General features: G+C 37.4%; 3 protein-coding genes and 3 long non-coding RNA genes across 18 annotated transcripts in view; 3 read left to right on the forward strand and 3 right to left on the reverse strand.

The window, feature by feature from the left end:
- Nucleotides 1-11,081: 11,081 nt before the first annotated feature.
- Nucleotides 11,082-78,313, reverse strand: tet3 (tet methylcytosine dioxygenase 3). 4 transcript variants are annotated; one of them, NM_001327945.1, is made up of 12 exons: nt 77,417-78,313; nt 72,429-73,122; nt 48,372-48,428; nt 25,729-28,627; nt 24,223-24,313; nt 22,290-22,383; nt 21,294-21,502; nt 20,075-20,225; nt 19,075-19,164; nt 17,135-17,272; nt 16,448-16,796; nt 11,082-16,237 (listed from the first exon to the last, which is right to left on the reverse strand). In NM_001327945.1, the coding sequence occupies exons 2-12, from the start codon at nt 72,792-72,794 to the stop codon at nt 14,523-14,525; spliced, it is 6,159 nt and encodes a 2,052-aa protein (NP_001314874.1). In that variant the 5' UTR covers nt 72,795-73,122; nt 77,417-78,313; the 3' UTR covers nt 11,082-14,522. The 4 variants fall into 4 exon arrangements, with proteins under 4 accessions (NP_001314874.1, NP_001314875.1, XP_087107262.1 ...); NM_001327946.1 differs by lacking the exons at nt 72,429-73,122; nt 77,417-78,313 and adding an exon at nt 48,827-49,301; XM_087251136.1 differs by lacking the exons at nt 72,429-73,122; nt 77,417-78,313 and adding an exon at nt 48,831-49,310 and having other exon boundaries at nt 11,088-16,237.
- LOC147843891 (uncharacterized) lies at nt 31,957-35,323 on the forward strand. Its single transcript, XR_015491017.1, has 3 exons — nt 31,957-32,930; nt 33,030-34,660; nt 35,155-35,323. It is a non-coding gene; the product is annotated as an uncharacterized LOC147843891 (long non-coding RNA).
- On the forward strand, nt 43,238-48,717 carry LOC141385774 (uncharacterized). 3 transcript variants are annotated; one of them, XR_015491014.1, is made up of 3 exons: nt 43,238-43,533; nt 43,696-44,025; nt 45,134-48,717. It is a non-coding gene; the product is annotated as an uncharacterized LOC141385774 (long non-coding RNA). The 3 variants fall into 3 exon arrangements; XR_015491015.1 differs by having other exon boundaries at nt 43,240-43,528; nt 43,682-44,025; nt 45,140-48,430; XR_015491013.1 differs by having other exon boundaries at nt 43,240-43,533; nt 45,140-48,372.
- A 1,445-nt stretch (nt 78,314-79,758) lies between the features above and the next one.
- ap3m2 (adaptor related protein complex 3 subunit mu 2) lies at nt 79,759-95,194 on the reverse strand. 2 transcript variants are annotated; one of them, NM_001002154.2, is made up of 9 exons: nt 95,095-95,194; nt 94,396-94,676; nt 91,989-92,160; nt 90,915-91,052; nt 90,732-90,817; nt 87,830-87,963; nt 86,996-87,203; nt 85,180-85,324; nt 79,759-80,834 (listed from the first exon to the last, which is right to left on the reverse strand). In NM_001002154.2, the coding sequence occupies exons 2-9, from the start codon at nt 94,666-94,668 to the stop codon at nt 80,734-80,736; spliced, it is 1,257 nt and encodes a 418-aa protein (NP_001002154.2). In that variant the 5' UTR covers nt 94,669-94,676; nt 95,095-95,194; the 3' UTR covers nt 79,759-80,733. The 2 variants fall into 2 exon arrangements, with proteins under 2 accessions (NP_001002154.2, XP_087107771.1); XM_087251645.1 differs by lacking the exon at nt 95,095-95,194 and adding an exon at nt 94,847-94,916 and having other exon boundaries at nt 79,816-80,834.
- Nucleotides 95,195-97,826: 2,632 nt separating this feature from the next.
- kat6a (K(lysine) acetyltransferase 6A) overlaps nt 97,827-144,179 on the reverse strand; it is a 52,586-nt gene continuing 6,233 nt past the window's right edge. For 4 of the 7 annotated variants that reach the window (XM_087251186.1, XM_087251187.1, XM_087251188.1 and 1 more), the window contains exons 3-17: nt 122,017-122,125; nt 119,389-119,504; nt 119,185-119,266; nt 118,909-119,023; nt 118,438-118,793; nt 116,318-116,433; nt 112,270-112,385; nt 111,153-111,294; nt 108,414-108,575; nt 107,585-107,678; nt 106,709-106,940; nt 104,640-104,826; nt 103,829-104,542; nt 103,395-103,653; nt 97,827-103,286 (exon numbers count right to left, since the gene is read on the reverse strand). In XM_087251186.1, coding sequence (XP_087107312.1) covers nt 100,009-103,286; nt 103,395-103,653; nt 103,829-104,542; nt 104,640-104,826; nt 106,709-106,940; nt 107,585-107,678; nt 108,414-108,575; nt 111,153-111,294; nt 112,270-112,385; nt 116,318-116,433; nt 118,438-118,793; nt 118,909-119,023; nt 119,185-119,266; nt 119,389-119,504; nt 122,017-122,125 — 6,078 coding nt within the window. In that variant the 3' untranslated portion in view covers nt 97,827-100,008. The remainder of the gene's footprint in view (nt 103,287-103,394; nt 103,654-103,828; nt 104,543-104,639; nt 104,827-106,708; nt 106,941-107,584; nt 107,679-108,413; nt 108,576-111,152; nt 111,295-112,269; nt 112,386-116,317; nt 116,434-118,437; nt 118,794-118,908; nt 119,024-119,184; nt 119,267-119,388; nt 119,505-122,016; nt 122,126-144,179) is intronic. The other 3 variants (XM_087251190.1, XM_087251191.1, NM_001123312.4) reach the window with 2 other exon arrangements.
- Nucleotides 140,240-144,179, forward strand: part of LOC147843893 (uncharacterized) — a 5,615-nt gene continuing 1,675 nt past the window's right edge. The window contains exons 1-2 of the long non-coding RNA XR_015491023.2: nt 140,240-142,719; nt 142,991-144,179. The exon at nt 142,991-144,179 is cut by the window's right edge and continues 1,675 nt beyond it. This is a non-coding gene — a long non-coding RNA (uncharacterized LOC147843893). The remainder of the gene's footprint in view (nt 142,720-142,990) is intronic.

Genomic DNA, 144,179 nt, shown 5'->3' on the forward strand with positions numbered 1-144,179 from the left:
AAGAGGGAGTCGGACCCCCTCAGAGGTCACTTGGTGATTTCCAAAAGTCAAATAAATTTGATTAAATTATTAGTATTACCATATTTTATCCAAAACCCACTGAAGATGAAAATAACAGTTAATAAATACATAAACACAACATGCAAATGAAAAGCCATCAGCCTTTTAATTTATTATTATATATATATATATATTTTTTTTTTTTTTTTTGTAGGATTTTGTGTTTATGTTAGATTAACAACAAAGCAAGCAGATTGATTTTCTAGCACCACACTCTCAGAAATGAAGGTATGCGAGCTGTCACTGGGGTGGTACCTTTTCAAAAGGTAAGCATTTGTACTTGAAGGGTACATATTGGTACCTCAGAAGTATATATAAGTACCTACAAATTTTAAGAGGAACACTTTTGTGCTTTTTAGGTACTAATATGTACCCTTGACGTATTAATCTGAACTTTTCTGGTAAAAAAATATGTACCTTTTGAAAAGGTATCACCCCAGTGACAGCTCGTGTACCTTTATTTCTGAGAGTGCAGGTTAAACTGACACCTTTATGGCAATCAAATAAAAATCATAATCTCTCAAAGAATAATCTCTGATTGGTGCTTTCCTAAATTAAACCAAGAAAGGCTTGTGCTGAAAACATGGTGCCCACCAGTCTCTTTGGGTGAGGTTAAAATTAAATTTATTAACAAACGACTATACATTATAAATGATGTGGTTGTTAGACTGTTTTTTGTGTTGTCAATATGCTCATGTTTATATAGGCCTATTATTGTGTGCGCAATGTTTCTATTTGTATAACCACCTCCAAGGTATTTGGTGGGTCACGAGCCACTGGCATTGTTAATTTGGGGGTCACGAGCTGTAAGGTTTGGGAACCCCTGATGTAGCTAATAGAAAGAAGGCTGAGTCCTGTCTAACTGCTAACAAACCCCTATGTCACCTAGTGAGCCCACTCTGGCGACCAGTGGTTGAGTGACCTTCAAGAAACCACACAGTTTGTCACAGTTGTAAATTATAGTTGTTGGGAGTTTTTTTGGGAACTTTTTGTTCTGCATGCAGATACAGGTCCTTCTACCTCAACTCATGAGCAGTTTAAGAACTCATTTGCAGTTTTCCATATTTGGATTTCGCTATATTCTATATTCTTATTCCATATTCTGGACTTGCCTATAGTATTACAGACTGATCTTTTATTTATTCATTTTAATTCTGTCCTTTTACTTGCCGACAAAGAAGCTGTATGAGGTTCTTCATAGACAAATAGTCACATGGAGATGGACCTTATACTGCTTTAAATGTAGGAGAAAACACCAGCCTTAAAAAAAAACACTATTGAGTGTCATATTTTGTGATAGAAATACTGGAGCATCACCTTAAGGTGAGAAATGTATAGGAAGAAAATGTTACATGCCAAAAGGTGTGTGTACCCAGCAGGCACACAATGTCATAAGACATTAATATTAGGTTAGATTTAGATTGTGAAGTCAGGTGATCAAAATTCAATGTCTAGAAAGTGTCTGAGGACAACATTATATTGATGCTTAATAACGACATCAAATGACACTGGGTGATTTTAGGTTGTGTTAGAAAGTCACCAAAATCCAGCATTGAGCCAACATCTTAAACCAACGTCATATGGACGTCAAATACTGACATTATTCGTCAGGTATTGCAACTAAATTCCAACGCCTGATAGACGTCATATTGGTAACATCATTAGATATTGATATTTGGTTGGTTTTAGATCAGACATTGGAAATTAACGTAGACCTGAGATTGGGTTCTGATGTCAACCAGATTTTAATTTCCAAACAAAATGCAAAGTCCCCTGACATTGCATACATCAATCTGACATCATGTTGACATCCTGTCCCTGCTGGGTATAAATCAATGTAAAATAGGCTTCACAGGCACACAGTACTTCAGTGCAAACAATTTAATTTAAGATACTTTTGACAAATCAAGCCTCTTATAATTATTTATTTATTTATTTATTTTATTTATTTTATTTATTTGGTCTGCTGGATTCATTAAGGATTCCTCTGGGCCAGGCTGAATTGTGTCAGTGGTTCAGGTTAAGGTGTCTGAAAGCTGAGGTTATTTACTAATTTACTCTTGAACTTAGCTGGGTATGTCACATAACCTGCTTTCTGGAATATCCCCTGGAAGAACTTCTTAAATGAACTAGCTGTTGTTTGGCGAGTCATAATTATTCAATAAATAAATTGAGGCAATAAAAAGGTTGATAACATTTGACAAGAAGAAAGATTTGAATACACTTAAAATATAAATTTTTCTGCTTGTTTCAAACTATTTGTTTAAAATGAGCTGGAACAGCACCATTCTAAAGATTTGTTGGGGGAGCACTTAATTGTTGAGTGTTCAATACACTTTTATTTTTAAGTTAACTTAATTAATTTGTATTGGAACAACATGAAGAAAATGTGCAGAAGCCAGCATTTTTACAGTGTGCAATGAATTGTTTTTAGACATTTCTCTTCGCATTCAGTTTGTTCTTTACTGATTTTTAATTTATGGATGAAAGTTTAAGAAAAATGTTAATGTGACAGGTTTGTAGAAAAATCTACTTTTCAAGTAGAAAAGAAGTTTGTTTGGACAGACGTGTGTAGGTATAGTATAGACCGTCATATTGTGCTGATATACACACACACTCAGTCCTTTTTTTTTTTCAATTTAACAACATAAAAACGGTGGACCAATTTGAACGGATTTGTGATCGACCGCAACTTGACATAGGAGGGTTTCCCCGCCTACCAATATTAATTGACAGGCGCGCATAACCACATCCTCAGTTTGTTGTTTCACGTCCGCCATTTTCAGCGCGAGACAAAGCGATGACACCAAAGAAACACCTTTGCTCTATTTTTAGATGTAAGGCTCATTGGGCTCAACACAAGCTCAACATTCACCACATGATCGCTCTCATCATCGCCATTGTTTGTAATGTCTGGTGGATTTGCAAACATGTTAACTTTTCATTGTGTTTTTCTTAAATTTCAGCCGCTTGCATTTCTCGCGGTCACAGAAGCTCCGTCATCTTAGGTGCAGCTGGAAAGTGCGAGCGCGTTGCCTCACGTGCACATCTCTCCATTGGAAATAACTAACTTTCCTTAAGCAGGTTGCACATCAGAAGCGCTGCTTGTCGACGCGCAGCATCATGCATTTTACAATTCTAAACATAGGATTATATCAGGGTGCACAAACTGGCACCGCAAGTCGGTGGCTGTCCGAGGCACCCAGCCACGACTCAGGACACTGTTCATATTTCTGCCGCACCACAGAGCTCCATCTGAATAGTTTCATATTAAATAACATGCGAATTTGCATGTCTGGTGTGCCATGTCGCAGCTCTGAGTGGCACATCGGGTGTGTGATGCCTTTTAGTTACAGCCTCAGTCAAAGTTAATTCAGTGTGCGTGGTTATTAGTCTCGGTGTAAAAGCTCAGAACTTTAAAGTAGCACACAGTTGACTTATACAAAGACGAGCAGCGCAGTGGCACCATCAATAGTGCTGTCACCTCACAGCAAAAGGTCGCTGGTTCGAGCCTCGGCTGGCTCAGTTGGCATTTCTGTGTGGAGTTTGCATGTTAAACCTGCGTTTGCGTGGGTTTTCTCTGGGTGCTTTGGTTTTCCCCACATTCCAAAGACATGCGGTACGGGTGAATAGGGTAAGCTAAATTGTCCATAGTGTATGAGTGTGAATGAGTGTGTGTGGATGTTTCCCAGTAAAGGGTTGCAGCTGGAAGGGCATCCGCTGTGTAAAAACATATGCTCGTGAGTTAGCGGTTTATTCCGCTGTGGCGACCCTGGGTTAATAAAGGGACTAAGGCGAAAATAAAATGAATGAGCTATGCAAAAATTATGTGTCCTAGTCAAAGTCATACATGTACAGCTGAATTCTTCTCCTCACTCATGTTGCTTCTCTCTGTCTGTTGCCAAACACAAAACAGGGGAGCTCTTGCACAGTTGCAAACTATTTTCAATGAAAGGCGCTAAGCTCTGCGCTAAAAGTCGCTAATTACGTCATATGTTTATTTGCACATTATGATGTATTTACGTATTTGCATCACGTTTTACCATTTCTGTTGTTTAACAGCCCATGATTAATAAAATGGTGTTTATATTTGCACTAAATTTATTGCTGTTTGAATAACATATATCAGTATAGATGTGAAGTGAATCAGACGTAATACACCCAGACAAGTTCTGAAATTGTCACTAAAATATCTGTGATTGTGAACAAGAAAAGAATAAACAGTTTAAATAAACAGTGTTAAAATAAAGGAGAAGCGGATCGGTTTGACTGTAAAAGGGAAGTACCTTCACACTGCTGGTACTAAATTATTTGCCGTAGGTATGCAGAGGGGTGATCTGCTCTCAGGCTGCAGGTGGGAGAGGCTGCTGTACGAGGACTGACTGGGCTGCCTGTCAGTGCTCCTAGGAGGGGGAGGGGCCAGCGGCATCACCCGCAGCTTGTTGAGAATAGTAGGGACGTCACAGTATGGACAAATGACAGTCTATAAAAATCTCCAGTAACACACAAAAAAAGTTGCTAGATTTGTCGCTAGTTTTTTTTCTAAAAATTTGTCGCAAGGGGGGTCTGAAAAGTCACTTAATCTAGTGACAAAGTCGCTAAGTTGGCAACACTGAGCTCTTGGCTCCACCCCCTTGTTAAGTTGGTGGGAAGTCGAAACTAATTTTCATGTGAAGCAACACACCCCTAAAACAGTGAGCTGTGTACACACCCCCAAAATAACCCTTTTGAAGACATTATAATAAAACAATCTGAGTTGTGTTTTGAACTGAACCTAAACTGGCACACTCAGAAGACCATAATATAATATTAAATCTTTAAAAAAAAAGTTAAACTAGGCACCCTTTAAACTTCGAACGCCACCACACAATCATTGCTTGTCTACTAATGTCATTTATTAAATGAAGAAAAGATTGACGCAGCTTCTCCTACCGCAGTAAATTCTGTTTTTATTGTTAATATGTGGCGCCAGCTTATCAGGAAGTGACCATTTTGTTCTTTTTGACTCATTAGATGGAAACACTGCTTCATTTGCAAGTCATTTATGCGATAATCCTGTTTTGTGCATAAATTTAATCACATCTTCGGATGGAAACTTAGCTATTGTTTTGTATAGAATTATTTTCTTGCCATTTACTCTCTAATGGTTAATTAATTGTTTTAATTGTAGTACAGACTTTTACCCCTGCATTATGGGTTTTTACAATGAAATCTGTACCTATAGGGATAAGCATGAGACGTGGAGAGGCTCTTGAGGTAATTAATAATGTAAAACACTAATACTGAAACGGTTAAGGCATTTTAGAATGACCAAAACAAGATTTCAGATGTTCTACAGTGCTCAGACTGCTGCTTTGTCCATTCACACACATTTTCATCATCACATGATCTCTTATAACAAAATCACACGACTATTTTAATGCGCATATATGGAATTTGTTGGGTAAAAATGTTTCTATCGTAGTGTATGAATCAAAAATAGTTGGATGGAACTTATTGAGGAATGTATAAACACAGAGAACTGCTTTGAGTATGACCATAGAGCAGTAATAATTGTTATTACAGAGGATTGAATATAATTGTTTACCAACTGTTGCTGATTAGTGTGTCATTTGTTATGACCACTGCTTCTTGTAGTGGTAATGATTACCGATCAACAATTTAATGAGCGGGTGTTTAAGTATGAACACTCAAACACATGTCTCTGCATGCTGATTGCGCAGAACTTTGTTGCCATCGTGTGGACTTGCAGCAAAGTACAGATCATTATGTGAAGGCTAGAATATCCAATTCAGACAGATATAGGCTACTGTTTTTATCAAACATGATCAAAGTTCAGCAGTGAATAGTGTGAATAAACAGTTCCCTGTCAGAAAGCCTGTGCTCCTCCACCGGATCACCTCTGGGGTGTGTGCTATCCCCGCTTTAACACAAACATGTGTCCGAGCACCTTTGGAAATCATTTCATTCTGAAATATGCAGACGACGTTGTTATTGTAAGCCTCGTCCACAGATATGAAAATAGTCATGGTCCCATAGTGGATCCTTTTGTTCAGTGATGTGAGGAGTCAAATCTAAAACTTATGCCTTGACAAAAACAAAGGACGCATAGATTTTTACAAGGAATCATACAGCAGCTGAGGTGACATATCAGGGATCAAAAAGTAGAATAAGTGTGGATCTACAAATATTTGGGTACCATTATTGACAGTTTTATTAAACTTAGAGGCAAACTGTGTGCAAAAAAGGGTATTAGCGGCTTTATTGCCTCAGGAAACGTGTTCAGATTGGCCCCAATATGTTTTCTATCAAGCTTTTATTGAGTCTATGCTATTCTTCGCTATGGTGGCATGGTTTGGAAGTCTGTCCCTTAAAAACAGGAATAAACTGAGCCAGGTTATCTAGCAGGTTGATTGGGGAATCACAGCTGAGAATTTAATTCCTGTATAGTAGGCCGCTTTTATGGATTGCCCAGAGCATTAGTAGTTGTAGCTCTTGTCTTCGGGTCGAAGCTTTGAGATGCTTTTTAGGACAAAACGATACAGGAATAGCTTTGTCGTATCATCGCGCTTAATAAATTGTATTATTTTATAAAGTAGTTTGTTTTTGTGTGTACTTTATGTGTACATTATACATGCACACATATATATATATAAGCAATTCCATGCAAATGTCAACCTTGCCATGACAAAAATTAAGTTTTCGCCAAAACAGCAGAACCCTTTTTGTGTAGACTTGTATTTTACAGTGCTTTAAAAATATCAAGTTTAAAACTATATAAAGTTTGCTTTAAAAAATTTAAGTTTTTTCCTCACATGTAAAATCTTATAAAATCAATCATGTTTGTTCTATAGTGAGGCAACTCTTATCCTTTAGATTTGTTTCTTTTGGGTTGTGGAGTTTAATTCAGATAATTTCTACAAAGTATGTTGCATACTGTAAACTTGCTAACTTTTCTTGCTATGTTTATTTTCCTCCCTTAAAATATAAAACGTTTACCGATTGATATTTTTCTGCTCCCACAAGTCTGTGACTAGATGTTTTAAAAATAAAAAATAAACACACACACACACACACACACACACACACACACACACACACACACACACACACACACACACACTCTCATATATATATATATATATATATATATATATATATATATATATATATATATATATATATTGAGGGTGTATATTTATATATACACATACAGGGGAGCGCGGGGCACAAAGTAACGCAGGGTTAAATGTAACAGAGTTTTAAGGTATTTGTTCAGGGTTTACCATGGCATGCTTCCGAGGTTTCCACCACAATGTCAGCTGACGTCCTCCTGCCACTTATTGAAAAAATTTGCCGATATTTGGATGGGAAACACAGGAGAATCCATTTTTGCAGCATAAAAGTATTTTTATTATAGTCAACATTTTTTTATTTTTAAAAAAATCTGTGAAAGTATGTTAGGAAATTCTTATATTGCTGTGATTACCGTCTTCTAGACTAAAAGATGAAATCATTTTAAGATAAACACACAGTGACTGCTAGCCAGTTTTGAGGAAAACATGACACAGCGGGGTTAGTTGTAACAGGGTGTTACAATTAAGCCACAAACTGTTGGACACCAACTAAACTAACAAAATATTTTTTTGGAATTTTGAGTGTAATGCTGAAAACTTTTAAATAAATAGAAAAAACATATTGCTAATAATACAAATTAATGCATTGTATAATAATGGATAAATGGATAATAATGCAAATAGATTCAAATGTGTTTATCCAATAAACAAATAAATACAAAAACATCCTGTGCTATGTAGAGTAAAAAAAAAAAGAGCCAACTACTGAGGAATTTGTAGCATTTGTAGAAGTGGCTTGTGTGTTATTGGTAAAAAAAAAAAAAAAAAAAGGTTTGTCTACCCCCCCTAACTTTGTTCATTATTTGGCCAAAACCAAAAAGTGTTACTTTGTGTCCTGCTCTCCCCTATATACTTTTTCCGGTGAAGCACCGTGGCCTCGGACTTGGAGGTGCTGATTCTCATCCCAGCCACGTCACACTCAACTTCAAACCGCCTCAGTGCATGCTGAAGGTCCATTTTTGATGAAGCCAACAGAACAACATTGCCTGCGAATAACTAAGATGAAATCTTGTGGTCCCCGAACCAGACCCCCTCCAGCCCAAGGCTGCGCCCTGAAATTCTGTACATAAAAATTATGAATAGAATCGGTGACAAGGGGGGTCCAGCATGCACTGCAAACAAATCTGACTTATTGCCAACAATGCGAACCAGACTCCTACTCTTTTTATACAAGGATTAGACCCCTTCACAGTACAGTGGCGCCCCCAGAAAATTTTCTTAGGGATGGCCAGAAGAGGCCGCACCAAATCTTGGGGTGGCACACAAAAAAATTATGAATTCAGTGTAATGTTATATTTTTGTTTTTGGTAAATGTAATAATGTAGTTTTTATTCATTTAATTAATTCTTCTTGAAATATTGCTATTTATTCCTTGAAGTAATTCAGGAAGTACATGTGCAAACCAAATAAAAATCTGTTTAGTTTAAAAACACTTTTCATATATATATATATATATATATATATATATATATATATATACTGTATAAATAACTTTTTACGTGCTTTTATTGTACATCATACGGTATATGCCATGTCTAAAATTAATGAAGATTAATGAGTTTATTATTCCCAGAGATGGGTTGCAGCTGGAAGGGCATCCACTGTGTAAAAATGTGCTGGATAAGTTGGCGGTTCATTCCACTGTGGCGACCCTGGATTAATAAAGGGACTAAGCCGAAAAGAAAATTAATGAAAGAATGATAAGTTTATTAATAACCCAAACAAATGAACAAACTGAACAAAAGGGATTACTATACACACTCACTATACCTAATAATATCATTTATCCATATTACTTTTTGAGCCATTTTATTAATGCAGCTTCTTCTATTGATATACTGTACCTTAAGGTAAATATTAAATTGCCATTGCTGTCTATTGAAGATGTGTGCGTGCTGTCAACGACGATCGGGAAGGGTAGTGGCGGTTCTAGTTTAAATGACACCCTGGGCGAACCACCCTATACACCCCACCTCCCTTGAATTGTTAGATTTGTTATTCAATAAATATAACAATCTATTTATATTTATACTAAATAAATACAATTATTATTATACAATTATTATTCTGAATAAATAACAGAAATCAATCCTAAATATTACTGGAAAACAACAACTGGAGTGATATGCCAAGATCACTTAAGAAACCTTTTGCATGAAAATTAATTATGACAATTCTAAAGAATACAAAAAATGTATTATAGAATTATCAGTGGTCTTAGACCAGATCATGGCTGAGAAATCATGTTATGAAGTCTCACCTCCCTGACTCATTATCCCTCCTTTCTGCTTTAAAGGCATGCTAAGTGAAAGTAACATCATCATCATCATATTATATAAACTTTAGACGACTTTCACCTCTGCACAAAAGGCTGTTACTCCGTTTCACGGCGCATGAGCGGCGCGTATTTTGTCGGCGTGCATGCAAACAACCAACGCGGGAATGGTTTTCTGCGCGCATGCGTCAGTTTGCTTTCACCAGCATTCAGCATTGAACCAGCACTAAGGGGGAGAGACAATGAATCAGCTACGTCAGTAACACCAACAATAATTTAGTGGTTGCATTTTATTTATTTAAACTTTGGGGATTTATAAGTACATTTAAATCAATAATGTCAACAGCAAAATTATATTGGGGTGGCCCCAGGGGTGGCCGTGGCCACCCCTGGCCACCCCTTGGGGGCGCCCCTGCCACAGTATGCCACAAGGGAAACGATCAAATGCCTTCTCAAAGTCCACAAAACACATGTGGACTGGTTAGGCATACTCCCATGAACACTTGATCACCCTGGTGAGGGTATAGAGCTGGTCCACTGTACCACGGCCTGGACGCAAACTGCATTGTTCCTTCTGGATCTTAGGTTCAACCATTGGCCGGATCCTCCTCTCCAGTACCCTGGCATAGACTTTCCCCAGGAGGCTGAGTGTGATCCCCTTATAGTTGAAGCACACCTTCCGGTCCCCCTTTTTAAAAATGGGAACCTCCACCCCAGTTGTGCAGTCCAGAGGTACTGTCCCTGACCTCCATGCGATGTTGTAAAGACGTGTCAGCCACGACAGCCCCACAACATTCAGAGACCTATCTCATCCACAACCGCTGCTTTGCCACTGCGGAGCTTATGTATATAAATATATATTTTACAGTTCTGTCTGGTTCTTGAATCTGATTGGCTGATATCTGCAAAATCACCCGTTTTGTCATAACTTTAGACATTATGCTAGAGGATCATTCAAACACTAGCTCTAAAGTGACGTTGTTGAATTGATGTGAATAAATGGTGGAAGAAAGTAGTCCCGCTTACAAAAGAACTATTCGATTGGCTGGTGTTTGATTTTCTTTTTTACATACACGATTATGCCGTTGAACTGTTGTATAAACACAATATCACACTTTACAATTAAATTCATTCATTTTCTTTTCTGCTTAATTCCTTTATTAATCTGGGGTCTAAATGAACCGCTAAATTAATGCAGCAAGTTATACGCAGCGAATGCACTTCCAGCTGCAACCTATCACTGGGAAACACCCATACACACACATACACTACATCCAACTTAGTTTATTAAGCTCACCTTTAGTTTGGATTGTACCTGGAGGAAACCCACGCCAACACTGGGAGAACATGCAAACTCCACACAGAAATGCCAACTGGTCCCGCCAGGACTTGAACCAGCAACCTTCTTGATGTGAGGCGATCGTGCTAACCACTGAGCCACCATGTCGTCCTGAAAATAATAATTTAATTACTCAAAAATTTAGTTTATGTTGACTGATTCTGCAATTGAATCTGAAAGTCTGAAAATATAATGTAAAAAGCAGATTTGACAAAGTAAAGTCTTCTGTGATCATCAAATCAGTGAGCTGAGTCAATAAATAAGCGTTTCATCACAATTTCTGATTTTTATTTTTTATTTTTCCATAGTTCAGAACATAAAACAGTATTGTGGATCTTTCCACATACACTATGTATTCACATAATACACCATACACTACAAGGAGAGAGACCAAACAAAAGATAACACTTTTTACATACTGCATACTCAACATGTAAAATAGAACCAAGAACAATCTTCAACTCAAAGGAATGTAGCTGCCAGTTTTTTTTTTCTTTCTTTATCCTCTTTAGACATTTTGATGTAGAAAACTGGGCATGATTGATACTCTTAAAAGGTGAGTGCTGATAAATGGGGCAGATTAGTGTGTGTATGTGAGAAAGTGTTGTGTTTGTGTGTGTTTGTATGTGACAGTGTTGCCGAAAGGCAGATGTGGGTAAATAAAAAGAACGAGTATATTCAAACATAAATGAGCGAAAACGCATCTCTGGGCAGTTCAGCGAGCACCAGAATATTAAAATAACAGTCTATTCACATCAAAAGCATGAGAGTACCTATTCCTCTACCTGCCATCATGATCTTCAAGTACCATCATATAAGGTGAGAGCTAAAAAGAGAAACTGGATCAGTTGGAGTGCTTTTAGTTATTGTGATCATCTGAAATTACTAAGTAAATCATTTTGAAATGATCAGCACCATATGTACGTTTCCTCTCAAAACAAGTTCACATGTCAATTTAAGAGCTCAAAGAACTGCAACAGTGTTTGCCAAGAGTCATTTCCACAGTGAACTCTAGGGGGTAGCACCATGGTTCAAAAGCCATTTGAATAAAACTCTGCTGGGCTTCAAGAGTACTCTTGAAACGCCGCTATTTAAACTTCAGGGGAAAGTCTTGTATCTCCAAGAACAAGTGACAGTCGAGGATAACAACGTCAGTGCAGACTCAGAGTTCTTTCAGACTCACCCCATGCAATATTTCATGAAATAAAAAGAAGCATTACATGAGTAAAGCCACCTAGACTTCTGAACTGAAAGCGGTCACGATTCAAACTGCAAGGTATTCTTTCCCGTCTATGGCCAAATTCATGTTAAAAAAAAGATCTTCCAATCCCTTTGAGAAATTATGTAAGTCCTGAATCCTTATGAACTGTATTGGTCAACATGGTCACATTCTTTGTTCTCCATTTGTTAATGGTTTATAAATGTGGATCAGATGCAGGAAAAGGAAGCCGGTGACAATGGTAGCACAGAGGTATTGGTGTAAGTACAGTACTCACAATAGGAAGGACAGCAGTATCTTGAGTTGCCACAAAGCATCCTGCTTTGCGGTCTGTTGTTGACGGCTTGACATACAGACAACTAAAAATTCAGGAATCATTCATGATTAGGCCATCATCCCTCACCAGTTAAATTATCTTACCTAAATATTTAACTATTTACATTTCTATCTCTCCCAATAAAATTCCATTAAAACAAAAACTAGGCTTCAAGTTGTCAATAATCCGTTCTCATTTTTTTTTCCATCGTCCTCATTAAAATCAAGATAAAAAGTGCTTTTTATAAAATCCTCTCTTCAATATTTACAATTTTTCTAAAATGAACAAACCAAAAAAAAAAAAGAAAGAAAGACAGCAATCACAATAACAATAATCATCATCATTATCATATAATAAATAATAATTACGAGTGTGGATGTAGGCAGCGAGCCTGCAGTATGTAGCGACCGTGTGTTTGTAGCATGTTGTGGGACCAGTGTCTGTACAACATGAGGTAAAGAGCTTTAGGACCACTTAATGAGCACCAGAATCTGTCCTCTGTGAGTGTCAAGCATCTTACAGCCCTGTGTAAACCAGTGGCAGCCCTGCATTGCTCCCTGTACATAGCTCACAGACAGGCATCACATACATTCTGACCGGTGTGGGTGCTTGTTTTGGAATCCAAACACGCACACACTCACACGCGTACACACATAAAACAGGGCTGAAACTATACAATGCCATTCAGCACCATGAATTCCAGGTGTGGGTGATCTCTGAGGGCAAGAGGAGAGAAAGAGGAATGCTTACAACAATGAGCAGGGGGGCAACTTTACAGGAGTATAGACTCATAGTAGCACCAACTCCAAAAAAATGTGCTCTGTCCATTAGGCTGGCGAGTTTAACCAGCAGTGGGTGGGAATAGATCCCCAAAATAATAACTTTATCAGTCATACGGGTATATCAGGACATGGAAGACATGTTCAGTTTACACAGGGCCAGCGATTTAGAGAATCCCATTCAAGCACCTTATGCACCTACAAGTCACTACGTTTATTATCTCAAAGTCCTACAGTGATCTGAACATATCTAGGGTGATTTAAGCAGAGACTGCAGAATTCCAATACAAACTAAGTGATGGTTTTAGAACTCCCTGTTTGAGCTGAGTCTGGACTGTCTACATGGAAATCACAAGCTTAAAACCTGTGGTGGGTTGCCTTGCAGCTTTTTAGGGCAGCTCTATTAAGGTGAATATTTGCTATCACTATCAGCACCTTAAAGAAGTTTGTTTACATGGTGTCCCATGGGTAAAGAAGAATGGCTGCAAATGAGTCAGCACCAATCAGATGACATGATGGAAGGCTAAGCCAATTACAAGGACTTTGAGGTCCCCATCACTGAACATGACTGACATCTGCTGCTAAAGAGCACCCAGGTCCAGCACCTGCCTCGATATTGTGAGGGCAAAATCAGAGACACTTGAGACTGAAAAAAGCACCATTTGAAGGGATGAGAGACTTTCCTTAGAGTGGCACCAAACAGAAAGGCCTAAGCTGGCGTCAGGTCCTCTCTTTCTTGGTCACATGTTCAGTGACTAGCACAATGAGCAAATACTCTATATAGAGTTGCTTTCATGCAGTCACATAAATGTGACTCGCGATGATGTGAAGGTGCATCATTAATCGAGAGGCTGGAGAGGCGAAAAGCGCAACGAAAATGCTGATTAGCTTGTTCTCGTTTTCATAGAGATCAAGCGAGAATGAAGAAAGGAAGTCCCTCTTAGTAAGAGGACGAAAAATCATAACGTTAAAAACAATGATAAAAAAACAATAACATTAAAATAAAAATAGTCATCTTCATAATATAATAACAATACCTGTAATATCAACATTAACAGTAACAATAGCAAATGTAATAATATTGATAATAGAGCAATAATTAGGATCATCAAATTCACTTAAGGAGGGGTAGCTATGGAAGTCCCTCCCACGTTGGAGAGAGAAAGAGCACCATAGACAGCGTGTCCGTTTGGGGAACTCCCAAACTGCTGCCAAAATTTGAGGTAAAAGAAATAAAAGTGAAAAAAGTGCCCCTTCCTCTATTCTCCCTCTCTTTCAGTGGCCTGACAGAGGTGTTGGAGCTAGAAGAAGGGAAGCAAATGGTAAAGGAGTAAGATTTATGACCCTTATCATTTCTGTTCCCATCTCTGGCTCCAGGGGGCAACAGTCTACAAGAGTTCACACAAATCGACTGTAAGGACCAGTGAGGTGTGTGGACGGGTAAGGTGAAACTGTGACTATGGTGGTGCTATGCTGTGTTGGGGCCATCCGTGTCACTACACCCTCCCGTTTGTCCTTAGTTTGTCCAGGGGACGGGCTTGCTGACCCAGCCGCCCATTTGCGCTTTTTCCCGTAGGCCTTGATTTCTTCCTGTGAGAGACCCAAAAGAGCAGCTTCTTGTTGCCGTTGTCGCGCTCGCTCTGCCAGGATTTTCATCTTGGATTCCCACAAAGCCAGACCATGGCAGGGCTGGTTCAGGTTCTTGTGCTGGTAGAAGACCAGGGATATGCGGCTTGGGTGAGTGCGGTCAGGCTTTTTAAGCGGTGTGGTGGCATGGAGTTCTCGACGGGCACACTCAATCAAGACACAACCATGAGCAGGTGCAACTGCTACTCCTCCGATGTTGGGATCCAAGAAGTTGTGTTCACTGTCCGACCAAACCTCGTCCTCTTCAGGATCTCGTTCACTTTGTGTCTCTGCTCCACTGTCCCAACATGCCTGGCCGTCCGACCTTTGCAGTGCATCGGGAAACAATCGGCCCTCAGGAGCTGGGGATGGCGTGCTACCTGCTGCTGACCCACCACCAGACTTCCAGGCTTTCTCCTGGAGTCCAAGGGGTGCTGAGCCACAATTTACACCTGCCTGGGAAAGCATGTTATCAGGGTAAGCACCAGCAGGGTTGCCTTGCCTGATAACACCAGCACCATAACCCATGGGACCATAGGGACCCCATGCTTTAGGTTGTGGACTAGGGGCAGGACTTCCCCACTGCCTTGGGGTGGACGGGTGTGGAGAGGGTGCAGGTGATAGACCTGCTTTTAGGGATGGGGACGGAGATGGGGCAGGAGATGCCATTGGAGTGTTTGGGCAGGAATAGGAATTCCACTGTTGCTGCTGTGGATATTGAGGGTGTTCGTGTTGGTGTTGCTGGTGGAGCCTCTGCTTATCTGGTGTGAAGGGTGAATTATTTGAGGCCGCTCTGATGTTTCCATCCCAGCCTTTAGGTACTAGACTGCCGTTTGGTTTGTGCCCATGCCATCCTTCAGGTGTTGGTGTTGTACTAGGAGTGGTCGGGCAGCTCTGCGCTTGACCATCTGATCTTGCTTCATACAATGGTACATCCATGGGCTCCTGCTTGACTATGGGTTTTGAGCGGTGTGTCTGCTCAAGAGACATAGATGGAGTACGACACTGCGAAATATCAGAGGGTTGTGGGTAGCCTTGAATGGATGCATCAGCCATTTGTGCCTGAGACTGTCCATGATGGGTGGGATAGGCCTGTGCCAGATTGGCTTGGAGACACTGAACATCCGGCTTCTGTTCAAATGCTTGGGCAGAGGGTTCTCCGTTTTTGGGCCAGGCTCCTTTATCATATCTCAAGAGCTCAGGAGAGAAAAGTGCACTGGAAGGGTAGTTGTAATAACCATATCGTATATCTTGGAGGTTAGGGTGAAAGCCATTGATGGGGTTCTGTGCAGGAGGATGACTGTTGCCAGGGATGCGACCTCTTGCATAGTTCCCAGGGTAGGAGAACGAACTGTTCATGTTATGGGGATCAGGGTTTGTCTTGCCATTCCCTAGTGCTTGGTAACCATGTATGGCTCCATTGAAGGGCTGGAAGTGGTCGACAGGCTCTTTTTTAATTGTTGGTTTCACCTCCTGTTTTGGAATAGCTACAAAACAAAAAACAAAACAGTATATTAAAACATTTAGTTCATAGTTAGTTCAAAACTTTATTGCAAAAACAAATTCCATTTTTAATGTCAGCCCAATGTCCAAAGACCACATCTCTACAACGCCCCCACTTTAGGTAGATTACTCCCTTTGTTCAGAATTGTATATCTGCTGCTTATCATATGAGTGAAAATGATTTAACCAGTAACCTTTATTGCCTTGCTGAATGTGAGGTGACTCTGCATGGCGAATCTCCATCTTGACGGTCTTCTCTGGAGTTTCTGCTAGCTGCAATTTCCTGTTCTTTTTCTCTGATGCAGCCTTTTTGGCCTCCAACCGACGCTGGCGGCATGATTTTGCAGGTTCTGGAAGTTTTCTAACCTCTCGACGGAAGTTAGCGAGCACCTGGATGGCTCCTGTCTGCATTTTGAGACGCTGGTTCTCCTCACTACCAAACTCGTCGGTTGTAGCGAGCTTGTAGAGCGGAAGCACGTGCAGCTGCTCATCTTCTGGGATTGTGCCCACTGTACGATTGTCCTCTTTCGTGAGAGTGCACACCTATGAGAAGGAAAAAAATGAGGAAGTGGGAGGCTAAAGTAACTACTTCAACCATTCTGATATCTAACATCTAATGCACACAACAATGTTCCCAAAAACATCCAAACTCGACAAGTTAATCATTTAGTGAATTACATTCATTTGAACAGGAATAATTTATGTATTACAGCTGACATTGTCATGCAGTGATCACAGCACATCCTTGCATAATTTTGTGTGTGTAAAGAAAAACACCTGCTCTTTATTAAATCAAAATATTTTCAAATGGCACCACAGAGAAAATATGTAACTCTACATAGCCACATTGTTTATGCAAATGCATGTCCACAGTAACTTACCACAGTGCAGCCATTGTGGAGGTTATGCTGGTCTTTGTGAGCGTGGGCACAGAAATCCATGCATGCAGTGATTCCTGAAAATGGACGTCCTTCCTTCAATCCCAACCGACAGTCTGAAGCAACATCCTCATGTAAACACTAAATAAAACAGAAAAAAATCCATTTTCAGTATTTGTTCAGAATCCATTATCCACTATATATTTATATTGTATTCAAACATTATAATTATAAGCATCTTAATTACTTGAAACCACACCAAACCTTTAAGTCAACATTCCAATTCCTTTATTTGAAGAGCCCCTATAATGAGTTTTTAAAGATGACATTCCATGCAGTGTGTAACACAGCTCTAAGTAAATGAAATATCCAGCTGAGGTTTAAATCTGAAATGTGTGGACAGTGTTTAAAACTATTGATTCTTTAACAAAAAAGTTGACTCAGAGTTGAATAAATAAATCATGTTGGGTTTAAATCTTTTGCTTGAATGCTTCAACGTTAATACGGTATATCATCAAATATGAAGTGGTGGTTCCGGTGAAATGTGAACGCGCCTTTCACTTCAGACACTATGACGAACACTGACAGATGGAGATTCGGCCGCGGGGAATAAAGGGTTAAAGTTCATTTTCACAACAACACCACAGTATAGCCAACCGTGTGCTGTTTGTTCCTGTCTTTTTTCTGATGAGTGGCGGGATCATCCCAGCTGTTTGCAATTAGAGGAAGTAGCAGCAGAGACTATTATGTGTGGGGCTTTGTCTGGTATTGTCAGGGACTTTGTCGGTAACTGTTACAATTCATATGGACCAATTTCTTCTTCCTCCGGATCATAACATGTAACTGTAATTAAAATTGTTGCCTTGTTTTGTGTAGTTTGCAAAATGTGTATTTATTTGTGTGTTGTAACTTGTAATCACCCCGCACGGCTTGTAATCATTTAATCAATCATTCATTCATTCATTCATTCATTCATTCTCTTTTCGGCTTGGTCCCTTCATTAATCCAGGGTCGCCACAGCAGAATAAACCGTCAACTTATCCAGCACGTTTTACGCAGCGCATGCCCTTCCAGCTGCAACCCATCCCTGGGGAAGGCTAGTAATCACTTATCTATTATAGATCAGTGCTCAGGTTAAACCTTTATGGGCTATGTCTTCTTGAAAACGCAACATGTACTTTTTCCTTTACCGCTTTAAAATTTGTTCGCAATCTTTGCTATATCCACCTTTAGCTGTTCCTCACATTCGCGGCACGGCCAATTTTCAAAATAGTTCCACTTTTTTCACTGTGTGGATTAATACTGAATGTGTTAGGGTTAAGAGTAGAGTAATATTCTGGTGTTTCTGCATTTCTTTATTGCAGGGGTGGCCAAGCCTGTTCTTGGAGAGCCACCTTCCAGCAGATTTCAGTTACTACCCATATCAAACACACCGGAACCAAATAATTAGGACCTGAATACCATGTGATAATTACAGGCAGGTGTGTTTGATATGGGTTGCAACTGAAATCTGCAGGAAGGTGGCTCTCCAGGAACAGGCTTGACCACCCCTGCATTCCTGCATTGGCCTCTCACATACACTGTGTGCTACTTCATAGCCGTGTTGGGCATTTCTCTGTCTTGTGCTGAACCCAGTCGACCAATCACAACAGAATAGGTCATCAGACCAATCACAAATTAGTTTCGTGCTAAGGATGGGTTTGGGAACAAAATAATTCCTGAACAAATCATGTGGCAGTCGTTAGGATAATGAGGTAAAAATTCATGCATATTATAAGACAATCAAAGTGTTTTTTGACCTTGCATGCAAATCAGCCTGTTGTTGGAGACCCCCAAACCAAAAGATGATCTCTTATAATGCGAAATAGGGGCTCCTTGATGTGCCTGAATGGTATAAAATCAGTTTAATGACTACACTGACTACTTCTAATAATAAAACAAACCTGGTTGCTGTAGGCCTGGGGAGCTAGCTTCTTATACAGAGGGGCCACATGTGTGGCCAAAGCTTGGAAGTTATCCCTGAGATTGTCCTCCTATACAAAAAAAATAAAAAAATGTAAATAGCATGTACAGTAAATGGTTGTGTTCGCATAGTAAAGGGTTGTGACTGGCAAATTTATCGACTAACATTCTGTTCAAGCAACAGCTTAGTTCACACTGCACAACTTTAGTCCCAATTATTCACTTACAGACAGGTTTTGTGAAATTGCTGGCAAATGCCTGAAATCTGAGCCAAATTGGTGCTCGTTAAAATAAGTGAGAGTCACAAAGAGTGAATTATTAAAGATATGATCAGAAAGAATTGCTTACGTGTCACTGACACCTGTGAAATATTTGGCATGCTAAACAGCTGAACCTGTCTGTGTGAAAAAAGTTCTGATGGAAAAACACAATGCACACTACAGCCAATAAGAGAGCAAGATACAGCGCAGCAGGGAGTTCAGAGAGGAGTTAAAAACCACACTTTCAGGAATCATGGCTTGATTTTCTTCATGGTCTTTTTGTACCAAATTAATAAAGGAAATTTTGGCAAAGGGTGACGGTTAAGCTTATTAGCTGCATTTTTTTAAATCATGCAGTGTGAACTCGGCATAACATAAATTAAACCGATAACCAAAGTCAGAAACTCAAACAGGTTTGAAACATGTGAAGGGTGCATAAGTTGAACTATCCCATTAAACAGCACAATGTTATTTATCTGTCAATTCACAACAACAGAAACTCATATCTCATTCAGTAACCAAAAACATGCTATATTTAACTATATATCATTAATTACTTAATATAGTTTGGAATGGTTCCCTTCACATTTCAATATATATTTTTAGGTAGTTAGGGTGATGTGAAATTATATTTGGGTATTTTTTTAGTTTATATAAAAAATAAATAGAAAAAAAAAATGTTAGTAAAATCAAAGTATGCCTTTATTTATATTTAACTAACCTCTTTGGGGTGCTCTCCCTGCAGTCTGAACTTACGAGGGACCTTGCTTCGAGCATACTTGCATCCATTGAAATACATGCTCCAGGAACAGCCAAAAGAGAATGAAGCTCCACAGGTCTCTGGGTCCTTCCCTTGACATGCACAGGTTCGACTGGAAAATGCATCCAACATGGATTTAATTAGTGGTCACAATTAATGGATTCAATGAGTTGATCTGACAAACTGAGAATTGAAGGGGTAAAGAAACGTGATTTAGGTGTTTTTGAACATGGCATGGTTGTTGGTGACAACAGCTAGACTGTATTTTAAAATGCTTCAAAATCAACCGGAATATTGACATGCACAGATCAATAGGGTTTACAGAAAATCTGAAAATGGAAAACTATCTAATGAAGATCAGTTCTGTGGGCAAAAAAATGTCTTGTTGATGCCAGACGGAAAAGGAGAGTGGACAAACTTGTTTGAGGTGATAGACAAGGCAGAAGTAACTCAAATATCTGCAGATCAGCATTATTCAATGCACACAATTCTGTTCATCTTTATTTCTATGGCGCTTTTACGATATAGAGCGTGTCAAAGCAGCCTAACAGAAGTTCTAGTAAATTGAACCTGCATCACTCCAGTTTTCAGAGTTGTAGTTTAGTTTAGTTTAGTTCAGTGTGGTTTAAATGTCACTGCTGAAAGTCCAAACACTGAAGAGCAAATCCATTGATGCGCAGCTCCACAAGTTCCAAACCAAGCAAGCCAGTGGTGGCGAGGAAAAAACTTCACCAGTTGACGAAAGTAAAGGAAACACAACATATCCTACTTTGAAGTAGATGATCTTTAGCAGCAGAAGACCACACAGTGTGCCATTCCTATCAGTAACATCCCGTGATGGCTATTTCCAGCAGAATTGATTGAATTACATCTTTTGAATGTGGATTCTTGAATATGACACTGAGTTCATCAAACTCACATGGCCTCGCTGGTACCAGATCTCAATCCAACAGAGCACTTTTGCAGTGTGTTGAAACATGATATTTGTATCAGGAATGTGCAAACATCTCATTTGCATGCGTTATGGTCAGCACTGACGTAAATTTCTGAAGAATATTTTCAGTACCTTGTTGAATCTAAGCCATGAAGATTAAGTTCCTCAAAGTTGTTGGCGTGTGTCATTTCATGCTTTTTATTATTTAACCTTCAAGGACACATATCTATTGTGTTCAAAACTTACTCTTCATTGAGTCCACAGCGACGGCTGGTGGGATTGCCATATTTGGTGATGGTTTCTGTGACTTCTCTGTACAGTTTATCTCCCAGAGCACGGGGCACACCTTCCCAGGCCAGGATGACAACAACGATGACAGTGTTGGCACAGTGGTGCCCAGGCCGTTGCTTCACAACGCACAACACTTTCTCCTTTTCACTGCTGCGACGTAACACCTATGAAGAGAACATTACAGTCTATAATGACAAAGGTATATGAGTGATCTTAAGGGTGCAGTATGCAAGTTTGACACTAAGTGGTTGATCTAGGCATTGCACCCCTGGATCAAAACAAATGCAAGTGCAGGTTGCCAGATTGAGGACGAGCAAGTAATTTAAACAGTGTTCTAAATAAAAGCAACAGCACTTGATAGAATAAATATTTTTCATATTAAAAGTTTTTGTAACTAACACCTCGAATTTATAGAAACGGCTTCTATCTCTCACAGGTGAACAACAGAAAACTTACAATGATCACCTCAGGTACACCTCATGTGCTTTATGTAGTGTTAAATGCTAATAATGAGAGTTAAATGCTAATAATGCGAGCTTGTATTTTGTTTAACATGACATTTATTGTCATATACTAAAAACCAGGGGAGCCAGCAGGATTTTTTTTATTTCTAGGTACGCACAAATCCAGCATCCTCTCCCACTCATGTCAAGAAACACTGATGCTTACTGTAAAAGGCTACATTATTTAAGGGCATACGTTACGACATAATTCGCTTCCTTTTTCATTTTAATGAAATAAAAGCACATCAGCTTCAAGGAAAAATCAAACGATCAATACATAGCTAATCTTTAAAATTATGACACATTAAAACATTTGCAAATATATGACAGATATAAACTGAACCCTACATCTGCCTAATTATGAAGAACTTGAGCTTGATTATTCATCTGATCAGTCAGGTAAGCACTCGGCTAGCTGATTTTAAATATATGTCAATTGCAAACTTACCCACTTAGCAATAGGACATCCCTGAGAGCTCTTTCCTTCTCGCCCTGTGTAAACCACCTTTTCAATGCGAACGGCTTCCCCCTTCTCCCCATACCTATAAACATGAGGGACAGAACTTGAGCAACACACTCAAATTGCAAAGTTTACATGACATGTACTTGGTCAACAATTGCTTGTCTTCTCAAATAAAACTAGCATGACTAGCATGTGGTAAGTATAAGTGCCTGTTCAGTTATAACTATACAGTCCGGCGGAGAAGCCTGAAAGATCCACAGGGGTGGGCTAAGAGGTCAAAGGCCACAAAAGGGTCAGTCTTAGGCTTAAGAAGGCTATAGTCACTGTCTGACAGACAAACAAAGGGGAGGTTCTTCCTTTACCCACCAGCTCCCCCTTTATCTCTCAGGAGATGACACAGGCTATAGAAACACAAGAACTTTACCCCCAAATCGCTCTCTAATAAAGCAATGAGAGTGGACAAGTGTAACAGAGGTCCGCAAAGGTGGAGATACCCTGTCCAAACGGGTCAAGGCTTCTGTGTGCTTATAGGGGAAAGGTGGGGGCAAAACCCTGTGGAGCTGTTTATATCCTTTCTCACATCCAACTAATCACAGGATCAAGAAATACCCAGTAAATATTGTTTTTAACCTTGATTTACTTCAAATTCGATTGGAGATTTTGAACATACAGACCCTAAATGCCATCACTGCTGTAAAACAATGATGTTACCTTCAAAAAGCTATAGCATAGTCGTTGCTTAAATCTTTAATATGCTTCTTTAATTTATGCCCCAACCTTCTCACTTTAGCTCATGCTTCAATTCTACTTTAATTTCCTTTGAATTCTTTCTCTCATCCCTTAAGTTTCATTGTCTCTGTCTCCTTGTCTTTCCCTTATGTGGATCTGCTGATGCCAATATTTCCTGTTACTCCTGTTGGATTCTGGGTCAGGAATACCCTGGGGACAAGATCATAGAGAAGGAAGGTGGGAGGAAGGGGTGAAGGGAGAGCAAACTGCAGAAAAAAAGAGATGCTTATCCTCAGCTGGTTAAGAAACTGTTGCCAGGATCCAACCGTTAGAGATTTCAAACAACTCTTGCAGAACAATGACAGGGTCACTATGGAACTCTTAAAGCAAATGACGTGGGGTCAGCAGTACTCTTCTCTTAAGCAACCTTCAATTTTAAACAAGAAAAATGTAATTCAATCTATAAATGGAAATTAATTTAGTTTAACTGATATTTCTCTTTATAGGTGTATGAGAAAACTCTCCATCTACTATTTTGGTAATGTTACATAAAAAGGGCGGTAGAGAAAAGGCAGATGTTAAATTAAATGCAGGCATGATGACCTTTTAGTTCAACCTTAAAAATGTTCTCCAGGTAATGATATTGTTTTTAAAGAAAGCAAGAAGCATTGAGTTATTTTCTGACTTCCCAAAAATAAACCCTTTCAGAGTAGGATTGTAATGTACTGTATGTTCCCACATTAACCTTTCATGTGTTGTAGGTTGAAATGTTCACAACAAAAATTGTCGAAGGAGGTCATTATGGATTGCATTCATTTGTTTTCCTCCAGCTTAGTCCCTTAATTCATCAGGGGTCACCACAGCGGAATAAACCGCCAACTTATCCACCTGGAACCCTGTACTGGGAAACACCCATATACACTCACACACTATGGTCAATTTTGTTTATTCAATTCACCTCTAGTGCACGTTTTTGGACTGTGGAGGAAACCGTAGCACCCAGTTAAAACCCACACAAACACGGGGTAAACATGCTAACTCACCCAGAAATGCCAACTGACCCAGCCGGGATTACGAACCAGCAACCTTTTTGCTATGAGGTAACAGTGCTAATCACTGAGCCATCATGTCGCCATTATGAATTGCAATTTGAGTCAATTATTATTTTGAAATCTGCTTGGCATCTCACCTATCTTCCATCAGTTGTCTGACTGAAGGTATATCTCGTCCAGATCCCAAATGATTGTAATATGGACCTTCATCCTTTTCAAGGACTTGGTCTAAGGGAGTCAGAGAGAAAAAAAGAATGCAGGTTAAAGCATTGACACACTCTTATACAATAATGGGCTAATTTAGACTGCTGATGTGTAATGATTGATAGTATGAATCAGTCGTGTGTGGGCTACCAAAAAAAAAAAGAAATGTACGAAGAGCTGTTCTGTAAAAGAGGCAATCTAAGGTCACATTCTGCTCAGGGTGTATTTAGGGATATAAGCATGACTGAAGTAAGGAAATTCTTCGTGGGAACTTCCTACACAAGTCTAAAAAATAATCATCTACTAGCTGCTATCCACCTATACTAACATTATGACCACATAGAGACTATCAAACGACACCGGGTGTTCCCTGTGGCATTGACAGAATTATATAAGGCAGGGATGTCCAGACTCTGTCGTGGAGGCCTGGTGTCCTGCAAAGTTTAGTTCCAACCCCAATCAGACACACCTGGGCTAGCTAATCAAGCTCTTACTAGGCATTCTAGAAACCTCCTTGCAGGTGTGTTGAAGCAAGTTGGAGCTAAAATCTGCAGGACACTGGCCCTCCAGGACAGAGTTTGGACACCCCTGATATAAGGATTGACTATGGAACCCTTCCTTCTTTTGTCCATTTTTCTTAGTACCAGTCAAGCTCCAACAAGTGTTTGGCAGTTTACTACACTTCAATGAACACTTATTTCTATACTTTTTTTATTTTATTTCATATTTGCCAAAAAAAACCCTGACTTTTCCAGATTACTAGCTGGAGGACAAATAGAGGACACCTTATTAGAACACCTTCTAACAAGGTTACAATGCAATCATACAATGTAACTGTTTCTCACACTTCACAACCTCTAAAATAACAAAATAAGAGCTATGAGGGCTGAGCCGAAAGGTTGCAGTCCATCCCTTCTCACCCTGTCCTCCCTATTCCCTCCCTTCTTTGATGTCTGGCCACAGTATAGCATATGATATATGAGCAGCCTCTCTTTATTGTGACTGCCTCTGTACTCACTGTGCCAAGAGCCTGAATATAGACAGAAGTTGTTGCACTGCACTAGCCCAAAGAACTACAATGGGCCCCTTTCTTCCAAACAATTGTTCCTCCGCAAGACACAGAGAACGGGCTACAGAGCAATGCACAGGCCCCCTGTAGAACATGCATTCTCAGACATGGCCCAACACTACCCTGTGAAATCTGCTGATGCAGAAATTATGAGATCAAAGAGAAACATTGGAGCCTTGTATGGAGTCTATACTAAAATTGTTGGCTAATAAATAAAGGCGTTCTAATTGTCTAATTAGTAGAATGTTAAGGGATGTCAGGTGGTGTGCTGTGTGATATTGCTACAAAATCTCAATGTCAGGTTGCCTTATTTCTGTATTTGCTAGTGTTAATGATATTGTATTTTGCTGTTTTGTATTATCTCACTTACCTACGCAATCACAGATTGGAAAATCAGGTTGAACATCTTTCCCAGGTGTATCAAGCAGGTTCTTGGTGGGAGTGTCCAGGTAGCGCAATGGTGACTCAAGAAAACCTTTAAGTGAAGGTGAGGAGGGAAAGATATCCTTGGTGGGAGTATTGAAATCATCACCCTCTCTGTCTGCAGAGAAACATGCAGTTGTGGAGAGCACGGTCACACCATTGGATGATTCAATCTTCATACGTTTATTTGGAGGAGAAAAAGGTGCAACGAAGGGGTTCTGTTGCTTCAGAAATTCAGACAGGAGCTCCCCTGAAGGTTTCACATCCAATGCACATTCCTCACTTTCCTGTTTGACAGTACAGAGCTCCTCAGGTGGCAATGGTGTTTTTTCCTTCTGTCTTTCAGGTATGTCCTTTTGACCTTCGTTCATGGGCTCAGACTCATTTGTGGGAACAGGAGGGCAGTTGTTTGGCTGCTTTAGGGATGGTGACTCGGGTCTCAATTGTCCTGAGTTTGGGTGCGACTCGGTCACCACTGGTTGAACAGGGCCATTCTCTGGGGTCTCGGCTGCAGAAGCTGCAGTGTCCCCAAACTCCTCCTCAAACTGCCGAATCAGCTCTTCAAATTTTGGATCTAGGTTACTGAGGCCAGCCAGAGAAGGAGATGGCTGTGTTGTAGATGTTTGAGGTGTGATACTGGTTGTTGGGATGCTGTCATTTGATCCAGCTGAGCCTGGGCATGCTATTACCTTCTGGGTTGATGGTGCTAGGACTGACACAGGGTTAGTAGAAGAATGACTATTTTCAGAGATGGGTGCACTACTGCAATTTATAATGGATTCCTGAGATTGAGCTGGAGCTGGGTGGCTCTCAGCCACCTGAGTGGGGGGAAGCCCAGCTTCCATGCCTGGCAAAGATGGAACAAGCTGAGCTCGGGATGGTGCATAACCTGGAGAAATGAGAGGTGGTTTTGATATTGTAATCTGGATCTGTGGTAGAAAAGTTGGCTGGGAAGCTTTTTGTTTATGCTTCTTGATAACAATCGGTTTGGGTTTTGGAAGAGGTGTGCCCAGTGGACCAAAAGGCCCACCAGCTGGCTGCTTTAGATGAGAACTTTGAGCACCCTTTTTCTTTTTAGGTTCCTTGTGTTCCTGTTTGATGTTAATGAGATTCTCTGGAATAGTCTGAGGCCACCATTTACGAAGGTCCTGACAAGCCATGTGGGCTAATGGACCATATGTTGGGGAATTAGAGAAGAGATTACGTTTATGATGAAGGTGCTGCTGTAGTGCTGCCTGAGTTGAGTGCCTAATGGTGGAGGATAACTGCTGACCCTGAAACTGCTGCTGGCCATTTAGCATCCCTTCCTGGCCCATGACTGAGCATTCTGATCCCAGGTATTCTTTTGTTTCCACCTCCTGCTTTATGTGAGGCATCCCAGTAAAGCTGCCCTTATGAACATCCTGTAAGCTGGGGTGAGGGAATGGGAACTTGAACGGGTGCTTTCCACCGGTGTCTCCAAGAAGTTGCTTCAGCTCAGACACTGGGTCACTGCTCTCATGGGATGGCTTTGCAAAATGTTGTTTAGAGTCTGTGTTTGCCATCATCCATGCATTGCGAGGGGAGTTTTTCTCACAGCTACTAGCTGTGCCCTGGTTCCACTGCTGAGGTCGAGGATTGGGGCTTGATGCGTGCATATTTGTAAATGGGGGCTTGGAAGATGGGTATGAGGAAGAATAATGAGAGGAGCTAGGAAAAATGTTTGCTGTAGGGGCCTCACCCTTAGACTGAGGTCTCTGTTGCTCCCATGTTGTAAGCTCTTGTTGAGGGTAATGATTTGACTGTGGAATAGCAGAGGTGGCAGAGGAGGACAACAGAGGACCAGGTGATGAAGAAACAACTTGTGGCATGTTCTGGTGGTAGGAGGTTGGCAGATGCTGATGGTGATTTGCAAGTGAAGACTCACCAGGAGGTACAACAGTTTGTGGGACAGTGGCAGACAACTGGGTCAGAGCCTCAATTGCAATGGCTGTTTGCAAACTAACATTTCTTTCCTTGGCTATGGACAGAACACTAGGGGAGCAGGGAATAGGTGCTGGTGGGCCAAAGGGTCTAGGAGTAGAAGGCTTGTTAACAAGGGGCTGTGGATTTGTGTCTTGCACACACAATGGTTTACCTCCACATTGTTGAGGTTGGGATTGGGAATAATGATGCTGTTCAAGTGGCTGTTGAGCCGTACCCGAAAGATTACAGGAAGTTTTATTCTGACAGTTAGTCACCAATTTAATTTGCTTCTCTAGCCACTCCAGGTAATCAGGGCAGTCTGGGCCATCACAATCACAATTAGGTGGCTTGTGGCCATGACGGGCCTTGCTCAGTGCTGCCTGCAGAGTGTTTAGATCTTCAGGGGGGCAAAACGCACCATCAACACCTTTCTTTTTGGCCTCCTCACCTCCATTGGACATTTCCTGATTGAATCTTTCATACAGCTGAGCTGTAGGGGTCGGTGAAGGTTGGTGGTTGGTGTAAGGTGGCAGTGAGCCAACAGAAAAGGCCACCAGAGTTTGTGCATCCTCCATATCCACATCATTTACTGTTGTGCTGGCATTTTGACCACTCCAAACACCTTGTTGAGATTCAGGATTTGACAACTTCCCAGTATGCTCAAGGACCCAGCCTGGTGTCTGGGAAATACTTCCAGCCCCCTCATGAAAGTTATGCTGGTGTTGCTCCTTGGTTGCATCTCTGTCTTCATTATCACAAACATTTTCTTCATTAGATGCATGTTTGCTAAGCCCATTAGAGAGTTCCTGGTTTAATAAGCCTTCTTCCAGGCGTTCATGGGACCCAATTTCCATCTGGCCTTTTCCTCTGGGGCCATCCACTGAACCCACCACAGAAACAGTCTGTAGAAGAGCAGAAGAAAACATACAAATTACTTCACAGTAGTTTGGCAAAGTTACAGTGTAAATGCAAGATTTCAGTCATTATATTTCTAGCTGTGATGTGATGCATTTATTACACCATACAAAAATAATGGACAAATACTATAATAATGCATTAATTACAGGCTAATTCAAACAAATATTGTTATAAAATTTTCTACAGAAACAAAGACATGCTGTTGACCTCTACTAACTAAGGTCAATGCGAATTTTGGAAAACTTTATACTTTGGCTGATGGAGAAATCTTAAGTCATCATATATTCTGCTTAATTTCACTCTGTCCACTCAAGCAAAAACATCCCATGATGACAACATACCTGTATATTTTTCAAGAGCACAATGGAGAACAAATTGGAACCAGTTCAACTGTCTCATGCAAATACAAACCCATATTTACAATTATAATACAGCTCACAATTCAAAAGCAAACATACTAAGAATCACTTCCTGGTTCCCAGTTTTCAAAAATCATTTTGGCTGTTCTTTGAAATCCAGTTCTTTTTTATGTGAAAGAGTTGAAGAGATGATTGTTCAAGAAACTGTGAACAGGTACCAGATTAGTGTGAAAGTTTAATATCTACATGAATCTTTTTGACATATACAATGATGTATCTGTAACATAAATATATATATATATATATAACCATTAGCTTATGTAATTGAAAGTTGCTTGTTTTTATTGATCTTCTCTGCCAAGAGTGGATAAAAACCTCTATGCTCTTCACAAGACAAATACAAGGCTGTGTCCATGATAAGGCCATATCTTACAAAAGAGGACCTTGTGGTTTCATCATGTTTGCCATATATGAGGAAATCACTCATTTAAAAGTAGTATGCATAGCTCAAATCTACTCAGATATTTAAGCAGTAGCAAAGCGTCGACAATATTAGAACATACAATACCTTACATAAGTCTTGTTGTCTATCCAAGTTTTAGGAACAACAAATAATAACTTCTAGTTGATCATTTGGTATCAGAAGTGGCCTATATGAAGCCTCTAGATTACGCTTATTTTACCAAAATAAAAGATGATCAGGGGTTGAATTTTAATTATTTAATTAGGACATTAAGGTCTGACTTTGCTTAGACAAAAGTCTTGTCACTTGACAGAAACAATGTACAGTATAGAATAAAGAGTCATGGTGCAGTGGAAAAAGAATTAATATTGTGAATGACTCCTATGAGCTTGGAGGACTGCATCCATACATCTCAGCAATGACTCAAATAACTTATTAATAAAGTCATCTGGAATGGCAAAGAAAGCTTTCTTGCAGGACTTTCAGAGTACCTCAAAATTCTTTGGATTCATCTTCAATGCTTCTTCCTTCATCTTACCCCAGACATACTCAATTATGTTCATGGTGACCGGGCTAGCCGATTCTGGCGCACCTTGACCTTTTTTGCCTTCAGGAACTTTGATGTGGAGACTTTTGTCAGGTAGTGTAGTATAAGAACTGTTCTGCATAAACCCAAAGTTGTTAAGACACCCAAGACAAGATGTGCATGTTGAAGAGCACCCAACTAACTCAAATGCATTGGAACTAAATGACTGTTATTGTCCCTTCATTGGGATAGGCTCTCTGATGGGTTATTGACCTTATTCTTCACGTGCGAGCGGGCACAGCCATTGGAATCTTTTTGGAACGAGACTTCTGCTGTCACTCACTTCCATTGATTTCTAGATGTTGAAAACAGCTCGAATGCTGCTTGATGTTGATATTTTCTTATTGTATTCTACTGCATAGCCATTAGCACACTGTAGAGTAAGTAGTTTGCCCGTTTTCCACCATTTATTGTTCATTTCTCTTATAAGCAACTGAATCGAAAGTTCTGAAACAATCGTAAAAACGAGCGAACTTCTGCATCGCAGAATAAGTTCAATACTAATAGGCAAATTGTTCAAACACTTTGAATTCATCCTCTGTGTTGGTGTCTGGTTAGACCCCCAATGGGGGTGTGTGCCAGCCACAGAGCAGACTAATTGTGTGTGTATGTTTCAAAACATGTGTCAGACAGTGAATGCGAGCTTGCACTCTACTTGCCAACACCGGTCACACTTCAACTCTTCAAAAAAGCCGAACCACACAATTGTTACAACAGGAGCCTTTTTCCTCTTTTCGGTGATGCAATAAAAACTCACGTGCACCCCGTCACGCAGAAAACTTTCACAATACAGTCTCAGTGTCACCACTGGGTTCAGAAAAATGCCCAACACATGCAAAAAACACTAGACAGGTTTGCATTCCAAACCTTTGAAAGCTCACATGTGCCATGCAAGACAGCTATCAGATCAGTGTTACACACATATATATACCCTCTACACCTGCAAATAAACACCTGTCTGACAGCAGAAACACGTGCAATTATCTGAGGCGTGCCAGGGTTTTCATTGCTGCCAAAACTCTCCCCCTCTCCTTACATACACACAGCTACTACTACTACTACTACAACACATTAACACGCCCAACCAGAATAGACTGTAAAACCGGTTTTACTCAGTATAAGGAGGTGCCCTTTAAACTCAGGCTGTATGCGTGATCTACTATGCCTCAGAAATGATACACAATTAACCGACTTCTCAGAGGTTGACAGCCCAAAGCAATTAAAACAGAAACTGCAGATGGGGTTAAAAGCTTAGTAGTAGACAGCTGAACATGGTAAGACACGCAACTCCCCCCCTCCGGGTACTCCTGTATATATCACCATCAAAATACAATGCATACAGAGAGGAATGAACAGAACCGTGTCTACTCACAGTGGTCTAGCTGTCCCAATAACGTTGCTGAAGAGACAAAGGTGGGAAATGTGGACAGGAAAGTGCATGGAATACAGCGTTTACAAAAAAGTGCCTAATAATAAAAAAAGAAGACAGCCTGTGAAAAAAATCCACTATGGGTTCCTTTCTCGTCTCTTTCTTTCTCTCTCTCTCTCTTTCTCCCTCTCTTCTAAAGCAGCCAGGCAGTGCGGCACACGGACGGACGCACACACACTCACGCACGCACGCACACACTCTGTCATACACACCTCCCCCACGCGCTCACTCTGTTTCTCTTCCTATCGCCACTGTCGTTTCTCTCTTTCTCCCTCTTTCATTATGTCTCTCTGCTCCTCCCTTCCCTTTTTCTATATTCTTCTTTTTCTTTCTGCTTTTCGCATTCGCCGTCTGCTTACAGGCCCCCCCCCCTCTTTCTCTCGCTCGCTTACTCCCTCCCCCTCCCTATTTTTCTCCCTCCCTTCATTTTTCTCCTCCCCCTCCTTTTTTTCTGTGTGTGCAGAGTGAGAGAGGCCATTATCTGAGCCACACTGGGCACGTACGATGGAATGGTGGAGCGCACAGGAAATACAGCCGCTGCAAAGCATCGAGAGAGAGAGTGCAACTGGCAGACTGGCTGGCTACTGCGCTAAATAAAGGACTGTATAAACAAAGATCTATGGCTCATAACACAGCATAGATCCATTCAAAACAAAAACGCTCAGCTGTTTGTTATTTTAGAAGGGCTTGGTGTCACGTTTTGATGTTCAGTTTGGGCTCTGAATTCTGAGACACTCCATAAGATGGAGGCTGCAGCAGTAAATGCAGTCATCTATTGACACACTAAATGGCAGCTGCTGTGTGATAACAAGAATAACACAAAAAAGACAAGGAAATGGAAATGACTGGCTCCGATGTATGCTCATGTCATTGATGCGTTTTTTTTTGTTTTGTTTTTTGGATGGTGTTGGGCTCTTTGCTGTGCATTTAACCTTGTAAACATCATAACATTCTGATTTTGAACAGATGATAGCTAGGAGAAGATTCTTACAGGCACGGCATGCACATGTGCTAACACCTAACCGAATCTAGACACTTTGAAAGGAATGGCAGTCGTCAATGTTAAATATGAAGAATATACATGGGTGTGCTTGTAGAGACGGTGTGCTTATGTCAAGCAGAGGCAAAAGAGTCTCGAATCCGAGGAACACAGGATGTGAGGGGGAAAGCACAGCAACTCTAAGAAGCAACCACAAGGTACAGCGAGGTTAACAGGAACCGCAGAGAGAAAGGAAGCACTAAGTTTGAAGTGAAAATACTGCAAATAAAACAACACGTGCATTTATGCACATGCTTTTTTTGGCTGTTTAACTAGTCTGAATTGTCGATGACATTTGTTCTGTTCGCAAGCGAAACAGAGCACCAAGGTGGTTGTGCATTGATACAGAAGATCCGATGTTTGCGTGAGGGATTCCGGGGTAGGAGATAGCAGAAGACAGAGACAACGATGGTAAGCAACTGTTCAGTTTGAAGGACAAATTGGTGAGCGTTCTCGTAGTCCTAATCATTTTCTGCTTTGGCATTTCTCTGCTTTCTTTCCTGCTTAAAGACTTTATTTAATGCCAACCCATCTCTTCGAAGCTTCTCAGCTGGGTCTCGCATACTCGCTCTTTTGTTGCCATCTTTTCTATCTCTACCTCTCCCTTTTCTCAATGAGCTTATTTTTGTACTTGCCCTGTTCAGTAAGTGCGATGGCAATCTTCTTTGATAGTTGCTGGAAAGCCCCTCTGTAGAATCATTTTAGCATTATGAGGATGTGATCGCAGACTGCATAATGCGCAATTTGTATAAACCCGCATAACCTCTTGCCATCTTCGCGACTCTTGTCGTCTTTCCGTCTGATCAGTGTTTTTCTCTCCCGCTCGCTCTCTCTGTTGAGTCCTGCCAGTTGGATCGCCACCGTCAACACAGTGAAGGCAAGGCAACCCCATGGACTAAACACACAGAACCAAAGCCTGAGCAGCGAGGTAAAGTGCACTGTCACTGGCGGAGAAACGAGTGAATGAGAGCGAGGAAGAATGGAGAGTGGAAACCGTTATGACGTTGCAGTTACGTCACCACAGTCATTTAATGCTCTCGGTTGGCGATAGAGGGCCGGGCAGATGTGTCATAACACATATTGTGGATGTGCCTCCCCTTACACACATTCGCAATGGCACTGAAGTGTGGTCCCTCACTCATTTGAGCGTGATGCAGCAGTTCTTGTGCCCTGCAGTTACCTCACCCGTCTGTTGCAAGTTACGGCACATAAAAGCTCAGACGAGGGAAACCAGGGTGCTAACAAAATATGCAGCAATGCGGAGCTGACACAACGCCAGTTACAATAAAGCAATACCACCAGCCCTCTTTTGTTCACATGGTGACATTAAACTTCTTTAATTACCACAGCTCAGAAGCAATAGACCACAATCATTCCCAATGAATTAATAATTTTAAAAAAAACGACAGAATTGAATATTTTAGGAATGTTGTACCTTTAAAAAAACGACACTAGGTAGTTGCTAATACTGTAAGACAAAATGTATACATACCTGGCATATATAATCAGCCCTACCAAGCCATATAGGAAAACCTTGATTCACCTATATGAACAGGGGTATCTTTGCTTCCAGATTACAGATAATTCCTGAGATGTCTTGTGTCTTTTCTCTTAATTCTCAGACATTTTAACCAATGGAGTCACAGGCATCATCAATGTCACAAAACACTAAAAAAACAGGGGATGTGAAACTAAACATGTCTCAGAAAGACTTCTGTGATGGAAAGATTTAGCATTTGAACAACACCCCAAAGGTGAACACTAAATGCTCTTCTAATCATGTTATAACTCATTAGATTTGTTGCACTATAAAACCACGCTTATAAGACATGCAAGGTCATGCTTGAGAAATCCGAGTTGTTGACCTACTACTGCTAGACAGGAACAGAAATTGAAATTTGATGCGAGGCAGATGTAACTAGCTGAGACACTTCCCCTGTAAAAACCATGGGCAGCCACTGTGTGATTGTCACACAACTGGGACTAGTGAAATGCAAAGTATATAGTAATTTACTGATCAGGTTTTGGACAATATTGACCGGTAATAGTTACAAGTTTGCATTCCATATAATATTCCAGTCTTAAAGATTGTCATCAGAAACTTGTTATGCTGATTGTAAGTGTCTTTACTTCTTGATAGTGTAACGGTTATTACTCGATTTCCTCTGCACGCGGCTTCCAAAGTCACGATCACGGGACCATTGTAACCCCGCCGGTCCTATGCCACCCAACTCGCTCCGAGCTGGTATCGAACCGACGACCTTCCGCATGGGAGTCAGTTGCTCTAACAAGGAGGCTAAAGACCATGGCCTCTAGCGTCTGTCACTAGAGCACCTTTAGAGGTCAGAGGAGTGAGGTTTACCTGCACAGCACTTACTAACTGGCCTCCGTTACACTCACCCCCCTAAACCTCACTCCCATCCGGGTCACGGCACCAATGTAACCCCGCCGGCTCTACACCACCCAACCCGCTCCGAGCTGGTTTCGAACAAGCGACCTTCCGCATGGGAGTCGGGTTCTCTAACAAGGAGGCTAAAGACCATGGCCTCTAGCGTCTGTCACTAGAGCACCTTTAGAGGTCAGAGGAGTGAGGTTTACCTGCACAGCACTTACTAACTGGCCTCCGTTACAATAGCAATGATTATATTAAGTGGTATTTATGTATTTATATGTATTTTAGGCCCAATCCCAATTCTATTTTTGTACCCCTACCCCTTCCCATTGGCCCTTACAACCAAGTGTTAGGGGAAGGGCCACTTGTTAACTTGTTAATTCCACTTGTAATTAAAAAATGATAAATCTTTTTAGGATGCCATGCAAATGATTTAATCTAACTGAAATGATACTGCGTGACACAGTAGCTCAGTGATTAGCACTGTCACCTCACAACAAGAAGGTTGCTAGTTCAAGACCCAGTTGGCATTTATGGAGTCTGCATGTGTTCTCATGGTGGTCCGGTTTCTCCCACCATCCAAAGACATGCGCTATAGGTGAATTGACAAAACTAAATTGGCCGTAGTGTATGTGTGTGAACGAGTGTGTGTTTCCCAGTACTGGGATGCAGCTGGACGGGCACCTGCTTTGTAAAAGATATGCTGGATAAGTTGGTGGTTTATTCCGTTGTGGTGAGCCCTGATGAATAATGGGACTAAGCTCAAGGAAAATGAATGAATGAATGAATGAATGAAAAGGTACTTGGTTATTTGACAGATGACACACCACCTCAATATTTTATGTGACTTTTTTCATGATCGTTCTGTCTCAGGAACTGAAAAACTAAATGCAATCTTCAGGTTCAGGCATATATAATAAACGATGTTTTCTGCTTCCTTACCAACAATATTTAAACAACACTAATGTTTAATTAGTAACTCCCATTAATAGAATATTACTTCTCAGGTTAGCAAATTCTGAGAAAAACTGTCACCGATTAGATTTTTGTATCTTCTTCTAGTTAATCAGTGTTGAATGATTCATCGGTTGCTCATCTCAATTCTCAAACATCCACAAAAAAAAAAAAAAAAAAAAAAACACCCACACAAAAACAGAAAGCTAAACAGAAACAGCTAAAGTGAATGCACAAAGACTAAAGAAATAACTAATCCAAGGTAAAACTATGACTAGATGAAAAATTCCAGAGTTTTAAATAACTCATAAAATCTGCATATTAAACAGCTTTAATGTTTTTCATACATGAAGCCTCAATCTGCACCCCATAATGATGGAGCAAAAAAAAATGATTTATTAGAAAGGAAAAACTTAATTTCATGACACAATTAGACCTACTGTATAGCCTGATATTTTTTAGGTTTGCCATGACAAGCCTTGCAAATCTTCTCAAGTTTTTCACAATCAGACACTTTTGTTTTGTTCAAACAGTTTTTTAAAAATCCAAGTTGGCTTTATGTGCCTTCACTCATTTCAAATATGATCATGGACCTCAACCAGAGTGACTAATAATTTCAACAGTGACCAGTAATTTCACTTACTAAGGCTTTTTCTCAGTTTGGATTGGAGGCCAGCTCTAAGAAGAGTTCTGCTTGTTTGAAAAGTCTTCAGTTCAGGATTTGGATTTAACATGCTCTTGTGTTCGTTTAATGCAGCAGCAATGTTTGTGGTTCTCCCCAAAAAAACTATTAAACTATTAAGACTTTATATATATATATATATATATATATATATATATATATATATATATATATATATATATATATATATATATATATATATCATATCATATATATATCATATATATCACTTATTTATCACTTGACTTCTAGGTGATCATTTTGAAAAGTGTCAGAAGGTAGATTTTTCTGATGAATCATCTGTTGAACTGCATCCAAATCATCACAAATACAGCAGAAGACCTATTGGAACCCACATGGACCCAACATTCTCACAGAAATCAGTCAAGTTTGGTGAAGGAACAATCAAGGTTTGGGGGTACATTCAGTATGGGGACGTGCAAGAGATCTGCAGAGTGGATGGAAACATCAACAGCCTGAGGTATCAAGACATTTGTGCTGCCCATTACATTACAAACCACAGGAGAGGGCAAATTCTTCAGCAGGATAGCGCTCCTTCTCATACTTCAGCCTCCACATCAAAGTTCCTGAAAGCAAAGAAGGTCAAAGTGCTCCAGGATTGGCCAGCCCAGTGACCAGACATGAACATTATTGAGCATGTCTGGGGTAAGATGGAGGAGGCATTGAAGATGAATCCAAAGAATCTTGATGAACTCTGGGGTCCTGCAAGAACGCTTTCTTTGCCATTACAGATGACTATCCGCTTGTTAAGTGTGACGTCACGCGGAGCGGCTTCCAGGTCCAAGCGTTCTATTAAACTGAATGTGGAGATTCATGAAATGGTAATAATAAACGTTTACAAAGCGATTTAATACTTTCGAAAGTCACGATCGCAATATATATGTCCATGCCTAATATCCGATGGCCAGAAAGTGATTCATTGTTTTATAAATTTTTAAAATTTTGGTATTTGTTATGCAGCAAGCCCAGAGATTGTTATGTACACAATGACTTTATGTAAAATTATCTTTAATGTGTGATAGGAATAAAACGCGATCATAAACGAATGATTTCTCCACTCAAATGAATGGCGGCTTGGACCCGGAAACAGTATACATACGTCACAAACACGTCACCACTTAACAAGCGGGTTAATAAGTCATATGAGTCATTGCAGAGATGTATGGATGCAGTCCTCCAAGCTCAATATTATTTTTCAACTGCTGCATGACTTTATATTCTATACTGTACATTATTTCTATTAAGAGACAAGACTTTTGTCTAAGCAAAGTCAGAACTCACTGTCCTAATTAAATAATTAAAATTCAAAACCTGATTTATTTTGGTAAAATTAGCGTAGTCTAGAGGCCTTTGCCTTTCATATAAGCCACTTCTGATACCAAATGATCAACTAGAAGTCAAGTTATTATTTGTTGACCCTAAAACTTGGATAGGCAACAATACTTTAGTTAGGTCGTGTAATATTTACTCCTTAGAACAGCTTCCTACTTGTGTTAAACATTTTTAATTAAAGGAAGTTTAATAACAAACATTAAAGACACAATATCTTTTCAGCAATATGAGATATTTCACAAGTCATTTGTTTTACATTCTTGACCACGTTCTATGACCACAGCACTTGGAATAGCACTAGCCAGAACTTACACACAGCTGTCTTTCTTCCTATTACAAGTCAGTCCACACTCCATTTTTATCTCTCTCTCCCTCCCTCCCTTTCATTCTCTATATCTGTTTACAAAACCTCTCCCTTCAGTCCAGAGCCGAAACACTTTCACATGTACAGATAAAACAAGCGTCCTCTGAACTAGGGGCCCAACTACAGGCTAAACCTCAAACTTGCTTTCTAAGAAGTGTATACGGCTGCGTGTAAGGGCACACGCGCGCACTCGAACACACACAGCGATGCAAATAAGCCAGGGTCACTGAGTGCATTAGGTCTGGGGCACATCATGAATGGCGCAGACAGTCATTGAGACTATCAAGACATCCAGTCTCACCCATTTTCTCTGTAATCCTCATATCTCTAGTTTAACAATCTCCCTTTCTTATGCCACATTTTACTTACAACCTTTCCCCCTCCAAACCTGGTCCCCTTACTTTAGCTTGCAGCTTATTTTTAGAGTCACCTCAACTAATGCTTCTTACTTTATGGCAATGTGTGTAGGTCTGTGTGTCTGGTGTAGGATTTCGAGTGCAAATGTCTGTGTGTGCGTGTCATAATTTGTCCTTGCCTGACACATGGCACATGCAAGTCACCACGCACAACTCAGCTGAGAGCCCCCTCCTCATTTTAACCCAGCAACACTCACAAAGGGAAAGGGAGAGACAGACCAAGGGAAAGAGGGAAAGAGACAGAGAGAGAGAGAGAAAGTGAGGGGAAGCAAAGCAGAAAAGACATAAGGAAAGAGGGGGAAGGGAAGGGAGGAGCGACCCTCATCACTCAATAAGATGGTGGGAAAGGAGGAGGTATGAGACGGAGGAATAACACAACCTAAAGAGTGGTCTTTGTGCAAGAAGTTTTGGAGAAGGAGAAAAAAAGAGCTGATGAAATTTGACAAGGGGGATACGAGAGAGGTTAGCAAAAAATAGCCGACTGGTAAAGAGATGAAGCCTTGAAAGAGAAAAAGGACAGAGAATTGAAAGACAATCGTGTTAAAAGAGTAAATGAATGACACCATACAGATCCTTTTCAAAACTGGAAGAAACCTGATACATTAGCCTGTTTTGTTTGGTTATATGGCAAATAATCCTTAAAATATTGATGTACAAATCTCAAAACTGGTGAGAAAACTGCCACTGATAACCCAAAAACCTTATTCTGTATAACTTCTATGACAAAAGAAGCCATCAGAGAGAGAGAGAGAGAGAGAGAGAGAGAGAAAGAGAGGATACATTCTCTCCAGTTCTGCACAGTGGCTGGTTGCCAGCCTTGTTTCTCTCAGGAGTAAGGCTAAGATTAGCTCCCCATATGTTCAAGTCAGGCGTAGCTGCTCTTAAAGGGCCAGGGTCTCTTTTAAAATGGTACAAAGTACACTGCAGCACTGTATGCATGTCTTTCTTTTACAAACAGTTGCAATCCAATGAGTAAACACACCAACAGCCAATCTTCTTTCATGCATTTGCACTAAAATTTAGATGAAACTGTATATTAAATGTCAAGTGCAGGGGTGGCCAAATAACAAATGTGTGTTTACACTAACCGGCCACTTTATTAGGTACACCTGTCCAACAGCTCGTTAACGCAAATATCTAATCAGCCAATCACATGGCAGCAGCTAAATGCATGTAGACACGGTCAAGATGAGCTGCTGCAGTTCAAACCGATCATCAGAATGGGGAAGAAAGGTGATTTAAGTGACTAATAATGTGGTTGTTGGTGCCTGACGGGCTGTTCTGAGTATTTCAGAAACCGCTGATCTACTAGCATTTCCATGCACAACCATCTCTAGGGTTTACAGAGAATGATCCGAAAAAGATAAAATATCCAGCGAGCGGCAGTTCTGTGGGAGCGGGTCAAAGGAGAATGGCCAGACTGGCTCTAGCTAATAGAAAGGCAGCAGTGACTCAAATAACCACTTGTTACAACTAAGGTATGCAGAAGAGCATCTCTGAGTGCACAACACGCCAAACCGTGAGGTGCAAAGGCTCACCAAAATTGGACAATAAAAGATTGGAAAAACGTTGCCTGGTCTGATGAGTCTACATTTCTGCTGCGACATTTGTATGGTAGCGTCAGAATTTGGTGTCAACAACATGAAAGCATGGATCCATCCTGCCTTGTATCAACGGTTTAGGCTTGTGATGGTGGTGTTATGGTGTGGGGGATATTTTCTTGGCACACTTTGGGCCCATTAATACCAATTGAGCATCGTTTCCACGCCACAGCCTACCTGAGTATTGTTGCTAACCATGTCCATCCCTTTATGACCACAGTGTACCCATCTTCTGATGGTTACTTACAGCAGAATAACGCGCCATGTCATAAAGTTTGAATCATCTCAGACTGGTTTCTTGAACATGACAATGATTTTACTGTGCTTAAATGGTCTCCACAGTCACCATATCTCAATCCAATAGAGCACCTTTGGGATATGGTGGAACGGGAGATTGGCATCATGGGTGTACAGCCGATAAATCTGCAGCAACTGCGTGATGCCCTCATGTCAATATGGATCAAAATCTCTGGGGAATATTCCCAGTACCTTGTTGAATCCATGCCATGAAGGATTAGGCAGTTCTGAAGGCAAAGGGGATCGAACCCGGTACTAGTAAGATGTACCTAATAAAGTGGCCGGTGTATTTGTATCTGCATATATATAGTTAGAAATTAGACTCTCTAGAAACAAGTTCATAGGAAATACTGTGAACATTTCCTTGCTCTTTTAAACATCGCTAAAAATATTTGAAAAAGAAAACAAATTGTACAGGAGGGCTAATAATTTTTGCAGACATGCAACAATATAGCAATTTAAAGAAAAAAAAAAAAAAACATGCTTCCTTGCTTTACTATACACAATCACGTCTGAAAATGTAATTAGAGGACCCAAAACACTGATATGCTTTTGGTCTCTATATTCATTTCCATGTAAGTGAAAACACAAATTATTGAGGCTAAGAGGCAAGATGAACAGAGAGAGATAATACACCATTATTGAGCTAGTTCTCAGCTGACGTGCCACAGTACATCCTGTCCATTCATTTTTCATTAACTGCAGTAGTGCAGTCATCTATTTCACAGGGGAGGTAGTGCCACAAGCCAAAGTCAAGCGCAAAGCATGTGAATGCATCTCAAATTGGCTTTACCAGGCAACAGACTGAAACACACTGGGTGCAAGGACTCCGAAAGAGAGCTTATTTATTTCAGCTAAAGAAAGTATTAGATCACCAAGCAATTATCTCACATCATGCACTACTTCCTAACCCTGTATAACAACTAGCATTTTAGTAGAAAAGTTATTTCTTTGCCACAAGTGTGACCGAAAGAAATGACTGTTTTCTTGAACACTCCACCAATCTTTCATTATCTTTCAGAAATGGATTTTCTCTCTGCAGGTTTGCTGCTGGATAAATCGAGGTTTCCAGATGATGTACAAACAAAACAAGTGATGAAATCACCATAGAGTCATGTTTATATTTTTTTCTGACAAACCCACCTATGAATTGTTTCCAAAAGATTTATCTGCATATTAACCGGAGAGATTATTTTATCATAAATTAAAATGAGCCAGTTCAGTCTTTAACTATACAGGTTATATTGGTTATGGTAACACTTTAGTTTAGGTCACAATTGATGCTATTAACTACTGGCTTATAACCTTTTCTATTATTAAGATATTAACTGTTCATTAGTAGTTATAAAGTATGAACTAATTCTACATCCCTGATCCTATCCAATACCTAAACCCAACTTCTAACTAACTAACTAACTAACTAACTAACTAACTAACTAACTAACTAACTAACTAACTAACTAACTAACTAACTAACTAACTAACTAACTAACTAATAACTAGTAGTGTTGGTTAATGATTTGTTAATACTCTGAATTGTGACCTAAAGTGTTCCCCAAGGTTTTAGTGACTTCATAATAATTCAACACAGAGAAAAACAGACAAAGATCTGTAAACGTTTATATTTGCTGTATCAGCTTTCAGCCTACTGGCATTGAACGAGATAGTTGAAGGTGTCTTAAGGATCATCTAAACTAGGGCTGCACAATACATCATTTCAGCATTGATATTGCAATGTGTGCATCCGCAATAGTCACATCGCAAAGATATGCAATGTCCAGGCTAAATTATAGTTGACCAGGAGCTACAGAATTGTATTTAATCACTGTGCTTATATGAAATTGATATGATTTATGTAAAAAAAATATTTCTTAATTTGATTTTTTGTCTTGTTTCTAGTCCAAATATCTACATTTCATAGCGAAAATAAGATTATTTCACTTACCCTGCTGGCAGATCATTCCCGTAAAACCCGCAAAATAATTGTTATTTTCACTTATTTCTTCAGACAGTGAACACTAAACAATATTTTTACTATATATATTTTTTTATATTTAGACTAGAAACAAGACAAAACAAAGTAAGACGAGCATTATTTTTTGCATTGTGACTATTTAATTTCTGTACCAGAATACTGTCAGACTCCTCTGAGAACTTTCAAGCCATCCTCTACCTGTACTTATATCGCAGAAAAATAAAATATCAGATTTTTCCAATATCGTGCGGCCCTCCTTTATGAAGAATCATGCATACATTCATTGTAAATATACTTTTCAACTGATCTTCCTGAGTCTAGTACTAATACAAACACAAACCACACAAACACATCCACAAACCAGCTATACTTGACATTTAAAAATGCAAAACAGGATGCATGGTCTGTTGAAGTGTGCCTTTTTTAAGTTAAAACACTTTGCTATGCCAGGTTAATATGGTAAGACAACTATATAAGGCATTTGTAGGCTGATTTCCTCAAAAGGTACAGTATACTTGCATCAAAACAGTACTTTGTTTTATTGTGCTTGGTTGTATTGCTTTGTTACAAGGGCGCAACAATGTATCGTTTCAGCATCGATATCACAATGTGCACATCTGCAATAGTCACATTGCAGGATGTGAGATGAGTTTATGGTTGGCCAGGAGCCTTAGTTTTTTTTTTAAGTCTGCCTTTATCTGCCTGTGTTTTTAAGGTCTGCGACTGTATGAACATTTCAAGTTTAAAGCATTCAGGTATAAGAAACTGTACCATTTGTAACTTTAATAAAGCCACATTTGATTTGTTATTTATAAAATAAAGACAATGTAGTGTTATTTTTCATTCGACTTTTCCCATTTCTGTAGCTGAATACTATTTGATGAAACCGTAAAGCAACATTGCTTGTAGTTTGTTTATTATATTCATGCATGATTCAATCCCCTATAGCAGGGATCATCAAACTTGTTCCTGGAGGTCCGGTGTCCAGCAGAATTTAGCTCCAACCCTAATCAAACACACCTGAACAAGCTAATGAAGGTCTTACTAGGTATACTTCAAACACCCAGGCAGGTTTGTTAAGGCAAGTAGGAGCTAAACCCTGCAGGGCACCGGACCTCCAGGAACGAGATTGGTGACCCCAGCATAGCAATCAATCTGAGTCAATAACACCTTCCATATAGACTTATTGAAGGCATCTGATGAATCTGTATTCATATCGCAATATTCATTGCAGAAAAAAAAAATCGCAATGTCAGATTTTTCCAGTATCGTTCAGCCCTATTTAGCACATCCCATACAGGTACAGAGCTTAACTTTGTGATGATTAGCTGGGTGGACTAATCAGCGCTCTCCATTATTGTCTTGTTTACTGTTGGTTACTAGGTTACAACACTACAGTCAACCACTCTATAAACTTGACGGAAATGCAACTTATTTTCATTTATTTTTTACATTTATTATATACAGTTGAAGTCAGAATTATTAGCCCCCTTTGATGTTTGTTTTCTTTTTTAAATATTTCCATAATGATGTTTAACAGCAAGGAAATTTTATATTTTTTCTTCTGGAGAAAGTCTTGTGTGTTTTATCTTGGCTAGAATAAAAGCAGATTTTAATTTTTTAAGCACCATTTTAAGGACAAAACTATTAGCCCCTTTAAGCATTTTTTTTTCTCGATAATCTACACAACAAACCATCGTTATACAATAACTTGCCTAATTACTCTAACCTGCCTAGTTAACCCTTATTAACCTAGTTAAGCCCTTAAATGTCGCTTTAAGCTGTAGTGTCTTGAAAGATATGTAGTAAAATGTTATTTACACACATCATGGTAAAGATAAAATAAATCAGTTATTAGAAATGAGTTATTAAAACTAATATGTTTAGAAATGTGCTAAAAAAAATCTGCCCACCGTTAAACAGAAATTGGGGGAAAAAAACAGGGGGGCTTATAATTCAGGGAGGGCTAATAATTCTGACTTCAACTGTGTATATACAGTTGAAGTCAGAATTATTAGCCCCTCTAAATTATTAAACCGCTTGTTTATTTTTTCCCCAATTTCTCTTTAACCGAGAGAAGATTTTTTTTTAGCACATTTCTAAACATATTAGTTTTAATAACTCATTTCTAATAACTGATTTATTTTATCTTTACCATGATGTCTGTAAAATTTAATATTTTACTACATATTTTTCAAGACACTACAGCTTAAAGTGACATTTAAGGGCTTAACTAGGTTAATAAGGGTTAACTAGGCAGGTTAGAGTAATTAGGCAAGTTATTGTATAACGATGGTTTGTTCTGTAGACTATCGAGAAAAAAATATAGCTTAAAGGGGCTAATAATTTTGTCTCTAAAATGGTTCATAAAAAATTCAAAACTGCTTTTATTCTAGCCGAAATAAAACAAATAAGACTTTCTTCAGAAGAAAAAATATTATCAGACATACTGTGAAAATGTCCTAGCTCTATTAAACATAATTTGGAAAATATTTGAAAAAGAAGAAAGAAAATCGAAGGGGGCTAATAATTCTGACTTCAACTGTATATTTAAACTTTAAATTTTAAATGTTTGATGAGGTTAAGGTATCTTGTGCTGCAGGGCTATATTTTTGTAATATTTATACAATATTCTAATGATTTTTGGCATAATAAATATAATTAAGCAAAGATCATGTGGTTTTTGTGATCCATTATGGCTGCGCGATATTGGAAATGGAAATTGGAATCTGACATTGCGATATTTTATTTGTCTGCCATATATTTTGTGATATGCGTATGATTTCAGCAGATGGCTTGAATAGCTCTATCATTAATGTAGATTGATTGGGAAATTTTAAAGCGAAGTGAATCAAACAAATTGCAAGTGAAAATATTCAAGATAGAGCAAACGCAAAAGTGAAGTAAGTAGTGCTTTATGGCTCTAAGAGTCGAAAAGTACTAATCAGACATTCATGTACAGTAATTGAATAATCAAATGTGATGTAAAATAACACAGAACAGTCTTCATTGCTGATCAACTACAATCTCACCGATAAACCGTATTTTATTTATTTTTGGACTTTTTATTACTCTATATTCATCTAAGAGCAACTCACACTGCCGAAATGTGCAAAAATGGGAATCAAGAAGTGTGTTAATATTAGTGATGTACCAAATTTTTGGCCACCTAAAAATTATCATCCAAAAAAAATGTTAAGCCATTTAATGGACGCTCTAATTTTTGTGGCTTTGGTCATTGTTGGGGTACTCTTGTAAATCTGGAAGCAACAACTTATATCTGAATATATATCTTTATCGATCAATATGAAAAAAAATTGTCATGATTGCATTTTGCCATATCGCCCAGCCCTAATCCCACTTCAACATTGCGGATACTGTGATGTGACTATTGCGAATGCAAACACTTCGATATCGATGCTGAAATTATATATTGCGCAGAATTAATCCAGTCACAGGTTTTTTAGACCTTGAATGGATGTAAAGCCATGCAGAAGACCTCTGAAAACAGTTAGAAAAAAAGCATATAAAGAGCAAGCATGAACATGCTTAAATGTTACAAACTTCAAAAGGTACAGCAGATCTCAAATGACCCAGTTACTGCTCAAAAACACCAAAACAATGAAAAAGTTGAGAACTGAAAATAGTTGAACTCAACAAACTGGTTTTGTAAATACCAGTTTAGTTAAATGAATCATGTTTTTCTAGTCCTAGCATGTACTACTGAAGAGAATCTTTTCAAGTTCACCCACTGGACTTTGGAATATTTGTTTAGGACGGTGGGCAGACAAGGAAAAAACCAGACCTAACAATGTTACACAAACTGTGCTTTGAATACAGTTCAATCATTTATTTTTTTCAAGAAACTGGTCATGTGGTGAGAGACTACAGCCTCTAAGCTAATAAAAAAAAACACGTTTACAGCAATTTTACCATCCTGTTTTCTCAAAAGTCAACTTCAGTGTAAGTCATAACATAAATCACAACTCGTCTGTTTTGGAAGTACTAATTTTGTAACAGTAATTCAGTAGCACGTTGAAATTAAAACAAGGCTTCCTGTCTTTTGCTTCACCTTTAAAGCTCAAGCTCACAAACCATTTCCCCTCAGAGGCACACGTTCACATATACATACACACAAACACCACATCACGTGAGCAGCCGCATGGGCGGGTCTGGACTATAATTACAGCTGTGATGTCATCTGCCACTAACTGTTGCCACAAAAATCTAGGTCACAATTAACCCTTTCCTGTCAAGTCAGGGGATTCCGCACACTTCGAAACAAACCATTACTACAGACTTTCCATGAGCACTTTAATGTGGTACCGACTCCCATGCAAATTTTGGAGCCTGTTAAATGACTAGACTAGGTTGATGACATAGATTTATCCAACCAATCAAACAATACAGCTTTTACAAGCAGAGGTTCTCATGTTATGATTGTTCCCACCACAACTACAGTACATTACGTCAAATGGAAGCCAAGCCAAAGGAAAGACACACTACAGAGAAATGACTGCTCTTCAAGTCTGCTTTGAAGTACTACTCAACAATTTCTGGGTAGAGCTGAGTAATTATACAACAACAGAACTTAAAGTCATCGCATGGTGAGTGTCACATCACAGCAGAAAGCTTGGCAATGCCAATCCGGTCATCCTAATACAAAGTATTTTGAGAGCAAATCAGCATGTGAAGCAAGCCATCTTCTCACGGAAAATTGGCAATTTGTGGTCGGACAACAGCAAAGCATGGCAGATGGGGGTTTGTTGGGCGACTAGTAAGCCGCACAAGCTAAATTTACAGACAATACTTTCAGGCGAGCAAAATTTAGCCATTCTTTAACAGAATACATCCGTGTGAGGTTATGTAAGACTTGATGAGTGTGTGTGTGGATTTAGTGTCAAAAGATCATACGAACCCACACAGCCTGTTCCAAATTAACTAGCACAGATTATTCAATCTAGATTAATTTAGCTAACAACGAAGCTGAAGTTAAACCTGCCATGGTGTGGTCTGAGTGCACAAAGAAGCGCTGACACCACCGGTGCTCTACTCCAACATCTAATTTCGCATATTCGCTGAGTATCATTCACTGCAAACTCTCACGCTCAAGGCTCGTCAAGTCTCTCTGATGATACTCTAGTCCATAAACACTTGGCCACGTGCTCGCTCACATGGACACACACAAATACCAGCAACGTCACTGCGCATGCGTTCGTGACCCACTAACTTTTACTCCCTTTACCTCAGATGACTGGAAACTTTTGGCAGTCCCGCCTGCCACTCTTTTCTCTGCTCCCTGGCTTGAGCGCAGAGAAAAAGGAAGACAGACAGACTGACAGACTAAGCGAGAAAGAGAAAGTGTGAGAGAGAAGGAGGCCACCTCCTCCGCCTCTCCTCTCTATGCCAGGCGAAGCTCACGCCTACGTCTCATCCAATGAGCGCAAAGCCCGGGTCTCTTTAAACCCGGGCCTAGTCCTCGCAACCATCCTCTCGCTGCGCTCTGCCTTTAGAAGACACACTAAAAACACACTGCTGCCAAACGGACCACGGCGCAGCACTAGGATCAGAAACCGAGGCCACAAACACCAAAGTCACACCTGCAGCACACAGGTGGATGCCTGAACGCAGCTGTCGCTTCAAGCCGAACTACATCTGGGCACGCATTGGGCCTGTTGAGTCACGCAAAATACACAAATCATCAAATGCAGCTCAAAATGTTACTGTTTCTGATTCATACCCATGATCAACACATCAGGAAGCAAGATCATATACAGTTGACATAACAAGACACATAGCAAGACTTTATTTAGCTCACCTCTTTAGCCAGGTTTGGGATTACAGGCTGGGTATTTTTGTCTTCAAAATATTCCACCTTCCAGGACAATCATGGAGGGAAAAAAAAGAAAGAAGGATAATCGGTTAAGAAGAATCAATAATGAATATAACTATTCAAATGATCCAAAATAAATCAACAAAACAGAAATCAACCTTGAGTCATACATGTTTTAATTATGACAGGGCTGGTTTTAATGCATAAAACAGAACAAGTTAAATATTTGCTCGAACACTGGCATTTGTATTAATAGATTACAGCCATTGTTGATGGAAAGCACACCTGCATGGAATAAAAAGACATTTAACTGTGAGCTAGTTGTTTCTGAGCCATATATTTCCTATAAACCCGTGCCGTTCAGAGTCCCCCCCACCACCTCCCCCCTCCCATCTGCCATTACTGTCCGTCATTTTTTCCCTGTGCTAATAAATATTTACCTACTCAGCCTCGCTGCCTTCGTCTGTTACTCGTCGATGGCAAGAGGTATCCCCATCAGAAGACTCAGAAGAAGCATCTTCTCTGCGTCCCCCCCACCTCTTTCCTGCTCTCTTTCTGTCCGTCTTTCTTTATCTTTCTTTTCTTCTCCCTCTCTCTTCTGGTCTCTGTCCATTCAGGAAGCCATCTTGTGTTCTTAATCCTGTTTTACATTAGCTCTCGTACGCTCTTTCGTTCTCGCCCTCCCTGCCTCTCTCTCTTTCTCTCTCTCACTTCCTCCAATTCATAGCTCGACCACATGCACACGGGAGCTTTTTTTTTTTTTTTTAAAGGCAGTGTGATCGCTATTACTGCTGCACTACAGCCTCCTCCTTCTCTTTCTTTTTCCTCTACCCCCCTTCCCCCCTCTCCAAACGCAAAAAGCTAACAGAATACGTGATGTGAATACTCCCCCCCACGCCTCCTTTCCGACCTACACAGACTCATAAATGCACGCACGGCAACGTCACGCCACTGATAGCTCACAAAGAGCGGCCATCGGCCAATCAGAGCTGAGCACGGCCACTGCTGCTAGGGTGAAACAGACAAGAGGAGAGAGAAAGAGAGAATGAGCGAGAGACACACAGAGAGAGCGGACGAGGGCGGGATGTGCTTGATAAAGAAAGAGAAGGGGGCGCGTGCTGTGAACAATGCGTGTGCATGTGCGTCTGTGCATTTCAGACTGGGGGGGAAGGGTTTCTCTCTTGCGCGCTGTGGCTGTCAATTATCTAACCCGGCTTGCCTTCCCTAAACAATGGCTCTGGAATGTGCTATCACTGAAGACCATCTGTGTCTCGGCTGCCTGCAACAACTGGACTGGACTGCACACGTGCATTTGCACGCTGTATGTTTAGTACCATAACATAGGCGAACAATGTCCCTGCCAGGAACACAAATGTCTGAGCCTCTTTATGAAGCCGGTGACACCAGATCAGCTGTTGCTGGAAAACACAAAGGATACAAGCTTATTTGTGCAGTTGTGTCAAGCAGAAACATATCCCATTATGAATATTATATCAGACTATAAGCGACATTTGTCTGATATTACAAGCAACTGGCATTGCAAATGGCATTGCAGCTGTCATTCAGGATTGACTGGCTGTGCGGAGCATGTGTGCGTGCCTCAAATACCACTATGAATACTTTAATCATTCGAAGTCTAAAACGCATCCAAGGTAGACTACAACCTCTGCTGGCCAGACATACAAACGCCTGCTAGATGGAAATGTGAGCGAGTAGTTAGGTCATTTCGAGTGCAACAAAACTGCCGTTGAAGTGTAAGCTGCACGCGCGCTTCCATTCATGAAATAGACGACAACTCCAATTGACATGAAAATGTCAACAAAATCTGAAAACGTCAACAAACATATAAACATTCAACTTCACAATCCTCAGGATTTGTCTGTATTTTCTGTACTGTAACCGGGAGCACAGCTAACGGAAGAGACATGTGGAGGACAAGACTGGAGGAAAGCGCACGCTCAGGCTTTCGAAGAATGAGCGGACGTTTGGTGACGCAGCAGTTGTGATGAGAGTGGATTACGCAGCGTGGGAGTTCCAGTAACACCATGTTCATACGCACGTGTGTGGGTGTGTGCGTGATGGCTTGCAGTATCCACAAGGCTTAGGAAGATTGCGCTGCGGCACCAAATTTCTGTTAAACTTTTCTTGCATCACAAGAAACGACGTCGACTTAATTGTTGTGGTTTCTGCACAATGGAATCAGCAAAGCATGGAAAGGGTTGCGGCGGACATGAATTCGGAACGACTGCTGCCTTCCTGATGTTATCTCATCTGTTTGCTTTGATACTGGTTGAATCACCTGGATCGTCACTAAAGTCAAAGCACCTAAGTGGTCATTAATCTCCCTTCGAGCACTCGTGTGACAGGCCAGGTTATTCAGGCTGAATCAAAGCAAATCCCCTTTAGGCTGTCTGAAAATTGTCGTAATCCTACCTGTGACCCTCAGACCTACTTTCACACGCACTCACGTGGTCTTCTCGTGGTAGGAGGAGTGAGGCTGCAGAAACATCGTTAGGGCTTCATTGTCAACAAATGGGAAAGGTCTATGAGTGTGCAATGATGGGTTAAGACATCATTGCAATAACAGAAGGATTAACAATCCTAATTAACTCTCTCCTCCCCCTATTCTCAAACAATGGCCACCCTAAATTCAACTAATCCACATTGAGTTTCTAAGACCTTACTTCAATACACAACACACACACACTTACAGTTCCGTTCAAGCTCTGGGCTGGTACTGCATACTACTTGCGAGTTTTAAACTGTGTGTTCCATTGTCATTTCAAATGCAAATCTCACGAAACTTGCAATAATTTGTCTAGACCATATTTCAACTCAAAATACAGAAAATCAAAAAATGTGATGCATAACAAAATGTGTTATGCATGTATTAGGCTTCACTTTCAGGAACATTTCCCCACAGTGAATTACTGCAGTGCACAATGAGAATAATGAAGATGATTATAGAATACAATTACACTGAAACAAAGAAAACAATGCACTATTTATTAAGTAATTTTCCTTTGGCTTAGCCCCTTATTTATCAGGGGTCGCTACAGCGGAATGAATCACCTATAACAAATACATATTGCATAAGAATTATAGTTACATAATTTTTCTTTTTTCTTTGTGCATGTGTATGTCTGTGTACTGATCTAACATAGTCTACACAATGTTATTAAAACCTGATGTTTTTGACATTGCAAGGGCTGCCTTGGGGTCCTCATATGGGAGGAAAATAAAAATACTACATGAAATGAAAGTTGTTTAATTGAAAAAAGTTGATATTTAGCCACACCATGTTGGTGTTTGTAACATCAAATTTTTTACGAAGTGGGTCGTTAGCCCAGCGCTCAAACCCTCAACCTGGAGGACCAGGATGTACGCACATACACTACAAACAATTTGGCTAACCTAAATTCACCTATACTGCATGTCTTTGGACTTGTGGGGGAAAGCGGAGCACCCGGAGGAAACACACGTGAACACAGATAGAACATGCAAACTCCACACAGAAAAGCCAACTGACACAGCTGGGGCTCGAACCAGCGACCTTCTTGCTGTGAGGCAAAAACGCTGCCCACTGCGTTACCGTGCCGCCCACAAAAGGTATATTACAGTACAAAAAATACAAAATCAAAAAAAAATTTTCGGGGGTAGCTTAATTAACGTGTTGGTGCTATTTGGGTAAGGGAATTAACTGAATAAACAGCAAAAGTATTTGCAAGGCACTTGAAAAATGTGAAAAAAATATATATTCAAAGGCCTTCATTGACATGGCTATTCCGTAAGGGGGTGGTCCACTACGATATAATATTTTAAATTTAGTTGATGTGAAATGTAGCTGTGTGAACATAAACAACATCTGCAAATGCAATATGCTCAAAGTTCAATGCAAAGGGAGACATTGGCTTTTACAGAGTTAGCTTAGAAAAGCCTACAGTGAACGAAGTTTGGGGACTACAAAAAAATTTGTCCGAGCTAGTGAGATCATAAACGCTTCAGATTATGCGCATTACTCACTCGCATACACCCTGCACAGTGAAGGGGCGTGGCCAAAGGCGCTGTAATGTTGTACTGTACCTAAGAAAGCTAAAATGGCGCCCAAATGCTGCTATTTTCACAGAGCATCTTCAGTATTTGGGCTTTCAAAGACACGACAAAAAGAGAGATGTGCTTACAATTTAACTTTAATTATGTTCTAGAGAATTATATAAAATTATATAACTTGCATTTGACAAAGGTCAGCCTCCAGAATCTATCCCAGTTCAGTGCTGGATTCAGCTAAAAACTCAAACAAGGAGCATCTCCAACCACAAAAGATGAAGTTATGGATTGTGAGCCACAACCTGTAAGTATTTTTATTTGTTAAAATTGATCAGTTACATGCATAGTTTCTAGTGTTAATTGTATGTTGTAGCGAGGACAGAAACAAGCATGTAAACAATGGGAAATGCTGTTTGGCACCGCTAACAATTTACCTACAAATTCAAATTTATCCATCAAACCCCTGTAAACATCCACAATCTTCACCAGCCCTGCACTGTACCTTTATGTGGACGCTTTCTGTGCCTTCTACCTCTTAAATAATCAACTCGCAAAAGATATGTAAACGTTTCATATTACTTACACAAGCTTATTCTGATTATATATGAAAGACACTATTTTATAGACAGATTTTATTTTAGAGAGCAGGCATGAGGTTCAGCCGTGTACCCTGTCCTGTCATTAGCTATGTTTCCATCCACCTATTTTAATGCGCATTTTGTATATGCACACAAAAATACGGTTGATGGAAACGCCATGATGCGCACAAATTTTGAAAATGCACATAACTGAGTAGGATAAACTTTTTATTAGAACTATGATGGAAACACTTACCGCACAAATTTCAGTATGCACATGAAAAAAGGTCATGTGATTTTGAGATAAGAGATCATGTGATGATCAAAATGTTTGTAAATGGACAAACCAGCAGGCTGAGCACACCATCTAAACTGTTGTTTTGGTCATTCTAAAACACCTTAGGTCTTTAAGTATTAGTGCTGTTTTATTATTAATGACCTCCAGAATCAAGAGCATCTGTGCTCCACGTCTGACACTTTCAGACGCCTCCGCGCGTTCACTGCATGTCAGGATTGCCTTCTGAGGCACAAGTCATTTATTAGGTGAAGAAAAGATATACTCAGCTTCTCCTACTGCAGCAAATTCCGTTTTTACTGCTGATATTTGGCGCCAGTTAATCAGGAAGTGATGATTTTGTTTGCTTTGAATCTTTGGATGGAAACGCAGCTTTATTCGCGCATCTTTTATGCAATTAGCCAGTTTTGTATATAAAGTTCATTCGCATTTTTAGATGGAAACATAGCTACTTTCTGTTTGATTCAGGCTTAAACTGATACGGCTAACAGTTACACTGACTGACAGTCTTTACACCGTGCAAAAGTGCAAGCTTGTAGGGGCATGATGCTTTTTCTGGTGACTTTGAGCCAATCCGCTAATTACAGCACATTATGTTAGCTGACCAATCAGAGCTCCTAGAGGGCGGGCCTTTCGGAGGAACTAGAATATATGATAGTCGTTTTCATGTTAACTGAGAAGCAATATATAATCAAAGTAAGATATATGAAAAAAATAATGTGATTTACTACAAGTGAAGAATAAGCACACATTAGTTTGCATCTTATAAACACAACCAAGCCTTAAAAATATACCCCTTTAAAACTGTGCTTACCTGTTTCAGCAAAAACTTGCCTTCATCAGGGTAACAGTTGCAGTATTACAATATTTTTGTCTTTTTTATTTTATTCCAATACAGCAAAAAATAATGAATTATTAATATTTAGCATTGAGGATAACATACAAACATATAACTAACTCCTGCAAAGAGATGAATGTATGACAGTGAGAAAAGTCTATTTTATATTTTTAATAACACACTCCAAAGTGTACTCAGATCCAAGCAGTAATGCATGACAGATGCAGCAGCTCTGTGTCGATCTATATGCTGTAGCACTGACATACTGCAGTGAACTAATCAATAAATGGGCTGTGATGGTCATTCGTGAAAAGCATATTCAGTTTGCATTATTTAACACAGCCATTCATTTTAAAAGCTATTTTACATCTACATCAAACATAATGTGGATTTAATTCTAAAATGCTTAATCTCCCTAACACACCGATAACCAAACAGCTTCAGTAATAATTCTCTTTCAGTTACTGCTTGGGGTTTATTAGCATTATTGAGTGCTGCTACCTGTCATGCACGCTGGGTCTGCATTCATTCTGACTCGGAGGCCAACTCTGATTGGTGGAGAGGGCTATAATATGATTTGGTTGCCAGGCAATAGTGAAGTCAGCTGGTGGTATAGTGCAGAGGTCAGCTCAATGAAATATGGCCAGTTTGGACACTGTAGCACTGCAAGGTTTGCTGTTCAAGCGCTCCGCAGACAACCATCATTGCAATTTTATTCTCAAATGTGTATTCAAAACAAACACAAAATCAACAAGGCAGCTGTTGTGCACGCAAGTGACAATGTCAACATTCTGAATCTATGCTATTGTGTTTTTCATTGATTGATTTATTAATTATTTTGCAGCACATGAGACTTTGAAGGGCAGATTTTGAAGCCGTGCTCAGTGAAGTGATTAGGAGGGGAAATGGGTGGGGGAGATGACGGGGGATGGGTGACCCTGACAAACACACAGACAACATTTAAATCTAATCCACCTGATCCTTTGTCTAATCTTTGCTAGTAAACAAAAAGGCAAGCTGTTCTAAAAATATATTTCTCTAGTGAAAAAAAAACGTCATCAGAAACATGTTTAACTGTAGAACCGCCAGGGGTCATTGTAAACCTAAAACAGCTAGTGTGTCATTTTTTTTCCATGCGCAAATTCTGTTTTAAAATGGCAATAAAAAAAACACTCTTGTACGTCACTGTTTTAACAAAGAACCGTCTAGACTTATGAAACGGTTATGACTAGTCATCAACTATATTTTTGACCTGATGTTTTTTATCACTTTCAAAACAGTAAGCTATAAGATAAACAAGTCTGCACTGACAATGAGAATTAGAAATACATACATACACTCACCAGCCACTTTATTAGATACACCATATTAGTACTAGGTTTGACCTGCTTTTGCCTTCATAACTGCCTTAGACCTTTGTGGCATAGAATCAACAAGGTACTGGAGATATTCCCCAGACATTTCGGTCCATATTGACATGACAGCATCAAGCAGTTGCTGCAGATTTGTCGGCTGCACATCCATGATGCCAATCTCCTGTTCCACCACATCCCAATGGTGCTCTAATGGATTGAGATCCGGTGACTATGGAGGCCATTTGAGTACAGTGAACTCATTGTCATGTTCAAGAAACCAGTCTGAGATGATTTACACTTTATGACATGACAGGTTATCCTGCTGGAAGTAGCCATTAGAAGATGGGTACACTGTGGTCCTAAAGCAAAGATCACCAAACTGGTTCCTGGAGGCCCGGAGTCCTGCAGATTTTACCTCCAACCCTAATCAAACACCCCTGAACAGCTAATCAAGGTCTTATATGCAAACTGAAACACTCAGGTGTGTTGAAGCAAGTTGGAGCTAAACCCTGCAGGGACCCCGCCCTCCAGGACCGAGATTGGTGACCCCTGCCCTGGACATGGTCAGCAACAATGCTCAGGTAGGCTGTGGTGTTGACATGATGCTCAATTGGTACTTTTGAGTCCAAAGTGTGCCAAGAAAATATCCCCCACACCATTTCACCACCACCAGCCTGAACGGCTGATACAAGGCAGGATGGACCCATGCTTTTATGTTGTTGACGCCAAATTCTGATCCTACCTTTTGCTAATTTATTCAACTAATTTGACCACTATTAGCTAGGTTCTACAAACTTATCGCAGCACTTAAAGGATTCAACTTTAAAGAATAAACTCAGTCGGAAGAATGAAAGAACAGAAACTTATTGTGAGAATAATTTTACGGAACGATGCACGTCGCGTCTGCGCAAACGGTGTGTGAATGAAGTGTCAGCGTGCAGCCCTCCGGTATCTACGGACACTTCCAAAACAGCAGCACAAAGAGAAAAAATTAGTGTGTTGAGGATCTGTCCAATGTATTATTGAGCCTTTTCAAATTTAAAGTTTCAGGTAGGCCTACTTTGTGCATGAAGAGCAGGTAATAACTCTCACTAATCCACTTTAGTGTTGCGAATGCCATCTGCTGATAACAGACAAAGCAGAACATAATTTAGAAACAGCAATGAACTCCACGTTGCAGGTCAAAATGAACCCATATAATGCAAATATTTATGCATTTCACCACTGATTATTTAAACTAACAGAAATGAATAGTCTTGGAGAGTTTTTCGTGTTGTCATGAACGCGACACGCAGTTTGAATTGTGAATAAATGGAAAGCCATTTTCATGTTAGCTGAATAGCAGTTTAAAATTAAGGTAAGATATCAGAAAAAACTGTCATTTGTTTTTACAAATGAATCACTAGCACACATAGTTTTGCACCTCATAAACACAATCAAGCCTTCTGATGCTTCAAGTCAGAATTTTCCAGGGGCATGAATAATTTTTAGGCTTAACTAGGTATAAATTCCCTGATTATTATTTTTTTTTTGGTTTTATCAAAAATGTTTAACATCTGAGACAAGTTAAACATCTTTGACTGGGAGGCTTGAATGTTTTATTAAAGTCTGTTATATAATTGTCTCGTTTTAACAGAAAGAATATTTTTCAACACATTTTTAAACATAATAGCTTTAATAACGAGATTCACAAACTGGGGTCAGTGAGAGTGTGTGGGCTATAAAAAGCTCCAGGGTTTTCAGGGGTGACTGATCAACACCTCTGATCGGCCACTGTGCTAATGAGCTCAAGAGAAACCTGATTGTTGGTTAGTTTTCCCTTAATTTACTACTGAAATGACGATTTTGCTTGATCAAATAGTTCTTTCAATATATCATAATTGATGGTTCAGTCTTCATTTGATATAGCAAAATCACCATCATAATTACTGCCTAATGTGTGTAGTTACTAAAGTGTTAGTTCACCCTAAGATGAAAATGTTGTTATTTCTTACCCTCATGTCGTTTCAATCCTCTGAGACCTTCGTTCATCTTCAGAACACAGGTTAAACTATTTTAGATGAAATCTGAGAGCTCTCATATCCTCTATCAATAGTCCAGAGATTTTCAAAGTCCATCAGAGGAATCAAAACATATCTTGTGATTCAGTGGCTTAACTGTAATCATAGGAAGTTCCAAGAACACTTTGTGCAGCAAAAAAATAAAATAAAATAAAAGACTTAGGTTGGCAACGTCTTTTCCTCCTCATCAGTGTGCCTTTTATTGAGTGTGCCCTCACAGTGTGCATTTATTAAAGGCAGCACAAAATGTTGCCATTAGAGTCAGCAGAGCAATAGACAAGTGTTATAGTGCCCCTAAAAAACACTGATGAACTGAAAAAAAGACTTTGTATGATTACTAAAGAATATTTTGACAATGTTTTTGGAGGCTTCCCTGGACTATGAATGTCCATTGCTCTATAATGAAGATGAGACTGCTCTCACATTTCCTCTAAAATATTTTCATTTATCTTCAACCGAGGTCTCAGGGCTTTGAAACATAAAATAACAAATAATTAATAAATTACAGAATACAATTGCATGGGTGAACTAACGCAAGTAAAACCTTCAGAGCTGAACATGGTAATTGGGTTTTATTTCTGGCAATTTGCTGTAAACGGTTGACCAGTCGCATTAAACTGAGCCATCGGACCAATGAGAGAAGACGATGTTCTTAGAAAGGAGAATTAGTAGGAACAAATCTTTCAAACAAATTGTTTGATGCTCTTTCAGAAAATAGGTGATGTGAAATTTGTGTTGTACATAAAAATATTGAGTACTATCAATAAAAAACATAAAATAAATGGACATTTCCTGAACATCAAATCAGCATATGAGAATGATTTCTGAAGGATAGTATAACACAACAGTCAGCAAGCGCTTTACACACAAGGCATCTGTAATACACATAAGCTACCTGAAAAAAGTCTTGTCGTCGATCTCAGTTGTAAGAGCAAACTATAACTTGACTTCTAGTTGATCATTTGGAAAAGTAGCAGAAGGTAAATTTTTCTGATGAATCATCTGCATCCCAATAATCGCAAATACTGCAGAAGACCTATTGGAAGCCACACGGACCCAAGATACTAAGTCAAGCTTGGTGAAGAAAAAATCATGGTTTGGGGTTACATTTAGTATGGGGGCATGCAAGAGATCTGCAGAGTGGATGGCAACATCAACAGCCTGGGGTATCAAGACTTTTGTGCTGCCCATTACATTACAAACAACAGGAGAGGGCAAATTCTTCAGTAGGATAGTGCTTCTCCTCATACTTCAGCCTCCACATCAAAGTGCCTGAAAGCAAAGAAGGTCAAAGTGCTCCAGGATTGGCCAGACCAGTCACCTGACATGAACATTGAGTATTTTTGGGTTAAGATGGAGGAGGCATTGAAGCTTTTCCAAAGCTTTCTTTTCTGTTCCAGATGACTTTATTAATAAGTTATTTGAGTCATTGCAAAGATGTATGGATGCAGTCCTCTAAGCTCATGGGAGTCATACACAATATTAATTCTTTTTCCACTGCAGCATGACTCTTTATTCTATACTGTACATTACTTTTGTTAAGTGACAAGATTTTTGTCTAAGTAAAGTCAGACCTTACTCTCCTAATTAAATAATTAAAAAAAATAAAGGCCTTTGCCTTTCACATAAACCACTTCTGATACCAACTGATCAACTAGAAGTAAAGTTATTTTTTGTTGTTCCTAAAACTTGAATAGGTGACAATACTTTTGTCAGGTAGTGTACAAAGTGTGTGTGTGTGTGTGCGTGTGTGTTTTAAGCTATTCCCACAAATATCCCCATACAGCATAAAAAATTTGGTAAAGCACTTGCAATAAACTGCTTGCAGCAAAACATCATTGTTTTGTGTGAAGTGACTGAAATGATTTTGCAGTCTGTGGAGTAAAAGAGCCAGTGTATATAACTAACGCCACTTTTTCCTGAATTCAAGTCTTGCATTCCCTTCCTTCAAAAGTATTTTTTTCATAGGTGGAAAAAAAACTGAGGAATAGTGAGGGGAGAGTGTGAGAAAGAGGGAGTGTTGTTGTTTCCTGTCCTCGAATCAAAGATCTAATTCTGTCCATTTCCCACAGCAGCACAAAGACACAGATAGCTTTCCTTCAATTGTCCTCCCTGACCCCCCCTTGCGCTCTCAGCTCTTCCTGTTGATCTGCATCTCTCTCTTATACCTTGTCCACCGTTTCTCTTTCTTCATGTGCTTTCAGTATTTCTCATCTCCTCTTTCTGGTTTTCTTTTTCTCTCTCTCCCCTCCCCCGTTCTCCTTTCTTTTATTTGGCCACAGGTCAGCCCCCGTACCTCCAGTGGTCAAAGGTCAGAGAGCAGAGTATATAAAGTAAGCAAAAGGAATTCTCAGCGCACAGACTCTAAACCTGCTCAAACACACACACACACACACACACACACACACACACACACACACACACACACACACACACCTGGAGCCCATGTGAGTGCGCTGACCCTGACAGAAAGACTGAAAAAGATCCTGCACACTTTAAGCTGCACCAGATAAAGAACAAACCAAATGTTTAAACTGCAAAAACTAAAAATGTGCATTTAGAAATCTATAAAAAGAGTAAACAATTGAGATGATTGATAGACAATATACAATTGAAACCAGAAGTTTACATACACTGTATAAACAGGCACTTAACCATTTTTTTAAAAAGTCAGAAGTTAAAGCGACTAAACCTTTTCTCTTTTAGGTAAGTTAGGATTATCAAATTTGGTTCTGTTGCACTTAATAGCAGAATAATGAGAGAGATCTTTATTGAGAAATTATATTTCTCAAATATAATTTTTTTTGAAAGTCAAAAGTTTACATACAATAAGATTATTATGCCTCTGAAAAAGCTCAGATGATGGTGTCAAGGTTTTGGAAGTTTCCGATTGTTAATTGACAACATTTGAGTTCATTGGAGGCACAACTGTAAAATAGTATTTAAGGAAAACCTCAAACACACAGCTTCCTTTTGTGACAACATGGGAAAATCAACAAGCTAGAATCAACAAAAAAAAAGACAGATTACAACTTGCTAAATGACACTGGGAAAAGAATCATTTTTGGAGACATGTCCTGTGGTCTGTTGGAACGAAGATTGAACTGTTTGGCCATAATGACCAGTGTTACATTTGGAGGACAAAGGGGAAAGCTTACAGACCTAGGAACACCATCCCAACTGTGAAGTATGGGGGCGGCAGCATCATGTTGTAGGGCTGTTTTGCTGCAGGAGGGACTGGTCCACTTCACAGTATATAGATGGCATCAAGGAGAAAGAACATTATGTAGAAATACTGAAGCAACATCTCAACAGCCAGGAAATTAAAACTTGCCCACAAATGGGACTTCCAAACAGACCATGAGCCTAAGCATACTGCCAAAATAGTTAAAATGTACTTTAAGGACAACAGAGTGAATGTTTTAGAGTGGCCATCACAAAGCCCTGACCTCAATCCTATAAAAAAAATTGTGGGCAGAGTTGAAAAAGCTTGTGCGAGCAAGACAGCCAACAAATCTGACTCTGTTACACCAATTCTGTCAGGAGGAATGGGCCAAAATTCCTTCAAACTATTTTGGGAAGCTTGTGGAAGGATACCGAAAACATTTGACCAAAGTTACACAGTTTAAAAGCAAAGCCAAAAATAAATAAATAAAAAAAACAAGGAAATGTGTGTAAACTTTTGACTGTCTAGAAATTAATTAAAAAAATTCTCAAAATTTTTTTATCTCATTATTCTGGCATTTAGCAAATGTAAATCATTTAGGTAATCCTAACAGACCAAAAAAAGTAAACGTTTAGTATGATTTACCATCAGACATTTTTTTTAAAAATGGATTTTTTAGAGTGTGTGTAAACTTCTGGTTTCAACTGTATATATTACTTACTGCTCATATTCAGTTTGCAATTTAAACATTAAACTTGAGCATAATTTGCACTGTTTGTGCATCAGAAATAAATGATACCTTAAATCATAAGGCTCGTTGAGATGAGCTGTGCTGTTAGTAAGCTAAATACTACTTTTTTTCCCTTGCAAACAATAAAATTGGTATTAAAACATTTAAAGTGGTAATGAATTAAGAAATTGAATTTTCCTTAATCATTTGACATATATAAATAAAAGTTTATTATACTATTAAGAACGTCCTGTAAGTTTCAGAACTCAAATCCCTTGCTGGTCCAACAAGCTTTTATTGAAAGTAAGCTGCCAAAGGGGCTCCTTTTAGATTTTGCCTCAATATAAAGTAATCTCTGCAAAAATATATATCAACACCAGCTTCTAGAATATTTAATACAACAAGTGTTAAGTTCTGGGAAAACAAACAGCTTTTTCATGCTTTCCTAGTGATCTTAACACAATTTCTAAATTGCATGAGCAACAAATAATAACTTGACTTCCAGTTGGTCATTTAAAAAAGTGGCAGAAGGTAGATTTTTTTTTCAAAGAATCATCTGTTGAACTGCATCCCAATCATCACAAATACTAAAGAAGACCTAATGGAACCTGCAAGGGCCCAAGATACTCAAAGAAACTCCAAATCAAAGTTTCTAAAAGCAAAAAAGAACAAGGATTGGCCAGTCCAGTCACCAGACATGAACATTATTGAGCATGTCTGAGGTAAGATGAATTCAAAGAATCGTGATAAACTCTGGGAGACCTGCAAGAACACTTTGTTTGTCATTCCAGATGACTTTACTAATAAGTTATTTGAGTCATTGCAGAGATGTATGGATGCAGTCATCCAAGCTCATGGGAGTCATGCACAATATTGACTTTATATTCTATACTGTACTTTATTTCTAAGTGACCAAAACTTTTGTCTAAGCAAAGTCAGACCTTACTCTCCTAATTAAATAGTTAAAAATCAAGGCAAGATCATATTTTATTTTGGTAAAATAAACATATTCTAGAGGCCTTTGCCTTTCATATAGGCCACTTCTGATACCACATGATCAACTAGAAGTCAAGTTATTATTTGTTGTTCCTAAAACTTGGATAGGCGACAAGACTTTTGTCAGGTAGTGCAGATATAAAATAGGGAATCAGTTTACTTTTAGGGATTGGTCGTGTTTTGCTGCATCCAGTGAAGTCAGAATCATTGATTATAATGGGTCCTATTGTCTTAAGTTGCTCTCATCTGATGTAGACTCTGTGTAACAACAGCGAAGAATGATCTGAACTGTGTCAGGAAAACACTGATCACTTGTTTGCCTTTATATCACTACCAAATAGGTTTTAAACAAAACACGGACATGCAGAGACTGAAAATGGAAAGATGATACAGTGCAGATTTGACAGTAATATTGTAACAGTATATTTGTATTTTGTTTATATTTACCCCTGGCATGTACATTTTTTTTTACTGTACAATGTTATATTCTGTTCTTTAAATTAAAAAAGTAATATTGTAACATGGAGTATTCTTGTTTTGGTTTTTTTTTTTTTACTAAGTGTCACTATTGATTTCTCTGAATATATCATTTGACTAGTACAGAGTATTTGTACAATTTTAAGCCAAATGACTAATAGTTTTCAGGGTAGCGCTTTTTAATATGAGAAACAGTTACTTCATCAAATTACTGGCCATTTACTCTTAGAACTTGAACGAGACATGTCTATCAAAATAAATTTCACTTCTAAATTATGTTTTTAATGTAAATATTTTGCTAACGCTATATGGAATCCTCTTAGCATCTTTATAATAGCTGCATTTTAAGCCTGTCTCACACTGTGTGATTATGGCCTTGATTTGTTCATCCGAGTCAATTCTTGAAAATCATTAATGCTTTTTCCTTTGGCTTAGTCTCTATTTCAGAGGTCGCCGCTGTCACTATTCTAGCATATGTTTTACCACAACCCAGTATTGGAAAACCCCCATACACTCTCGCATTCACACACTCATACACTACTGCCAATTTAGTTTATTCAGTTCACTGTTCCGCATGTCTGCACATACTGCCCAATTTTGAAAATCCTAAAAAATTCATATAATCTTAATGTGCAAAATCTGTAGTCATTGGATTGACTTGTTCATCAGCAGCTGATTAAAAACTGATGGAATGGTCATTGCCAGATTTGAGACACTTTCCTGCAATGTGAATTCAACTACAACCATCAAACTAAGAACCAACAGGAACGTCAATCCTGATTACACAATTAGCAACTTTAAACTACAGCAGCATATCTAATATTTTTTATTATTAATCTAGGCCTGTTATGAGCAAAATGAATGTTAATTGATCAAGTTTGTTGTTTGGTAGCAATTTATAATACGGGTTACTCAACATGTTATTGGTGAACAGTGTTGGGGAAAGTTACTTTAGAAAGTAATGCATTACAATATTGAGTTACTTCCAAAAAAGTAACTAGTTGCGTACTTTACCTGGCTGGGACTTGATCTCTTTCAGAAGGTTTTTTTTTTCCTTTCTTTTTAAATAGATGAGTTCTGTAATTAACAACACCTACATCTTTATTTAACTTTAAAAAATCACATTAAAAAATTACATTTTAGAAAACTTCCTGACCCCACAGCTCTACATACCACATATACAGATTATTGAAAGTTTAAAGCAATGTGTTTGCTACTTTTGTACTTTTTGTCTTAAGTAAAATCACTGTCGGTTGAAACAATCCTCTTTTCCTTTTCTTTCATGTGTTCAAAATAATCAAGACATTCTGTCATTGGCTGTGTGATTCATTGTGACTACTTTAATTTGAATTTAGCAATTTATTCTTTAAAAGCTAATTAACTCAACTAAATTTAACTTGCATTACTTTTTCAAAATAGAAACTCAAATATTATTATGGGTTTTTTTAAGTAATTACTTTAGTCGTTAATTAGAAAAGTAATAATATTACGTTACTTGTGTTACTTGTAATGCATTACCCCCAGCTTTGTTGTTGAATGATGTCACACTTGTCTTGTGTGTCTGTTTTTGAAGTGAAACGATTGTCATGCATGTCAAATGCAGAGTTGGGTATAAGGCATTCCACAGTAACGCATTACTGTATTTTCATTTTTTGAGGAACACAGTAATCTAATGAATTACATTTTAAATTTGTGTAGTTTGATTACAGTTACTAAAGTCAGTGTAATTGCATTACTTAGGTTCCACAAATATAGTTTTTAGAAGAAAATAAATGCTTCTTTTAAATAATGTTTTCTGCTGCAACATCAGTAATTAAGCATTCGCTTTTAAATGCGCATGCGCTGCTGTCGAGAGCGGCTGCTTCCTTAAGTGGAAATACAGACATTACTTTGATTTATTGAGCATAAAAACAAAAACATTGCTGTGAAATGCAGTCTATGTCCAGTCTAAAGAACTTTCAACTGCTTTTAACTCGACCAGCAACTTGTTCAAGCACATGAATAGAAAGCATTCTATGACAATACTCGTCACGAAGGAGGACACCAGCACCAAAAAAACACAGCCGCCTAACTCACCCTAAACAGGCTAAATGGGATTTTGTGCAGTATCAGGATTGAAGGTATCTTCTGAATGTGAAGAAAAGCGTAGCTGCTTATGGGGCTGTTCACATATTGCATTTTTTGAACGCGCAAGTTTGCTGTTTCCAATAGAGGCGCACTGCTTGCACACATATTTGAGGCACATATTGCGTGCGCTTGTATTTTCCAGGTGCACCAGTTGAAAACTGTGAGTCACGCGACAAGACCAAACAGCTTTATGATCAGTATTGAATATACACATTTCGGTAGACTAATTACCTCAGACCAACACAGAAAACCCAAACACTGCTGTGCTTTTGCAAACTATGGATGTCAGTTGTCACAGATATTCAATTTTCTTCATGTCTTCTTTTGTGTTTAAAAAAAAACAGGACTGGATCAAGTGAATGATGAGAGAATTTTAAGTTTTGGGTGAACTCTTTTAATCTTTTGAATCTTTTATGAATCTTTTAATCTTTTATGTTAATCTGCTGTGATCAACCCATTGTAATGTTTTTCATTGAATATTAAATTACTGAAAGAGCTGCAGTATATTTTGTGTTTTTATACACTGTAAAACCCCAAAAATTAAGGTAACTCGAACTGTTTGAGGAAACAGATTGCTACAAACCATTTGAGTTAAAACTAATCTATATGAGTACTGTGAAATTACTACATTTAAGTAATAAACTATTTAATGAACTCATTACCTTCAACACGGTGTTCAAAACTCTTTTCAAATCAGTAGAATTAACTTTCAGTAAATTTTGAGTTAACTACAATCATTTCATTTGATAAAGTTGACTGTTGTGTTTTGCAGTGTAGGTACATTTAATGTTTTAAAAGTAACTCCAAAGTAAAGTAAATAGTAATCTGATTACTTTTTACGTCAAGTAATTAGTAAATGTAATCAGATTACAATTCTCCAGTAGTAATCAGTAATTTGTAATCTATTGCTTTTTTAAAGTAACTTACCCAACACTGGTCAAATGTGACATTGACATTTTGTATACATTCTGGGAAGCTTCAAACATAAAAGGATCATTTAAAAAAAAAAATCAAAGTGTAAGCACTGCTGTAAGTGAAACATCTTGCATCATTCTAAAGCATGGACATGATCTGGAAAATGCTAGACACTTCAGGGAAGACTCTTGTAATAATCAACCTAGCAACCACCCAACTGTAAAACTACCAGGCAACCACCAACAACAACCCAAACGAGATAAAGCCACATTTGCATGGGCAAACACACGCTTGTTTCACACATTTTGTTTTTGTCAGAATATGAGAGTTTTAGACAGCTGCTCCTTGAAAAAAAAGTATGATTAGCCACTCTTATTTGTAATCACTGAGGAGAAAGGACACACTATGGCAGCTGCGTCTAAAAAAGCACTTTGTAAACAATTAAACAAAGAGAGGCTCATTTTGTTAAGCTGTTGAGAGGGAGTTTTACTGTGGGCAGCTGAGCGATTCTTCAACGCTTTTCAGTCTCTTTGGGCTGATTTCCATAACTTACTAACTTACCTCCTAATGTGATATGCAAACACAAACATACAGCTTAAAGGGATAGTTCACTCAAAATTGAAACTTTACTCACTATATACTGTATCTTAAGTGGTTTCTGACCAGTTTCTTTCTTTTGTTGAACACAAGGAAAAACAAATACACTGGAAGTCAATGCTTACAGTCTTCCAATTTTATTTAAAATAATAATTATAAACATAAAGTTAATCTACTTATTAGTTAAAATATACAATGGGTTTACACACTTTAAGTAAAGTAAAATAATCACTTTTTAAAGTGTAGGTGACCATTCAATACCCAACTTTTCTCAAAATATATTCTTTTGTTTAACAGATGAAAGAAACTCAAATAGGTTTGGAACAAGTAATTAAATATTAATTACATATTATAATAAATGTAACTAGAAAATTAAAGTTCGTAGACAAACTTTATGGTGGTTTGAGAAAGTTTAAAAGTCTGAAGTCTGTTTGAAGTAGGCATAGAGAGATAACTACATATGTTAGCATGTTTCTCGAATGCATTGGCATGTTGTTAGTATATTTATAATATTATTGGTATGTTTCTAGTATGTTAGTATGTTTGTTAATATGTTTCTAGTATCTTAGTACGTTTTAGTACGGATTAGTACATCGTTAGTATGGATTGGTATGTTGTTAGTATCTCTAATGTTAATTCAATGGTAGTTTTTTGTAATAAAAGTCCATGGGACAGTTGCTAGGGTGCCATAAGTGCTTGCTAGGGTGTGGCTAGTACGTTGAAAGGTCATCAGTGATTGGCAGATTGGTAGTCTGAGTTAAATGAACCCAAACTGTATGACAGTCTGGCACAAAGTTATGAAGGTTACAAAGTTTGATGCAATGTTTAGTCAATGGGGCTTTTTCAAATTTTCTGGGTCAGTTTTCGGAAAACCGGAAGTCGTATCAGTTGGAAAAGTTATAGCAACCCAAGTCAGACAAGTTTGGAGAAAGTTTGGTGGGAGTAGTATGATAGGTCTAGGAGGAGATGCATATAGAAATTAGTCTCAGAAGAAAAAAAAAAAAAAAGAATGCTAAGTTTATGTAATATAACCGTATGTTGGCTTTCTCAAGCCACCAAAATTATTCTTTGTTCAAAATCTACATCATTGTTATTAATCTACAAAGAGTTGCATTTTAATCCCTTAAAGAAATCAGTCATATTGCCAAGTCATTTTCCATCTAGGCAAGAATAGAGGGATGAATGGCGTGTCAAGACAGGACAAGTGAGGAATGCCTCTAGGTGGACCAACAACAGGTAATAAACAGGATGGTGATGGCTGTAGACCCACCTTTGAGGGTTAAATATTCCAAATGCCACATGCAAACAACATAAGGGTTTCTGCAGGTTTTATGAAGGTACATTTAAGACCCTTGTTTAGGACTAAGTAAACAAATGTCAGTGTCAGTCTTCTGTAAATGCACATTTTCATGTCAGAAAAAAGCTTGAAGCTACAATTTCTACAAAAAAAAACCCTAAATATAACAACTAACGGAAAATTTAAATAATGTTTACTACATCTTCAGATCCCACTGCACAAATAAACATTGTTTCTCCTTATATTTGTCTAGTTTTCAAATCCAAATGTATAAAAACTGGCTCAGATGTACTGTAAAGTTCTACTTTGAACGTTTTTATGTTGTTAAATTGAAAAAAAGGACTCAGTGTGTTTATATCACCCTAATATGACCACCTATACACTATATCTACACATATTTCTGTCCGAACAGCTTGAAAAGGAGATTTTTCACCATAGATGCCCTTTAAGAGGTTTGAAATATTTAATTGTTTGAATATAATAGTTTTAATGTGATATTGAAATAGGTGCTGCATACTTTCCATTCAATAACTTATAATAATTAACAAAAAGATCACTGGGGGTGAGAAAACAGCAGTTCAATCTACAATTCATAGTACTGTGATGTCATAACACTTAAACTTTTTTTTTTTCAGGTCATTTCCAATACAGATCACATTTTCAGTTTCTACTTTAGGCTGTGTGTGCACTCCTGCATTTACTTTTTAAAATGCTCCTCATCCCGACTGTAGTTTTTAATTAATAAAAAAAAATGTTTGGTAATCAATTAACACGAAAATCATTTAATTTTGTCCTGGTGCAGTAGGTGATTCTCCTTAGAAACATTTTTTGTTGTGCTGGTTGAAAGTCTCTTCACATTCCAATAGTACTGATTAAAGTAACTGATCTAAATGTATTTATATGTACTTTTATATTCTGGTAAGGCATGAGACTAAAAATGGTCACCCAATTAAATATTGTCAGGCTGATAATTCCCATGATTCTGATAAGTAGCCCAATCTGTCTGTCAACAAATGCAGATTTGAACAACTGCGCAACTCTGTTCACGCAGATCGGCCGATGCGTGTTTACGTGGGGCGCATTTATGTGGACACGAGTGACAGTGCTAAAATTAAATGCTAAATCAAAACTTGTTAAAATCCTGAATTAATATTGGAGTTTCTTTTGCATGCTGGAGGAAGGACGACATCATGGCTGAAGCATTTTTTTTTAGACAGGTAATGTTCTGTTTTAAAACTATTTTAGTCACACAAAGCTTATATAGATTATGTTGTTACGAATGGGTTATATGCACAGAAGTATTGTTCAGCCACTTCAGCCCTTTCATAAGGGACCATTCACAGCATCAATAATGTAGATTTTTATTAAATTTAACAACAAAACACCAATAAACAGCACTATTCAGCTATTAACGTTGGTTTTGGATTCACATTGGTTAATTTTTTAATAATGACAACCTGTGACAAGCTCACTATATTTTTTACCATGCTACTTTGAATATTGGGTCTGACTTAGCATGTAAGTACGGCTTAGTAATAAGAGAAGAGTTCAGATGCAAAAGCCGCTAAATGCCACTTCTGCCAAAAATGAGCTAATATCATTGAGGGAATGTTTTAAGCACGTAGTACATGTTCAACAAATATTATATGCTTCAAATCATCTAAACAGCAGCGTCAGTGCATTCAGAAATAACAGTTTGTTAAACGGCACTTGCCTTTGACAGCAAAAGCCGCTGTGTCCACAGAACCAATCAGAAGGCGCAAATTGAATCATATGTTTTTAATGTAGCAGCACGCTGATACGCCGGCTTTTTAGGAAAGCGTTTTTTTTTACACTTTCGATTAGGATTTTAAAAGACGGAGTTTGATGAACTGGATGAGCCCGTCCGACTCTCAGTGAATGGCAAATGAAAACATCCCTTACCTCAAAACTCTTTCTCAAAAAAAAAAAAACACTCTGTACATTCGGAAGTGTAGCATGCATTCATAAAATTGTAATTTTTTTTTATTGCGCAGCGACGATACGTTGAATAAGTCCGATTTACTATACATTAAACGGCAACTCACGAAAGACGACGTTAAGATACCATTCTTTTATCCCACATGGATGCTATGACGATGAACAAGAGACGAAAACGAGACCAACACCTTGAGTATAGCAAGAAATAATGAATGGCAGCTTGTGAAAGTGTCTGAGAGACATCCCCTTTTTGGCCAGTAGGCCTACCTCGTGTTTTATTTGCTAATGTAATTTATTTTTTAAAGATAAATATAATGTATAAAACTATACATTATTTACATTACTTATAATACCTATACGTCTGATAAGCTTTTTCATATTAATAGACAATGCACAGATTTTAATGTTTCACAATGTTTTTACACTGCATTATTTGAATCTAACAAGCTTAGTTTATGATGTTTACATTGTTCTACTTACATTAAATCTAAATCCCAAATATCAGAAATTGCAACAGATTAATTTTGTATTAATGTAAATTTTAATGGTATTGATTATTGCACTTATTGCACACAGATTCCATTCATTCATTTCCTTCTGCTAAGTCCCTGGTTTATCAGACGTTTTCACAGTGGAATAAACCGCCACTTACTTGACAGAATCAAGTATTTGTAATTTTAAGTGGTTTGTGTAGTGTTTTAGGTTTAGTAAAATAATTTCTAATTGCAATTTCTTTAGTGATTATTCAACTAATTACACTTGTCTTTTCCCAATATGTGGATTTAGAGGTTTTTGCATAAAAAGCACACATGGATTTAGCTGGTTTTGACCCCCCCCCAAAAAATCTACCTTGTTAAAAACCAAAGAGTGATATTTAAGAAAACAGTTATTTTACTCACTAGCTAATAACATTTTCATTATCTATAAAATGAAACTTCTGAGCCTAATTGTAGGAGCCCGATAGAAAATGCTCATTTACAAAAAAAAAAAAAAAAAAAAAAAAGAGGTCTGATGGATTTAGAGGGTTTTGTAACTGAACTTTTTAAGTGTAATTCCTGCACACTGCCGGCCAAACACTAAGCATACAGTAGTCGCTTTTGAACCATGCATGTGAGAGAGTGAGACTGATAAGTGAGACTGATGAGAGAGTAATGACAAGGTTTGCTTGCTACACAACTGAAAACATGCTAGATATAATACAGTTTTTCAGTCAGAATTGTAGTAATATAAAATACAATAAAGTTTTCTACCTAGCGATTAACAATCTAGTGGGTCTCTGTCATTTTTAATATGCACTTTCACGATTTCAGGAGGCGTTGCTTTGGACGACAGGGGAGAGATTGTATTTGAAAAATATAATGCTAACCGGTTAGCATTAATGCAGATCACCAACTACACCTTTAACTAAATGCATTAAAAAAAAGTAATGCATGTGACATTTAGGGCTCTATCATACACCCGTCGCAATGTGACGCAAGGCACCACGCAATTGTTGTTTGCTAGTTTTTAGCTTGGCATAAGAGTCGTTTTGACGTTTTGCGCCATGCTGTTTAAATAGCAAATGAATTTGCGCTCATATGTGCGCCCATAGGAGTTCTGGTCTAAAAAAAGATGTGTGTTGCTATTTTGAAAAACTATAATAGATTTTTCAATAGACCAGAATAAAAACGGTCTATTGTCCAGCGCAGAGCGCGTTAGTTGTGCGCCTCGCTTAGACACTGCTTAATACACACAAGATGTAGAGCAATACGCAAATATATATGAAAAAGAATTAAAATATTAAGGATATATATATATATATATATATATATATATATATATATAGGATATAATAAGGATATATATAGGATTTAAATATAAAGGATTAAAATATTACTAAACGTTATTTTCTAGCCTACATAAATATGAAAAACCACTGCCTTCATGCCTTCATCACGGTAGGCTTTTTCAATTTATTCATATCAATTTTCTTTTGTATAATGTTCTTATAATTAGCTGTATTATTTATTATATGCATCTTTATATTTGTTTTATTAAAAATAAGTTCAACTCTTTTAGACCATGGGCCACGGTGCAAAGTGAATTTTTCCGTCCTTATATTAGCAAAAGTGTATTCTGACACACCCTGAGTGCGTTTGCGCCCTGCGCTTTGCACTTTGCGCATGGACCATCAAAACAGAGCTCTTAATGTCATGACTATAAATTTTAGACTATCTGCTCTCATTAAGACCCTTCTAAACGGATAGTTTGTCATCTACTCACCATTTTATTTGTTTTATACCTTAAACACAAAGGATATTTTTAAGAATTCTTAAAAACCTGTAACCTTTGATTTCCATAGCATTTCTTTTTTCTGCTATTGAAGTCAATGGTTACAGGCATTCAGCTTTCTTCTGAATATCTTATTTTGTGTTCAGTAAAAAAAGAAAACCTTATAAAAGTCTGCAACTACACAAGTGAGAGTACATATGGAGAAAATTTTCATTTTTAGGTGAACTATCCCTTTAAAGGCTTAATTTGTGAAAGGGAGAATTAAATCAATAATAAAAGTCCTGCAGTAGCTCTGATAGCATGCTGTTATGTACAAACAAAAATAGTGTTTTACCTCCCACGGGCTCTTCTTCCTCTTCAACTCATCACACTTTCTCAGTTTGCAGATCTGGTGTCCGATCTTTCGGTTTAGGCAATTGCTACAGGTCCCGCAGTTCTCCTTCCTCATGCATGGCCCACAAACGCCGCATCTCTTCCTTTTCTTTTTTTGGGCCACCACAGGCTCTATTGGTTCCTGGTCCTCCATCTGCGACAAGGAGAACATGCCAGCTTGCTCATGCTCAGACCTGATGTAGTCGTCCGCAGGCGACACCACCCTTGCGCTCCTGGCCCCTAGGAAAACTTTAGGGTCCTCCTCGTCCAGAGAGAATTCATAAATGTCCTGGACTGGAGGGCCAGGGCCTCCCCTCAGCTTGTGCATACTGAGGGTCCCACTCTCTTCCAAGACAAGAGAGCGGTAACAGTGGCCGGATTCAAAATGTAAAGAATTAAAAAGTATGGTTCCTTACAGCACAACGCAGACCTGTCCATAAAGTGTGTGTGCTGTGTAGTGGCCACAAGGGAGAACTATTGCACAGACGTTTAAAGGGTGGACACAGGACGGGCTCCTTACTGCGAGGAGATGCCAGGCATGATGTCATTCACCTGCAGGTGTGTTGGGAATACGGCTGCAGGTGATGGGGATCATCTCTCTCGATGTCATTTGGATGTAAACAGAAGGGTCAGTGCCACTTAAGGCAGTTTGGCGACTGTATGGAGAGAAAGAGAGATTGTGGTTTCGATATATTTCAGTTTTGGTGAAAATTATTATCTTGTAAATAAATCAGAATATATTGATTGTATGCATGTCCATATAGAGTGAATTATCTGTAATCAACAACAATTTTGATTACAATATAATAAAGAAAATGATGAAAATGTCTAAGAAGTCCATGTTAACATCTATATCATAACAAGAATGTTTGTTTCACTTATTTTCAGTAATGTAATGACACAAATGCTTCTATTAAACTGCTATTAATCATTCTATTTAAACTTAATGTGATTATAACACAAGAACAATTATGAAGATGCACCTATCTGTCTATTCATCTATCTATCTGCCATTCTATCTATCTTAATATCTATCTATCTTACTATCTATCTATCTATCTATCTATCTATCTATCTATCTATCTATCTATCTATACACATATTGGCATTTTACCTATGTAGTAATATAAATATGTATGTAATATAAAGGTTCTTCTAATATAGTCTATCCATCCATTTGTCCATCTATCTGTCTATCTATCTATCCATCTATCTATCTAGTTACACATTTATCGATATTTACCTATGTAGTAATATGAATATAGTTTCTTCTAATATAAAGCTGTCTATTAATCCAACTGTCAATTAATCCATCCATCCATCCATCCATCCTTCCATCCATCCATCCATCCATCCATCCATCCATATTTACCTACGCAGTGATATAAAAATGGGTGTAATATAAAATGTATTCAAATAATGTCAATCTATCCATCCATCTATCTATCCAGTAACATCCATATTTATCTATGCAGTAATACAAATACTGATGTAGTATAAAGTTTCTTCTAATATAAAGTATGTCTATCTATCGCTACACATATATCAACATTTATCTATGCAGCAAAATAGATATGCGTGTATTATAGTTTCTTTTAATATAAAGTCTGTCTGTCTGTCTGTCTGTCTGTCTATCTATCTATCTATCTATCTATATCTATCTATCTATCTATCTCTCTCTCTCTCTCTCTATCTATCTATCTAGTTACACATATCGATATTTACCTATGTAGTAATATAAATATGTATGTAATATAAAGGTTCTTCTTATATAGTCTATTCATCCATTTGTCCATCTATCTGTCTATCTATCTATCCATCTATCTATCTAGTTACACATATCGATATTTACCTATGTAGTAATATGAATATAGTTTCTTCTAATATAAAGCTGTCTATTAATCCAACTGTCCATCAATCCATCCATCCATCCATCAATATTTACCTATGCAGTAATATAAAAATGGGTGTAATATAAAATGTATTCTCAAATAATGTCAATCTATCCATCCATCTATCCAGTAACATCCATATGTATCTATGCAGTGATATAAATACTGATGTAGTATAAAGTTTCTTCTAATATAAAGTATGTCTATCTATCGCTACACATATATCGATATTTATCTATGCAGCAAAATAGATATGCATGTATTATAGTTTATTTTAATATAAAGTCTGTCTATCTATATCTATCTATCTATCTATCTATCTATCTATCTATCTATCTATCTATCTATCTATCTATCTATATAGTTACACATATATCCATATTTACACGAAGCAATATAAATATGCATGTAATAGGCTATAAAGTTTCTTCACAAGCTCCATAAGAATGTTCACAAGACAAAACACATTTACAGTAACAGCCTGAACTCTGAAATCAGTTTTTTTTTTCAATCTCCTACATTGATGTACGGGGGGGGGGAACACCAGACAAAAGATATTGAAACACGGAAGGTACTACGTGCGAAATGTGAGAAAATGCTCGGTTAGAATGGCGAATCCCCATTAGACAGCTCTCCATTGCTCTTTGTTTGTCCTTTGAGTCTCAATGCAGGACTTTCGCTTGACGCTCTTTGTTCAGCGCCAGGGGACCGTCAATAAACTCAAATATTTAACGGTAACTACGGGTCACGCAGTCCACGTATTGTGTATTGTTAAGGTATTGTATAGTTTAGATACTCGTCAGTGGTGCGTCGTTAACGGAACGTTTTGATTCGCAATGTATTGTTTGATACAGTAGGCTAGCCTACTAGGCTAGTGAAAGGTAACAGGGTTTAAATCAGGAGTCCCCACTATAGCTGCTTCGAAAAGTTAATAATTACAACGTGCTAAGACGAGCACTGCATTTAACAAAAACAAACAAACAAAAAGATGGAGGTCAACCACTCTTCTTTTTATAAGGCGAGTATTACTTTTTTAATATTAGGTTAGCTTACGTTATAGCCTAAGATTTAGCGTCTAGAATGAGCAATCAACCTTGTCCTCGTCGTATTTGATATAAACATGGGCTGAATATTACTTTATTACAACAGTGATACGAGCTTTACTAGGGGGTATGTAAAAGCTGTAGTGAGCACATTTTTTTTATTTGTTTGTTTTTCTCCAGCACGTCATTAAACTTTTGATATAACATTATTACTTTTATTGGTTACCAATTAAAACAATATCGAAATATAGTCTAGACTGTAAAGTTAAACTGTGTACACATAGAAACACGACGAATACAATATGCCTACTGGTATTTTTATTATCTTATTTGGAATATTTCAGCTCAAGTACGTTGGAAAATCGCCACAAGCTTCTCTGATCTCTTCTGTTTTTAAAGCCTGTATATAATTGTAATCGGGGATTATATCAAATGAGGGAAAAGAATCTGCTGATTCAGATGAAACCAGATCTTTCTGACATTAGCTGCACCACAAATTAGGCTTCACCCTACCCAAAAAAAGATAATCTACTATTTACTCACCCTCAAGGCTCCAAACCTTTAAACTTATATCGTGTTCAACATAATAATAATAATAATCATAATAATAATAAACTAAAACAGGTTTGTGAGAAGAAAAATTGAGTAATTAATAACAGACTTGGCTATTTTTTGGGGGTGAGACATTCTTTTAAAGTCGCGGTCCTCGCGGATGAACAAAGTTTTCGTCCAAATCCTTCGTAATGTTAACCGTAGGACATATAATTAAGTGTAATAATTAATTTATACGTCTTATCTATCTATCTATCTATCTATCTATCTATCTATCTATCTATCTATCTATCTATCTATCTATCTATCTATCTATCTATCTATCTAATCTTTACACATCCATATTTACATATGCAGTTATTGCAGTAATATAATAATGGACGCAAATAAAGTTTTTTTAATATAGTATATCCATCCATCCATATAGATAGATAGATAGATAGAAAGATATATAGATAGATAGATAGATAGATAGATAAGACGTATAAATGAATTATTACACACTATTTTAATTGCTTTATTATCACAAACTATGCCATTTTTAGGTCGTACGGTTAACAATGCAAACGATTTTGAAGACAAAACATTGTTTGGCGACGAGTTTAAACGAATTAGCTCACCCAAAACGTGTCATTAATTTATACGTGCTTAACTAACAGTTTTGCAACTATATACTATTTACGGTTATTTGCTAACATGTGAACGACTTTGGATGACAAAGAGTACTTGACAGATCACATAATCACAGTGTAAGAGCAAACAAACCCGCGTTAAAATGATGAAGTGAAAGTTTATCCCGCCATAAGGAATCCTGCATTATAGTTAAATGGCCCAGATATTAAAACCAGCCCAGTCAAGTGTCTCGCACGCGCACTTGAGCACGTGGCTCTTCACTTTGCCGGGCGCTTTAACTGGCGGCAAAAAAGAAGAGGTGTAAAAACCTGCAATGGTCGTTTAAACTGCAGCACATACACTTCTGTATTAGCTTTTCCGATTTATCTTGACAAACAAGTGACAGTTTTCCTTGAAAGGGTGAGAAAAACGACACATCATCAAGGCCCCCCTCTGAATAAAGAAAACAACACCCTGGGGCGCGTGTTACAGCTCTGTCGGGCGCGATCTGTTACAAAGAAACACATTTTAAGTTCTGAATAAACAAGGTATTTCGTTTGGAACGCGTTAGATACAGTGTAACAAAAGCAGTCCGAACGCTTTCCGCTGTTGTTACATTGATCGTTCCTATTAATACCTCACATAGCCTACTACAGTGGAAAAAGTTATCAGTAATCGATGTGTATTGGGCTAATCGCCTCATTAGCAACTCAAAAACTTAAACAAGAGAATACACATACTTCATTTAAGCTGAATAAGGCAGTTTCGAACACTTTTTTTGGTTTTTTCAGTTATAAAAAGTTTCCAGATGTGTTGTAGTAACGTTAGTAGTAGTAACATGCAGGACTTACCAAGCGGTGGAAACGTTCCAAGTGTCTTGTCAAAGCCCATTTAGATTGAAATGACGGTTTACTTATAAACAGTACATGCATGTGCAATTACACATCATTATAAATGACTAAAACGTCATTAATTTACCTTATAAGCAGTGCAAATAAGAAAAGCGTGTAGAGTTAATTTGCTACAACGGGTTAAAAGAAATGCTACAAGTCAAGACTTGACATGGCGAATTGTACGAGGAGAAAAAAAGTGGTCATTTCATTAGGGCAAAGACCCTTTAACTTTTCTTCGCCTCGTCTATGTACTTCAGGGAAGTTTTAAGAGTTAAACGACGATGAGGAGGAGGAAGGAGAGCCTGTGAGAGACTGAAGTAAGTTGTGGAGTGGAGTTCAGAGAGTGCCGCGGACTGAGGGGTTAAAATTACGTCATCAAGAGGACTACATGTCATGAACAAAATTTAAGTGAACCTAGAGTCTTTGATTCATCTTTTTATGAATGTGAACATTCAAACATTTTTGGGAGGATCAATCATTATATGTCCAAAAAAAATAAATAAATAAATAAACAATCAGGTTTTAGTTGTAATTTGACCCCCAAATATTATTATTTTTGTTCCAAACAATTTATCTGTGGAATTTATAAAGATTCTTTCAATTTTATTTGGTAAATTTCATGTTCATAAATGCAGATTAAATAACTCTAAAACTTGTTTAAAGGTTATTATATTATAGATTTTCATTTGTATAGAATCGCTGCAATATACTAACAGCAAAAAATGTAAATATACAATTATAGTGGCAAAAGAGCTGAAGTTAATTGATGTCAATTGGATAGGTTAAATAATATTGTAAAGATCTCTATGTTAAATTGACTTTTTATTTATTTAGTTTATGCAATTTATTTTTTGTTTATTTTATGTTATTAAATACATTTGTATTTTTGGATGTCATGTTTAAATTGTATATTTCTGTTGTTTAATAAAAAAAATGCAAGGGAAGGGATTAGAAGCTATTGATATAAACAATTTTATAAATGCTTTCATAGACAATTGGATTAAAAGATGTATAACTAGTTCAAATTCAATGTGTTTTTTTTTATTCCCAATTATTGGTTTAATAGAATTGGCGGTCTCCAATTTATTTTGAAATGTAAATTTGCCCAGAATAAACTTTTACCAGCAAGCATTACTGGCTTGGAAACTATGTTACTCTCATAACTTTTCTCCACATAAAACATTTTATGGAACAACACTGATATTAAAGTTAAGAATAAATCCTTATTTTTTTTCTAATTGGTACGACAGAGATGTATTACATATATTTTCCTCATTGACAATTTATGAACAATTTATGAAAATTCATCAATTTCCTATCCCATTTAAGAAATTTAACATTATTGTAAATGCTATCCCAAAAGAATTATTACACTTGACAACAATTCATATTTCATATATAAATAAAAGAACCATAAACCCTCATTATTATTAGAAGGTATTAGTATAAATGATAAGAAAAGCATCAACAAACTTATTCTTAGAATTCTTCAACAACAAAAAAATCTAATTGCGCAAGAGGGAAGTCATATTGGTCAGCGTTAATAAAAGATATGGATTGGAAAAGAACATGGCTTCTCCCATATGTAATCCCAAACAAAGCAAAGGAAATCTATTTTAAAATTCTACACAAAATATCAATGCATTTATTTCAACATTTACTGATATTGCAATTACTTGTTTTTTTTTTTTTTTGTCAGGGAAATGAGGGAACTTTGACTCACATGTTTTTACATGTAAAATCTTACAAAAGTTTTGGTCAGATCTACATAACTACTTGAATAAATCACAATCAACAAAACAAATCGTTAAATTGAATGATATTATATGTTATTATTCTAGTCCCAATAATAAAAATGAAGAATATATATAACTTTTTTATATTATATGCAAATTTCTTTATCAACAAATAAAAAAAAATTCTTAAATCCTCTCCCTTATTTGCCTATTTTTAATTTAAAATTGATTCCTTGCTTAAAGCTATACATTTATCAAACAACAAACAATTCTGCAAGTTAATAGAAACTTATGATAAACTTATGAAAATATCATGCTTCCAGTAAGTTGGTCTTTATTGCTGCGTTTTTTCATTTAATTTTATACTTCCCCTTTTTTATTTTGTTCTTTTTTCTCTTTCTATTACTTATTGTTCTTATCACTTTGTTATTATATATACTTGTATTCCAGTCTCCAACAGATTACTTCCTGATTTATATTGTACATTTCTTCTTTTCTAAATAAAAGTTTATTTAAAAAAATAATTAAGAGAAACAAAATGGTAAACGTACAAATGAAAGGAGCTTACTAAAACATACTTAACTCATTTTAATCACAAATTCATTTGCACACACCCAAACAGAATGTTTTCTGTGTATTTATTATTTCATAGTACTGTAAACAGTTTGTTTTCATCTGAAAAACAGCATGGAGGAAAGAAAAAAAACAACAACTATAGTAGCTAAAATCAAAACATGATTATATTCTTGTATTTCATTCTGTATCCTTAAGTAAACAAATCATAATTAATTGTCTAAAAACTACACTTTACATGAGTGGACGGGTGTAGTACTTGGCTTCAAGTCCATCTTTTTTAAAAGCATGTTGCATTCTGGTGTAAAACAACTGACACGGGACAATCAAGTATCATGTACAGCATTTGTTTTGGTCAGTTATGCTTCAAATAGTTTGGGTATGGTCAGGTACGCAATAATAAATACCATAAAGAAAATCTTTAATAACAATCAAACAACGCAGATTTATACTGTCAAAATACTACAGTAAACAAGCACTCAAAAGCTTCAGTGTTAAACCATTTGAAAATGGTTTACTTTGCACACAATCATTGGGGACGGAGGCCAAAACCAGTCTGTAATGGTAATATAAGTCTGTTCTGCCCGCCTCACATCTCAGAGGAGGACAGCACAGAACGATACACAACAGCAGAGTTCAAGCCTATGAAGAAACGAGACTAAAGTGTTTTAGATTGCGAAAACTGACAATAAAAAGGTCAAAGTAATAAAAAAAAAAAAAGAGACGTAGAATCAGTTACTGTCACTTTAACCTGGGCGGACATGTAACAGCACATCTGATAGTGTTAATACCAATATTTACCTCACCAGGAGTCATACTCTCCCAGAAAGGAGGACAGTCTAAGCATTTATTTCCTGAATTAATCCTGAAATGCATTCCAAAGGACATTACTCAAACCTGTTCCCTCTTTCTTCGTTGTCCCCAACCAATTTTATTAACTACGGAATGGAAGCTGAAAGTCGTCGTCTAGGTTCGCACTTGAAATTTGCCCGCCTTGGTCATGTATTTGATGCCTTTGAAAGGTTTGTACTTCTCGCCATACATGTCCAACCTATTTACTTTCAGACCTGTTGGGTGAGAAGGCAGAAAGCAAACATGTCAGGTGGAGAGCATATACAGTGGGAGAAATAATTATTAAAGACGTCATGTTTTTCCTGGGAATGATATTTCTAAAGCTTTATTTTCTTCCTCTGAAAGCATTTAAGAGTTTCCTTGGCTGTGTTTTGGATCATTGTCTTGCTGAAATGTCCACCCTGGTTTCATCTTCATCATCCTGATAATGTAGATGTTGGATTAAAGCAGCTAATATTCATTTACACTGATGAATGGCAGCAGGTGGCTGAAGAACTACTGAGAGATTTCAGCTGCTGTCTGGGCTTTCCATGTCTTTTTACACCTCCTTTTCTTCATGTGTTCAATACTTTTTCCCTGTGTCATTTCATTTTATTACACATGACTTCATTTGTAAACTAATTTGATTTGTTTTGGTTGCTACCAACATCCAGAGACAATTTTGAGTCAACAGCACCTTCAGAAATATGTTTTCTGAGAAAAATTTAACATGTTCAATACTTATTTCCCCCAATGTATGTTTATGGCACGACAGAGTCTTTAGGGAAGGGCTGTGACTGCAGTGAATCAATGAGCAGTCTAGATGCTCTGTCACAGGCGCAGCTGTTTAAACCATCCGTTTAACAATGCAAACAGCTCCACCTGCTGGCCGCTATATGCAATTATTCTCAGATGCTCATTTATTTATATGCACAATTGTGCTTTATTATATCTCCCTTGGGAGATGAAAGAAACAATTCATAGACTGAAGGTCATCTGCGAAAATTTACACATTATTCATTTATTTTACCAAAACAAATTCTCCAAGGTGCCTGAAACAAACATGATATTTGAATGAAAATAATGAGATATTTGACTGTAAGGAATTTTATATCCCCGGTGGCGAATTCTATAATACAATACACCCACGATTATATTTGAGCTAAAAGCAATTGCACATTTTCTCATGAATAACTTCCTGTCTGCCTACAATTACGCTGGGCACACACCACATGATGTTCACAGGTTGATTTTGAGACAATAGCTGTTTCTCAATTCCAAGAACACAGAGAACGGACTTGGTTTCTTGTTGAGACCGGTCTTGCCAGGTGTCCTCTGAGGAATGAACTCGGGAGACCACAGGAACAGAGAATGCATCTTGTGAGAAATGCTGGGTTCTTTCTGATGGTCTTGTGACCTTCACACATTTTAAATGGACAATTATTTAAACATTACAGCATTCATACAATAATTTATTAGTTTTCCCCCTTTTTTAAATATATACTATGCATAAAAACATTATAAATATACGTTGCACAATATAAATAAAACAGATTTTAATACGAACTTCAGCAAACAAACACCCTTAATGTGTTTATTCCTCTATTAAGATGTCCATGGTAATGTTTACTTTCACTGTTTCATTTAGGCAAACTTCTGAGGTAAATAAGTTACATCTCTGAGCTTTAATAATAAATCTAAATAAAATGCTGCACTTCCCAACTCCAGTTGCAATGACTTCTGGGACTTCTACAGGTAAATTGGTGCTCAAGTCTGCATCGGTGCGTCCTCAATATCAATAACGCATCCGGGAAGTTTCTCTGTTCTTGCGGTCTTGAGTATTGGAACTGAACTTTGGCAGCTGATGATGATGTTACACGAGAACACAAGACCACTGAAGAACACATATTGAGAAACAGCCAATGTTCTGACAATTGTCTTTGTGGTTCTAAAGATGATCTTATCAGATTTTCCTGTGGTGTGAGGTGATTTAGGAGTGAATTCATCTTTTCGGAAGAACATGTGGGATATTTATAATGATCAGAAATCCTGATGTGTTTGGGAAACCCAGAAGGCAAAATTATGTCAACAAGCCAGTGATTATCATGTGAAACTAAACGATATAGAATCAGAATGCTGACAGAAGCATGGCAAAAGATCATGGCGCTGATAAAAAAGAAATGGATTTAGACAGCAGAGATGGAGGATCATCTACATTTAGCAGACACTTTTATCCAAAGCACTTCAAGTCACTAGAGAGCAGTGATATAAACACAACAAAGTTTGTTTAGCTTATTTTGGGTTGAGGACAGTGGATTTTTGGCAACAGCCCCAATGTTTGTTTGTTCATCTGCCATGTTTATTCTCAATTCTTGAGACTTTGTGAGATTTCCTGCTCATATTCGGACTGAAAATCTGTGTGTGTGGTTGGTGTGCTGTCTTTATGAACGATAAATCGCATGTGACTTTCATGCGCATTATTCTGTGAAGCCTTCTCTGTAATCGGCTTTGAATATCCAGCACGTGTGTTCAGCTAAAACAGCATTTACTACACAAAGCCTTAGTTCTCTGTCAAGGGATGCAACATATCACATGCGATATCATTATGCTATAGTCAAATAATCATTCTGCGATATTGACAGCTGTTTGCATAGTTTCTCCATGAACTGCGGCCTTTTGTAGTAAATGTTACTAATGTTAAGCCTGAAAGCATGTGCAAATATCACATACTGCTAGGTCCATACATATTTGGACATCCACACAATTCTAACATTTTGGGCTCTATACACCAACACAATGGATTTGATATGAACAAGATGTGCTTTAACTGCAGACTGTCAGCTTTAATTTGAGGGTATTTACATCCAAATCAGGTGAACGCTGAAGGAATTACAACAGTTTGCATATGTGCCTCCCACTTGTTAAGGGTCCAAAAGTAATTGGACAATTTGCTTCTCAGCTGTTCCATGGCCAGGTGTGTGTTATTCCCTCATTATACCAATTACAATGAGCAGATAAAAGGTTGTGCTATTAGTATTTGCAATCTGTTACTGTCAACTCTCAAGATGAGATCCAAAGAGCTGTCACTATCAGTCAAGCAAGCCATCATTAAACTTAAAAAAACATCAGAGAGATAGCAAAAACAGTAGGCATGGTCAAAACAACTGTTTGGAACATTATTTTAAAAACCAAAGAACGCATCAGTGAGCTCAGCAACACCAAAAGACCCGGAAGACCACGGAAAACAACTGTGGTGGATGACCACTATATATTTTATATGCATAAATTTGACTTTGACATGCTGAAACTACTTGATTTAGATTTTGTGTTTTGACCTCATGCCTCTTCATTCATTTCACTATTTGTGTGCATGAGCTCGCTCAATGTGCATGAGCAAATGTGTCACATTGCAATTAGTTTTTATTTCGCATGACTTTTTAGAGCTCAAAATTAAGGATTTAGCAAATTCATCTCAGACCACATCAAAAATAAATAATTATTTCTTAGCCACAAATTTTAAATGTGTCAAAGCGAGCTAAATATAGCAGTGTTCATGCGCTTTTTATTAAACAAAATTTTTAGTGAATAAAATGACATTTAAAAAAAGAACTATCATCACGTATCTAAAATATGCACTATAATCTGTCCTAGACATGAATGGGGAGTTAATCTTATATTAATGCAATGTTATAGTAAAACAACGATAATTAAATCATATTATTAAAAAAAAAAACTGTAAGCAAAAGAAAGCAGGTGAAAAACATACAGAGAGTGATAATGAAAGGATGATCACGTGCAACCGGTTAATGTTAGGCCTATTAATTATCTGTTCAAATAATAATATTATATTATTATAATAAAGAATAATATAATTATTTATAGGCTAGAAATATACACGGTTGAAGTCAGTATTATTAGCCTCCCTGAATTATTAGCCCCCATTTTTTACCCAATTTCTGTTTAACGGAGAGATTTTTTCAACACATTTCTAAACATAATAGTTTTAATAACGAATTTCTAATAACTGATTTATTGTATCTTTGCCATGATGACAGTAAATATTATTTGACTAGATATTTTTCAAGACACTTCTATATAGCTTAAAGTGACATTTAAAGGCTTAACTAGGTTATTAGGTTAACTAGGCAGGTTAGAGTAATTAGGCAAGTCATTGTATAACGATGGTTTGTTCTGTAGACTATCGGAAAAAAAAATTAGCTTAAAGGGGCAAATAATTTTGACCTTAAAATGTTTTTAAAAAAATTAAAAACTGCTTTTATTCTAGCCTAATTAAAACAAATAAGACTTTCTCTAGAAGAAAAGATATTATCAGATATACTGTGAAAATTTCCTTGCTCTGTTAAACATAATTTAGGAAATATTTAAAAAAAGAAAAAACAAATTCAAAAGGGGGCTAATAATTCTGACTTTACTGTATATTAGTGTGTACCCAGCATTAGTAGAGTTGCAATGCATTCTAAATCTCTATGAGGAAAACCAAATGGTGGTATTGTATTGGTTTACTGCTCAATGTTCTATCTAAGATTTGAAGAAAAACCTGAAAACACTGATGTTCAGTACCTGAAATGGCCAGCTGTTGAATCTTGAACTGGATGTTGATTGTGGGGTTCTCATCAGGTTTGGAGGCTCCAGCCTGAAGACTCATGGACCCTTTTAAACTCGGCAGTTTCTGAGGGTTTATCTTCCCCACATCCCATGACAAAAGCTGAAAATGACACAAATTATGCCAAAATTATGCCAAATAGAGCTCTACTATTGATGATTAATTTGACCATAATTCTTTTGGTGTGCTTTCTCACAACATGTGTGGCTGCCTGAACACATCTGATCACATTAACATCTACACTATAAAAGCAATCAAACTAAATGTGCTTTCGACTACTCCTGGATGTCGTCATACACTTGTGGTTGGTTGATTAATAAAGCATCTTAAGAGCATGTGCAAACAACAGGGCCTTCATGAAAAAAATGATGCAGCTACAGACAGTCTTATATTGTATAATACTTTGTAATTAGCTTTTTATAGATCTAATTGCAGTCAGTTGAGCATTTCTTTGCTTTAGATGGGCAAAATAAAAGTACAATACTTTATACAAAGAAATAAATATAACACTTGACAATAGAGATGCACCGCAAGGTTTGTTTTGGGGGTTTTTGTGTGGATATTCAGTCTTATTCAGATACCGATGTTGATCATTTGCATTCAGAACTAGTTCTCTTTCCATTACTGAGCATGGGTCAGATCTATTTAACATTCAACTGTATAACACCACAAGTTCAGATAAAAAAACATACAGTATTACAATCTTCAAACATGAATTCGGGTATTCAACATTTCTTTTAACAAAAGTAACTATTATTTGACATATAAGAGAACATATTTATTCAATCAGCTTTACAAATAAAGCCAGAGCTATTGCTGTATGTATATTATACACTTTGCTGCTCCAGAAAGATATTGACTCTAAAGTGCAGTCAGTTTTTTTTATTGTTAAAGACATTTGACTGCAAAATAATCAATGTTTTATGAGCATTTTTTATACACTATTTAGCTGAATTCTAATACTGATATTGGTCAATTGCATTCAGTACTAGTTTTTCTCTATTAAAGTGGTTTTGCTGAACAAGTCAGATCCATTTACATTCAACTGTCTAACACCACAAGCAAACAAAAATAGAGTATGACAATCTTCAAAGGTAAATTTTGCTATTCAGCATTTCTTTCAACAGCAGTAACTATTATTTACCATATAAGCGAACATATTTATTTAGTCAGCTTTACAAATAAAGCCAGATCTATGGCTGTATGTATATATTTTAAAATTTGACTCTCTAAAGTGCAGTCAGTTTCTTGTATCATTCAAGAGATTTGAGCGCAATCTAATCAATGTTTTGACTAATCTGACATTTTGTACAAACTAGACTGCGTTGTAGTCAAGTTTTTCCGGATATATTCTTCTTTCCAAGCATTCAATAATTTAAATCTAAGAAAAAATTTGGATTATTTAAAAGAAATGGAAATCTTTTTTTTCAAGCAATTAACAAACCATCAGCATTTTCAGTATTTTTATATTACTGCCGATAGCTTTAAATTAATAGACAAATAACAGATAAATATCGGCTGCTGATATATTGGTGCATATCTTCAACAGAACAACATCTATTCAAAAACTATCATAAATATAATAAACTAAAAAATTAAATAAAGGCAAATGTGTCCCAAGTTGACTACACTCATATTAAAACAAACAGAACAACATCTATTTATAAAAATGATAATAATAATTAAAAATAATAATAATAATAATAAGTCAAGTTGATTTCAATCAAATTTCAATGTGAACAGCAGAACAATGCAAAAGAAGCATTTCTTCACCTTTGTGACAGGGTCAAAAGTGTAAGTGCCCTGTGAAGGGTTGAGGTTGGCATTGAGGACGCCCCGCGGCAGCTGACTGCTCACCAGAACTGCTTCCACCACCTTACCCATGGTCTGCTTTGGGCCGAGGGTGAGCTCGAAACGGCCCTGAGAACTGCCTTCTCTAAAGCTGATGTTGTGCTTGACGTACACTGGGATCGCCACCAGGCTGGAGAGTACAGCAAAAAAGCATTCAAATCACTGACATATACACATCAACACAACCGAAAGCCAATACACTTTATTGAACGTGCACATCGACATCACCTATATACAATATAACTGAAGGTCAACTATGCTTATATATGATACCTTTAACTGTTAAAAGCTATTAGTTAATTAGTTCAAGGTTTTAGTAATAAAGTTATAATTTTTTTTATTTTGATTGTAATACAATAATGTGCACATTTTGTAAAGCTGCTTTGAAACATTAAGTCTTGTGAAAAGTGCTACACAAATAAAAGGATTTTTCAACACATTTCTAAACACAATAGTTTTAATAACTCATATTTAATAGATTTGTTTTATGTTTGCCATGATGACAGTGCATCATATTTGACTAAACATTTATTAGAACACTAGTATTCAGCTTAAAGTGCCATTTAAAGGCTTGTTTAGGTTAATTATGCAAGTTAGGATAATCAGGCAACTCATTATATAACGGTGGTTTGTTCTGTAGACAGTTGAAAAATATTGCTTTAGGAAACTAACAATTTTGACCTTAAAAGGATTTTTTAGAAATTAAATACTGCTTTAATTTTAGCAAAAAAAGCGAATATGTTGGGTCTTTCTCACTTCTGTGAGCTGACGTGGTAGGACAGGAGGCGGAAGTTGCCGTCTGGTGGGATAAAAGACAAAATTCGCTCAGCCTCCCAACGCTTGAACCGCACACAGGGATGGAAGCTGACATCATCCAAGAGTCGAGGATTCTATAGAACGACATAAGTAGACAAACACATGTTTGTAAAGGAATATAGTGGGGGGGAAATGTTAGTATACAGTAATAATAACTATATAACAATCATCAACTTGAAAGTGCACTTAATTTATACCTCACTGAATGCCTACTATTGTAGAATTAAATAGTAATCTTGAATAATGAGCATGTTTAATTTTTTTTCTTTTTTTTCAGGTAGCATTAGTAGGTTTAATGTCTAAACTTGCCTTAATTTTAGTTAATTGCCTTTTAAAATATGTTATCAAGTTATAAAGTGTGGAAGCTAGTGGAAAAAGAGCTGGTGGGAAGTACTTTTTAGGTTTAATTTTAAGTTTAGTTTAGTTTTATCGTATATTAAATTTAGCTTTACATCGACTATACATTTTTTAAATATTTTTAATTTTAGTGCTTGTGTTAGTTTACAACGTCAAATTTATTATATTTAGAGAGTTTCATGGCACATCATCAGTCGACCACGTTAAAAAGCAAAATGTAAACAATGCGACTGAACTGAAATTTTGGTATTTATTACCTCTGAAAATGACCACTTACTGTAATGTTTTAGGCTGTACTAATCAGTCAGACTAGGAAATAAAACATCTAGACTATTATAGGACTCCCAAAAATTATAACAAATAAAGTGGAAGATAAAAAACACTGGAACAAGTTGTGTTTTTGGTTGGTCAAACTAAACAAGGCTTTGTCATTTGTAATAATAAAAACACACACACACAAAACTGCACGTGTGCCCACTTGGTATAAAGTGTGGAAGCTATGGAAAAGGATTTTTTTTACCTTTAACTTTGAGTTTAGTTTGTTTCATCTAATATTAAATATTTAGCTTAACGACTAACAGGATACCTTTTTAATAATTGCACTTTTAGTGCTCATGTCAGTTTACATCAAGTCAAATCTATATTGTTTAGAGTGTTTCAAGAAGAAGGAGAGGAAAAAATGTAAACAACGCCATCGAACTGGACAAAAACTTGCAAATTTTGAAGATAACTGCCTCTGTAAATAACCACTTATTGTTATGTATTAAGCTGAAACATTTAGAGTACAACAAGACTGCCAAAAGTTATAAGAAATAAAGCATAAGAAGAAGAAAAACTTTCTGAAGAACAAAAAGCGCTGGTAAATAGTCAAATTGACCAAGGAGATATATAAATTATATATATATATATATATATATATATATATATATATATATATATATATATATATATATAATTTATATATCTCCTTGGTCAATTTGACTATTTACCAGCGCTTTTTGTTCTTAATTAAAGTATTAGGCCAGTACCTTATTTAATACTGCTCCTACATATATTTTATCACTTATTAAATTCAGTTTGTCAAAACATTGCAACTTTCGCTGCTTACCGAGTCCTTCTCTATATAATTTAGCAGCTTCCACATATTTTTCCTCATGGTTACAGTGATAAAACCTATTTATAGTTTGCTTTTTAACACAATTTAAAATAAGCTTTAGAGATGATGCTTATAATTTATGTTAACTGCATTTGAAGCTGTGTGAAAACATACTTAATATTTTGCCATAGTCAAAGTAATCAAGCAGTTTAGATATGCTACATGGGTGTATTGCTCTATGTAAGCTCTTTCACTTTTATATGTATTGCATAGAGATAAAGATAGATAAACACCCAAATTTATGTAGTTGGTCAATTATATTATTACAGTTTGCACCAAAATATGTCAAGCAATGAACAATTTATGTGCATGTACTGTATTTATATTATATTATATTAGTATTTAATAACACGCATTAAACATTCGTTGCTCCATGCACTAAACCCCTTTAATAAAAGTTTTATTAATTATATTAATTGTAATGTTAAATCTTTATACATTTATTCATTTTCCTTCTGCTTAGTGTCTTATTTATCAGGGATCACCACAGTGGAATAAACCGCCAACTACTCTGGCATTTGTTTTACACAGCAGATGCCCTTTCAGCTGCAATCCAGTACTGGGAAATCCGTGTACTTGACCACTATCATTTAATTTGACCTATTTGTCAGATTCTTAAGTTTTTAAGCATTAAAATGTAATCAAATTTTGCATTTTCACATATAATTTGCATATCGCAATAAACACAGGTCAGAATCACACCAAATAATAATTGAATATTATTTTATATATATTTTGAAATGTAACTTTAACAAGGTGTAACCCCCATAAAATAATGAATGGGTGTAGATAAAACAGAGACAGATAAAATTAGATAAATGTATTAAAATAAAATGTATAAAAAATGTTAAAACATGTATATGCGAGTTATAATTCTCTGATTGGGTGTCAGCAGTCTAAGTCAGCAAATGAGAGCGCTGGATGCTCATCTCCGCCCCCTTGTGGTTGCGGATATTATTGAAACATTTTTTATACATTTCATTTTAATACTTATTTAAGCATCAACACTTTAACACTATTATAATGATGATGAGGTGTACATTTATTTATTATTTTATCTGTTTTATCTAATTTTATCTGTCTTATCTATTTTATCTGTCTTATCTGTTTTATCTACACCCATTCATTATTTTATGGGGGTTACAAAAGGGTAATTATACATTTATACATGTCTGTGTCTCTGTGTGTGTGCGCATGGATGTATCTGGGTAAGGCTGTGAATACAGTAACAGTAATTGATCAATTATTTAACAAATAAATAATAATAGATTATTGTTGTTTGTTCAAGTAAAATGTGACATTGTTTGAAATGAAAATGCCCAGATTTACCATAAACGACAGGGTGAGATCTGGCATCCCTGTGAGTTTCACACATGCGTCTATCACTCCCTGTATCTCAGCTGTGATGGTTGAACCTAGTATGGAAAAGCAGAAACATAAATAAATGATTTACTGATTCATTTTATGGTTTTATCTGTAAACCGTCACATACTGCAGGATAAAAAGACCTACCTGATTTGTCAATGATAGCATCGATTTCTTCCACCACATCGAAATAAGCTTCGTTGTTGGTATATTTAACACCTGTTCTCCGCCACGGTACCACTGATAGCTGACCTGTAGGAAGCTGCTCACCAACATTAGTACTTCCTGTGAACAAATAGAGGAAATTATTAAAGGAGACCCTTATGACCCTTTTTATAAGATGTAAAATAAGTCCTTAAATAAGTGTGTATGTGAAGTTTCAGCTCAAAATACTACACAAATAATTAAATTTAAAGGGGGGAAATAAAATATAATACAATAAAAATAAAACAAAGGGAATTTTTTTTATTTTAAATTAATGTAAATGGGGGAAATAAAAAAGAAACATGGAAAACAAATAAAATTATATTAAAGAGGGAAAAATAAAATAAAAATATCTTAAAGTACAAAGTGTAATATAAAAAAATAAAAAGTAAATTTAATTAAATTAAAGAGGAAAATTTTTTTTTTTAAATTTAATTAAAGTGGGAAAAATGTAAAAAATAAAAAAAAGAGGCAAAAAATTCAATTAAATTAAAATTTTATTAAAAAGGAAAGAATAAATCAAATAAAACAACATAAAATATAAAATAAAATAAGGGCAAAACAAATTAAATAATGTTTTTTAACTGCCCCTTTTAGGTTTTAATCCTAATTTTGCCGTTTTGGTGACTGTCGCTTTAAATTCAAATGAGATTGTGCTCTTTTCAAAAAAGGGCGGAGCTATAAATGCCTATGTGTCAGAATAGTGGCAGATTCGAGAACAAGACCAAACCTCTTATGCTAATGAGGGGGAGATCTTCACTAATGGGCGAGGCTTACTCCATTTGATAACACATACAAAGTGATAATGTCATAATCAAAGTGTTTCCTTTTTCAAGCGTGCTTATAAACAATAGAATGAATACATTTTTACTATTAGAGGCTGATTATATTCACAAACTGTTGTCACACAACTGTGTTTAAACCCTGTATAAAAGTGATGTTTCCATAACAGCTCCACTTTAATATGGCTTTAGAAGCTGACAGAAATAAATCACACCACAAACTAACAGAGATTACCTGTGATGGTGTTGACCACTGTGCGCAGGATGGTAGGAGGTTTAATGAGCTCTTTTAGGATGTTTGATTCGGTGGCCAGGGGGAAGCCATTATCCAGCATCTCCTCCAGCAGCTCATAGACTACAACTACATTGTCTTTAATAGCAGCCTCTGTGCACACCCCAAAATAGTCCTAAAGGGAAACATTTAACACACGTTATTGAATGTTTTCAGGAGTAGTGGTTTAATGTAATGCTTTACATTACATTCAATAATACATTAATGTGAAGTATTTTATATTAGTTGCTGCAATCAAATTGGATTATTTAAGGTAACTTAGAATACCTTGCATAAAAATACGCTTCTACAAAATTATGTTGGAGCCTCATAACACATCTGTGTCTATTTTGACCTTAAAGAAATATATAGTTTTTTTTCCAAAAAACTGCAGTTTAAATAATGGAACTAAACTTTGCACATGAAAACCATTAAAATGAGTCTGCCAAGGTGCAAACATTAAGTCTTTAACTGTTGACTGTTGTCATTTTCCTCTCATCTCGACTTCAGAGTATTTATTTTCAGTATTTATTTCCACTCCAGCCAATAGCAGAACATCACCTAGTGAAGAGATGCATCTGATTGGTCAAGTTTATATAAACAACCACTGTATAAAAAAAACATAATTTATTATCACACGTCTCCAATGTGTACTCACCGGCCACTTTATTAGGTACACCTGTCCAACTGTTTGTTAACGCAAATTTTTAATCAGCCAATCACATGGCAGCAACTTGATGCATTTTCGCTTGTAGACATAGCCAATACAATCTGCTGCAGTTCAAACTGAGCATCAGAATGGGGAAGAAAGGTTGGTGCCAGAGACGGGCTGGTCTGATATTTCAGAAACCGCTGATCTACAAGGATTTTCATGCACAACCATCTCTAGGGTTTACAGAAAATGGCCTGAAAAATATGGCTATTTCTAGCAGCATAACACATTATGTCATTAAGTGTGAATCATCTCAGACTGGTTTCTTGAACATGACGATGAGTTCACTGTACTCAAATGGCCTACAGAGTCACCAGATCTCAATCCAGTAGAGAACCTTTTGGATGTGGTGGAACGGGAGATTCGCATCATGGATGTGCAGCCGACATATCTGCAGCTACTGTATGATGCTATCATGTCAACGTGGACCAAAATCTCTGAGGAATATTTCCAGTACCTTGTTAATTCTATGCCACGAAGGATTAAGGCAGTTCTGAAGGCAAAAGTAGGTCCAACATGGTACTAGTAAGCTGTACCTAATAAAGTGGCCGGTGAGTGTACATTGCACACTCTGTGTACATATGCAATTCTGTAAAGTAATAACATTATCAAAAACTTGACTCTATTACTACTCATGGAATATGAGTATAATGGCTTAATCCCTTTATTCATCCAGGGTCGCCACAGCGGAATGAACCGCCAACTTATCCAGCAAGTTTTTTTTTTACGCAGTGGATGCCCTTCCAGCCGCAACCCATCTCTGGGAAACATCCACAAACACATTCACACATCACACACTACGGACAATTTAGCTTACCCAATTCACCTATACCACAAGTCTTTGGACTGTGGGGGAAACCGGAGCACCCGAAGGAAACCCACACGAAGGCAGGGAGAACATGCAAACTCCACACAGAAACGTCAACTGAGCCGAGGTTCGAACCAGTGACCCAGCGACCTTCTTGCTGGGAGGCGACAGCACTACCTACTGCGCCACTGCCTCGCCCCACTTTGTATATTAGGTATATTATTTGTATATTAATTTATAATCACACTCCGTAGCCAGCCTGGTGAAAGGGGTCATTCTTTTTTTTTTTTTCTCAAAAGAACTTTTTTCTATTTAATTATGGGATTTAAATACTGCATTTTAGTGACATTTTAAGCACTATTCTGAATTGGCTTGTCAGATGGTGATCATAACCATTTTGACTATTTTAGCCAAAACAGTTTTCAAATCAATTTTAATATGGGCCGCTTTTGGTGCTTCACACCTTTTTATTGGTCTTATTTTGTCCAAGATTTATAATAAGTTACTTGTAAACTATTTTCTTGCACAGCTGGATGTTGGCCTCATGAAAAATATGTTAGCGTTGTTGGCCAGAACTGATTAACTGAAGTCACACCAGCCAACAGATGATTCTGCTTGGTCTTAAAGCCTTTTTTGACGGCTTATTTTCACCATTACAGCATAGCAGTCAAAATAGGACAATTGAGCTCATGTTTGGGACAAATTCTGGACCTTTGTCAGTGAGGGGTGGGTTTTCCGAACCACCGGAACGCCCCCTGGCTACAGGCCTAATTATATACCGTGGTACATGGTATATATCAACATGGTATTATTCACCATCACTAAAGCAAAATTATGAAACCCAAACAAACCTGAAAGGTGTCGACCACACGATGGAGGAACTCGATGACAAACAGCGGCGGCACCTCGCTCTGTATCACGGCCACGAAGTAGATGCGATGGCGGAGCACGTTGATGAGGTAGTGATGCGGCGTCGGGATCACCGGAGGTACGTTCTCCGGTTCCGTGGCGCGCTCCAGGGCCTCGAAGAAGTAGTCACATACAGATCGGCTGACCACACTCTTCCAGTGCTTCTCCAGAAAGATGTCCCCCGATGCGTTAACGAGGAATAGACTGTGGATCATCGTGGCAGCTAGAAAAACGATACAAGAAAAGAACAGTACTTTATATTTGAATGAAACCTGCTCGGTCTCAGGTCGTTCAGGCAATAACTGAACAGCAACCTGCCAGCATCCTTACAGGTAACGTAACTGATAGGAGGCCGCTGGGCTCATTTAATATTCTACGTGCCTATCTAGTTACCGGATGGAAAGATAGTTGTTTTAAAAAGCAGCCCGCTCGGATGAAACTAAATGAACTTGCTGTTAACAGAATCACATCATCATCATCATCCTCCCTCTATCTGTTTTTCTCCTCCCCTCGCTCGCATCACAGGACAGTCTTGTGACAAGCTGCGGATTAAAAAGGTTCATTCATTTCGCATTTTCAGCCGGTCGTTTGTTTGTCTTTGGGTGTGGATGTGCACATTGTAAAGAGGAATTAATACTTACGATTTCTGGATTCTTATGTCTCCCACCACTTCCCAGTATTTTGTAATAAAGCAGAATCTGAAATATCGCTTCCTTCTCCGTTATACTGAGACGAGAACATGTACGATCGACGTCTCGGTTGGCCAATGGTGGGTCACGTACTGCACGTGCGCCCGCCCACTTCAAATATGATTGGCGCGACGTGCGGAAGCAAGTGAAAGATAATACTGGAGCTTCATTGGACAGTAGCAAAAAAACGTCAGTGCACATTGTTGTTTTATTGGCTCAAGGTGAGACGCTTGTGCTCCGAGTCTTGACAAAGAAAACTGATACCAAGTGCTAACAAACATTCATGAATGTACTGCATATTGCACTTATAGGTCAACAACAGTACATATCAACTCGTATGTTGGTATATAATCCTAAAAGGCAGGCTTTCAAAAAGGTTTGTGATTGTCATAAATGTAGCTAAATATTGTCAAGGTAATTATACTAGACTACTGGAGTTTTTTTTTGCACTTCAACACACGAGTTTGTCTCCTTAAAGCTTATACTGTTCTCTATGTGCGTCTCATTGCAAACAAAATGAAACAAGATTATAATAAAGCTTTTGTTTTAGTAACATTTTAATATTAGTAAATTTATATTCAATACTGTTCACGTTTCAAACTGTGACCTAAAATTAAGAGAAATTGTCAAATTTTTCCATGATCTGGCTGCTGATAACTAATGATAATAATGATAGTTAAAGGGTTTGCACTTTATTTATTTTTTACAGTATTTACCTAAGAACAAACTGGTTTATACAAGTTAAATATATGGGTTAAGGTGAGGTTCTGGGGTCGTACATGGTTGTTTACCGGTTTATGCAATGAGTGTACGCATAGTTAGGACAGAACTGTAAAATACAGAGCTACTGAATTATGAACTATAGTCTAGAAAAAAATCCAATCAAATAAAACATGAAAAGAACTCTAGATATAAAACTACTTTAGTCATCGCCTCACGACACAACAGTATAAAATACGGACATTTTCAAATCTATAGTTGCATCACAGAGAACACTGTTATAGTGCAAAATACAAAAAAAAAAAAAAATCTCATACAAAAAAGCCTATTTAAATGTTATATATATATATATAATCTGCATATGGCACAATGCAATTAAATGCTTAAACTTAAAACACAGAATGCTCTTAAATGCCAAAATTTGAGTTACAGTAGTTACGAAAACATTTACTATACATTTTTTTTATTGAAAGAAAAATTATTTGAGACTTTAATTTTTCTCCATGAACCTCTTTCCCCTTCAATAAATAAATAAAACAATAATTTATATATAAAATCAAATAAGTTAATTAAATTATTAATAAACTAAATAAATTTTTATTTAGTCATTTATTTATTTAATGGCTTTATTTAGTTTTGATAGTACAGTGATGACATTAATGTTTGAGTTTGATTGCATTATCCTTTTAAGCATAGACCTTTAATTTCCGTTTTAGTTTGGGGGGAGTGTTACGCCTTTTTCAAAGAATTAGATCATTTGTATTCCTTACTGTATAAAAACGTTTAGTAGATCCTTTATGAGAGTATTTAATTTTCTACAATCTTAAAAACAGCATCATATCACTAAACCAGAGTGAAACTAAAGGTGGTTTACTTGATTTCCAATCAAGCAATATTTTTCTGCGAGCCTAAGACATGTGCAGACATAAGTGTCTTGATAATTATTGGACATGACTGTACCTTGTACTCCAAAAACAGCTATTTTAAAACTAGGCCTACTGTCTTTATTATATGCCTCGAACAGAGTTTTGTTTATGGTTGTCCATTCTGCGTGGAATTTATCTAGATTAATATTTTTTATTGACATTAAAGTGTTATATACATTAGAAATGACTCCCTTCAAATGTAAGAGAATGTCATGTAATACTGCTTTACCATACATTTCTATTCATTTTCAAGACTTCACAATCTGCATTAGGGAGTGAAAATGTAAACAAATTACATGTGTCAAAGTTACAGTGCAGATTAGGCATGGGATGATAAATGTTTTCAAGGTATACAGCGGTTTGGAAAAGTCAAGGTTAAAAAAAATAAATAAATAAAAAATAAATTCTGTAATACTGTTCCTAAAATACGAGTAAGATTTTGTATTTACATTTTTTTTTTTTTTGTTTTATTAAGACAACAGTATCTCCAGCAGAAAAAAAATGTCCAAAGATGGCGTTTTAAATGGTAAAGAAATCTGTGCTTTTGAAACTAATAAAGACAGAAGTCAATTCATATTTTGAATCATTTAGCCTGACGTGTTTAATGTTACAAACTATTAGAAATCTTTATATATATATATATATATATATATATATATATATATATATATATATATATATATATATATATATATATATATATATATATGTTTTCAAAGAGGAAAAAAAAAGTTTTTGTTTTTACAGACATTAAAAAAAAAAAATAAATTTAGAGCAGTAAGAACAATACCTATATTTTTATCCAAGGTTATCATACTGTCAGCATTTTAAACCAGCCCATGCCTAGTGCAGACGTTCTAATTAAGTAGTGTATAAACTAATAAGAATGTTTATTAAATAATCTTGAGTTGGCTAAATGTAAAAAACGACACATGCTCTTACCATATCCTAACTTTAAATTGATAGAGCATGACTTAATAAAGTAGGAGAAATGGCTTCTTAGTAATGAATCCCCAAGAAACACAGTAACAAGTGAAATGGCTCAACATAATTTATTTTTGTTTCATGTTAAAATGTACAGAGTTCTTTGAAAGTACTTGCTAAGAAAAAGAAAAGAAACAAATAAATGGAAATACATACAAGGACAAAACAGAGAGGAGTGGAAGGTGGGCGCTTCCGACCATCACCGAGCGCCCCAGCTTGGCTCTCTCTCTCTCTCTTTCTCCGGGCTACCAGGCTCTCTCTTAGCTTACAACTCACCATGTACAATTACAAAGTATACGAAAAGGTAAGCAATATAAACAGACAGAAATATACTGAGCTCATTTTTACATGCCTCATAGATGTAAGGAAGTTGTCCTATACACACACAATAACCAAGAAAAGAAAAAAAAACAACCAAAAAAAAAAATAATAGAAAATAACGCTAAGTGACCTTTAGATATCTGTTTTTTCCTTTTGTTTTTAAAATAGCATTAATATACTACACAAAGATAGAAAACTCTAGAGATGAGATGGAATGGAAAGGTTAAAGGCATCTTAAATTCACTAAAAGTGAGTTGTCATTTTTTTTAGTTTTGAATTTCTTAATAATATTACCCCAAGAGTCGAGCTAAAAAATATGCATTGTTTTTTTTTTCCTGAAACAGAAGTGAAAAAAATGACAGTACCAATATCCATGTCAGAATTCTTCTTTTATATTTTAGAAAAAACATTTTTCTCTACAATAAGTCTTCTAAAGTCAAAAAGAGTCAGCTTGTGTCATAAAAGAAAGCTGCCCAGTCTGATAAAATTCAGAAAAACAAAAGCGCACAAATAATATATGAAACGTCAGGTCTCCGAGAAAGATTCCTCAAATCGACAACGAATACTGGAACATTAAGAAATTCTCTGCCCGTTGTCCTAAAACAGTAACCGTCTCAGGACGTCATGCACTTTAACCTTTATCCTGGGTATGAGAGTGTTCATTTGTCCATGTGTGCATTGCAGACATGAATCAACATATTTGTACAGCTCCCTCTTGTGGCTAACAGCTAACATCACAAGCGCATGATCAGCTGGAGTACGAGCAGCGCTTCTTACTGGTGCTACAGTAAGGACTACTTCAGGAGACATCGGCAACTTCTCTTTGCGATGCTAAGTCTGCTCCTGCATGGTTAAACCCTTTTTACCCACACACGTTATTTGGACGCTGCACTGTGTAGTATGAAATTAAAGACCTTCCCATCTAGGATAGCTGCGCCCTCTGGGGACATCTGTGGAGTGTATGTGAACGTGTTGGATTTTGCCAGGCTGTGCTGTGAACCAGGTAGTACCAGAATATTTACATTAACTATTGTTGGGTCCGGTCTATGGATGCGTGGTGTTTATTATGAGATGCTTGTTTGAGCTCTTAACACTGGATATACATGGTTCCATACTGGGAAGACACAGATTTACAGAAAAATCGGACACGGTGCGTCCCGACAAGTGCCTCCAGGTGAGCTCTCAAGTGGCTATGTAGCTGTGTGTGAGTGAATGAGTGTATGAATGAGCGAGCGTGAATCACTTTGTCCAGTACAGCCACACACATAAAGCATGAGAAGGTCAGACTGAAACGAGCATTTCAACAGTCATTGGAAAAAAAAGAACATATTAAAAATAAAGAAAATAATAATAATAATATAATAAAAAAGAAAAAAAAAGTCCATCTACAATTATTTTGTCTCTTTTTAGGTAAGGCTTCCTATGTCAATTGAACGATTGTGTGCATGATTCAATGTATGTTCATTAACGACGTAAATTTATTTCTCTCTCAGTTTGAAAAGTTAGGTCCACTTCCCCTGTAACTGCTTTGATGCTTCGCTCCTGTCTCACGAATGGAGTGGAGGACATTTTGGTGGACCAACCCTTGTTGGTACAACCATGACAGACAGGGTCTGTGGGTGGGAGCATGACACTTGCCGTAATAAAGGTCCACTAGATCATCTCCCTGATCAGGCTATCATCAACTCCCCAGCTCTGTCAGCATTGGGGAAATGAACCTAAAAGGAACAGAGCTTTGACGACAACATATTTAGAAAGGAAAAGAATTTGTCGCAGTCTCTATGTCCTCTTCCTCCACCAAGCTCACTTGTTGCCTTTTTGCCCAGACGTTGGAGGGTGGATACAAATGGATTAAGTACAGAGATGCAGAGTCCGGTGGGGTACGTCTCTCAGCTCTCTGCTCATTCTCTGGTGCTCATCTGCTCATGTAAGGCGACTGTTTGGGGACGCCAGCGTAGCTGTGGTGCGAGGGGCCCGTGTACATCATGTTGCCATGGTGATTGGGCTGCATAGGCTGCTGAGGGTAAGCCTGCCCTCCCATCATTCCCATTTGCATTTGCATGGGGTATTGGGCTGGCTGGTTCATATAGGGCGGGTTACTGTGGTACCCACTGTTCATCATTGGCTGTGACATGCGATAGCCAGCGGACATGGCAGCATTGAGTGGATTCATGTTCACTGAGTTGTAGGCGGCAGGTGTGGGCATGAGGTTGGTCATCATGCCACGCTGAACTAGAGTCCGTGGGGAGCCCTGCATGGTCACAGCGCCAGAACTGCGACTGTACAATTGCTGCTGGTGAGGGGAGCCCGCAGGTATTTGAGAGGCTTTGGACCGGATTGCAATGTGGCCTTTGACGGTGGCCATTTGGCCTTGCAACCGTTGTGGATGGGGAGTGGGAGGTAGTCCGATGTTAGCGCCCGTCATGTTGCACTGAATTAAGGGAGACCCAAGGTTCATAGACCCAGAACCCAAATTGGGAGGTGGAGTCATTGTGGGCTGAGCCTGGCCCAAAGGTGGGTGTGGAGAAGAAGCAAGCTGCGCTAACCCTGGGTTAGACAGTGAAACACTTGTCGCATATGAGGTGACTGCAGCTGAATGCGAATAAGACATTCCATGGGGGTCCATGATAGTGTTTGTTAGCTGCTGGAGTTTGGCTAAACTGTAACCACCAGCACCGAAGTCCTGGCCCATTCGATCATACAAACTCCGACCTCCTCCACCGCTGCCTGCACTTTCAGGAATCTCCATAATCATGGGCATGGAAGCAAAGCCGTTTCCCATGCTGCACTGTGAGAGGGCTTGCTGTTGAGGTGGAGGGGGTGGTGGAGCAGAGGGTGGAGGCTGTGGTTGAGGGTTTTGTTGTTGTTGAGGGGGTTGCGAGACCTTTTTTTGTTGCTGCTGGTTGGCACTTGGTGGCCTTTCTATGACGCAGCCTTGTGGAGACTTTATACCGCAAGTTGGAGTGCTGGCAGAAGTAGGAGGAGGTGGGGGTGGAGGTTGCGGGACACCACCAGTACTGTTAGAACCCGGTCCATTGGTTGTGCCAGGACCTGTTTGCTGGATAAGGCTACAACTTCCCATGGAGATTTGAGAGCCAACACCTGTGCTCGAGGATGTCAACCCAGGAGTTGAGACAAAGGAGCAGCTGTTGCCTTGTGAAGATGACGATGATGGTGTAGCTGAGCTAGAAGATGATGAAGATGATGTAGAGGAAGCAGCCACCGCTGCTGCGGTGGCAGCTGACATACCACCTCCATTACTTCCATTCCCTCCTCCATTTCCTCCACCACCCATAGTTGAGTCATAGCTGCTTGGATTGTCATAGTTTTCGGTGGTGCTCTCAATGCTGCCTAGGTCGCTGAAGCCGCTGTCTACAACTTGCTGTGAATGATCAGAAACTGATGGTACGTCCATCATAGGGGAGGTCTCCATGTTTTGCAAAGAAGGAGCTGACAGAGAGCTGGGATGCTCTGGGGTTATTTGGGTATAGCCTCCTCCTGTTCCCCCTCCAGTTCCTGTGGGACCCGACACCCCTGGCCCAGGCTCCATAGGACCTGGAGTCAGTGCAGGACTGTTGACTGAACGGACAGACTGGTTCGGTAATGTGGGCATTGGTGGGTTGGGCATGGGACTATGCTGGGAGGCTCCACACTCTTCCACTAAGGCTAGAGTTTCCTCCTCACCTTCACCTGTATGACTGTAACTTTGGAGGGTTCGACAGGCAGCCAGAGTCTCCTCACAGTCCTGGTAGGCTTCATGGGACTCTGCATCCTCCTCCTGGGCCTCACCTTGTGTGAGTGACTGGACAGCTTGCACAGTTTCCAGATCCAGCTCACTACTGTGGTGATGTGTATGTTGCTGGTGGCTCAGGTCATCTTTAAAGTCTGGATGCTGGTGTGAGTGCTCAGCCCCCATCATGAGAACAGTTTTGTCCTCAACGTGTAAAGGCTGCATGTCCATTGGTTCGGAAGGGTCTGCAATTGCAGTTACTGTCTCGACAGCTGCCGCAGCTGCTGCAGATTCCTCTTGCTCTCTGCGCCTGCGTTCATCAGTATCAGCAGAGTTATTCTTCACCTCCTGCACTGCCTCTGCATCATCTTCATCTTCGTCACCGTCTTCTTGTTTGCTGACATAGTCTCGAGCCACATTAGTCTGCATGTCTAAAAAACTCTCACTGCTCTGGGGTTCTTCTTTTACAGGTGGAGTGTGAGCAGGTGATGGTGGTTCCTCATCTTCCTCATCCTCCTGCTCCTCCGCATCATCTTCAGAGTCTTGGCCTTTTCGCCTTTTACTGCTACTGCTGCTGTCACTTTTTTCTTCAAGACGGCCATCCCCTTCATCATCAGCATCATGGTCATCACTACGCCGACTCCCAGAGCCTGGTGTTGTAGCTGTTTTCCGACTGACCCTGTTATTACAATCTTCATCATCTCGCTCCTCATCTTCCTCTGCATCTGCCATGTTTGTGTTAGCTCTTGGCTGAGGGACTCTGGAGCTGGAAGACTGTGACATGGTTCGAGAAGGTGGACGGCTAAGCTTTTCCTCGGTCCATCTGTCTTCCTCCTCATCTTCCTCTTCTGGCTCAGACAAAGGGGGAGGTTTGGGAACAGTGGAAGGGAGGTTGGCATTTTTTGGTGGCCGACCTCGTTTTTTGGGCCTGGATGACTCTCTAAAACCCTGAAGAAAATCATCATCATCATCTTCTGAGTCTTTCTGCTTCTCAGGGCTGATTTCAGATATCAAGGCTCTAGCTGTCCTTTTACAAGCTTTTTCCTCCTGTGCTAAATTATCTGTTTGTGCCTGTTGTTGTTGTTGTTGTTGTTGTTGTTGTTGTTGTTGTTGCGAAGTCAACTGGCTTTGTTCAAACTCCTGTTGAACCTCTTCCTCTTGGGCTCGCTGCAGGTAATAGCTACGAGGTTTCCTGCCAGGTTTCATTTTGATTTTTGAAGGAGGAGGGTCCTCAGAGGATGGAACTGCTAGATCGGTGTCATCTGTCTGACCAGCTCCACTACCAGGCTTCCTGCCTGGCCGTTTCTTCCAGTGGAGTGGCTTGCGACTCTTGCCCTTAGGCCAACCTTTCTTCTTCTTTACTGGAACCTCAGGCATCTCAGACGTTTCCTCTGTTCTTTGTGTGGCATCGGAAGTTTCAGGTCTTCTCAGGACAGCAATTGGCTTCAGCACAGGAGTGGGATCTGAAAAAAAAGACACAATGACATAGATTAAAAGTCATACACTCAAAAAAAAAAAAAATATATATATATATATATATAAATGCATGCACAAAATGTGTGTACACTAACCATCTTCCTCTGATTCAGACAGATTGCTTCTGCTGATGCTTTTAAGGGCAGGTCCCATGTGTTTTCGGGCTGCTGTATAGCATCGTAAAGGGGTACCAAAAGGAGTTTCCTCTTCTAGTCTTGGCATGGGTCTTTCAGAATCTGAATCCACAAATGGCTCATCCAAAACCTCAGTCGTCTCTGAGATGGTCTCTGTAACTACACTGCTGTGGGGATGGCTGCGCTGACGCACACGCCGCTTCCGCAAGGACTTCTGAGACTACAAGAGAAAAGCAAAGAAAATTGTTGAATTATCCACAGCATATCCGGATTTCCAGGACTCTCTAGTCTTTTGATATGATGCTTCATTGATTTTACATGACACAATTTTACAGTTTTACTATTATGAAGGACAACACAACAGAACAACACACATAAAGGTATAATACACATACCTTGCTTTTTAGTCCTAATGTGGGTTTTGTGAGGATAGGTGGTGAACGAGGTCTTGACTCTTCCTCCTCATCTTCCTCATCTTCACTGCTCTCACTCATATAGGCTGGAGAAACTGGCAAGGGTTCACTCAGCCTTGTGTTGTTGGGCAACAATGGCAAATCATCTCCAGGTTCCTCACCGAGTCTGCGTTTTGGGCCACGCTTTTTCCGTGGAGGCCGGCCTCTGTTGCGTTGGGGTGGAACTGTAAGGTGCCTGGAGGGTTCCATGGGACAGGCTGATGTAGAGTCAGGCTCATTTTCTAAGGCTGAGTGTAAAGATGGTGATGCAGTCACTTTATTGATGCCAGTCCTTTCATCCTCTTCTTCCTCTTCCTCCTCTTCATCATCATCCTCCACCTCATCATCATCGTCATCATCATCATCTTCATCTCCTGTGATCTTTAATTTTCGAGGCCGAGCTGGAACTGTACGAGGGGCGTCCTTTACCTTTCCCCACAACCAGTTTTTGGGAGGACGCCCTGGTCCCCTCCGCTCTCCATTAGCTGCAAGAAAATTAGAGTGGCGTTCAGGACTGAGAACATTGTTGCAAACGGAAGAGGATGGTGGAGAGCTTTGGTTTTTTGGGAATGCTGGGAAGCTCTGTTTTTCTTCCTCATTTTCCCGTTCTCCTTTCATATGCCAAGAGAGCGGAGAGCTCTTGTGGCTGGGTTTGATCTATACAAGAGACAAAGCAGAACAAAAATTAAGCTTCAGCATGTAAACGTAAACATTATAAATACTGCATAATCAACTGAAATAAAAGTTAAGATACCTCTTTACGTTCCTCCTCTCCCTCCTCCTCCTCATCCTCATCCCCTTCTCCTTCAGATACTACTGTGTTGGTGACGATAACAGGTGTCCAGCGCAAACAGTCTGGGTCGACTTCAAGGAGCCGAGGTTTGGCTTTCAGTCGAGCCATGTGATTGGCTACCAGCTTTTCTCTGCGCATAATAATTACCCTACAACAGGAAAATAAAAATCAGAATCAGGAAACCATTACATGCTGCTAAAATGTATGAAATGTACACAAAAATGTAAAGTTTCGTGTTGGTGGGTTTTCTTAATGTTTTGGAAAGTCATAATGTTCACTACATTTATTTGATTTGAAATGTAGCAATGCTATAATTTTACACAATTTTGCTTTAATGTAAAATTACTTCTCCATTTAACAATATAATTTTATATTTATTCCTGTGATGGCAAAGCTGATTTTTTCCCCAAAAGTTTTCAACTCTCCTGTCTTCAGTATTACATGAACCTTAAGGAAAAATTCCAATAAGCTGATTTATGTCGAGTTCAGACTGCATGATGTTACCCCAATATTGACTCACCGACAGGTTTCGAGAAATCGCTGACAAATGCTTGAAATTCCAGGGAAATCAGTGCTCGTTCACGTGAGCAATCATACAGAGTGAAGTATCAAAGACGCGATCTGAGAGAAGCACTGATGAGCGATTCTAAATATCTGGAGCTGTCGGCGATTCAAATCATGCCGTGTGAAATGAGTTTTGACTGAAAATGACACCAGCGATTACCTACAGCCAATGAGAGAGCAGCATTCACTAGTGTGGGTGTCTCACTAGGTTGGGGGAGAAGTTAAAAGCGCTCATTTTAAGTTAAATTGGACCCAAGAAATGGAGGAAAAACTAGAGGAAAGTTGGCAGAAGCACCCGTGTCTGTTTGATGTGTCATCTGAGTAATACCACAATCGGGTCAAAATTCCCTTCCCTGCAAATTCCCTTCCCTGCAAATTCCCTTCAAACCCATTTTTTACCCCCATTAAAGACTTCTTTTTTTATTATACAAGTAATAACAAAAGATATACCACGTGTTTTAGGCTGTGAGACTTAATGTTAACTTAATGTTGTTGGCGATACTTCCTATTGTAAAGTCATGCAATGTGAAAGCCCATGTCGCCGATCCATCTTGCAGTGTAAACAAAGCAGCGACAAAACGCTAGCCCAGATAGTCATACAGTCTGAAAACATCTGTGACACGATTACTTTCAAAATTATGCAGTCTGAACTCAGCATTAGTTTAAACAAAAAATCCATCATCAATACAGAAAATAGCTCCTACTTATGTTTGTAAAAATCTAATATTTTATTTTCAGTATTTTGAAAAAAAGTAAAAACAGAACAGCATTTATTTGAAATCAAAATGTTTTTTAGCATATTTTATTTACAGTTTTAATAAGTTTAGAAAATAGTACACTTTTTCTAAGCACAAAACTTAGCATAATCATCTACTTAGTAAATTAGGGTTACGTATGGAACGTACAGAAAGAGCCTCCTCCATTCACCCTCTTTACTTTGTAGTTTAGTTTTACTCTTAACTTTACTCCTTTACTTTCGTGGATAAGGAAAGGGTGGAAGCTCACTCCACTAAAGACATCTACTAGTCATTAAATATAATTTCGTTTGTTAAGCAGAAAGATGTTTCAAAACTATTTCTAAATTCTGTTCTAATTTCCAGCAAACAAATAAATGAGCAATAATAATGAAAATTGAGTTATATCCAAACACACGTCCTATTCTTATGCCTTATATGGTGATGCAGACAACTTCAAAACCAGACAGGTGGACAAATCTACACTTGTTTTTATTAAAACAAATATAAATATGCGTAATAATAAATAATAACAACATTATAAAAATGCAAGTTGTGATGAATAAACTAAAAAAGAACCATTAGTTAAAGTGACACAAATGGATTTGTAACAATGTGGTGTAAAATGTAAAAAAATAAGGGTTGTGCTGGTCTGAATATAGCAAGAAATCGCACCAAACATGTCTTGCACCTTATTTATAATATGTCCGAGTGTGTGAATGCATTTCTCACCCGTCCCCTTTCTGTTCCAGCATGTTTAGATTTAACAGGGTGGCCGTAATATCTTGAGGACAGATGCCTGTGACTTTGCTGAGTTTGCGGATGGAGAGCTGTCGATCTCTGATCTCATGTAGGCATTCCAACACCACACTACGCCAGTATGCCATGTAGGATAGCCGGCCAAGGTCTGACAGTGGCTTCTCTGGTGAGCCCGGCTGGCCTTCCCTTTTGGAAAGAAGGTAACCTGCAGAGAGAGCAACCACAGTTTATTCTCAGTTGAACAAAAACATATAAAGGAGAACAGTTCTCACACTACATAAATAGAAAAATGAATCAAATAAAAAGCACAGACTGAGAGAGACAGGGTTTCTGCAGGTTTCACCAAGTCAAACTTAAGACTTTAAGACCATGAAGAATAAAACTTCAGGCTTGCATAGGGCTAAATGCAAAGAATTGTTTAATGGCTCAGCAGAAAAAAAAAGTAATTGCCCCATCAAAAAAACTAATTCTGATAATTAGTTATTTCATTGGCATAAATTTTAGTATGTGTGAAGACATGCAGACCCTTGTTCCTCACATCCATTCTTTCAACATAACTTACTAAATGTACAACACAACAGACTATTTACAATATTAATTATGAATAGAGTTTTGCTAAATGTTTTATTAAGATGTATTGTTGGTGATTGGATGTGTGTTGGATCCATTGAGTAGCTTTACTTAAAGGAAAATTAAGACCAGTTTAAAGGGATTTAAGACAATATTTCAGTGAATTTGGGACTTTAAGGCCTAAAACAGAGTTTCTGAAATTTAAGACATTTGAAAACGTTAAGACCCATGGACACCATGGAGAGAGAAGAGTGAGAAAAAAACATGCAAAATGCTTACTGAAGTCAATGAGGAATCGCCCATAGCCCTTGCGCTGATATTGTGGAAGAATCATGATACAGGACACGTTATACTTCTGTTGACAATGCTTCTCCTGGAGATGAAAACAGCATAAAAAACATTCCACAATGAACAAAACATTCAGCAAGTTTCTATCTATGTGACAAATCAAATATTTGTCAGGTATATGATTGTTTTCTTGGGTGACATGGTGGCTCAGTGGTTAGCACTGTCGCCTCACAGCAAGAACGTCGCTGGTTCCAGTCCAGGCTGGGTCAGTTGGCATTTCTGTGTGAAGTTTGCATTTTCTCCCTGTGTTCGCATGGGTTTCCTCTTGGTGCTCCTGTTTATCCCCCCACAAGTCTAAAGAAATGTGCTATAGGTGAATTGAATAAATTAGATTGGGTGTAGTGTGTGTGTATGTATGGATGTTTCCCAATACTGGGCTGCAGCTGGAAAGGCATCCGCTGTGAGAAACATGCTGGACAAATTGGCAGTTTATTCCACCGTGGCGACCCCAGATTAGTAAAGGGACTAAGCTGAAGGAAAATAAATGAATGAGTGAATGACTGTTTTCCTTACTAAGTGCACAAACGTCGACATGTTAACAGATATTTTATTTTTTAATGATTAACAGCTATGAATATGGCTCTTAAAATTATTTAACCAATGTATAAAATGCAACTTTAAAATATAAAAAATATATATTTATTAAACAAATACACTTTAAAGAGTTTTCCAAGAGCATAATAAACAAGTTCAATTAAGCAAACACACCCATATGGACTGCTAAATAGTACCTAAAGGATTTCTGCGATGATCTATTTACCTTTGAGAAGTATCCCACGAGATGGCAGCCTTTATTGTCGTTCTGTGTGAGTACGTAGAAAAGGAAGGGCTCCACATCATAGTATAGCGTCTTATGGTCCAGGAAGAGCTTGGCAAGCAGACACAGATTCTGACAGTATATTGTGCTGACATTTCCATCCACCTGGAGAAAACAATTTTTATTTCAATTCTTATAGATTTTGGTAGTTGAAATAACTAAACATAAGATTATATTTCACTATGATTTAGATTCTATTACACCAACAATTAGATGCTATTCATTAAATGTATAACTCTATTTTAAATATTAAATCAATCATCATTCTGAAAAAAGACATGCAGCAGAGATTGGCACAGAAATTGCTGGACATGAACCCAGGGCTGTAATAAATTGCCCGGCTCCTGTTTTTCTTGTCGGCTGAATGCCAAGCGCGTTAGCTTTTAGCAGTGCTGCCACCACAGGTATCCTGCTGAGTCAGAACCAGACCTGAAACATGAGACTAAAACCAACTGGCCAAACAAGAAGGCATGCGGTAACACACCCGACAACATCAAGTGGTGTTGACTAATGTGGAGCAAACGGGCTAGGGTCACGTAGTAGCAGAATACAGTTGTCAGTCCAGGTAAAGAGTTTACAAACACATACTTTAGCTATTAACAAAGAGACAACTGCATTGTTACATGAATCCCATAGTTTTTTTTTTAACAAGAGACAAGTGCATTCTGTAACCCAGACTGAGAAATTACACATTTGTTTACTTTGATAGCTACTCACTTAAGTTACTAAGTTTATTAACTGAATGAGAAAGCTAAATTTTTGCTTAGTTTTTTGACCTGTTTAAACACTAAATATCTATAAACAACAAAATTTAAGCTCTAAATAGACTTTAATTACTCAAAATAATTATAATAAAGTAAAAAGTACCATAATATAATAAAAGTATATTATAATCAACAACTTACCAAATGCTACTAAATTCAAAGTGCATTTGCAAAGCAACAGCACCCCATTTTTTATTTTGAAAGAGCCTTAATATTTTTGATTTAATTTAATTAATTCAAATTTAAGATTTCTTAAAGCATAATAAGGTTTCTGATATTTATTTTATTTTAATAAGCGTAGTTAAAACGCAAGTCGTCATGATGGTCCTAAAGGCTGTTCTAAGAATCATTGAACGTTATTCCCGACACTAAAATTGTGTGAACCTAACCATTTATGTACATCATCTGACAGATCAGTCTCAAAAATAATACATTTATTAAATAAAATCAAACAAGCACAGAACAATTCACATTTACAAAATCGAAATTTGTAAATTCAAAACACAATTCATAAATACAAACACAATTTTGAATTGAATTTGAGTATTTTTCAATTGTCTTTTGAATCTACGAACTGGCTATGTATTTTTTAATTGTCTTGAATTTACGAATTGGATTTGTGTATTTTTTAATCGTCTTTTGAATTTACGAATTGGATTTGTGTTTTTGAATCGTCTTTTGATATAACGAATTGAATGTGTATTTTTGAATCGTCTTTTGAATTTACGAATTGGATTTGTGTTTTTGAATCGTCTTTTGATTTTACGAATTGAATTTGTGTATTTTTTAATTGTCTTTTGAAATTACGAATTGGATTTGTGTATTTTTGAATCGTCTTGAATATTTCCGAATTGGATTTGTGTATCTTTGAACCGTCTTTTGATTTTACGAATTGAATTTGTGTATTTTTGAATCGCCTTTTGAATTTACGAATTGGATTTGTGTATTTTTTAATTGTCTTTTGAATTTACGAATTGGATTTTTGTATTTTTGAATCGTCTTTTGAATTTACAAATTGAATTTGGGTATTTTTGAATCGTATTTTCCTCCGGGTGCTCCGGTTTCCACCACAGTCCAAAGACATGCGGTACAGGTGAATTGTGTAGTGTATGAGTGTGAATGAGTGTGTGTGGATGTTTCCCAGAGATAGGTTGCGGCTGGAAGGGCATTAAAACATACTTATATAAAAAACATAAGTTGGCGGTTCATTCCACTGTGGCGATCACTGATTATTAAACGGACTAAGCCGAAAAGAAAATGAATGAATAAATGAATCGTATTTTGAATTTACAAATTGACTTTGAGTATTTTTTAATCTGCTTGAATTTACGAATTGGATGTGTATTTTTGAATCATTTTGAATTTATAAATTGGATGTGTATTTTTTAATTGTGTTTTGAATTTATAAGTTGTGTTGAGCTTACAAATTGGATTTTGTAAATGTGAATTGTGTTGTGTATGTGTGAATTATATTTTGTAAATGTATTATTTTTAAGACTGTTCTGGCTTCATATGCCAGCATTGACTACACCGATACAAGTCTGCTTGTTATGATTTGTTAAGACTATGATGATTGTTGTCTAATAGACTGAGAAACAGGCTGTGGTAAATCACCATAGTGATTGTGAAACAAAGACAGCTCTTCATTTATTACCCTGCTGTGTGGCATCATTACAGCACATCATGAGGGCAGGAAGTGGGCGGATGTTACTGTCTGATATGGTGTAGGAGTGTATGCAAGTATATATTAGTGTGAATGAGATTTCCTTTGTTGGCTCAGCACATATGAAAACACACATTTGCGTGTGCATGACTAGAGTGTCGACGTGCATATGGCAGAGCCAAGTGTGTATAAACAAAAACGTCTGTGTGTATTTGAGGCTTTTTTTTTATCTGGGTGGAGATTTCCTTTCCTCACCTCAAACACGGACACGTCGTCCTTCCTGTAGATCTCGTTGGCAGGCGGGTGGAACCAGTTACACTTTCGCATGTGCTGGTAGAGAATACTGCGGCTCTTCATGTAGCGCAGACAGAACTCGCAGAGGTAGAGCTTAGGGAGCCTGTCACATCCAGACAATCACACATCAGAATTTGCTGCCTCAAAACCAAAGGTGCAGAAGCACATCTTCTCTTGTGAGAGTATCCAAATATAAGAAAAATACGAAGTATGACAGCTAATTCTACACTAGTATGATTTGACGTTACACCATTCTAAACACACACACATAAATGTTTGGAAAAACACACCAATAAAACTAGGATTTATATTTTTATGGCTGTCGGCGTTGACATTATTAATAAGAGATTCTTACGGTGTTAAAATAGACCAGGCTGATTACATCAGAGATGGCAGAGAGCACAGTAACTTTCAGCCGGTTTCCAATTAATTATTTATTCCAGTTTGTGTTTGGTTTTAAACATAAGTTCTGTCCTATTCTATGGTTGTTTGTGGCAAGTAAAAGCCTTATGTATCGCTCAGTGTGAAATACAGACCTAATTAAATATCACCACTTCTACCACTGCTTAAACGTTTGTGTGGCTTTTTTGGTGGACATAAAATCATGAATATGGGAAAAATGCTACAAACTTTATGCTAGTGTTTTTTGATTTTTGAAATGTAATCAGGCCTAGTTTTACTACAAAACAACTCTACTAAAATAGTGTCTTTTAGTATTAAAAAATTATTATAAAATGTACTGCTAATTTTTAAATTTTATCATAAATCTTCCCTGTTTATTAAGTTTTTGCAGTTGTGTCTCAGTAATTGTTGACAATACTTAATTAGAAAGTTACACAGACAGTAAGTATTGTAATATTGTTATGGGGGAATAAAATATTCCTCATCCAAGTTTACTAGTAAATGTAGGACAACCCTTTGAAGAAGTTGTTGTTAAAAACAGTTGGGAGATAAAGGCAAAATATGATTCAATTAACTTGCCTAATACATGCCATATTCGTTAGAAATATATCTAATCTTGAACACAATGAGATGATGTTGTTGATAACTGCAACATTATTATCATCATGTTGCTTACCTGCTGTACTCCTGTGGGTATGGGGAAGAGTACCACGTCTGAATTTCATACTTCCCAAACTCTATAACTGATGGGCAGCGCATCTGGGGGTCAGGTGGACCAGTCACCCCAACTTTCTGTGAGAATACAACAAAAAACATAGCTTGAGGCAAAGATGGAGCACAAATTTACAATACAGGACAATCCAAGGCCTAGTGTTATATCCTTTTCACAAAGCACAAAGTTGCTCTCTTTCAAACATGAAACATGTTCTCTTTCTTCTAACAATCACAGTTTCCCACAAGCATACAGCTCTATTACACTCATGCTTACGGGATTATTATTAGCTCTTATCCACAGCCCAAGTGGAAATTCAGAGCATCTGCCACTCGCCAGCCTGCTGACACTCAGTAGTGATCGCACACTCCTCTGCTCTGCATCTCAGTCACATATACAATCCATTTCATTTATTCCATATACAAAGAAATGTAAAGTAAGTAAAAGAGCTTGTGCAGAAGCATCACTCGGATCATGTCATGTTAATTTTCGAAATCTAAATAAAGAACAAATGGTATGGTTAAAGATGAAAAAACAACAACAAAGGTGCAAAATATATATATATATATATATATATATATATATATATATATATATATATATATATATATATAAATTAGATTGAAAAATAATACATTTATGAAATAAAATTCATACATGCACAGCACAATTCATATTTACAAAATCCAATTTGTAAATTCAAAACACAATTCATAAATAGAATACACAATTTGTAACAATTAGTAAAAATCATAAATATTTGCTAAATTAATTGGATTTGTGTATATTATGAAATGTGTTGAAAATTGACAAATTAGAGTTGTGTATTTTTGAATCATCTTTTGAATTTACGATTTGGATTTGTCTATTTTTGAATCGTCTTTTGAATATACAAATTGTAGTTGTGTATTTTAAATCGTCTTTTAAATTTATGAATTGTGTGTAATTTTTAATCATCTTTTGAATTTACGAATTGGATGTGTATTTTTAATTATCTTTTGAATTTACAAATTGGATTTGTGTATTTTTTAATTGTCTTTTAAATATACGAATTGGATTTGTGTATTTACGAATTGTGTTTTGAGCTTAGAAATTGGATTTTGTAACCGTGACTTGTGTTGTGAGTCTATTGTGAATTGTATTTTGGACTGATCTGAGAATCCTTTGGTCTGAAAGCATGCACAAACACTAAATGTTTCAATTGATGCGTCATTCACAGACACATCTATGATATAAAGACTAAATAAAAGTTTTCATTGCAGTAAAAGAGACAACAACCGAAAAATTTTCAATTAGTAGCATCATTTTTAAACCCAAGCAAAATCATGCCTAGAAAAGGGTCTGAAATGCATGTCATTTTAATTGACAAAAACAAGTTAACTCTTGTACTAACTTTTACAGTAAAAAATTAAATAATCACTATATTTAACAATTTCTCTTCAATTAATAATACAATTAGTTTTGAATAGTGTCGACTTTACAATTTAAGGAAAATAAATAAACCGCCTCAGGAGTGACTCTTGTGTTGCAGCGTAAACATACAGATTAATAATTTAGGGCAATTCAGCTCCACATTTAAACACAGCTGTCACTCCCAAACGTTGCAGGGTTAATGTAGTCTAAGTGTATATTACAGCGGAAGCAAATTCTCTTCATTTCAGACCACAGCACGGTATTCTTTCTTTGTGGATGTTCCGCATCTCTCTAATATTATGTGTTAATATGATTGTCTCTCTCTAGGTTAGAGAGTGTTTTGCTTTGACTGATGGCCTCAGGCAGTCAGAGAACGGCTGCTTCTGCTGAGAGCCTCAAATCTCTCACACACACACAAACAGACACCAGCCAATCAGTCTACACATGTGCATATGTGTTTGTGTGTGTGTATCACTGAGAGAGGCACCAGCTGTCAAGATAATGGAAACTCTCAAATCCCCCACATTACATTCTGCAGAGATAAAGTCCTTTACAGCTTCCAGGTCTTCGCTAATACACCAAAAGAGAATTCAGTGACTGCAAACAAACAATGGGGACCCCCTACCATCAAGCACACAGTTTAGAGATGGAAGGAGGATTCTGTGTTTTTTTCTCTCCCTCTCATTAAGGCCTGTAAAAAATATATGTGCTAAAAAAAGATGAGCTTTTGGCCCATTTGGGGTTCTGTTTTAAATAAAATGTACAAAAGTGACTTGATATAGATAGAAAATGTTAAATGAATGTAAAGTATAATGTTTCAAAATAGCAAAAACAAGCAATAGATGATCCAGGATATAACACACAGTATTAAGAACTTTTTGCATTCACAAACCTTTGTGTTCTCTATGATGAACAAAAAAACCATATCCAGGGCTCGAAATGAACCTTTTTACTTGGTAGCACCGGTGCTCCCAACTTCAAATATTTAGGAGCACCAAAAAAAATTTAGGAGCACCCATCAAAAATGAATGAGCACCGCTGCAAATAGTTTTTTAAGGGATTTATTGTATTTTAAACAACATCAATAGGACTAACAAAAAACAGAAACAACTATCGCTGTGATGACTTGATATTTGTGTGCAATAATTCCAAAATAAATGTCTAATAATTATAGAGTATTAATGATGATGAAAATGACAATAATAGTAACAATGAATTACATTTCTCATTATGATGCTGCCTTGAACGACGTGCATGAATATCTGCTATAAAAAGTCTGTTACTTTATGAAAAATAATAGTATAGTTTGCATCAAACTAAAATGAAGCATTGCAGTAAGAAATATTGATTTTGTTCTGCTGTTTTTATATGCATGTCAATTTAATAAATAATATTTATGCTACAAAACAAACAAAAGATTATAATAAATAATTCAATTTAATGCTGAAAGCTGCAAAACAGTCATCTGTAAGTAAATAAAAACATATATATACACCTCAAAAAAGAATAGAAAAGAGAAAGTAAGTAAAGTCTCACTTCTATCACTCTTTAAAAGTTTTGGTTTCAGTTTGTCAATTTAAAGGTTCAGTCTAAGCTGATCTTCATTTTTCTGTGTTAGTGGAAAGCAGGCGAGTCAGCCGACCCAATTTATGAGCAGGCAAAGCAGGATTCTTGCGATGACCACCGGCGCAATACCGCTCGTTGTTATGATGAGCCGTAGTTTCAGTGTAAACTTAGTAAAGGCGAGCTCCTTTGGCGATGATATGTACAGTATTAGATTTGACTTTTAGTGGACATATGAACCAATATAGCGGCAGGGAAGAGCAATTCAACACGTTTTTACAAAAAATCAAAACAGGTCGCACTACAACCATTATCTGTAGTCGCACTAATGTGCCATAATATATTATGAGGTCGCATAGATTAATTTTCGGGCGCATATGCGACCAAAATGGTCGCAATTTCGATCCCTGATATCAAATACTTGCCATAACCATAACTCTAAAATGCAATATGTTAATTTAAATGATGTGCGCGCTTTCGGTTTCACTTTTACTGCTGAGTGGTATGGTTCGGTCCGCCTTTTGACAGTGGAAAGGCCATAAAAGCGTACCAAACCAAACCGCACCGAACCACTCAGTGGAAACGGGCCATTAAATTCAAATGCAGTACTTACTGTGTAGTAGGTGATTTGGGATGCAGCCTATGTGTATCTATATAGTTTATTTTTATGCATTTAGAAATTAAACTGCTGTCTGTGTAAAAATACACACGAGTTATAAGAAAAGTACAAAATACCCACAATATCGAACTTCTATAGTTGGACTTGCGCATCTGGACATGACGCTCAAAATATATCTTGAATTACAGTGAATATGCATTTGTATTTAAAATGTACCCAATATTATCATCTCAAAATATAGTCACAGATATTTTAGGTTTAAAACATTTTGGATTTATTTACTTTCTCAAAACTTTTCCAGGCCTGAAAAATGCCTTGTCAAAATTCCATGACTTTTCCAGTAACTTTAACTTTAGATCAGTCATTTTAATTTGTATGACCAAATTAAACGGCACTTCTCCCTCCCTTGATCCATACCTGTAGTGCGATTTCCTGAATGTGCCTGAAGAGCTCCACGTCTTTCTCGGTTAGATTCTCGTGTCCTGGCAGCTTGTCTTCATCCTCCCGCCAGCTGTCTGAGCACTCCTGATTGTCTGTGATGCAAACAGACACAAAGACAGTTAAAACAGCCAGAGAGTGAATGTGAGCAGAAAACTGAGTCTCCGGAGCAAAAACACCAACAAAACAGACAGCAGATTCACATTTAATTAGTACTTTTCCATTTTACACCGCATCCTAACCAGGCATGATGTGTCAAGCTTCCAATTATGCTGTCTCCAAATGTCTACAATAGTCCTGTCACAACTCTGAACGTGATGCCGTTGCTGAAACAGACGCCCTATTTATGTTGTTCAGAGGAGCATCTCTGACTGCACCACATAATACACTTCCAATCAAAAGCCTGCGGCTAAATTTTTGGTAAAAAAGCTTTTATATTAATAGTTTTAATACAGCAGCGATGCATTTCAGAGCTCAAAATTAACCCTTTTGCCTGTTAGCACTGGTGCTTTAATTTTTTTTGCCAAAATTTAGTCACACCCCCCAATTATAAGCACCATTACTACAAGTTTTATATTTACAGATTTATTGCATTTAAATTAAACACTAATCAAAACTAAACAAACAAATCTGCATGTGCCTACCATCAGTTAGCAATTGTTAACAATAACTGTTATTGCACAGATGCTATTGACATATAACTTAATATTTGAATGTGTCACCTTAATAGCAATAACAGTCTTTTCATGAGCTGCAGTATTAGTTTACTCTTAATAAATGAATAAATTGATAAAAATAAATTAATAAATGATAAAAAGCCCTTTTGCGATGGTGTAGGCTACGCAGTGTTACATTTTACATATAGCTGCCACTTGCATGGCTGACAGCATCCTGACAATTAAATAAAGGATTAAAACTCTGTTACCTCCATCTCACTGACTTTAAAGTGAATGCTTTAGTCACTTTCATAGTGGACTTTAACCAACTGGAAGTCTTTTAGCTACTCTTTTAAAAGTGTAAACGGTGGATTAACATTCACCACACGATCACTAATCAGATGTGCCATTATTTGTAACTTTAGGTGGGTTCTAAAACAAAATCTGTCAGTGTGCTTTTCATTCTCTCATCTTCAGTGCTTTACAGTTTATGGTTGTCGCTTCCTGTCATCTGAAGGCAGATGGCATTGACTGATTGACATGTGATATTAACAAAAAAAAAGCAGTGGGCCAACCAGAAGAGCTTATATATATATATATATATATATATATATATATATATATATATATATATATATATATATATATATATATATATATATATATATATATATATATATATGCTCCGCCCTCCCAACCCCTTCCAATCACGTTAATTTTATTTTATTTATATATAGCACCAGATCACAACTTTTTTAATAAACAAGCTAAATAGCCATTTGTAATATCTTATTTACACAACAGCATGTCATTTCTGTTCTGCACTTGAGTCACAGCAGCTAAAATATATACAGATGCAGACATCCCAAGTCTCCCGGTAGTTCCGGGTGTCTCCTGTAAATGCATTGAGACTCCCGGATGCCCGCAAACAAATAATAATCTCAAAATTCAAGTTCCTCAAATACGTCCCGCACCCCTCTGCTCTTCAGATACGTTGCGCACATCCCATGCTGTGATGCGAGCGGAGCTATTTCCTCTATCTAGTGTCCAGTTATGACCTTTAACGGAAGCTCTGTGTGTCTTTCGCAAATTCATAAATTCGGACCCCGAGTCCACATATATGGACATAATTTTTCTCTAAAATTACATCATATCAAAAGATGATCCCTAGATTTTTATTCTAATTAGGTTCCAATAAGCCTTAATAGCAAAGAGAAATAAAAACACCTTGGGTCTTAAGAGGTTAAAGACCATGACTCCTCGACCCTCCTCCCCAAAACTGTAAACCTAGGGGAAATGCTGGCCATGTGTTGAGCTACATAAGTCGATATGTTGATTGTTATGACAGATCTACCTGTTAGATCTCGTACCACTAGATCTCATCACACTCCTAGCAGATAACCTAAAGCTGATGACTTCTAAATAGTTGCGCTAAACTCTCACCTCCTGTCCTGTCATCGTGCTCGCCTTTCCGGTTGCCCTTCTTGCGCATGCGATATTGCTGGGAATAGTCCACCACTTCAGCACGGGCTTTCCGGCCATCTGGGGATGGGGTGAAGAACTTGCTGAGGGCATCGATCAAACCTTTTGTTTTCTTGTTAAAACGCAGGCTACCGTGTGCAGAGTCATCTTCTCTCAGAGAAAACAGCATGCGATCGTCACCGGGGTAACCTTCGCAGGAGGAGCTTGAGGAAGAGTGTGGGGAGGAGGAGCCTTGTGAACACTGATCCACACCTCCAGCGCCCCGCCTTCTCCGGCCACGCCCTCCACCACGAATCTTCTTAAAGGGACGGCCAGGTCTGAGGACAAGACAACTCGTAGTAGTCTTATGCTCGTTTATTTCAAATTCATTAAAAGATTTGAAGAGAATTAGACATTTGCTGAGTTATTTAAGGATAATTAAACATTAAATACCTGCCCTTCGGTCGCCCCAGTGGTGCATTGTATCGCCGTTTGATTTGTGCTGCTTTGTCATGTAAGAGCTTTCTTCCCTTTTCTCTTGGCCGACAGATCTGACAGATCCACATGCCTGAAAATCAAAAAATAATTATTAGAGAGTACAATTACAAAGGAAAAACAATCCTTGTGAAACAAATATACAATTAATAATAATAATAATAATATAACAAATAATAATCCCTGGACACTGAAGTAAAGCAGGCATGTATTTGATTGTGTGTGGGCAGTTACCTTTCGGCATTCGCGTTAGTGGAGGGTCACAGCACTCCATGTGGAAGCCTCGGTCACAGGAGTCACAGAACAACATGTTGTCCTGTAAAAATACAAATGTACAAAGACAATGCTTACTGAGGAGTCTGCGAGTTATTTTAAATAATTCAGTTAATGAGAATCTAATAAGAGCATGAAGTGGCAAAAAAAAAATAATAATCCTACTGCATTTTTTCCTTGGTCCTGGCAGCTGCTGCAGGTCTTGCACTCGATACACTGCCACCATAGAGCTTTGACCCGCACTGTGAGCTCTGGAGAGAACTTCAGACACGATGGATGCCCTGAAAAAAACAGAATAAAACAACCTCAAAAAAACAGTGATAGTAGGAGATTTGTTACTTAATGGCATCTTAGGCTATTTTCCAGAATAAAGTGCCATTGCAATGAGAATTCCAGTGTCACGTTACTTTCTACAATCTTTATCTTCTGATACAAGTTATAATCGGAGTACCTGCTGAGATTTAAGCATCAAATTTAAGACTTAATTTAACAGGCTCTTCAATATACGTTATACTTTTAGACATAAATAATTCAAGCTGCTAATTTAAAAAAAGATGTGCAGATAAATGTGGATTCTTGCAACCATCAACAACAAAATACAATATAAACCCCAGTGGATACCGCATTGCCAATAGCCGTGACAGCTATCCCACCACGGTGGCCAGAGGAAGACATTTTTGTGCACTTTAAATGTTTTTTGACATGAACATTAGGGCACTTGTAAAACAGAAAGCTTTGTTTACAAAAATCAACCGCTGAGCAGTCAAATTGAAACCCTGGAAACATTTAAATTTATACCGAATGGGAAGTATGCGAGCTTGTGTATGTGAAGTGACCAAACAAATCCTGTGTGTTAAGTTTTGAGGGCTGGTTATTAAATGTGTTGCACAATGCATTGTAAGCGTATCTTTTTTCATTTGATAAATGTGATTTTTATCATGCAGGAACAGCTCATGTAGTTGATTTTTTAAATCATTACAAACGGCCCGTTTTCACTGAGTGGTACGGTATGGTTCAGTACCCCTTTATGTCCGTTTCAACTGTCAAAAGGAACCAAAAAAGCTAATCATAGCACTTTGGGTATTTTTATTTTTGTAATTGATAACATTATCAGAGACTGTAAGGCTCCGTATGTTTTCATATACGTTTTATTTATTTTTTATTTTATTTAATCACAGACGTTACAGTAGGCTATTTCGTACTATTATAAGGTTAGTTATTAACATTTATAAACATGTAAGTCTATTTAAAGCATCTGTTTTGTATATGTACTGCTCGATGGCCCGGTGCCAACGTGCAAAACGCTCAAGACAGTAGACAGGATCGTTACTGGCCTGATCGGGCCAGTGCTGCCTTATCACTAAAGTTTAATTTGACTGTGACTGTTTGTCAATTGCACACAAGTATGGGTCTTTCATGTCTAGACTTTGTTTCAGAACCGGTCTTGTTTGCCCAGTTAGGGAGGTTCATTCGACGTATGTGAATCCCGCAATCGAGCTCAGATCTGCACCAAATCAATCGGTCCGAAAGCGCCTGAATGAGATGGTCTTTGCTTGATTGAAATGAACTCTGGAACGATTGTATTGAGAAAGCAAAACGATCCAACGAACCCACCAGGTTATATCACAGTGTATTATGGTTATGTAATAGCCAAATATACGGCTATATGAAGAGAGAATGGGGAGTAGGGTGAGATGTCAGATGCTGAAACATTACAGAGTGCTGTTAATCTATTGGGAAAAAAATTACCTGAAAATACCATCTGATAGTTTTTCCATATATAAATCTTATTATATTTTGTATTATAGGCATATTGTTTTGTTCATTTCTCCACTAACACCTAGAAAAAAAGATCAACATTGATCTGCTGCATGATCAACTGAAATAAAAGGCTATGATTAAAAAAGTCTGACCTCTTACCTAAATTGTACTTTTTTTTTTCAAAATTTATTTACATCACAATTGTAATTTTTTAAATTGTCAGTTGTATTTAAAGAAAAGTTATGTCGCTAAGAAACAGCTATTAACTTTTTTTTTTTCTTGGTGGGGCCAGTGAAAGTTTTGGCAGGGCAAGTAAAAATCTGAACCACTGGCCCAATTGAGCCAGTAGAAAAAAATTTTAGCGCTGACCCGTACCATACCATAACCAAACTGAACCGTAACATTCAGTGGAAAGAGGTAAAAGTGTCTTTGGAAGATTATTACAACCAAAAAACACTCAAAATAGCTTCCGAATCCCTACAAGATTAGATTAGATTCAACTTTATTGTCATTACACATGTACAAGTACAAGGCAACGAAATGTAGTTTAGGTCTAACCAGCAGTGCAATAGCAGCAATTGCAGGATACAGGAATAAGTTATAAAGTGCAGTTATAGAAAAACTATGGTGATATAATGCATGTTGACAAATACATGTTGTTAAAATTACTAGCTTTTAGTAGCTGTTTGCAAGCTACAAGCCAACAAAATAGAGCTGTGTCTTGTCTTTGAACGTGAATACACACACACACATCTTTTGTCGTAGCGTTTAACACACGTCCTTCAAACTAATGTAATAAATTGAATAAGAGGACTTCAATAGAGCATAAAAACACTTAAGGACTTCACACTAGTCCCTTTATTTGGGAATACCCTTGACTTTAAATGCAGCAGATTTTTATGTTGATACGTTTATGTAAAACTACTAGCAATACACATAAATATAAATAAAAAATATCTATATATAATGTACTTTTAATAATAAAATTTATTTATTTATTTAATTAAATCCAAGGTGGAATGAACTCCTTACCGCTGTTCCCACAGTCTGCACATGAGATGAGCTCTTCTGGCTTCTTGTCACGATTCTGTTCCTTGGTCCCCAAACAGAAACTACAGATGGGTATAGGCTCTGCCACAGGCTGAGAGAGAGAGAAAACAGAGAAGACGAGTTTATTGGCCGAGCAGATTTAAATGATTCCGAGAAACAACAGAGGTCTGAATATTGTGTATATGAGCTCAGCTGAAGATAGAATGGATGAATTAATTGCCCTTTATGAACTGTATTATAGACTGCTTCACTACTAATACCTTTCCACAGAGACAGCAAAGCCTCAAGCAAACCGACTGACTTTTATACACTGTTTCAGGAACAAAAAATTACAGATTCTCCGAGAAAGATGCTCAAATAAAAGAAGAGCACAACAATAATCAGTATTTCCTATGCAAAACACAATGTCGGCCAGTTGACAAGTTGCAAAGATCTCTGCTTTCAGTCAATGGGTGCATAAAAAACTAAAAATACAGAGATGAAGCTAGGGGTTGAAAGTTTTGATGATCAAAGAATCTGCAGTGGACAAGATCACAGTGAATGTGTGGGACTGGAGGTGGGTTTATTGTCAGGGTGTGGGCACAAAACCATGTGTTGATGCTTATTCTAAGCCACACCATCTGACATTTGCTTCTGGAGCACCATTAATCTTTCAGTGTGTCCAAGAGAGACCCACCCACGATGCAGTATGCATCATACGCCACACACAGCACACAAACAAACAGATTCATGTGAATGCAAGGAGACAGATGTGTGTGAAAACAATCCTGCTGAAGAGGAACTGAACACATGTAGCTATACAGATGTCGTGCAACAGTGCAGTGGTACATATGTAAAGATTGCTGCAATGTTTTTAAGCTTCACTGTAGCGATCGAGAAGGGTATTATAGCAATAGCAGTAAATACCAACACTGAAGGTATTAGCCTGCATATGGCATTCCTGACCGACTGCAGGAAATAGAATGAAAGAAATGCTGGATTTAGACTGAGAGAAAAAAGGTCAGTGCATATTTGAGCGTGTTTTAAGGTAGGTGTGTGTCTAGGCAGGGAGGAGAGAGGACAGTGTGATTTATTGGGTTCATTTTCCTCTGACTCAGGTCCACACACACACACACACACACACACACACACACACACATACCCAAGGGTGGGACTAAAAGAAAGAAAACCAAACCCTTACACACAGTTCTCTTAGCCACGAAATCCAATCAGAACTGAATTAAACAGAATGCAGCTTTATACTTCAATCTAAAGAGAGCATTTAATGTCTGCCCTGAACTAAACTTTACAAACCAGAAATACAATCAAATAAATCTCACTACCTTCAAAATGCACAAAGCAAACATGTCTGCCAGCACAGAACAAGTTAAAGTTCTGCACAGATTACAATCATGTATTTATTCATTCATTCATTTTCCTTCAGCGTAGTCCCTTATTTATGAGGTATTGCCACAGTGGAATGAACCACCAACTATTCTGGCATGTGTTTTACGAAGCAGATACCCTTCTAGCCGCAACCCAGTACTGAGAAACACTCATACACTCTCGCATTCACACACACTCATTACACTATGGTCAATTTTGCTCACCCAATTCACTTATAATTTATGTCTTTGGACTTTGGGGGAAATCGGAGCACCTGGAAAAAACCCAGATGAACACAGGGAGAACATCCAAACTCCAGACAGAAATGCCAACTGGCCCAGTCGGGAATCAAACCAGCAACCTTCTTGTTGTAAGGTGAAATTGCTAATCACTGAGCCACCGTGATGCTTAACATTTACAATCATTAACAACACAAACATTCAACAAGAGGCGATTTACCTAGAAAAATCAGATGCAGCCACTCATTTAAAAAAATAAAAAAAACACAATCTACTTTTTACTAAAGTAGTACTGTGCTTTGGTTCAGCATCATTGCATAATTTAGCATCTGCTGTTACTGCATTAACAATCAATTAGGGAAAAGTCAAATTACAAAACTATTACTGATATACGACTAAATGTAATCTACACAAGAGTATCTTAATCACTTGTTCTGCGTGGTTCTAACAGTCACTGTGGTAAGAGATTCTAGACAAATATTTGACTATAAACTTTATTGTTGGAAAAATGCACCTGAAGATGTTTTCAGATAAAAAGTGTGAATGAAAAGAACATTAAAGATTGAATGTTGAACGTAGAACATCCTAGTTTATACAAACTTTTTGGTCTTTAACAGTTATAAATGTTGTATGCTAATGTAGACACACCTAAAGTGGACAAACTATTCAATATGTTTTAATATTTTATTAAATTTACATGTTTAATTTAAGGACAGTAGAACTGCAAACTGAAACTACATTCAAATCAACTGACATGAAAGCTGAATTTTTAGCATCCAACTAGTCACCATGGCCATTTACTCAACATTTTCAACCAAAAACTGGATGTTTTGCCTGTTTGTTTACCAAATAACAGCGTTTTTGTGGCAAAAAAATGTATAAATCTGAAAACAAATTTGACATTCTTGTAAAACACCACTATTGTCAAGTTCATGTAAACACCCAGATACAAGAGTCTTTGAAAATTATGACTTCACGCGTATGTATAGTACGTGTTTAGGAATGTCGATTAACAGCAAGCGCAAACAAACAAACATGCATAACAAAGAAAATGTATGTGGCTTTGTTGTTGCTAAAGTGTTTCAATCAGCAAAGTGTGGATTTACTTCACATTACAACCAAAAGCAAAGAGACACCTGACGAATTTACACAGCAAATAAAACACAGACATAAACACCAAACCGCCAATGACACATCGTCACTTTCCTAGTTACAAATAAACTAATCCTAATATTGAAGTAATTTGCTTTCCCTTTATTACAAAACCAGTACTGCAAGAAACTTTTGGTTTTAACAAACCAACAGGTTTAGAACCTGTAATTTTATAAAAATAAAATAAAATGAAGAAATAACCAGCTGGAAAAAAATAAATAAATGTAGAATATTCAGTGCTGTGAAACATCCACTGGTATTACTATTGCTGATAACACTAAATGTATAAATCTAACATTATCATTTTCAATAAATGATTCAGTTATTTACTCATTAAACTTCATGTTTCATTGCTAAATGTGTCATTTTTGAAGAATTATTCAGTGGCATATTTTTGATGGCTGGTTGTCGCCACCTATTGGTTAAACAATGTAATTGCTGCCTACAACTTTCATTTTTGATTGTCGTTAAATGCATATGACAGTGATTCTAATCTATACCATAAACATCAGTGGTTAATCTAAACTTAAAACTGTTATGTCAGTACTTCTGTGATATTTGACTGTATGTAACTTCATAACTAACTCAAAAGACTAATGACTCAATCTCTTTCTTGATTTTTGCGTTTTCAGATTTGAATGAAGCGATCCGAAGGATTAATAAACATATGCAAATCACCATCCTTTATAAATAATGTTGCGTGGGTGTTGAGATCTCAATCTTTTAATGGTAAATTGTGCAGCTTACTCTGAATGCATTAATGAAGGCTAAACAAGTAGCAGCAGAAAACACCTTTAATAACCTTAGAAACCCAGCATATCCCAAATAACCCACCACAACTTCTTCATTATCATTAAATTTTACAGGAAAGCCTAAATGCTTTTTATACATGTGATTTGAACGACGAGAGAGGCGATTTCTCTGTAATAGTTACAAATTTAGGATTAATCTAGCAGTAAAAAAAAAAAAATAATATATATATATATATATATATATATATATATATATATATATATAAAAATCTACAGACTATGCGTGTTCCAAACCATTAGTTATGACCCGCACAAATTACGCATCAACCGTGATCCGTTACACCCCTAATAGACATTCAACTTTTCAAAATGCAGTTCTGCAATAAACAGTTTGACATGATGTTTAAACAAAAAAAGCTGTTGTTTGACAGAAGCTGTGATGAATCTTTTTCAGGACTCTTTGATGGAAATTTTGTTGTGTAAAATTATAAAATGCTTCAACTTTAACCTTTATGTTTTTCTACAACTACTACGCTTGCAGACAGTGTAGGACAGCTTGCAACCTGTATTGGCCTTGACATCACATGATAATTGTTTTTGTTCGGGACAAGTCAGAACAAGTTGAAAAACCTGGGCAGTTTGCGGACACACCTTAAATTCATACAACAACTCTTTCATTCTTCTCAAAGACCAGCACAACAACTTCGATGAGCAAACAATTCACAAGGCAAAAATTAAACTGCCAGGCAGCAGACCACCACAGGAAATCTAAAAATATTTTATGTAGGAGAGAAAAAAAAAAAAAGATTCGTACAGAAGCACATCTGACAGGACAAAAGCCACCCCCTCACACACACACACACACACACTCACTTGCATGCATCAATCTGCCAGTTTTCCCATTCTAATGTAGCCTTCAATTTCCTCTTAATGTAAGCAAGGCTGAGTGCATGTTGTGCGTGGGCAATCAGACACTGGAAACCCAAATGAGTAGACTGGGATTAAACAAGAATGGCAGGGGGAGGGAGGACAAAACCTACTGTCCTTGTCTCTGGCGCTGTCAAGGTTCTCATTAACATGTGAAACTCATTTCTGCATTCACCTGACTGTGCAGCCCCCAACCCATCACCCACAAGCCCCAGCGCAAGAACCTCACCCATCGACATGGAGAGGGAGACAGCTGGACACACTCACACACACCCAAACACAAACAGGTGAAAGAAAGAAAACAACAATAGAGGGCAGACGTGTAGATGCAACAACACTGTCAAACAACGGGGCAAGACAAGCTCTCAACAGCAACACTGCTTCTGAATAGCATCGAAATAACAGCACATCCTTTAGATGCAAATGGGGGGTGTTTTTAGCCTTAGGGTGTGCTCACATTTGAAGTTCTGGACCAAAAATTAAAATAATACATTCGGGCCTGGTTCGCTTAACATAAAATGTGTAAAGGAGTCAAAACCAGACAATAATTCATTCGTCTCACACACAAAAAAAAATGAAGATTTGCTGCAAAGAGATGCAATTCAGATGCCTGTACTGAATGGTAATGGTCCACGAGGGGAAAGCTTGAGCACTCGGTCCTGTTTATCTTGCATTTCTGTTTTTGGTATGTTTGTTTTTAGCAAGCCCTACTTGTTTGATGTGCAACATGATTTAGCTTATTCAAATTAGGGCTGCACAATATTTCATTTCAGCATTGATATCACAATGTGCGCATCTGCAATGCATCGCAATATGCAATGTTGAGTTTGAATTAGTCGATCATGACCTAAAGAACACATGTGGATTAACTATTTTAGATTGAAGGTTTATCATTTGCATGTGTTTTTAAGGCCGATCACTGAGCATTTCGGTCAGCATGGTGGCTCAGTGGTTAGCACTGTTACCTCACTGCAAGAAGGTCATTGGTTCGAGTCATGGCTGGGCCAGTAGGCATTTGTGTGTGGATTTTGCATCTTGTCCACGTTAGGACTGTGCGATTAATTGAAATCGAACCGCAATTTGAAACAATGTAATAAGTTAAATTGCAAGAGGCTGCGATTTGAAATGTATGTGTATTATTAAGTTTCCCCCGCCCAAAGCAATAGTGTGACTGCCGTGTGACAGTCTATTCGCCAGTTGAGTAAGCACACTTTCGTTCTGTCCAATAAAAATTGTGCTATCGAACTATGCAAAACGCCCACAATAAAGAAAGAAGAAAACAAACAGGAAAGTGCGAACAAGTGGGATAATGGTGTCTGCTGCTTCAGAAGCATGAATTGATGAATTAATATAAAAGAAAAGCAGCACTGGTAATAAGGGATTTTTTTGGCTTTAAACTCAGACATAGAACAAAAACAGGTAATTTTTTAAGAGCTGTCGCAAAATTGTTGCCATGGCTTACAGATTATTGAGCTGAATCTTGACTACAAAGTTGAATTGCAAATCAAATTGCAATAGCAGTATCTGTCCAACAACAACAAAAATGAATATTTTCCCCAAAATATTTTCCCCACAGCCCAACTCCCCATGTTTGCTGTGGCGACCCCTGATAATGAATGAATACGAATGAATGAATGATTGAATGACTGAGCATTTCAAGAGAGTTTAGAACATTTGGGCATAAAAAATTCTGATATTTGGAGGTGAAAAAAACTTATCATATTTAATTATTTATACACAATTTGTTCTATTTCTAGTCCATATTCATATTTCAAATAGAAAACAAGATTATTTTACTTACCCCACTGGCAGATAATTTTGCTTGTTTTAAGAAAAAAAACTACTCATTTTGCCTCAAGTTTAATGAAGGTCAAAACAATATTTTTTGCTTGATCTAAAAAAAATTTGATATTTGGACTATAAATGAGACAACGCAAAGCCTGAAAAGCTTTTTGACAGAGTGATTAATCATTCAATTTTTGCATTTAAATAACGTTAGACTCCCCAGAAAACTGTCAAACAGTGTTGTTTAAACCATTTTGGGAAATTGCAGCCATCGCAATATTTCAAATCACAGAAAAAATACAAATATTGCAATATGCGTTTCTTCCAATATCATGCAGTCCTAATTCAAACGAACTAAACTAAATGACAATTTACACTAGAGTTTGCTTTAATGCGTAAAGTCATTAGTGTGAAAACACCATTCAATAGAATTTGGTTAGTTCTTGACCTAAAAGCAATAGAAAACTGCCCCATTACTTACTTAACCTCAAGGCATTCTCAGTGTACATGAGTTTCTTCTGTTAAATAAACACAGTTAAAGACGTTTTTAACACTTATGCTGTAAAATTAGGGCTGCAAATTGGGTACATCTCTATTATCAACACACTTTGAGATTCCCATTGTTGCACATTTCTGCTGTGTGATTGGCTCTTTGATCAACAGAGTAAAAAAGTCCAGAGCTTATCATTGTTATTGATATAAATTTTTATTGTTATGATTCAGTTTAATATTATTTATCGGCCCAGCCCTATGTATAATGGTTTTAAGTAGTGCCCCTTTTTGAAGCTTCCGGAAGTGCATAAATCTGCTTTAAAACTAACCCATACGCCACTAGGGGGTTAAGACATTTATAATGAAGCAAACTGATGCAGTTTGTAACAAAAATATTTCTAAACTTTAAAACAAACTTCTGGTAAATGCAGAATGCAGGTTCTGGACAACCTTTAGGCTTATCTCTGACTTGACATGATTTCTTGAATTAGACAGATTTCACGCAAACCACTTACTCCACAGTTTGTTTACCACAAAAAACGATGGCAAGCAAGAAAGCCAACTCACTTAGCATTACTGTATATTGTTATACAGTATATTACCTGTACTCTTCCTCTACATAAGAATCTTATATCATGCGTCATAAGTAGAGCAAGAGATCAGCCAAGAATGAGTCTAGGGTCGCTTTCACACCCATAGATCGAATTTGTTCTAAAAGAGGAATTAAAAATTGTTACAATGTTTATTTTTGTTCTTGGTGTGGTACACATTCACACAGCAAAGTTTATAAATGGACTAAAATAGTTGAAACAAGTCACCTGCGAGTAAACTCTCCTCACATTGGTCATAGTTTCAGGGTTTATATCCAATGGATTCCGCTCAGCGGTCATGTCGTTATTTTAATTTATGTTGATAAGCAATAAGACATTATAAGTGAAAATAATGTCTTATTGCTGATAAAAAAATTATGTCTTACTGCTGGTAAAAAAAAATAATCAGAAGGTCCCTTTAATTTTGACACCCATAGACATCGTCATTAAATATAAATCAGAGAGGTAAGAAACTCATACAAGTATTGTAAAAATCTTTCTATTGAATCTAGCCAATGTTTTTTTTTTTAAATTGATTTAATGATGCAGTATAGGCTTACATTATAGAGAGAAATAACAGATGAACCGAGACTGCAGTCAGACCATGAACTAGATGTTGATCTTTCTTTCGAGGTGTCAGTGCACAAACAAATGAAACAATTTTACATTTTTAGATTTTAAGATTTATCAGATGGTACTTTTGGTCAATTTTCCTAACGAATAAACAGCTTTCTGTAATAGTTCAGCATGCTTTTACTTTCATATTCGACATGAAAAGCACATTAACAGGTAGAAATGACTTCCCGCCCAACTCATAATTCTCTCATATAGCCGTATATTTTGGCTATTACATAACCACCATAAACTATGACACAGCCTGGTTCGTTAGTTTGTTGGATCGTTTTGCTATCTCAGAACAATCGATCCACTCCAGAGTTTGTTTCAATCGAGCCAAGACCACCTCATTCAGGCGATCTCAGACCACTTGGTTTGGTGCCGATCAGAGTGTGATTGCTGGATTCACATATGCAAAATGAACCGCGCAATCTAGGTAACCAAGACAAGTGCCTAAGCATGAAAGCACCCTAAGACACACACATACGACAGCCACCGGAAGTCAGTAATTTGAGTTTATGGTTTAAAAATGATAAATATTTTTGTTACAACAACACATTGATCCAGCTACAAGCATTTATCCCCTATTAAGAGTCAATGTACGCAACAAATAATTCTGAATGCAAGAGCCAAGATCAAATATCAAACTACTCTGACAGCGTTTCACGAGTTCACACTCACAGATATTTGACTGAATAGAAGATGCGTAGTTGGCGTGCTGTCCGGAGAGAGGGGCTCTGAGCTTGGGAAGACACCCTAACTTGTGTTATTCCCCCTTATCAGAATAAAGAGAGATAGGGTCCGAGCACAGTGTCTAGCCCGGCTCCAGAACGCTCCCCCCTCATATTTAAATATGTATCTGGTTTAATAGTGTGGAGTTGGGGGTGGCGGAGGGATGCTCAAGTCATGAGGAAACGGAGGTATGACGTGTTTGACTATTTACATGGGTTTGCTCTTGAGCTGAGTGGACAATAGAATAATTGTGATGAATTATCCTCGTCAAAGACTGATCATGCTCCTCGCGAATTTTATTTATAAAACATCATCTGTACGACAGAAGAAAAACATAGAAACTGAAGAGGAGTAAATTGGGTAAATGGGGGGGACTATTCCTTTAAGAGGCTTTTTCAAAGATGCATGGCTCCAATCTTTTTTTAATCTTACACACCAATTGTTTTCCTAACCATAATGGGTATCAGTTACATTTTTATATTACCATTATTAAAGTCCCCTAATGGAAGTATTCACTTTATAAACAGTAAACAACTGTGAATGTTACTGTGCATTAAACGACTCTATAAATGAAACAAATGGAAAAATGGACAGGCAGATAAATACACAAACTGATACCTTAAAATGTATTTCCTCAATTTATTTCTAGCATTTCAGAGCCATACAAACAATAAAACACCTTTCAAATCAGGTGCAACTGCCAAAATACCTCCTGCCGACTCAAGAAGCAATGAGAAACAAAGTCCATTGGTCGCTTTACCTAGTCTCATGGTGGTTTCAAAAGCAGAAGTGCCAAACAAATCAAAATCCATCATGCCATGTAGACCATTCCCTGTTAGACGATCTCAAGTGAGTGATTCAGATTCAGAGGCCACGGTAGTTGCACAAATAACATGCAATTGAAAACACATCAAACAGCAGGAAGCAATGAAGCAGAGAATGTGTGTGCTTAATAACGTTCAAACTTGCAAAGCTCAAATCCATCATCACACATGACCATTATGCTTAAGGTCATATAAGGGTCAAGGAAAAGCTATACTGTGGTACCTTAAGCAATTTGCAAAAATGCTGGTAAATATGATACGCTTATAGACGTGACAGTGGGCAAAGTCTTTTACTATGAACATTATTTTTATTACATCAGATAAGGTCCAATAAACTGACAACTTGTGGCGTTCTTAACACCGTACCCTGCGTTCTGTTGGCTTACTGTAGTGTGCATGTGTAATATATCACAGAAACACATCTTCATGGCAGATTTAGGTACATCCAGCCACAACAACAACAGCTTCCCTGTAGGACTGGAGAAAATATATTGCAAACTCTTAACATCCACAGATACAGGACAAGTGTTACAGTCGCAAAACTTTACTATAAGAGAAAAATTGAGTACTGTGGTCGTTTGCTATAACGCAGTTCTCCTTTCCTGGCTTCGCAGTTTCACACATTTTTTTGTCCAATTTGATATGCTTTTTTTCTTACAGTGCATTGTGTTCTACGTCCTGATTGGCTGTAGACCATTGTCAATCAATCTCCTCCATGCAGTTTTTTCCATAACAAACGTGGCAATGTCAATGAGACATTCTGCACCGTCAAAGGCACCTGCGTTAGCACCGCAAAGGCAGAGAAAAATTCCATCCATCGCACAAAGAGTTGGACTTCTTGAATTGCTAAAGAAAGGTAGAAGTTACGCAACTGTAGAGTGCCATTATAGCATAAATTAATCTTCAGCTTGTTATATTCGGTTTTACAGCCTTAAAACATCTGCAAAAATTTGAAAAAAAAAATAGCTGACTACTTAGCAAATTTCACTTACTGCGAGTTATTTTACAAGGTATCTCCCACGATTAATGAGGGACCACTGTACTCAACGTTTGCAAGTTTTCACCCCAGACTTCTAGACATGTTAAAGGAAGGTAGACGTTACGCAGCTATAAGGCGCCATTATGACATACCTGTCAACATTGGGATATGAAAATAAAGGGTTAAGCCCACCATAATAAGGAACTTTTAACGCTGCTGTAGGGCACCATTACGGAACAAATGAATTTTCGGTTTGTTACTTTCGATTTTACAGCCTTAGAACATCTGTAATACTTGAAAAAGTAAAGCTCACTACTTTGCAGATTTCACCTATCGCAGGGTAATTTTAGAAGGTAACTTCCACGATTAACAAGGGACCAACGTACGTCTGCAAGTTTTCTCCACAACAAACCCAGCAAAGTTGACAAAATGTTCTGCACTTTTAAACGCACCTGCAGTAGCACCCAGGAGGCAGAGAAAGATGCTAACCATCACACAAAAGGTTGGACTTCTGGACATGCTAAAGGTAGGTAGAAGTTATGTGGCTGTACGGCGCCATTTTGGAAAAAAACTTATCTTCAGTTCGTTACATTCAGTTTTACAGCCTTAAAACATCTGTAATAATTGAGAAAACAATACTACCTCATGGATTTTGCCTATTGCGGATTATTTTTAGAACACAACTCCCGCAATTAACGAGGGACCATAATATTGTACATTGGCAAGTTTTTCTCCAACAAACCCCGTAATGTTGACATTACGTTACGTTGACATTACGACATTAAACGTTCTGCACCCTCAAAGGCACCTGCGGTAGCACCCACAAGGCAAAGAAAGATGCTAACAGTCACACAAAACCTTGACTTCTGGACATGCTAAAGAAAAGTAGAAGTTACTTAGCTGAAGGGCGGCATTTCGCAATAAATGAATCTTCAGTTCATTACATAAAAAAAGAGGAAAATAACAAATGTTAAAGAAAGAAAGAGAAAAAAGTGTAAAAATGTTAATGTTTGTCTGAGAAAAGTATGTGTGTAGTGATGGGTTTTACAGCCTTAAAACATCTATAGTAATTGTAAAAAAAATAAAAATAAAAAATAAAAAAAACAAAGCTGACTACTTCATGAATTCCACCCATTGTGGGTTATTTTTGGAACTCTTGTTATTAACGAGGGACCACTGTACACGTTTCCCACTCAAAACACAAAATACTCTGGGGGTTTTAATGATTATCACCACTGCCCATGAATCATATCTCAAATAATAACTGACATGCTCTGTATAGAATTGTTTGATGGAATTCCGACATATTTTCACAGGGAAATAACCAGATTGTTTGAATAGTCTGACTGATATCTGCAATAACTTGGTTGTCAGGTTACTGATCTCCATATAAACATCTTAAGCAAGAAATTTCTATTTCAATAGTAAAGTCGTATTGCTCTTTTAAACGTTTGCAGCTGGAAAATGCTTAGCCATCCATAATTCAAATACAACAAAATCACCAATGCAACACTTTCTATCCATTACCAATCAATCGCTCACTAAACCATGCTTTAGCCATTATTACAGTAAATTCACATTTACCAGATACTATAAAAATGACATCAGCATTAACTATTACAAATTTCACTACAGACAGAGAAGTTAAGCTATCGAACCACAGGCATTCTACTTTATTGTCTCAGTGATCTTCGACCTGTAGGGAAGCATGATGGCACTGCTAATGGTTATCACACAAGTGGTGTAAAGCCTCTTTGCATTCCAGTATTGTTTATGGTCAACTCATGCCACACCAGAGCTCTCAGGACAAACGGGCCAACACTGATTACCTTCCAGACACATAATCAATGTCCGGAGCCGCTTTGTATGCATGTCTCCTGTATTCTTTATAGCTTCACTTTGAAACAAGAAAAAGGTGAAAAAGTAGGTTGTACGTTGTGATAGGTTTGAGGGGTTAAGGTCATTACAACACTGCTTTTCAAAGGACTAGAGAAATTGCACAGCGGGTATCTGCACGCATATTTTAAAGTTCTACATGCTGGTTTGCACTTATGTGTGTTTTTCTCAAAAAAATGACAATGATTTCTGCTTTTATTGCAAGTGCAATACTGTAGGCCCTGTCTTTTAGTAATTTTTAGTACCTTTCTGGACTCTTAATTAACCTTGCAGTCTATTAAGAATGAGGGAGCTCTCAGATTTTACCTAAAAATGTTTCGAAGACGAACAAAGGTCTCAAGGCTTTTGGAATGACAGGAGGGTGAGTAACTAACAGCAGAATTTTCATTTTTGGGTGAACTAACCCTTTAAGCATGTTTAAATCAGCTCTGCAGACTAGGGTTGCACAATATACCGTATTAGCATCAATATCGCAATGTGATCATTCGCAATAGTCACATCACGAGCATACGGAATGTTGAGTCTGGATTATAATTGATCATTTCGCAGCTGCTTTTTTGAGGCATGTGACTATGTGAGGGTTTTATAAGCATTCAGTCATAAGAAAATGTATTGTTTAAAACTTTGACAAATTACTAACAATTGATTTTATTAAATTGTTTAAAAAATTAAGACTATGCACATTTATTTTACTTTTGATTATTCAATTACAGTATACCTGAATACAGTTAAGGGCAACACACAGCGGATGCGCCGCTCGGCACCACAACACTGCGAGCACATGACAGTTAAAAGTATCGCACACCAGACGCGCACATTCGCATGCTATTTAAAATGAAATTAATCAGATAGTGCTCTGTGGCATGGCAGAAATATGAACAGTGTCCCGAGTCGTGGCTGGGCACCGCAGACAGTTGCCAACTTGCGGCGCCGGTGTGTACCCTGATAGAAACCTCTGTTTAGAGTTCTAAAATGCATGGCGCTGCGTGCTGTGTGGCCGAGCGGCACTTCTGGTGTGTGACCCCCTTTAGACTCCTCTGAAAACCGTAAAACTGTGTTTATTTCATTTCTTTTTCATCTTAATCAAATTTCTTCATGCTTGTAGATTGTATATTATTCTTTATGTGCTACCCTACACAATCATCCCACTCAATCTAAAAATTATAAATTCTTTCCAAATACAGTAGTTATTCTCATCTGTTGACATTGTAGTCATATTACTATATAATTAAAGAATTTTAAAAAATGCAATGTTAGATTTTTCCAATATCATGCAGCCTTACTGCAGACTGTCCACCAAAAGCAATTTCAGATTGCACCTTGACCAGGTAATGATGCTTACAACAACAATAAGAATTGCAGACTCCTTTTATGATTTCATTTTATCATAAAGCAAACGTGACTCAAAACATACCGAGGACGAAAAACAAAATAATGAAAGCATAGCCCACACACAATAAAATATTAGATTAATCAAACCCACGGCGTCACACATTTGAGCTTTAACGCCGATTTGAGATTTAACATTAATTATTATTAATAAATAAACAGAATAGCTTATTCTTTTACTCAGAACTCAGAATGCAGTCGTTTATTTAACGTTGTTCTAATTATATTATTATGAATATTAGAGTTCTAATCTCACCTGTAGAAATAATGGCTGGTTCAAGGTTACTTTTGATTTAATAATAAATTTAGCATTTTAATGAGCAGTGTGTTAGGTTAACTGTTTACCATATAAAGAATATTTTAACCATTTTAATACAATTTTTGGCTTTGTTTCTTGTATAGTATGATGAGACCATCCTGACATAAGCATATTGTTACAGCCTTTGTGCACAGAAGTGTTCAAGGACCTACACAACGGAATAAATGTGTATCTGCAAATAACAAACACACAATGGCAATGTTTCCATTTAAAGATGGGAATTAAATTAATGCACAAAAGTGGATTATTGCATAAAAGACTTCCTGATTAACCTTGTGCCAAATATCAACAGTAAACACAGAATTTACTCTGCAGTAGGAGAAGCTGCATGAATCCTTTCTTTATTTAATAAATGACTTGTGCCTCAGACGACAAATGCTGACATGCAATGCAGGGCTCGAAATTGCAACCACTTTGGTCGCATATGCGCACGAAATTTTATTTATACGACCTCAAAATATATTCGGGAGCACTTGTGCTAGTGCTAAAAATTGTTGTGTGCGACCAGTTACTGCAAAATGTTCACCACATGCGCGGATTCGGGAGACATTCACGCAGAATGCATCTCTAAACTCTTTGTCTGCACTTGAAACGCAGCGCTCAGGAATGGGTTAAAACAGTTGTCATGTCGACTTGCTGCAGTAAACAAAGCCAATTCCGTAATGCTTGCCCCGCCTTCGCACTCTTCTTATTAGCCCACCACTGATCTAGCACTGAACGCGAATGATTGTTTAAAATCAGCTGTCAATCACTCAGTCAGTGCCTTTTTGCTTGGGATGACAGAGAGAGCTACTACCACGAAAAATTGTAAAGCGCTGAAGATGAGAATGAAGACAACACTGACAGATTTTGTTTTAGAAACCATGGCATCTAAAGTTATGAATAATGACACATCTTACTATTGACCATGTGCTGAATGTTAATGAATGAACGCATGGTGGCAATTAAAGGTGTGAGAGACAGAGCGCAGACGCCTTTGATTCTGGAGGTAATTGATAATTTAATAACACTAATACTGAAATGATTAAGGCGTTTTAGAATGACAAAAATAAGATTTCCACAGAGTTTGTCCACAGAGTGGAGGAACTATAACGTCAATTTGTATGCAAAAAGCCGGAAGCGAGTTAGCATTTTAGCAGTTCCGGTTCCCTCGTCCCAAAGTCAATGAGTTTTCTGAATGGGATTTCAGTAAAATCGCTCAAATAAGGTTCATGGCTCAATATACAACACTCAACACTAACTCAATATACTTTCACGTTTTTTTTAATACATAACACATTAGTTACAGCACACTCTTGATTTTTTAAATTGTTTAGGCTTCTTTAATAAGACTGTTGCTATCAAGTTGCTAAATGGGACTAAAGGCGGTGTCGGAGAAATTATACCTCATCGAGCTGAACTGGTCTGGAGAGCAGCTCGCTTGTGTTGGGCCTTTGGATTTGTCTGTGATTTAAGTATTTTCATGAATAGTATTTTATAGTTTGTAGTATTTTTCTAATTGGGAATTCATATCATGTGTAAATAATTCCTTTACTTGTAAAGGCTGTCAAGACAGACTAATTTGATGATCATTTATTTTAATTAAACGATATTATAAAGAAACTGCTTATGTTGAAAATGCGCATAAAAATAGGTGGATGGAAACATAGCTATTAAAAACATGGACTGCAGTCTTTCTGGCAGCTTCATTGATGACCTTGGTGTAGAAACTAACTAGAGACCATTTTGAATAAATATGTCCAGGTTTTACCAAACCCTGCACTTTAGGGCTATTCAATATGATATACATCACATGGGCAAAATAAAACAATAATAATAATAAAAAAAATAATAATAAAAAAATTAAAAATCTACTGTTTCATATTATCATATATAGTGTGGTAAAGTAAAATAGACTGTTTATTATGGCAATACTTTTCACAATCTATACAAGCGCAATATCACACACCATTACAGTGATTCAGGCAGAAATAAAAAAATTATATCTTTTTTTGTAATTATTAGTTTACAAAAAGTGTTTTACGTATATTATTTTATATTATTATGGTATTATTATAATTATATTTCCTATGGTACTACTTTTCATACTTCATATGAGTGCATCATTGCACACCATTATAGGGATGCAGACAGAAATGAGAATAACAGCATCAGGAGAAAGTTGCAATCTTGAAAGCACAATGTTTACATTTTGCATGTTATTTAGCAATATTTTGTCTTTTTTTTTGCAATCATTAGTTTTTAAAAAGTGTTTTCTATTTTATTGTTTTTTATTTATATTTTTAATAGTTCTAAAAAAGGTGAGAACTCTGACCGCACAAATGAGTGGATTTCTGAGTATATACACTCTAAAAATTAGCCCTTTACATGTGGTCAATATTTATAAACTATTAATTGATCTACAGACATTGATGGTATATCGCGATATGGATGCAAAATGACTTATAATAAATGAGATTGTCATCATATCACCCAGCTGTACTACACCTAAACAGTAGTCCACACTTAAATTTTGCTGACTACGAATCACATCTCTCCATATTATAAGTTTCCAAACCAAGCGTCACCAAAATTTTCACACGTCCCCAAAATGACCGCCCGAGGAACTTTCCTTCAACCCTGGAGCTTTCAGCTGTTGAAAGGGCAACGTGAGGCTCCCCATCCCTCTAACTGCTGACTCTTACACAAAACCCTCACATCAGGACCAGCCCACTTAACGTCCTACATGCACACGCTCTCATTATAACCCCCCCCTCCAAAAGCTATGACATTTGCCATCTACACCTCGATGGCCCTTGCTTGACTCCAGCCCCCCCTCGCCCCCCACAAATGCCCCGACAATGACCCCCTATTAGAGGAAGAACGTGTGAGCGAGCCTGCGATCATGTTTAAATGGAGGAGTGTGTCATTCGTGTGTTGACTACACAAATCGCTCCTCCATATCGGGGTCACAGCCAGTGCTGGCCCATTTGTTTTGCTCCCTTCCTCGCTGCGCTGAAGCAGAACCCTCAGTGATCTCACAGTGGCTGAGTGGGAATAGTCAGCAATACGGGGCTATAAACGGTCAAGCAGGGAACAGCATCACTGACAGCCAGAAACTCAGACAAACACAAACCAGCTTGTGTGAAAACAAAAGCATTCTTCCAAGTCTAAGCATAAAATCAAAGCTGAAAACAGCTGCATCACAGCTAATTCAATGACCTCAAATGATAATTACTGCAATAAAAGCTTAACTCGGAGAGAAAAACAGGCCCAAGATGCCAAGAATTAAGCCGTATAAAACTGAATTGAAATTAACCTAAAAATAAAAGGTTCAGGCTGTGTAAAAAGCAAGGACGGTGTTCCTTGTGTGTGAAATGCTCTACAATGTTAACACTATAAGTTAACTTTAATTACAAGTCAATTCAGAACTGCAAAACAGACTTTTTGTAATCAAAGGCTGTTACTCGTCATTTTTAAATGTATCTTATTTACCGACAAGGCACCTATGACAAAAAGAACCGGTTATGCTAGAGTATTTTGTCCTTGGAGTCATTTCTTGTTACATCACATGCAGTTTTGGGATCATTTAGACATCTTCGATCCTGGTTTCATTCATATATCAACTGACCTGCTCCTGAGATTGTTCAGAAGTAAACAGAGACGCATCTCTTCAGGCGTCTTAGTCTGCTTTTTAGGGGCATACCAGAGTGTAGATGGCAGCGTTTTAAAATAAGCACACTTATTTAACAAAACCACACTAAGCAATTACACATGAGCTTGTTTCTAATTAAACCAAACATGCCAGTGTTTAAAGCCTTAAAGAAACACTTCAATTTTGGGGGGAAATAGGTTGATATGGCTAGGAACTTTAATCTAATATCATTGTGCCTACTGCCGCCATAGTATGGCAGAAAAGTTCCTTGATTATTACACCAGAATGAGAGTATAGTTCCTCGCCATATCAGCCTAGAAAATAAGTCTTTTTCTGTTGGCCTTAGTACATGTTGTAACTACAAAGGGGTCAAGGTTTTAAAAAGAAAAATTATCAAAACTTTTTTTGAAGTATTTTCTATGCTAAACTAAGTTAAAATTTCTCCCACCAGACCAGGAGATTGACTGAATGGTTTCAAAAATCGCCAAATTCAACTGTTTAACTGTCAGTGTTTTGTCTGAAATTGAATACTTTCATACTGTATAGGATGTTAGAAACAGTATGCAAGCAGAGTAGTATGTTCAAATTAGGCATGGAACGATAACAGTTTTCAAGATGTACCACAGTTTGAAGTTTTTAATACGGTTAAAATTTTCTGCTATACCATTCCTATTAGTTTTTAGGACAACAGTATCTCCAGCAGAAAAGATATCCAAAGATGGCGCTTTAAACTGTAAATAAATCTGTGTTTTTGAAACTAATGAAGACAGCAGAAGTCAATTATTCATATGAATTACTTAGCCTGACATTTACTGTTAAAGTTTCTTTAAAAAGTTAAAAATTTTTAGTTTTTTTTGTTTGTTTTTATACCCTGACATTTAAAAAGAACATATTTTAGAGCAGTAAACATAATACAGTGAAATCATAAAACCGTGATATTTTTATGCAAGGTTATCATACCGTCAGAATCTTTTAGCAGTCCATGCTGAGTTCAAATTCATAGTATTCAAAAAACAGTAAGCGAGAAGTAACCAGATGTCCTACTACTTCCAGTGAGATTCTGAAGTGAGTATTCAATGGACAATACACTATTCTATGATGCCACACGAGAGAATTCATGAATGAGAGTGAAGTAACTGATGTGGGTAGAGCATGTGATGTCAAATGACATTTATTCTACTCGCATTCATACTATATAGAATGCACTTTTCTAACAATCATGTTTCACACACAGCCTAGGGGACATGTGAAATAGTCTATATTCAAAAAAACTGTTACTTTAAAATCAGTTTAAAAACATAAAAAAAAAATTTTAATAATTAGTTCTGCATTTAAAAAACATAACTTCAACCAATGAAATACAATTACTTTTTTGAATAATACAATAACTGAATATGAAGTAGGGCTGCACAACATATCATTTAGCATCGACATCGCAATGCGCGCATTTACAATAGTCATATCGTAGGATCTGGATTTTAGGGTGCTTTCACACCTGTGGATCGATTCTCTTGTTCCGAAACAGGGATTAGTATTGTTACAATGTTGCTCTTTGTACTTGGTGCGGTTCGCATTCACACGACAAAGTTTCTAAACGGACCAAAAAGGTTGAAACAAGTAATGTGCGAGTAATCTCTCCTCACATTGGTCAGATTAACATGGTTTATTTTGCTGAGTCCCGCTCAGCTGTCAGAAATCTTATTTTAATTTATGACACTAAGCAATAAGACAATACAAGCGAAAAGCTGCACTTTGATTTTAAATGGTGACAGTCACCCGCAGACATCATCACCAGGAATAAACTAAAGGTAAGACTTTCTTATAGAGAGCTGTAGGCTAGAATTATGCATTTTAGGCTTTACATTATAGAGAGAAATAACAGATAAACTAAGACTGCTGTTCGGTCAATTTTATTAACAAATAAACAGCTCTCATTAATAGTTCACATGCTTTCACTTTCGTATTTGACATGAAAAGGACATTTACTAGTAGGAATGACATCCTTCCCTACTCATATTTCTCTCTTCATATTAGGGCTGTGCAATTAATCGAATATCCGATTTCGATTATGGCTTCTAACGATTATGAAAAACCATTAATTGAGATAAACGATTATTCCATTATTTACCGTCCCCTGTCCAGTTGTCCTCACTTGTTGCTCTTAAAAGCGCGAAAGACTGCATGCTAATGTGTGTGTGGCGCGCAGACAGTCAGAAGCATGCGGTCAGCACTTGGTCTCATTCGCACATTGCGACGAGCAGAGAGCACACACATCTAAAGTCATTAACCTGAGCGCTTTAATGTTCAAATAGGTGTCAAAACGCGGTCTTTAGTGATTATTCATACTAACCCTCATAATAAACAAACGAGTTGAGGATCAGAAGACAAATGAAAGAGAAACCATTAAAGTGACAGAGCACAGCTGCCGCCTGTTTTATTATGATTAATAAAACAACGAGAAAATCCCTCTTTGCTCTTGACTGAAAACTTTTGTAGCTAAAGTGTTTTACTTACGGTGAAGATGCTAAAGGCACAGTTTGTTTCATATTTTTATTCTATTGTATTAATTTCTCTTTCCTTTGCAGTTGAAGTCAGAATTATTAGCCCTCCTGAATATTAGCAACCGATTCATTTCTAATAACCGATTAATTTCATCTTTGCTATGATGACAGCTCATAATATTTTAGTAGATATTTTTTTAAATACAAACATTTAAGTTCAAAGTGTGATTCAAAAGCTTAATTAAGGTAATCAGGCAAGTCATTATATAACAGTAGTTTCTTCTGCAGACAATCAAAAATATATATTGCCTAAAGGGGCTAATAATATTGACCTTTAAAGAGAAAATATTAGAGGAAATACTGTTATTCCTTGCTCTGTAAAACATCAATTGGGAAATATTTATTTTAAAAAAATTCTCAGGAGTACAAATAATTTTGACTTCAACTAATAATCGTTTGGAATAATCGTAATTACAATTATGACCAAAATAATCGTGATTATGATTTTTCCCAAAATCGAGCAGCCCTACTTTATATAGCAATACATGCATATTACTTATCCATAATACACGATGATATAACCTGGTTCAGATTGTTTTGCTTTCTCACTACAATCAATCCGCTCCAGAGTTCGTTTCAATCGAGCTGAGACCACCTCATTCAGGCGATCTCGAACCAATTGTTTTGGTGCTGATCAGAGCGTGATTGCCGTCTTCACATAAGCCAAACGAAACGCGCTAACTGGGGAAATGCGGCAGGTTCCAGAACAAACGTCTTGGTGTGAAAGCACCCTTAAGGAAGATATCAAGCAAATCTAAACCAAGGAATTCGACTGAACGCTAAATTGAATTTAATATTCAAACAATGAAGACAATACAATGTTGTTTGATAAATGTTGAATTTTTCTTCTTGGACAGAAAAGCATGAAACACAATGTTATGCTTGCAAATTGTTTATTATGTTTTATGCAGATGTATGAATTGTTTACAAGTAAAGTTATTTAGGCCATCTTTTGTAAAATTATATTTATATAGCAATGTATATTGCAGAAAAACAAAATATCACAATCACCCAAAGTCAGTTTTTCCTATATCATGCCGCCCTAATAGGAAGTATAACATTTTACAGATTGAGAGAATAATATAGCAAATTATATTTTAGAGTTGCAATTTTAAACCTTTTAAAATTAAACCTACAAGGAAAAGGTAATAAAACTATTTTTGAAAAATATTTGCTTGGCAATAATATTTGCAATAGAGGACAAAATCAAAACAGACAACACGTACCCTGAAAAAACAAACGACAACAGCATCAAACTTTAGCTTAAAAACAAGCATGTGTGTAAAAATGCTTCACATTATAATCATTAATTAAATCAACAGTTAAAGCCATGTGTTCACTACCTTCCCTGCAATGCTTGATTTAAAACAATTGTGAAATCCAGTACATCCTAAAAAGGAAACTTGGCGTCACTACAATGATCCAACACAAAACAAGCCAGTAGTAAATTCTAAGCCTTTTGCTGAACTACAGATGCCTGGAGGGGTCATGTGCTTTCAGGCCACTTGTGGAAGCCTTAATTCCCCAGCCAGACACAACACACATTGAGAACTTTGGTAGCATGCAACAACTTCCACATCAGGTTCCCCCAATCAAAACACAGACCTGTACAGCCACAAACCAAGCTCAAATTTAGCATGGCATCCTTCTGACAGCCAACACCCTGCAGTGCCCATCATGGATGTGACCCATATCAGATGTGATAGGAGGGGTGGGTGAGTGTGAATGCGTGTGTGTTTAGCCTCTGGGGAGCATAAAGGCAGAGCTGCTATTTATCAGGTTACAAAAAAGTGGGTGTGTATTGTGCTGCTCTTGCCGCCTGTTTGTCTGCAGTTCAGCCTCTATATCTCTCTTCATTCCTCACTCCATCTCATACAGAATAGTATAGAGTATA

This window comes from Danio rerio, chromosome 5 (genome assembly GCF_052040795.2).
Source record: "Danio rerio strain M-AB ecotype USA chromosome 5, GRCz13ab, whole genome shotgun sequence".
NCBI lineage: Eukaryota > Metazoa > Chordata > Actinopteri > Cypriniformes > Danionidae > Danio > Danio rerio.

Excerpts from the sequence above, each read along its gene's own strand:
- tet3 (NM_001327945.1), bottom strand. The coding sequence starts at position 72,794 with ATGCACAAGCTGAGGGGAGGCCCTGGCCCTCCAGTCCAGGACATTTAT. Across the intron at positions 20,226-21,293 it reads CGCTGTGGACTCAATGAAGA|TCGAACCTGTGCATGTCAAG; the intron begins GTAAGTTTTGAA and ends TGCATTTTCCAG. Across the intron at positions 16,238-16,447 it reads CATTCAGCAAGGCAATAAAG|CTATTCCAAAACAGGAGGTG; the intron begins GTTACTGGTTAA and ends TTTGTTTTGTAG.
- ap3m2 (NM_001002154.2), bottom strand. The coding sequence starts at position 94,668 with ATGATCCACAGTCTATTCCTCGTTAACGCATCGGGGGACATCTTTCTG. Across the intron at positions 92,161-94,395 it reads GTGTGGTCGACACCTTTCAG|GACTATTTTGGGGTGTGCAC; the intron begins GTTTGTTTGGGT and ends GTTTCCCTTTAG. Across the intron at positions 91,053-91,988 it reads AGTGGTCAACACCATCACAG|GAAGTACTAATGTTGGTGAG; the intron begins GTAATCTCTGTT and ends ATTTGTTCACAG.